The following is a 144,179-nucleotide window of genomic DNA, read 5'->3' as shown; positions in this document are numbered from 1 at the left end:
GGGAAATGCAAATTAAAACCACAATGCAATATTAGTCAACTGGTGAAAATGAAAAGCCTGACATTGATAATGGCTGCCAAGAACGTGGAGCAACAGTGGGACTTTTAAATCATTGCAATCACTTTAGAAAATAGTATGTTATTATTTACTAAATTTGAGAATATACATATTTTTATGATTGAACAGTTCCACACAGGGATATATCCAGCATAAATGCATTCTTATGTGCCCCAGGGTGTGTGTGTGTATATATGTATATATAGCAGCTGTCCCTCAAGAGGAGAATAGTTAAAGCATGCCATATTCATCCAGCGGCATATTTTATATCAATAAACACAAATAAGCTATAGGTATAAACAAAAGTGATGTGGACAGTTGAATTGTTGGTCCTTGCTTGGGCACTTTTTAATCTGTTTATTGCTGCCAACTCATCCCTCTCCACCTGCCTCATGCATGCGTGCTCAGCTGTGTGACCCCATGGACTGCAGCCCACCAGGCTCTTCTGTCCATGGACTTTTCCAGGCAGGAATACTGGAGTGGGTTGCCATTTCCTTCTCCAGGGCTTGGGCACTTATATGAGCGAGATTTGTATCATGGTTTACAGGAGCAGAGATAAAGTCAAGGCCACAGTCTGAGAGGTCTTTCCAACTGTGCTTAATGGTAGTGTGTGGCTAAGCTGTGTTTTGTATTGACATGCATATAAACCAAGTGCTTAAGACAGTGTATTCCACAGTTGCTGAATAGTGTTAAAGGTTTAGGCTTTGCTTTGGCCTAGGGCTGGTGTGTTAAGCCCTGATATGTATATGGGTATGGACCCTACTGCATTCTTGGTGAAAGCTCTCTCCTCTTAGACACTCATAGTGTGGATTTAGGCAGTTTGCTGAGAAGGTATTTATAGGCACTTAAAGTATGGTCAATACTGAAATCAGATTGATTATATTCTTTGCAGCCAAAGATAGAGAAGCTCTATACAGTCAGCAAAAACAAGACTGGGAGCTGACTGTGGCTCAGATCATGAACTCCTTATTGCAAAATTCAGACTTAAATTGAAGAAAGTAGGAGGAAAAAACCACTAGACCATTCAGGTATGACCTAAATCAAATCCCTTATGATTATACAGTGGAAGTGACAAATAGATTCAAGGGATTAGATCTGATAGAGTGCCTGAAGAACTATGGATGGAGGTTTGTGACATTGTACAGGAGGCAGGGATCAAGACCATCCCCAAGAAAAAGAAATGCAAAAAGGCAAAATGGTTGTCTGAGGAGGCCTTACAAATAGCTGAGAAAAGAAGAGAAGCTAAAGGCAAAGGAGAAAAGGAAAGATATATCCATCTGAATGCAGAGTTCCAAAGAATAGCAAGGAGAGATAAGAAAGCCTTCCTCAGTGATCAATGCAAAGAAATAGAGGACAACAATAGAATGGGAAAGACTAGAGATTTCTTCAAGAAAATTAGATACCAAGGGAATATTTCATGCAAAGATGGGCACAATAAAGGACAGAAATGGTATGGACCTAACAGAAGCAGAAGATATTAAGAAGAGGTGGCAAGAATACACAGAAGCAACTATACAAAAAAGATCTTCATGACCCAGATAACCACAATGGTGTGATCACTCACCTAGAGCCAGACATCCTGGAATGCGAAGTCAAGTGGGCCTTAGGAAGCATCACTATGAACAAAGCTAGTGGAGGTGATGGAATTCCAGTTGAGCTATTTCAAATCCTAAAAGATGATGCTGTGAAAGTGCTGCACTCAATATGCCAGCAAATATGGAAAACTCAGCAGTGGCCACAGGACTGGAAAAGGTCAGTTTTCATTCCAGCCCAAAGAAAGGCATTGCCAAAGAATGTTCAAACTACCTCACAGTTGCACTCATCTCACACGTTAGCAAAGTAATGCTGAAAATTCTCCAAGGAAGCCTTCAACACACGTGAACCGGGAACTTCCAGATGTTCAAGCTGGATTTAGAGAAGGCAGAGGAAACAGAGATCAAATTGCCAACATCTGCTGGATCATCGAAAAAGCAAGAGAGTTCCAGAAAAACATCTATTTCTGCTTTATCTGACTAAGCCAAAGCCTTTGACTGTGTAGATCACAACAAGCTGTGGAAAATTCTTCAAGAGATGGGAGTACCAGACCACCTTATCTGCCTCCTGAGAAATCTGTATGCAGGTCAAGAAGCAACAGTTAGAACCAGACATGGAACAATGGACTGGTTCCAAATTGGGAAAGGAGTATGTCAAGGCTGTATATTGTCACCTTGCTTATTTAACTTATATGCAGAGTACATCATGTGAAATGCCAGGCTGGATGAAGCACAAGCTGGAATCAAGATTGCTGGGAGAAATATCAATAACCTCAGATATGCAGATGATACCACCCTTATGGCAGAAAGCAAAGAGGAACTAAAGAGTCTCTTGATGAAAGTGAAAGAGGAGAGTGAAAAAGCTGACTTAAAACTCAACATTCAAAAAAACTAAGATCATGGCATCTGGTCCCATCACTTCATGGCAAATAGATGGGGAAACAATGGAAACAGTGACAGACTTTATTTTCTTGGGCTCCAAAATCCACTGCAGATGGTGACTACAGCCATGAAATTAAAAGACGCTTGCTTCTTGGAAGAAAAGCTATGACCAACCTAGACAGCATATTAAAAAGCAGAGACATTACTTTGTCAACAAAGGTCCATCTAGTCAAGGCTATGGTTTTTCCAGTAGTCATGTATGGATGTGAGAGTTGGACCATAAAGAAAGCTGAGCACCGAAGAATTGATGCTTTTGAACTGTGGTGTTGGAGAAGACTCTTGAGAGTCCCTTGGACTGCAAGGAGATCATCCTAAAAGAAATCAGTCCTGAATATTCATTGGAAGGACTGATGTTGAAGCTGAAACTCCAATACTTTGGCCACCTGATGTAAAGAACTGACTCATTTGAAAAGACCCTGATGCTGGGAAAGATTGAAGGCAGGAGGAGAAGGGGATGACAGAGGATGAGATGGTTGGATGGCATCACCAACTCGATGGACATGAGTTTGAGTAAACTCCGGGAGTTGGTGATGGACAGGGAGGCCTGGCGTGTTGCAGTCCACGGGGTTGCAAAGAGTCGGACACGAGTGAGTGACTGAGCTAAACTGACTGATGTATATAAGGATCCTGAACTAGGCAGATGGCCATCTCCCAGCTCAGTGGCTTTTGTGGCTAAGGAATGTAAGCTGTATGAGGCTCTTTTGGTTGGGTTGAAACATGGTATATAAAGGAATCCTAGACTGAACAGGGACTGTGTGTGGTTACTGGGCTGTGGTATGCATATAAGCTCTACTCTTGGTCAAAAGAGATGATTTGGTAGAGGAAAAAAATCAATCAAGAAAAGGGGATTGTTCAAAATAAATGTGATGAAATATCACTAAAAATATTGCTGCAAAAACCCTAATAAGTCCCTGGTGACACAGTGGATAAGAATCTGCCTGCCAATGCAGGGGACACAGGTTCGATCCCTGGTCCGGGAAGATTCCACATGCCGTGAGCAACTAAGCCTGTGCACCATAACTACTGAGCCTGTGCGTCTAGAGCCTGTGCTCTGCAACAAGAGAAGCCACTGCAATGCGAAGCCCACGTACCGCAATTGGAGAGGAGCCCCTTCTCCTGCTCGCCACAACTAAAGGCCATGCACAGCAACAAAGACCCAGCACAGCTCCCCCCAAAAAGGTGAATTAAAAAAACTCTAATAATATACTAACAAAGAGAATATCATCATCCATTAATCATGACCCAGTGGAATTCATTCTAGAAAAGTAAAGATGCTTCAGTACAATGAAATATACTAATGTTTCAACATTTATTTTATTAATAGGTGAAAAGTAGAAAACATATGATCCTCTTGATATACGCTCAAAAATGCATCTGAGAGAATTCAATATTTCTTTATGATAATATTTCGTAAAACCTTAGTGAAACAAGAATAGATAGATATTGCTTTAACATGATTAAAAATGTTTTGACCTCAAAAACACAGCATCATCTTTCATGTTTTTTTCTGAACTACTTCCTATCTGCTCTTCTATGGTTTGAGTAGCAAGCAATTGAGTAAGCCCTAAAGCAAACTGTTACAGCTTAGAATTAAACAACCTTAAATTCCAACGACCTCTTGGAATAGAGAATAACCTTTCAATATCTCGCTCTTACTGGAGGCAGGGATGCTGCCCCTACAGCCAAATGTGCTGTGTAAAACTGTGTAAATAAACCTCTTTGGCAGGCTGAATTGGAGCTGGATTCCCTGGCTAGAAGTGAGACAGCTGGCTAAGCAGGAAGGTAAAATATTCCTTTTTGTGGGCTGAGAATGTGTGAGTGTCACCATAAGATCACAAAACATAGAATAGAGAAGTGTTATGTAATGAATATTCTGAGCTGGTGACTGTGTGTGTGAGAGAGAAAGAGAGAGAGGAATGAACATAGAGCCTATCTAATACTTGAAATATTGAGAAGATACACAAGAGTCAGAGCATGAGAGGGCTATACTGAAATAACTAAGGATCTCAGCTCTTAGTCACCATTTTCCTACCACCTAGGTTTCTACTATTTGGTCTGTTAGTTTCAGTGATAACCCTTGACGCCCACCTATGACCTATGTAGCAATCATCAAAATTATTTTACATTTTTCTTTTGCTCACACTTTGAGTTGTGTTTCTTTTTTAAAAAAATATTTGTTTATTTATTTATTTGACTGTGCCGGATCTTAGTTGTGGCATGTGGGATTTAGTTCCTGGTTCAGAGATTGAACCCAGGTCCCCTGCATTGGGAGCTTGGAGTCTTAGCCACTGGACCACCAGGGAAGTTCCTTGAGTTGTATTTGTATATTGTCAGAAAATGTTCTTCAACTCTTATCCTCATATTTGTCTTCGATTTATAATTACACCTATCCAATTCTCCTTATCTGTTCTTCTGCCAAAATTTGCCAGTCATCTCTTAGTTGGATGAAAGTGGACCTGTAATAGAATCCTCAGAAAGAGTTCTTGCATACAAAATCTCTTGAGTTCTTCAAAGTTTAAAACTGAAATCCGGATTTCCCTGGTGGTCCAGTAATTAAGAATCCACCTGCCAATGCAGGAGACACAGGTTCAATCCCTGGCCTGGGAAGATTCCACATGCCTCGGGGCAGCTAAGCCTGTGCACCACAACTGCAGAGCTCACTTGCCACAACTGCTGAAGCCTGCATGCCCTAGGGCCCATGCTCTGCAAGACACAATGAGAAGCCCACATACTGCAACTAGAGAGTAGCCCCTGCTCACCACAACTAGAGAAAGTCCTCGAGCAGCAGTGAAGACCCAGTGCAGCGAAAAAATAAAATTAAAAAGAAAAAACTGAAATCCTTGGCTCACCCTTTTATTTTTACTTGAATTTCTTTAAGATGTTTCTTCACTCTTGTCTTCCTTTCTATAATCCTGAAAGTTGTTTGCTGCCATCTGATTTTCTTTTTTTGTAAGTTACTCATTATTGTGCTTTATCTATAAATCCAAAGGATTTTTTTTCCTTTACCATTAATGTCTGTTTTACTAGACTATATCTATGAGTTGATGGTCAGCTTTCCCAATTACACAATGGGCTCTAGAAATATGTAGAATCAGGTGTTCTTTTATTTCCATAAAGTTTTAAGACTATAATGTTAAATATTAGTTCTGTTCCATTTTTTTTAATTTTTGTTTTTAAGAGATTTCAGATATATCTATCAGTTTCCTCTTTATGTCTTTATTTTGTTTTGATTCGCTTGGCTCTTTTTCATTCTCATTCTTTCTTTCCTTTCCTTTTTCAATCATATCTATTCTCCCTTGGGTATTTTGTAATTTAGTCTTCTAAGGTAATTCTGTCTTTTGCTTCAATTTCTTTCCTGACCTCAATCAGCACTCACTTGTTTGTTTCTGAGTTTGAAATTTTCTGATTCATAATATTCCCTCATATCTGTAATTCTTTAATATATTTCATTCACAACTTGCTCTGTTGTGCAGTGGTTTTTACTGGGCTGTGTGTGTATGTGATTATTTGTATCAGCTGAAAAGTTTTGTTTTGTTTTCTGCACTGTATAGCATGAGGCATCTTAGTTCCCAGACCAGGGATGGAACCCATGCTCATCACAGTGAAAGTACAGAGTCCTAACCCCTGGACCATCAGGGAATTCCTTCAGTTGATAAGTTTTGATTCTCACCTTTCTTTTTTTTTTTTAAGAATAGCTTTGTGCAGACATTGAGATCCTTTTTCTAATCTTTATAATCTGTACTGAAAGTTCCTGGTTCAGCAATGACATCTGATGCTATTATACGGAAAAAAGTATTTGGATGCCTTATTTGTTTATTGGTTCAACAGCACCCTCTTCTGTTGATATAAGAAAGTACATTTCCTTTAATAAATGGTGCTGGGGGGAGGGGTCATTTCAATTTCTGATTTCTCCAGTGCATACCTCTCCCTTCTCTGTTACTGCCTTCTTCCTTCTTAAACCTTGTGTCCTATGCAGTTTTCAGGCCCCTTCCTTTTGACTCTCAGCGCTCTGATCACTGGGTCTCAAACTTGTTCTTAGTGTTTACTTAGGGTGAGTGTGAACTCAGGGTGAGGTTAATCATGTTTAACTACAGCTGGTACCCTGCAGAAGCCCTCTCTCTTCCTCACAATTCATGTAAATGCCTGACATTTCATACTAATGGAATAATATAGTATGTGGTCCTTTGTGACTTTTTGCAAAATATCTTCAAGTTTCACCTATATTGTAGCAGCTATCAGTAATTCATTGCTTTTCAGACTGAATAATATCCCATTCTATGAATATACCATAATTTGTTTTTCCATTATTCAGTTGATGGACATGTAAAGGTTGCTTCCATATTTTTGGCTATCATGAACATTCATGTACAAGTTTTTGTGTGAATGTGTTTTCATTTCTCTTGGGTATATACCTAGGAGTGGAATTACTGGGCCTTATGGGAACTCTATGTTTAGCATTTTGAGGAATGGTCAGATTGTTTTCCAAACTAGCTTGTATCATTTTGCATTCCCATCAGCAATGTATGAGAGTTTCCTTGGCTCATCCTTGCCAACACTTGTTATTGTCCGTCTTTTTTTTTTTTTTTTTTTTTTGCTGTGCTTGGTCTTCACTATGGCTTGCAGGCTTAGTTCTCCCACGGCACATAGGATCTTAGCTCCCCGACCAGGGATGGAACCTGAGTCTCCTGCATTGGAAGGCAGATTCTTAACCACTGAACCACCAGGAAGTTCCTGTCCTTTTTTTTTATAATTAGTATAGTCATCCTAGTGGATATAAAGTGATATCTCATTGTGGTTTTAGTTTGCATTTCCCTTATGATAACTGATGTTGAGAGTCTTTTCATGTCCTTATTGGCCATTTGGATATCTTCTTTGTAGAAAGGTCTAGTTAAGCCCTTTGCTCATTGGACTATTTGTTGCTTTATTGTTGGGCTTTAAGTTTCTTTATGTATTCTAGATGTAAGTCCCTTGTTAGATATATGATTTGCAAATATTTCCACTCATTGTGTGGGTTGTCTTTTCACTTTCTTGGTGGTGATTAATGTTGTACAAAAATTTTTAAATTTTGATGAAATCCAGCTTACTTATTTTTCCTGTCATTTGCGCTTTTGATGTGGTATCTATTTTCATGGCCTAACTCATAGTCACAAAGATTTACTCCCATAATACTTCCATACTTTGTTTTTGAATACTCATTTTGTCTCCAGCAACCTTGCTAAACTCTCTAATTTTAGTAATTTACTGTATTTTCCTTTTGATCTTCTATGTACATGGATATATCATTTGAAAATAATGACAGTTTAAATTTTTTGTTTCAATCTTTAAATCTTTCATTTCTTATTGTTGCTTTCTGCCCAGCATAATGTCAAGTAGAAATAGTGATAGCAAATATCATTGTTTGATTCCTGATATATAAAGAGAAAACTTTCAATATTTCTCTTTTAAGTTTGATGCTCGTTATAGATTTTTAAGATTAAGGAAGTTCCAGTCTATTACTATTTGCTTACAGTTTTTCTTTATCATTTTGTCAAATGCTTTTTCTGTATCTACTGATAAGATCATATAATAATTCTTTCATCAGTTAATGTGGAAAATTCATTGACTAATTTTTATTTTAAATCAAGCTTACATTCTTAAGATAAACCCAATATCCTCATCACTCCTTTTTTATATTATGGGATTCAATTTGCTAATATTTTGTTCAGGATTTTGCTACACTACTTGTGATAATAAGTTAACCTGAACTTTGTCTTTTTTAAAACTATCTTTTTTTGGGCTTAGTATATAAGATTAGCTAGAATAAAAAAAAAAGATTAGCTAGAATCAAAAGTAATTAGAGAAGGCACCCTCCCCCCTTAACTATTCTCTGGAAGACTTTGCATGAATTGCAATGTTTTCTTCATTGAATATGTGGTAGAAATTACTTACGATGCTATCTGGGCCTGAAATTTATGAGAAGTTTAAATTACTGATCTTATTTCTTTCGTACTTATAGGTCCACTTACTCATCTACTTTTTTCTTTAATTTTGGCAAGTTATTTTTTTCTAGAAAATTATCAATTTCATGCAAAACTTCAAAGTCATTGGTATAAAGTTCCTCATAATATTTTATCTTTTAAATAACTGCAACACGCATATGTTATGGGTGTTCTCTTATGTTCTTAATATTGATCAATTAGTTATGTTTGTCTTTTTTAAAAAAATCAATCTCACCAGGAATGAGATTTTCATATAAATTTTATTAATCATTTTAAAAAAGCCAACTTTTGGTTTTGTTGATTTTCTCTATGTATATTTGTTGTCTACTTCATTAATTTCCACTTTTAACTTTATGACTCCCTTTCTACCCTTGGTATATTTTTCTGTTATTTTTAAAAATTTCATGAGATACATACTTTTCTCAATAAATTTCAGCCTTTGTTCCCTTCTAATATATACACGTAAAGCAAATATTCCTGTAATTATTGCAGCCCACAAGAATTTCTATTCAGTGCTTTTGTGGAATTTGCTCAGCATTCAAATGATCTTTCGATGAATTTCCAGTGCTTTTGTTATCAGTCAGCTTGAAATATTTTCTAATTTCCATTAAGATTCCTTCTTTGTCCCATGGCTTTTAAGAAGCATGTTTCAAAATTTATGGACATTTCCTACCAATATTTTTGTTATTGATTTCTAGCACATTTTTCACTGAGATCTTAGAGGATATAATCTATACAATTTATCCTTTGAAATTTGTTGAGATTTGTTTATGATATTTATAAATGTTTCATGAAAGCTAGAAAAAAATATATTCTGTAGTTGTTTGGTACAGTGTTATATACATGTTTAATAGGTCAGGTTTCTTTACTGTGTTGTTCAAATATTTTATATCCTTACTAAATTGTTTTTGTCTACTTGTTTAATCAGTTACTGAGAGAACTGTGTTAAAATTATCCTATATAATTGGTTAGTCTATTTCTCCTTGTAGTTCTGTCAGTTTTTTCTTCATATAATTTGAATTAATATTACTGAGTGCATGAATATTTAGAAGTGCTGTATCTTCCTAGTGAATGAGATGACTACAACTTTAATATTTTTTAAATGTAAAGTCTATCCTGACATTAATAGCTTATATTAGCTTTATTTTGGGTGGTGTTTGTTGTTGTTCAGTTGCTAAAGTGAAAGTGAAGTCGCTCAGTTGTGTCCGACTCTTTGCGACCCCGTGGACTGTAGCCCACCAGGCTCCTCCATCCTTGGAATTCTCCAGGCAAGAATACTGGAGTGGGTTGCCATTTCCTTCTCCAGGGGATCTTCCCGACCCAGGGATTGAACCCAGGTCTCCCGCATTGCAGGCAGACACTTTAACCTCTGAGCCACCAGGGAAGCCCGTTCAGTTGCTAAGTCATGTCCAACTCTTTGCAACCCCATGAACTGCAGCACACCAGGCTTCCCTGTCCTTCACTATCTCCTGGAGTTTGCTCAAACTCATGTCCATTGAGTCAGTGATGCCATCCAACCATCTCATCCTCTGTCGTCCCCTTCTCCTCTTGCCTTCAATCTTTCCCAGCATCAGGGTCTTTTCCAATGAGTTGGCTGTTTGCATCAGGTGGCCAAAGTACTGGAGCTTCAGCTTCAGCATCAGTCCTTCCAGTGAATATTCAGGGTTGATTTCCTTTAGGATTGACTGGTTTGATCTCCTTGCTGTCCAAGGGACTCTCAAGAGTCTTCTCCAGCACCACAATTCAAAAGCATCAATTCTTTGGTGCTCAGCCTTCTTTATGGTCCAACTCTCACATCCATACATGACTACTGGAAAAACCACAGCTTTGACTATACAGACCTTTGTTGGCAAAGTGATATCTTTGCTTTTTAATATGCTGTCTAGGTTTGTCACAGCTTTTCTTTCAAGGAGTAAGTGTCTTTTAATTTCATGGCTGCAGTCACCATATGCAGTGATTGTTTCAATGCCATGTTTCCCCCCATATTTTTAAACTTTCAACCTTTCTGTATCCTTTTCTAATAGATATGTCTATTGTTTAAGCATGTAGTATGTGTATGTATGTACCTGTGTGAATTCAGTCTAACAATCTTAACTATTAACTGAAGCATTTAGTCAATTTGCATTTAATGTAATTTAATGTGCATACATTCATCTTTTTAAAGTACTGTCTCTTAGTACCACTTCTTCTGTGTTCCCTTATATTGTTTTTCCTCTGTTGGACTAGTTACATTAAAAAAAATCATTCAGCTCTCACTCCCATTAGTTTCAAAATTATACCATTAAAAAATTCTTTTTATGGCTACCATAGAGATTATAACATGACTCTTGATTTATCAAAGTCTAATATTAACCTTTACCTTCCTCTTTCTCCCAGATAATGCAAAGACCTTGCTGCTGTGCTATGCTCAGTTGTGTCTGACTCTTTTCGACTCCATGGACTGTAGCCAGCTAGGCTCCTCTGTCCATGGAATTTTCCAGGCAAGAATACTGAAGTGGGTTGCCATTCCCTTCTCCAGGGGATCCTCCTGACCCAGGGATGGAAACTACAGGCGAATTCTTTACCACTGTGCCACTTGGGAACAGTTAAATCCACTAAATTCCCTCCAGTTTATGTGCTAATATGTCATTAATTTTTTTTTCTGGTTAAAAAAATTAAATTTACCATTTGGGGACTTCCTTGGCAGTTCAGTGGCTAAGAGTCCGAGTTTCCATTGGAAGGAGCATGGGTTCCATCCTGGTCGGGGAACTAAGATCCCAGAAGCTGCACGGGGCAGGCAAAAAACAAACAAACAAAAAAACCCCTGTGCATTGGCAAATGCCTATGAATAGAAGAGGTCCTGGTTCACTTGTGTTCTGACCACACAGTACCCTCACCACTAGTCCCCCACTTCCCCCCACCACACACACTTGGTACAAGCTACCATCATCTGTCTCCTGGACTTAACTGGTCTCCCTGCTTCATAAGGGCTTCCCTGGTGGCTCAGTGGGTAAAGAGTCTGCCTGCAATGTGGGAGAGCTGGTTCGATCCCTGGGTTGGGAAGATCCCCTGGAGAAGGGAATGGCAACCCACTCCAGTATTCTTGCCTGGAGAATCCCATGGACAGAGGAGCCTGGTGGGCTACAGTCCATGGAATCACAAAGAGTTGGACACAACTGAGTGACTAAACTTTCACTTTCTTTCTGCTTCTAAAACTGTGTAACTCAAGTTGGGACTTGAACTCATGGTCTTTCAACTGAGATCACATATCTTATCTTAGGACTTGATGAAGTTTCAGGTTCTTGATGTCTCATCACAGAAAAAGTTCAGTGAGAGACCAAGTTGATAGGGACTGAGTAAAGGGACAAAGTAGATGATTAAATAGTTTATCATATTAGGGGACTGTAAGTAGAAAAAATATGGGAGACCTCTGTAAGTTAACGATTTCTCAAGAAAGCAGGTTTGCTTAACCACAAAAACAAGCAGGCTTGTTTAGCAACAAAACTATGTAACAGAAGCATGAAACATGCGTCACAAAATAGAACAATGGTAACATGAGTCCCACATCCTGCCCAGTGAGCTCGATAAGTTAATGATCCTTAGGACATGCTCTCTGCACACATAAAAAACAATAATTTGTGGACCTAGCTTGACCATGTAGGGACAAGAAAACTCCCCTGCCCAACCTGGAGGAGGAACTGATGATGGAAGCATGACATCTACTCAAGAAAGACAAAGAAGTTCTTCTCCCCCTCCCCACTTTTCCTTTGATTATAAAACTGTAGCCCAGTAAGTTCTTGGGGCATGACATTTCTCATCAACTTGCTTGTAAACCTCACAAACTTCCTATTCTAATAAATTGTTTCTTATCTATCACTTTGTCTCTCACTGAATTCTTTCTACACTGACACATATAGGACTATGGTACTGGAACTCTTCATAGCCCCCAAAGCAAAACCAAATGGTTTCAAAGTTACAGATAAAAGTGAATTTATTTAGAAAAAAGAAACACACTCCACAGACAGTGTGGGCCATCTCAGAAGGCAAGAGCCACCCCAGGGTATGGAAGCTGACTGAGCCAACTCACTAGAAAAGACCCTTAGGCTGGGAAAGATTGAAGGCAGGAGGAGAAAGGGATGACAGAGAATGAGATGGTTGGATGGCATCACTGACTCAATGGATGTAAGTTTGAGCAAGCTCCAGGAGATGGTGAAGGACAGGGAAGCCTGGCATGCTGCAGTTCATGGGGTCGAAAAGAGTCGGACATGACTGAGTGACTGAATAACAACCCTAGGGTATGTAGTTGTCAGTTTTTATGAGTGAGTGAAGTCGCTCAGTCGTGTCCGACTCTTTGCGACCCCATGGACTGTAGCCTACCAGGCTCCTCCGTCCATGGAATTTTCCAGGCAAGAATACTGGAGTGGGTTGCCATTTCCTTCTCCAGGAGATCTTCCCGACCCAGGGATTGAACCCAGGTCTCCCGCATTGTAGGCAGACGCTTTACCGTCTGAGCCACCAGGGAAGTCAGTTTTTATAGGGGTGGGTAATTTCATTGGCTGATGAGTGAGATCAATATTCCAGTTATTTTTTGGGGAAGGGATGGGGATTTCCAGGAATTGGGCCACCACCCACTTGTTGGTCCTTTTATGGTTGGCCTTGGAACTGTCATGGCGCCTGTGGGTGTGTCATTTAGAGTGCTAATGTGTTACAATGAGCGTATACTGAGGATCAAGGTCTAGTGGAAGTCTCCTCTCCCATCTTGGGCCTAGTTGGTTCTAACCATTTATGTCATGTCCTATGGCTATGTCATTCTTTATTTTTATTTATTTATTTTTGGCTGTGCTGGGTCTTCTTTGTTGCATGTGGGCTTTCTCTAGTTATGGCGGGTGGGTACCATTCTTTAGTTGTGGTGCTCAGGCTTGTCATTCCAGTGGTTTCTCCTGTTGCAGAGCACCAGCTCTATGCCTCACAGGTTTCAGTAGTTGTGGCACATGGGCTTAGCTGCCCTGAGGCATGTGGAATCTTCCCAGACCAGGGATTGAACCTGTGTCCCCTGCATTGGCAGGTGGACTCTTAACCACTGGACCACCAGGGAAGTCCCAAGTCATTCTTTTAAAGGTTGTGCCCTGCCCCCTTCCCTCCTGTTTAATTTCCACCTTTGCCCCCTCATGGAAATGACAGTGATCCTTTAAAGGAATAAATCAGACTTGACATTGCTTTATTTAAAACCTCTCAGGGCTTTGAAGCCCACTCAGAATAAAATTCAAAGTCCTTCTCGTGACCTACAAGGACTTACATAACCTGATCCCTGGTTACCTCTCAGATCTTATCGCCTGCACTTCAGACACACTGGCTTCCTTGCTGTTCCTCAAACAAGCCAATTGTGCTTGAGCCTTGGGGGTTTGTACTTACTGCCTGTAATGCTCTTTACCCTGATATTCACTTGGCTGGTCCTTTTACCTCCTTTATGGTGGTTCTGCTCAAGTTTCACCTATCAGAAAGGCCCTCTCTGACCATTCTACATAAAATATCTTTCTTCTCCCTTTAGTTTCTCTCCTCCTATCCAGCTTTATTTTCTTTTAGGACTTGTTGCCGATTGTTATATGTTTATTATTTTTTTTAACATATTCTTTCTTCTCCCACTAGATTGTAAGCTCCATGAAAACAGCGACTTTTTAAATTTATTTTTTATGTCCAATATCTTAGACAATGCCTTGCACACTATAGGTGCCCAATAAATACTATGTTAATGAAGAGACTGTAAAACCTACATAAAGGAAACTAAATTTTTTCCAGACAGACATCAAAGTGAAACCATTTACGAAAGATTGGGACTTGAACCCATGTGCTGGGACTCGAACCCAGCCAAAATCCAGTTTGGGACTTGAACCCATGTGGCTGGGACTCGAACCCAGCCAAAACCCACCGTACCTGGTTTCAGGACCTAATGAAGCTCAGGTTCTTGATGTCTCATCACAGAAAGAATTCAGTGAGACAAAGTGATAGGTAAGAAGTGGATTTATTCAGATACAGAGAGAAGCACACTCCACAGACAGTGTGGGCCATCGCAGAGGGTGAATGTGGCCCCCAAAATTTGGCATGGTTAGTTTTTATAGGCTGGGTAATTTCATATGCTAATGAGTGGGAGGATTATTCCAACTATTTTGGGAAGGGGTGGAGATTTCCAGGATTTGGGCCACTGCCCACTCCTTGGTCTTTTAACAGTGCCTTGGAACTGTCATGGCACCTCTGGGTGTGTCATTTCACTTGCTGATTGAGGATCAAGTTCTAGTCTTGCCTGCCATCTTGGTCCCATTTGATTCTAATTGGTTTATGTTGTGTCCTTGGGCTATGTCATTCTTTCAAAAGTTGTGCCCTGCTCCTTTCCCTCCTGTTACATTCCACCCCCCCCCCCCATAGATTTTACTCCCAGATTCTTACGGGAAGCAGAAGGGTGAAGGTCCATCTTCTGTAATTGCTTCAAAGCTGAGTAGGGGCAACAAGCCTGCCTCAGTTCAGTTCAGTTCAGTTCAGTTCAGTCATTCAGTCATGTCCGACTCTTTGTGACCCCATGGACTGCAGCACGCCAGGCCTCCCTGTCCATCACCAACTCCTGGAGTTTACTCAAACTCATGTCCATTGAATTGGTGATGCCATCCAACCATCTCATCACATGACTACTGGAAAAACCATAGCTTTGACTAGACAGACCTTGTTGGCAAAGTAATGTCTCTGCTTTTTAATATGCTGTCTAAGTTGGTCATAACTTTCCTTCCAAGGAGCAAGCATCTTTTAATTTCATGGCTGCAGTCACCATCTGCAGTGATTTTGGAGCCCCCCAAAATAAAGTCAGCCACTGTTTCCACTGTTTCCCCATCTATTTGCCATGAAGTGATGGGACTAGATGCCATGATCTTAGTTTTCTGAATGTTGAGCTTTAAGCCGACTTTTTCACTCTCCTCTTTCACTTTCATCAAGAGGCTCTTTAGTTCTTCTTCACTTTCTGCCATAACGGTGGTGTCATCTGCATATCTGAGGTTATTGATATTTCTCCCGGAAATCTTGATTCCAGTATGTGCTTCCTCCAGCCCAGCGTTTCTCATGATGTACTCTGCATGTAACTAAAATAAGCAGGGTGACAATATACAGCCTTGATGTACTCCTTTTCCTATTTGGAACCAGTCTGTTGGTCCATGTCCAGTTCTAACTGTTGCTTCCTGACCTGCATACAGGTTTCTCAAGAGGCAGGTCAGGTGGTCTGGTATTCCCATCTCTTTCAGAATTTTCCACAGTTTATTGTGATCCACACAGTCAAAGGCTTTGGCATAGTCAATAAAGCAGAAATAGATGTTTTTCTGGAACTCTCTTGCTTTTTCGATGATCCAGTGGATGTTGGCAATTTGATCTCTGGTTCCTCTGCCTTTTCTAAAACCAGCTTGAACATCTGGAAGTTCACGGTTCACATATTGCTGAAGCCTGGCTTGGAGAATTTTGAGCATTACTTTACTAACCTGTGAGATGAGTGCAATTGTGCGGTAGTTTGAGAAATCTTTGGCATTGCCTTTCTTTGGGATTGGAATGAAAACTGACCATTTTCCAGTCCTGTGGCCACTGCTGCATTTTCCAAATTTGCTGGCATATTGAGTGCAGCACTTTCACAGCATCATCTTTTAGGATTTGAAATAGCTCAACTGGAATTCCATCACCTCCACTAGCTTTTTCCTAGTGATGCTTCCTAAGGCCCACTTGACTTCACATTCCAGGATGTCTGGCTCTAGATGAGTGATCATCGTGATTATCTGGGTCATGAAGATCTTTTTTGTATAGTTCTTCTGTGTATTCTTGCCACTTCTTCTTAATATCTTCTGTTTCTGTTAGGTCCATACTATTTCTGTCCTTTATTGAGCCCATCTTTGCATGAAATGTTCCCTTTGTATCTCTAATTTTCTCAAAGAGATCTCTAGTCTTTCCCATTCTATTGTTTTCTTCTATTTCTTTGCACTGATCACTGAGGAAGGCTTTCTTATCTCTCCTTGCTATTCTTTGAAACTCTGCATTCAAATGGGTATATCTTTCCTTTTCTCCTTTGCTTTTGGCTTCTCTTCTTTTCACAGCTATTTGTAAGGCCTCCTCAGACAGCCATTTTGCTTTTTTGCATTTCTTTTTCTTGGGGATGGTCTTGATCCCTGTCTCCTGTACAATGTCACAAACCTCCATCCATAGTTCATCAGGCACTCTGTCTATCAGATCTAGTCCCTTAAATCTAAAGGGCTTACTTAAATCTTAGGGCTTCCGTTGTGGCTCAGCTGGTAGAGAATTCACCTGGATTTTGTTAGGAACAGACTAAGACAAGACTGGATTTGGTTTCTCCTTCCAAAGTATTCTTGAAATGCTGCTTTTGACAAACAGATTGAGATGAGTTTCTTAGCCTGTGAGTGATTTGCATTTGCTTTTGAGCTCTTTAGGGAAAAAATCTTTAGGTTAGGGAATAAGTATTATCTTCCAGTGACTTACGGTCTTATCTGACTAAAAACTAACTTTGGAATGTTTTAGAGGGCTCCTGAGGTATCTCAAAGAGAAACATTTAACTAGGGTTATTTGATATGTTATGTTAAATGTGATCATTTGGAATTCTGGTTATTGTAACCAAACTTTATCCTATACTATAATCAAATATTTGACCATACTTTTTTAGTCTTTTGTCATTTATAGATAGTTCTGTACACTGGTGCTGGTACAAAAATGCCTCATCATCAAGAAGATATACAGAAGGACTAAGGAACCAGTTACAGCAGTTCTACACCAAGATGATGGCTATGTGGGGATCTCATCCCGTGTAGACTAAAACAAGGAGCTGCCCAGCCCCTGGGGCCCCTAGATCAGGTATCCAGAGATTTTTGCTCTCTGATAGGCAGGGTCAGATGATGCTGTGAAAGTGCTGCACTCAATATGCCAGCAAATTTGGAAAATGCAGCAGTGGCCACAGGACTGGAAAAGGTCAGTTTTCATTCCAATCCCAAAGAAAGGCAATGCCAAAGAATTCTCAAACTACCGCACAATTGCACTCATCTCACAGGTTAGTAAAGTAATGCTCAAATTCTCCAAGCCAGGCTTCAGCAATATGTGAACCGTGAACTTCCAGATGTTCAAGCTGGTTTTAGAAAAGGCAGAGGAACCAGAGATCAAATTGCCAACATCCACTGGATCATCGAAAAAGCAAGAGAGTTCCAGAAAAACATCTATTTCTGCTTTATTGACTATGCCAAAGCCTTTGACTGTGTGGATCACAATAAACTGTGGAAAATTCTGAAAGAGATGGGAATACCAGACCACCTGACCTGCCTCTTGAGAAACCTGTATGCAGGTCAGGAAGCAACAGTTAGAACTGGACATGGACCAACAGACTGGTTCCAAATAGGAAAAGGAGTACATCAAGGCTGTATATTGTCACCCTGCTTATTTAAGTTACATGCAGAGTACATCATGAGAAACGCTGGGCTGGAGGAAGCACATGCTGGAATCAAGATTTCCAGGAGAAATATCAATAACCTCAGATATGCAGATGACACCACCGTTATGGCAGAAAGTGAAGAAGAACTAAAGAGCCTCTTGATGAAAGTGAAAGAGGAGAGTGAAAAAGTCGGCTTAAAGCTCAACATTCAGAAAACTAAGATCATGACATCTAGTCCCATCACTTCATGGCAAATAGATGGGGAAACAGTGGAAACAGTGGCTGACTTTATTTTGGGGGGCTCCAAAATCACTGCAGATGGTGACTGCAGCCATGAAATTAAAAGATGCTTGCTCCTTGGAAGGAAAGTTATGACCAACTTAGACAGCATATTAAAAAGCAGAGACATTACTTTGCCAATAAGATCTGTCTAGTCAAAGCTATGGTTTTGCCAGGAGTCATGTATGGATGTAAGAGTTGACCTATAAAGAGAGCTGAGCACCGAAGAGTTGATGGTTTTGAACTGTGGTGTTGAAGATGACTCTTGAGAGTCCCTTGGACTACAAGGAGATCCAACCAGTCCATCCTAAAAGAAATCAGTCTTGAATATTCATTGGAAGGACTGATGCTGAAGCTGAAACTCCAATACTTTGGCCACCTGATGCGAAGAGCTGACTCATTTGAAAAGACCCTGATGCTGGGAAAGATTGAAGGCAGGAGGAGAAGGGGATGACAGAGGACGAGATGGTTGGATGGCATCACCGACTCAATGGATATGTTTGGGTAAATTCTGGGATTTGGTGATGAACAGGGAGGCCTGGCGTGCTGCAGTCCATGGGGTCGCAAAGAGTTGGACTGACTGAGCAACTGAACTGAACTGAACAAAATCCATTTACCCAACTAAATTTAATCCAATCTTAGAAAATCTTGATCATGTGTAACTCTTTGCCTATATTAATCACACCAAAAAGCTTAAACCACTTTCAATTTTGTCCTGAACATTTTTCCTGAAATTCATTCTGGCCAGATTATTTTGTATTTTTGAATATTTGTATGGGTATTTAATTTCCTTTAAGTCAATTAAATAGAGCTCTTTTATGAATTAACTTTTGGCAATATCACACATCTATAACACACATATAGACACATATGAACACACAAACACAGAGGCCTCATAGTTCCTGTTCCAGAATTTTAGCCATGATCTTGAGAATCCAAACCATTTTCCCAAAATAATTCCTAAATCTGGGAGAGGTTCATATCATTTTGTATATATTGAACTAATCTTAAAGGTGGGATTATCTTTTGATCAAGTTCTTTGTTACTCCTAACACCTTTTCTTCCATATGGAAAAAGTCTCTACCCATCCAGTGAATGTGTCTACTTTTACTAATAAATACATGTATCCTCTGGACTTGGGTATCTGAGTAAAATCAATGTGCCAATTCTCCATTGTTTCCTTGGTGTTGAATGGGTCTAAATAATGGAGGAGGGGGCAGCACTGTTCTTGGATTATTTTGTAAACATGTGTCACATGATTTGGTAATCTGGGCCACCACCATTTTCATTCCTTTACCCACAAGCAATCTTTGTAGTAAATTCCAAAGAGCTTTCCAAAGAGCTTCACATCCATAGTGGGTAGTTTCATATAAAGCCTTGATTACTTTCCATTGCTGAGCTTGTGGAATCATAATCTTTTCATCTAACATATACCATCCCCTTAGACTTATTAACCCCTATTTTTAGCCCAGTTTTCTTCCTTGGTATAGCAAGGTTGTGGCATTTCCTCTATCAAGCCTAGGACTTTTAAAACTGCCTGTGGTTTATCTGTGGTATTTGAACTTTTCTTTGCTTCTTGGTCAGCTCAGTGATTTCCCTTTCCAATTTCAGACCTGGGAATCTGAGACTGATGTCCCCCACAGTGAACAACAGCTATTTCTTGAGGATCTTATGTAGTAACCACTGGCTGGACATCTTTGGCCTGACCTGAAACCTTGATATTCCACATTCCAGGGCCTATTCAGTCTTCTATTTCAACTTCAGATTCAATCTGTCCCTTTCTGTTTTCTGTTAAAATCATTTGGCGATGAGGGTGGTTCCTTTGCCCTTCCAGAAACAGAGTGGCCCCTAACTTAGTTAATAAATCTCTTCCTATTAAAGGGATGGGACAATCAGGCACAAATAGAAATGAATGTAAAAACAACTGACCATTAGCATTGCACAAAACAGGCTCCAGAAAATTGTGTCCCTGTTTCTTCCCTGACAACCCCATTACATATTCCTTATGATTGCTAAGGTTTCCAATCCTTTGGGTTAAGACTGAGAAGGTTGCACCAGTGTCTATAAGAAATTCTACCAAGCGGCCAGCCACATCAATGATCACCTGAGGCTGGACATTAGTTATGTAGACAGTATCTCTAGGCAGAGCCACTTTTGGCCTTGTGTCCCATTGGTCTTCTGATTGCAAAACCATCAATGTTTGAGGGGCCCCTGTCGTCCCTCTCTGGCGTCTGGGGCATTCCCTCTCCCAGTGCCCTGGCTGCTTGCAAAGGACACATTGACCACAGTCCTTCCTCCAGTGCCCCTTTGTCTACACAGGATACACCGGCCTTGTATGGGTACCCATGGGCCTTGTGGTCTGCCAGGACCAGATTGGCCCAGAAAGGGCAGCCTCCTAGTTGGTGGTCTTTGAGCAGACAAAGCCATTGCAATCATTTGGGTCTCTTGCATATTTCTCTGGGTGCATTCAGCCTTTTCAGCCATATCCCTATTATTGAAAACCAAATAAGCCAATTGGAGCAAATCATTCATTGGAGTCTGAGGACCAGCAGTTGCTTTCTGAATTTTGTGCCTGATGTCTGGGGCAGACTGGGCTATGAAATGCATAGCCAAAAGGGCCCATCCTAAAAGCTTCCACTAATCTCCTTTGGAAGACTGCAGGATTTTCATCCTGTCCCTGTTGGACCTCTTTCACCTTTTCATAATTAACAGGTTTTACTGTAAGTTTCTTCATACCCTCTATTAAACAGTTAATCATATGATCCTGGTCTATCAGTAGAATTCAGCTGGTAATTCCATTTAGCTGGTAATTCCTCAATGACAGCATCCTTCCCCACCCGGTGCACTGCATGGTCCTGTCATGGGCTGCCCTACAGGGCTCTGGCTGCCAGTATTATACCCTGCTTTTCCTCAGGGGTGCAGCAATGGGATAGTAAAATCTGTAAGTCCTCCCAGGTGAGATCAAAAGATCTCACTAGTCTGGTAAATTCTTTTGTAAAACATTCAGGATCCTCAGAAAAACTTCCCAACTTGTCCTCTGCCATACTTAGATCAGATATTGAGAAAGGTACATAGACTCTTATTGTTCCTCGATTTCCATCAGGAACTTCTCTCAGAGGCAAAACTGTAGGGGCAGTTGGTTGGTAACTTATATCATTGATAGTACTAGCTGAGCTAAGGCTGGATCCTTTGGGTAACTCAGGGTACAAAGAGATTCCTGAATATGGGTGGGGCCTCTTTTCATCCCTAGCTGTGTCTTCCCCTGAGGCAATGGTTCCTCCCAGTAGGGGAAAAGTAGCTCTGGCTTCCTCCTTGTAAAGGATTTAACCTTTGAAAGTGTGAATGTGAAAGCCGCTCAGTCATGTCCGACTCTTTGCGACCCCATGGACTATACAGTCCATGGAATTCTCCAGGCTAGAATACTGGAGTGGGTAGCCTTTCCCTTCTCCAGGGGATCTTCCCAATCCAGGGACTGAACCCAGGTCTCCTGCACTGCAGGCGGATTCTTTACCAGGTGAGCCACTTTGGATGGCCCTAAAGGGTAAGTCAGTCTTTGTGTCCTTACTAGAATTATCCCTCTGAGCTACACACACCTTAAATCCCTTGTGGGTCTCATTGTCTAAATATAAGGCCATGAAAATTTGAACATTTAGATTTCCTTCTACAATATAAATCTAGCTGCAATATAGTATCATAACTCAGGGACCCATTTAGTGGCCACTTTTCTTGGCTTTCTAGCTCATATTGTGGCCAAACATGATTACATAGCCTAACAAGTTTCTTTGGTTTTAATCCCAGTAGTCCAAATCTTTCCCAATCCTGTAGGATAAGACCCAGGGGGTATTGGTTGGGATTGATGCCACCTGACCCATTTCAGACCCAAACCAGAGATGATGTCTCTAACTCCCGTTCTATCCAAAATTTTACCCTTAAGTAAAAATCCACCACACAATTTGGTCAAGATTTGCACTTATGATTTTAGATGCTATCCCTTCCAAGGGAGTCTCCCAACCAGTTGTTAGTGCCCAAAAGTTGTCACAAAGAAATGGCACAAAGACCTCCCCCATGGTGTTGACAATGAGCTGGAGGTTGTTTAGCTATAAGTTGGGAATAAAGGGCCAACACTTGTAAGGGTTAGAGAGAAGGGAATAAAAGCAATCTTCTGGGGTTAACAGAAGCAACAGAACAGAAATGAACAAGAAAAAAAAAAATGTAGAAGAAAAACCTCAGAATCAAAGAAAACAGTATAATTTTGTCCTGGACCTGCTGTTGGACATGCATAAGCATACACAATTGACCTGCCAGTCACAAATAAGCAGACAAGAGCAGAGCATTTTCCTCAGTATACCTGGCTCACAGTGTCCCAGGGACCTCTTTAGGACCAAGACCTGACTCTAAACCTTTTCTTACCTTATCACCCGCCCTTTGTGGTCACCAGCTGAAACCGTTTATCACAGATTGGGACTATTCTGCTAGTCAGTCTCTGGTTGTCACTCATTGTCCCCTGTTTAGTTTTTAGCTCTTCCATTACTTGCATAATCCATTCCCTGCATTTTTATATTCCTTGTTTGTTTGTTATTTTTTTGGCTGTGCTGCATGGCTTGTGAGATCTTCTTTCCCTGACCAGGGATTGAACTTGGGCCACCACAGTGAAAGAACTGAGTCCTACCCACTGGACCACTACAAAATTTTCATTCCTTCTATTTTATTTAATTATTAAAAAATTGGAGGATAATTGCTTTACAATGTTGTATTAGTTTCTGCTGTAGAACAAAGTGAATCAGCTACAGGTATACATATATCCCCTCCCTGTTGAGCCTCCCTCCCACACACCCCTCCCACCCTCTGTGCTACACAGCAACTTCCCACTAGCTATTTATTTTACACATGGTAATATATATATACTGTTCATGGGGTTCTCAAGGCACGAATACTGAAGTGGTTTGCCATTCCCTTCTCCAGTACGTATATGTCAATGCTACTCTTTCAATTTGTCCCCATTTCCTGTATTTTAAATACTCAGAGCAGTTTCTATTTTCTGGTGAGACTCTGACTGATACACCAACAAAGAAAAACAAACTAGGATTGGACTTTTCATCTAGGACAAAGAAAGCTAGAAAACACTAGAATACCATCTACAGAATGCTGGGAAAAGAGAACAGTTAGCTAAAAATGCTATACCCAGCTGTGACAGGCTGCTTCTAAAATGGCTCCCAATTGATCCTCACCTCCTGGTATTTTCTCCCTTATCTAATTTCCTCCCCTTGGGTGTGTGTTGGCCCTAACAACTTGTTTATAATGAATAGACTATGGCAGAGGTGATGTCACTTTCATGATGAGGGTATGAAAGAGTGTGGCTTCTGTTTTGCTCGCATTCTCTCTCTGACTGTTCTTGTCCTCTGATGTAGACAGCCACCTGGCAAGGACCCGAGGCCCTCAGTCCAACAGCCAACAAAGAACTGAATCCTGCCAACAACCACATGAGTGAGCTTGGAGTGGATCCTCTTTCAGCGGAGCCTTGAGATGAGACTGCAGCCCCCACTGACACTTTGACTGCATCCTGTCAGAGATGCTGAGTGGACACCTTGATTGCAATCTCCTGTGAGATCATCAGTGTGTGTTGCCACTACATGTTATTTTTTAAAAAGGTGGAATTCAAGACTGAAAGCAATAAACGAGACAAAGGGAAGCATACATCATTCAATCCTCGATGAAGAGATGAACCATTAACCTTTATGTACTAAATTATTACAGTGGCTTAAGATTGAAAACACCCCGTGTGCCACAAGAACTGAGCCTGTACTCTAGAACCTGGGAGCTGAAAATACTGCGCCCATGTGCCCACGCACTCTAGGGCCTGTGTTCCACGAGAGAAGCCACCACAAAGGAGAAGCCCCATACACCACAACTAGAGAGTTGCCCCCACTACTAGAGAGGCCCCCACTCACTGAGAGTGCCCCCACTACTAGACAGTCACCCCCACTCACTGCAACTAGAGAAAAGCCTGTGCAGCAATGAAGACCCAGCACAGCCAAAAATAAATACATAAAATAATAAGTTTAAATGATATTAAAATAAATAAATTTAAATAAATAAACATTATTTTTTAAAGATTTGAGCAAAAACTCTAAGAAACACAGGAAGATTTTGATTAAAAAAACACAGCCATAATGGGAGATTATTATATATACTTCGTTAAGAATTTGAATGATCAAGTAGACAAAAAATAAACTAGAGAATACATGATCTGATCAATCTAACCAACAAGCAACAGTGTATAATCTTACATATGTCCCTATGCATTTAAAAATGTAAATTATTTTCTAATGTCCTTCGATTGTGTGCTTCATCACAGAGGAAAAACTTCATAAATTTAAGAGATTTTAGGGGCTACACTTTCTCATTATAACCCAGTAAAATTATACATAAATAAAAGGTAGCCAAAATACCTTTACTACTTGGAAATCAAGAAACATTAATTTAGTCCTAGGTTAAGAGAAAATCAAAATGGAAGTGATACAATCTTTAGGAAGTAACAAAAAGATGAATTTTTTTTTTTAGGTAGATAGGAGATTCATATTTTATTTCTCCACTGACATATTTACAGCTGGATATAAATTAAAGACCTGCTTGCACACCAAACCCAGGTCCTTTCGGTGGTTCAGTCAAAGAGGTAAGACCTCCAGCTGGCTCACAGGAGAAGCGTCCACTCCTTGGCCCAGGTTTGGGGATTTTGCCAGCCTTGAGTTCATCAATAATTTCTTCAATATCTTTAGGTGTCAGATCCTCATAGTAGTTGTCATTTATTTGAACCATTGGTGCATTTACACAGGCCCCTAAACATTCCACTTCTATAAGAGTGAAAAGTTTGTCAGGTGTAGTCTCTCCAACCTTTATTCCAAGTTTTTTCTGAATGGCTTCCAGTATGCTGTCTGAGTTTCGGAGCATGCAAGGCGTAGTAGTGCAGACCTGAATGTGATACTTTCCAACAGGCTTTCGATTATACATTGTATAAAAAGTTGCTACTTCATACACTCTCATTGGAGGTACTTGTAAAATTTCTGCAACCTTGTTCATAGCAGAGATGGGCAGCCATCCATTCTGTCTCTGGGCTAAATCCAGAACTGGAAGCACAGCTGCTGCTTTATGCCCTTCCAGGTAGTTTTTCACAATGGCCTCTATCCTCTTATAGTTTTCTGGTGTGAAATCAAATGGAGTTTCTGGGTTATTCTCAGGAGTATCTCTGTGCACAAATAAGGCTCCTCCAGCTCCATTCTGAACAGCTGTCTTATGCAGATTTCTTATATGTTTTCCCCAGTGGGCGGTGAGGCCGGCCGCGCGGGCCCATAGCTCCGCGGAGAGGAACATGGCTGGCCAAACTTCGGGGCTCTGGGCCTCGCCGGGCCAAGATGAATGTTTTATATCAAAAGCTATGGGATCACTTAAAGCTTTATTCAGAAGAAGAAAATTTATAGCTATAAGTCAGGAATCACAAATATGTTCAGGGCCTAGGTTGGTGATGTAAATGTAGGAAGTGGCTAGATGTAAAAACAGAGATGGGTCCTGTGGAGAGTTAGAAGGTTCAGTTCAGTTCAGTTCAGTCACTCAGTTGTGTCCGACTCTCTGTGACCCCATGGACTGCAGCACGCCAGGCCTCCCTGTCCATCACCAACTCCTGGAGTTTACTCAAACTCATGTCCATTGAGTTGGTACATGACTGCCCTAAAAGCCCTGAAGTCCGCCATTTTACATGCTTTTAGTATTAAAAAAAAAAAGGAAAATATGCAAAATAATTAACCTATTAATACTAAGAACACAGCTGCAAAGCTATAAAATTACTAAAAGAAAATAAGCAGGAATTAATCAGGATAAAGCTCAAATTAGTGAAACAGAAAATTGTCACAGGTTGAGTTCTCTGGGAAACAGATGCTGAGGAATTAAGGGTCCAAAATCTTTATTGAGGAGTAACATCTGTGAAGACTAAGTCCCTGCCAGCCCACTGGGGAGCTTCATAGCAAAGACTACCCATCAGAAAGTTCTTTGGGCAGAAAAGGCTCTGCCCAGCGGGAGAAATATCAACAACCTCAGATATGCAGATGATACCACTCTAATGGCAGAAAGTGAAAAGGAACTAAAGAGCCTCTTGATGAGGGTGAAAGAGGAGAGTGAAAAAGCTGGCTTAAAACTCAACATTCAAAAAACTAAGATCATGGCATCTGGTCCCATCACTTCATGGCAAATAGATGGGGAAAAAGTGGAAACAGTGACAGATTTTATTTTCTTGGGCTCCAAAATCACTGTGGATGGTGATTGCAGCCATGAAATTAAAAGACACTTGCTCTTTGGAAAAAAAAGCTATGACAAACCTAGACAGCATATTAAAAAGCAGAGACATCACTTTGCCAACAAAGGTCCATATAGTCAGTCAAAGCTATGGTTTTTCCAGTAGTCATATACAGATGTGAGAGTTGGACCATAAAGAAGGCTGAGTGCCAAAGAATTGATGCTTTTGAACTGTGGTGTTGGAGAAGACTCTTGAGAGTCCCTTGGACAGCAAGGAGATCAAACCAGTCAATCCTAAAGGAGATCAGTCCTGGGTGTTCATTGGAAGGACTGATGCTGAAGCTGAAGCTCCAGTACTTTGGCCACCTGATGTGAAGAACTGACTCATTGGAAAAGACCCTGATGCTGGGAAAGACTGAAGGCAGGAGGAGAAGGGGATGACAGAGGATGAGATGGTTGGATGGCATCACTGACTCAATGAACATGAGTTTGAGCAAACTCCAGGAGATAGTGAAGGACAGGGAAGCCTGGTGTGCTGCAGTCCATGGGGTCGCAAAGAGTTGGAGGACACGACTGAGTGTCCCCAACAAGAGCAGTGCCACCACACTGCCAGGTCATTAACTTTGGGCATCCAGAGAGGAGTCTGACCCTCAGCTCAAAATCTGAGGTGAATTCTGAAGATGTTAACAGCTATTAGCACTCCTTGCACCTGGACCATTACTCCTTTCTTGAAGTGGGATCTGAGCTGCACCTCCCCGTGTCTGCCACAAAACCCACAAAAATGGTACTAAAAAAACACCTCACGGACTTCTCTTGTGGCTCAGTGGTGAAGAGTTCACCTGCCAAGGTAGGAGATGTGGATCGATCCCTGGTCTGGGAAGATTCCACATGCAGCAGAGCAACTAAGCCCGGGTGCCACAGCTATTGAGCCCATGCTCTAGAACCCACACTTTGCAACAAGAAAAGCCACTACAGTGATAAGCCTGAGCACTGCAACTAGAGAGTAGCCCTGCTCTCCACAACTAGAGAAAATCTTGTGTAGCAATGAAGACACAGTTCAGTTCAGTTCAATCGCTCAGTCGTGTCCAACTCTTTGCGACCCCATGAATCGCAGCACGCCAGGCCTCCCTGTCCATCACCAACTCCCGGAGTTTACTCAAACTCATGCCCATCAAGTCGGTGATGCCATCCAGCCATCTCATCCTCTGTCATCCCCTTCTCCTCCTGCCCCCAACCACTCCCGGCATCAGGGTCTTTTCCAACGAGTCAACTCTTCGAATGAGGTGGCCAAAGTACTGGAGTTTCAGCTTCAGCATCAGTCCTTCCAATGAACACCCAGGACTGATCTCCTTTAGAATGGACTGGTTGGATCTCCTTGCAGTCCAAGGGACTCTCAAGAGTCTTCTCCAACACCATAGTTCAAAAGCATCAATTTTTCGGTGCTCAGCTTTCTTCACAGTCCAACTCTCACATCCATACATAACGAAGACACAGCACAACTAAAAAATAAATTAAAAAATTTTAAAAGCCTCATGAAACCCCAAATCAAAAGCTGGATTGAAAAAATTAATTTAATTAATTAAAGCTTCCACTTCTTTCTCTGTGTGCACAATTTGCAAAACTGTTCTTCAGTGGAATATGCATGCACAAATCTGGAAATAGTGGACGATTATAATTTGTTAAATGATATATCAGGCAAAAACAAGTAGCATTCAAAGAACTGTCTTCCATGGTGGGGCCTTTAAATTCCTCATCTTTTAAAGTCAAACTTTTTTTTTAAATTATTTTTTATTTTATATTGGAGTATAGTTGGTTTACAATGTTGTGTTAGTTTCAGGTGTATAGCAAAGTGATTCACTTATGCATATACGTATCTCCATTCTTTTACAGATTCTTTTCTCATATAGGTTATTACAGAATACTGAGTAGAGTTCCTTGTGTTATACAGTAGGTCTTGTTAGTTATCTATTTTACCTATAGTAGTGTATATGTGTTAATCCCAATCTCCTAATTTATCCCTCCCCTCTAAAGTCAAACTTGAGATGCCAGCCTTCCTTCTACTGCCCTGCAAATAAGGAAGCACTTTTTCATGACTTGAAATTAAGAGAGGGCTATTCCTACCAGAAAATAAAAGAGGAATATTCTGTTTGAAGTTTCAGTGTCCCCTGAAGATTCAGAGCTCCAGCTGCCCAACTCACTGAGATTTCCTGCCAGTTTCTACACTGATTTGCCTGGGCATTATTCAAACAGAAAAAGCTCCCAGTCATTCCAATTTTCTGGAGTTTCATGATAACATTTAATAACAGCAGGTGAGGTATATTACATATATTGTATTAAGGAATTTTTTCAAGGAACTGCTTAAGTATATGGGTCCAACTGTTTTATTAGTGCTCCTACACGTTTCATCTAGATTAGATTCCAGATATGGAATCTATGGAATCAATGGATCCATAATTGCCTTCAGAGATTCATAAGAGTAACTCTTCAGAACCTTTGGCCTATGACAGAAATAGAAGAAACTGCATTGTCCAGTATGGTGACCACTAGCCACATGTGGCTTTTGAGCACTTGGAATGTGGCTAATCCAGCTAATGTGCTGAAAGTATAAACACACACAAGATGTCAAAGACTTAGTATGAAAAAGGAGAAAGAATGTGAAATAACTTGTGACTTGCATACTGATAAATATTGATACATTTTGGATATATTGTAGCAAAGACATTGTGATTCATTTGACCTGTTTCTTTTAACTTTGTTTTAAGATTTTCTTTGATGTGGACCATTTTTAAAGTCTTTATTGAATTTGTTACAATATTGTTTCTATGTTTTGGTTTTTGGCCATGAGGCATGTGGGATCTTAGCTCCCCAGCCAGGGATCAACCCATACAACCCGAATTGGAAGGCAAAGTCAACCACTGGACTGCCAAAGAAGTCTCTCTTTTAATTCTCTAAATGTGGCTCCTAGAGCATTTAAAATGCACACTTAACCTACTTTGTGACTCCCATTATATTTCTATTGGACCGTGCTATTTACTAGATATTTACTGTAGTTTCCTGAATTCCTGGGCATCTCTGGTTCTCAGTGGTAAAGAACCCGCAGGAGACACAGGTTTCATCCCTGGGTGGGGAAGATCCCCTGGAGAAGGAAATGGCAACCCACTCCAGTATTCTTGCCTGAAAAATCCTATGGACAGAGGAGCCTGGTGGGCTACAGTCCATGGGATCGCAAAGAGCCGAACACGATTTAGCAATCTGAACGTAACGAACTTGAAAGTTGCTCAGTCTTGTCCGACTCTTTGCGACCCCATGGACTATACAGCCCATGGAATTCTCCAGGCCAGAATACTGGAGTGGGTAGCCTTTCCCTTCTCCAGGGGATCTTCAAAACCCAGGAATCCAACCCAGGTCTCCGCATTGCATCGCGGGCAGATTCTTTACCAGTTGATCCACCAGGGAAGCCCTAAAAACAACCTGCATTCCTATTTTTTTGACTCGTTCCAAGTTCCAGGCAGCACAAGAATGATGGCACTCCCATCTTTACTGCTTGCCATGGCTTTAACAGTATAAGACCAATGTAAGCCAATACAGGGCTCATCTTCAGTTCTCCAAATATCTACCGATTAACAGGGAAGTCCTACAGAGGTGTCCTGTCTCCCTTCACACTGAAAAGTGCAGGGAGACAGAGGAGCACATGATGGGAACGCCATAAGCCCGGGCAGCAAACCCGCAGTAAGTCATCCAGCACCGGCTGCGATAATGGCTCCGGCGTGTCTGTTTGTTGACCGACAGGGTGAATGCCAACCTCCTAGCGGTGCATTCGGCTGAGGTCCTGCGGCTGCGTACCCTTGGGTACCGCCGCGTGCCTCGGTCGGATACACGGTGCAGGAGGAGGGACCGAGCGCCCGCGGCGTCAGGAGGGACCAGGCACCGCGAGCCCCGCCCTGGGTGGGGGTTGGGGGTGGGGGGAGGAGGAGGAGGAGGAGGCGGCGACAAAGAAGGAGGGGATAGCATCCGGGGCGGCGATGCCGGAAGAAGGGGCTCGCCGCTCCTTCTCCAAACCCGGAAAATCCTGGTTCGGGTCTTAGGAGTTCTCGCCCCTCCTCGGCCGGCGTGCTGCCACCGAGCCGCCCCTGCCTCCCCCTTCCCTCCGCTCCGAGTGACGCGGGTATCCGGGCTCCACGCCCGCCCAGCTTCCGCCCGCCCGCTCCCCAAAGCCGGTTTCTTTCTTTTTGTGAAAGAAACAATCAGCTCCAGGCTAGCCGGTCTGAGGTACAAAAGAAGAAAAGGGGGAGGGGAGGGAGGAAGGGGGTAGAATATTATTAATGATAAAGTAGACCAGAAAGCAGATAGATATAGAGGGTATTAAAAGACTTTTTAAGGGAATATAGAGTGTGAATATATCAAAGGAATGGTTGCTTTCCTGGCGAGCCATAAACTAGTAAAACTGACGCAAGAAAGAAAACTCTAAGAGAGCACTAATTATAGAAGAGAACGGAAAGTCAGCAGGTCCAGTTAACTACAAATAAGTTCTAGCTAACCTTTCAAAGTAAATAATTTTAACGTTATTTCGTCCATTCTAGACCATTGTTTTTCAAAATATCTGGGTGAAGGACTAATTTTTTTAAAGTTACAATTATCGTGGATATATGCTTTGTAGAATTCAATAAAAATAACTAGAAAAACGAAATCATAAGCAAAGCAAGTTCAACTTAATTTTAAGCTTCCTCAAAGATAAATTACATTTTACATTTCAAAAAATACAATCAAAACAGATTTAACATAGGAACAAAACATTTACAAAATCTGAATGCATTATTCATTGATGATCACTGCTTGGATGTCATAGCGATGTCAAATTGCTGTAAAAGTTTTTAAACCCTTTCAGTTTCTGTACTTATCTCATGATGGACTGGTAACAGTTCAGAGACTGGCAGCAGTCCTAACGCCACACACAAAAAAGGAAGGATCCCAAATTCATTTTGTAAAGCTAGCATAGCCTTACATATAGTAATACTTTTTTTTTCATTTATTTTTATTAGTTGGAGGCTAATTACTTTACATCATTGCAGTGGTTTTTGTCATACATTGAAATGAATTAGCCACGGATTTACATGTATTCCCCATCCCGGTCCCCCTATATGCAAAACAGAAAAAGAGACTCAGATGTATAGAACAGACTTGTGGACTCTGGGAGAAGGCGAGGGTGGGATGTTTCAAGAGAACAGCCTTACATATAGTAATACTTTATTAAAATATAATATTTGTACAAAATATACACATATAAATTCCAAGTAAAATATTCATAAACTGATCTAGCAGTGTGGCAAAAGAATAATACTCTGTGACCAGGTGGTATTTATTTCACAAAGATAATTCAACATTAGGACCTCTATCAACTTCTTCATGACATGAAACAATTACAAGAGAAAACATATAGTATTGTGTCAATAGAAACTGAAAATGGATTTAAGAATTCAGCAGCCATTCCTAATAAATATTCAAAGTAAAATAGAAATGAAAAGAAACTACTTAACTTTGATCAAGATTGCTTACCAAAACTCAACAGCCAATATACTAAATGATGAATAAATAAAGTCAGTTTCATTAAAATCATGAATGAGAGAAGGATGCTGTCATCGCTATTATTCAGTGTTGTTTTGGATGTTATAACCAATACAATAAAATAAGAAAATGAAATAATATGTGTAGCAGATTGTTAGTTACCTTCAAAAAATATTGTCTTCTTTCTTGGAAATACAGTTTTAGCTAAGGACATGACTGAGAGAGTACATTTCCCTGTTTCTCTTGAAGCTAAGTGCAGCCATATGACTGTTTGCACCAGTGGAATATGCTCAGACATGATGAGGTCAATGTACCCCTCAGTTGCTTAAAAGGAACTTATTTACCCTAGACTTTTCTTCCAACCTGCTCTGCAGAGGCTGGAATATAGATATAACTGTAATTCTGTTTCAATTGTGCTCATGAGTACAACACCTCAGTAGATGGCAGGGCAATAGGATGAAAGGAACATGGGTCACTAATAACTTGGAGGAGCAAGGGTGTTGCCCCAGCCTGGATTGGTCAACGACTGTGTAAGAAAAAAATTAACTTTCATCTTATTTGTACCACTATATTTCTCTCTCTCCTCTCTCTTTCTCACAGTTGTGTTTAGATTTTACTACAGCTAAAACAATAGAAATTCACATTAGAAAAAAAAATGATTGGAAATTCCCTGGCTGTCCAGTGGTTAGGACTCCAAGGTTTCACTGCTGAGGGCCAAAAAAAAAAGAAGGCAAATTATGCTATTTAGAAAATTATATTTAAAGACTTCCCTGGCTTTGGTGGTTAAGACTCTGCATTTCCAATGCAAGGGGCGAGGGTTTGATGTACTATGGAAATTTGTCCTTTGTGATATTAGTTGCAAGTATCAGATATTATCAGATATTAAAAGTACCATAAAATCTCCATAATTAAAATAGTACAGCATCAGTATAGGAATAAAAAGACATCAGTGGAGTATTATTGTCCAGAAACAAAATCCAAATATGCAAAGTAAATTGATAGATAAGAAATCAGCACTTTAATGCAATGATTTGACAAATAGATGTTGGCACAGTTGGGTATCCACATGAAATAAAACAGAGCCATGCCCCTATATCATGCCATGTGTGCATGCTAAGTTGCTTCAGTCATGTCCGACTCTTTGCCACGCTATGGACTGTAGCCCACCAGGCTCCTCTGTCCATGGAATTCTCCAGGCAAGAATACTGGAGTGGGTTGCCATTTCCTCCTCCAGGGGATCTTCCTGACCCAGGGATTGAACCTGCATCTCCTGCTTGACAGGCAGATTCTTTACCACTGAGTCACCAGAGAAGTCTGCCAGAGTGTATACACATATTTGTAAATATTTCATATGTAATTATTCATACCTATATTAAGCTAAACATGAGTTCACACAGATGTCTTCAAGTCTGCTCCATCACCACTTGAATCATCCTAGCTTCCTCCCACCTTACTGATCTACAAAGTTGGATGAACAGTTTTATCCAAAGAAATAACAAATATTTGAAGAAAACTTGGAGATTTATTTAGGTGTAGGAGAACATTTTGAGGGGTCAAGGTGCCTTTCTCGAATTAGAGACACAAAATCCAGGAGCCATTAAAGAAGATAGACATGATTGGCTATATGGATTGTTTAAATTTCCAACATAAAAAAAGTCAAATGACACATTCTAAACTTGGAAAAAGTGTTCACAACACATACATGTAGGAGTGATATTCCTAACACATCAAGAGTTCTTATAAAAGTCTGATTGAAAAAAAGATGGACAAAAGATGTGAATAAACATCTCACAAAGAGAAAATTTAAACGGCTATTAATAGTAAATGAAAAGAAATTTAGCCTCGCTGGTGGTGATGAAAGCAATTACAGTAACAATAAGATACTGGTTCTATTCTTTAGATTAAAAATTAAAGGAGTAATAACATTGTATGGGGCTTTCCCAGATAGCTCAGTGGTAAAGAATCTTCCTACCAAGCAGGAGACAGACACAGGTTTGATCCTTGGGTCAGGAAGATCCTCTGGAGGAGGAAATGGCAACCCACTCCAGTATTCTTGCCTGGAGAATCCCCATGGACAGAGGAGGCTGGGGGATACAGTCCATGGGGTGGCTGAAGAGTCAGATACAACTTAGTGACTAGACAGCTTTTCCCTGGTAGCTCAGCTGGTAAAGAATCTGCCTGCAATGCAGTAGACCCCAGTTTGATTCCTGGGTCAGGAAGATCCCTTGGAGAAGGGATAGGCTACCCACTCCAGTATTCTGGCCTGGAGAATTCCATGGACTACAGCCCATGGGGTTGCAAAGAGTCGGACACAACTGAGCAGCTTTCACTTTCACTTTCACGTTCATGTCACTAAGGACTGGGAAACAAGTCATTTTCAACTTTCCTGGTGGGAATTGAGTTACTGGAACCCTTTTAGAGAGAAATTTGGAGGAAGATTTTAAAAGCAAAAACACACATACCTTTTGACCTAGCAATCCTTAATTTTGGAGTTTATCATATCCCATGGATGGAGGAGCCTGGTAGGCTACAGTCCATTGGGTTGCAAAGAGTCGGACACGACTGAGTGACGTCACTTTCACTTTTTACTTTCATGCATTGAAGAAGGAAATGGCAACCCACTCCAGTGTTCTTGCCTGGAAAATCCCAGGGACAGGGGAACCTGGTGGGCTGCCCTCTATGAGGTCGCACAGAGTTGGACACGACTGAAGTGACTTAGCAGCAGCAGCACCATATATAAATAGAAGTACTGATTCATTAGGTTAAAAGTCCAAGAATGCTTAGGCAGCATTGTTTATGGAGGCAAATCTGGAAATTACCTGAACGTTTAGCAACAGAAAAATGATATGCCTTTACTATGGAATATGACACAGCTATTAAAATATTAATTAGATAAACAACTTATTGGCCTGGAAGAATTTTCATAAAGCATCATAAAATGAAAAAAGATTATTGCAGAATAGTGCATTTGGTACAATATTTTTGGTAACAACCAGCAACAATAACCCTCTATATGTACATTTTTTAGTTTAAACAAGAGTCTAGAAAGAGGATGCATTAGGTTGAACTTTCCCATAATTAGACCCTGAGCTAAGGATTTAAATGCAAATAGTCTATTTGGGGGGTGATCCTAGGAAGCTTTGTCAGGGAAATAGAAAAGTGAGGTGGGGAAGGATGGAAACCAATGCAGGGTGCATGAGTGAGCAGGCTTGGCTGTGGGCAACTGGTGCTCAGTCTGACCGGGGATTTCCAAGTGACTGTGGAGCGCACCTCAAAGCTCTCTCACCCGGGCGGGAGCTGAGGAATGTGGCGCTGCTCCCTGCCAGTTCAGCCAGGATATGGCATCATTTCTTATTTTGGCTGAGTGAGGGAGTTTCAGAAGCTTCCACTTAGCCATTTCTATCATAAGCTTTTACTTGTTATGTGAGGGAATAATTTTTTTAGAATATTTATTTACTGAGTTATTTATATGGCTGCACCAGGTCTTTGTTGTGGCATGTGGGACCTAGTTCCCTGACCACAGATTGAACTCGTGTCCCCTGCACTGGGAGTGTGGAGTCTTAACCACTGGACCACGAGGGAAATCTTTTTTTTTTTTTTAATCTTTTTGACCATGTGGCGCAGCATGTGGGATCTTAGTTCTCCAACTAGGGATTGAACCTGTGCCCCTGCAGTGGAAGGATGGAGTCTTAACCACTGGACTACCAGGAAAGTCCCCCTGAGAGGGAATGATCTGAGGGTTCTTCTAATTGCTGGGTATGTCTCTTCCTAAAACACACTCAGGCACCAGAGAAATAATCTGTTGGATTCACTGTGAGACTTAGGCCAGGACTTCACTTCCTTGATGGTACATCGGATTCCCTGATATCAGTACCCTTAAAGTACGGGTATTCCTCTTGCCCCACAGTATAGTCACCCTGATAAATGGCTTAGGTCCTGGTAAGGCAGAATTGCTGGCATCATAACTATGTATTTTCAGTTGATCAGCTCTGGGTCTGAGAACCTGCTTGGAGATGGAAACTAGATAAAGGATCATGATTTTTCCATTGTGGTAACTGACAGTTTACTGCTCAAGTATTCTTGGCTTATTATATATATATATTTTCAGTTTTATAGGCCATACCCTTTTTGAGTTCTGTTAGGGGCTGAAATGTATCCCCACACAATTCATATGTTGAAGGCCTAACCCCCAGCACCTCAGAATGTGACATGTTTGGAGACAGGGCCTTTAAAGAGATAATTAAGGTAAAATGAGGTCATTTACCATTTGGGTGGGCTCAAATCCAGTGTAACTGGTGTCCTTATAAGAAGAAGAAATTAGGACACAGACAATACACAGACTTAGGGGTGACCATTTGAGGACACAGTAAAAACAGCCATCTGCAACTGAGGACAGAGGCTTTAGAAGAAACGGACCCTGCCAACAACTTGATCTTGGACTCCTAGCCTCTAGACCTGTGAGAAAATAAATGACTATTGTTTAAGTTACTATGTCTGTGGTATTTCATTATGGTGATCCTAGTGAACTAATACAGCTTGCCATCTATATTGTTCCTAGGAAGGCCACAGTTTATTACCATCTCTACAAACCCCTACAGGTTCAAGCCCAACCTTTGCCATTAGGCATGCTGTCCCTTATGATCATTACACTCACCTTGATTCTGATAGTTATCTGCTGCCACCTGGCCTCTACAATTCCAGATGCCTGTTCTCCCCATTGACACCAAGGAGCCTAATACATAGAAATCTAGCATGTCATGAGCCATAGTAGGCAGCCACCATGGAGTTTTTCAACCATGCCAATAACACATTTTTTAACTGTCTTAACAAAAGAAGTGTCCTCTGGGTGCTCCTGGGGACATGGTCTACTGGTATGTTTTCTTACATAAAAAAGTCATTCTAGTTTGCCCACCTCTATGAGCTTTTGGTTCGACTCTGAAAACCTTGTCAAGGCAGTTCCAACAACTCCACTTCATTTACTATATAGACTTTGTTGTTTCCAAGTTTCAAGGAGCCATTCTGAAATTGGTGTTGTTTCCAGGGCTCTGAAGAGCTCCTGGTCCTTTATGTCTCAGTACAGAAAGAATTCAGCGAGAGGCAAAGTGATAGATAAGAAGTGATTTATTAGAATAGGACACTTGTGAGGCTTACAATAGGGCTGGCAAGGGGGTGTCACGCCCTGAGAACTTACTGGGATACAGTTTTAGAATGGAAAAGTAGGGAGGGGAAGTAGGAGGGGAAGACGTCTACTTTCTTGAGTAGACGTCATGCTTCCATCATCAGCTCCTCCTCCAGGTTGAGCAGGGGAGTTTTCTTGTCCCTCCATGGTCAAGCTAGGTCCACAAATTATTGTTTTCATGTGTGCAGAGAGCATGTCCTAGGGATCATTAACTTACTGAGCTCACTGAGCAGGATGTGGGTCTCATGCACCATTGTTTTATTGTTTTGGAGGCATGTTTGTTGCATAGTTTTGCTGCTATACAAGCCTGCTTGGTTTTGTGGTTAAGCAACCTGCTCTCTTGAGTAATTATCAACTTATAGGGGTCTCCCATAATTTTTTCTACCTGTAATTCCCTAGTGGGATTAACCAATTACCTACTTTGTCCGTTTATGTTGTCTCTACCAATTCCAACAGCATACTAGGACTGGCTCCAGGTATCCTTGCCAGGATGTTAATCCTGAGTCATGGGAGAGTGTTCCAATATCAGTAAACTGCCATATTCAGCTTTATATTCCTCCCTGGTCCACTACCCTCAAGATCCAATCCCAGGTTTATTTATTTATTTTAATGAATTATTTATTGGCTATAGTGGGTCCTCATTGGTGCATGCAGGCTTTCTTTAGTTCGGGCCAGCAGGGTCTACTTTTCATGTGTGGGCTTCTCATCGCTGTGGCTTCTCTTGTGGAGTATGGGTCCTAGGTGTGCGCGGGCTCAGTAGTTGCAGCTCCCAGGCTCCAGAGCACAGGCTCAGTAGTTGTGGCACATGGGCTTAGTTGCTCTGTGGCATGTGGGATCTTCCCAGATCAAGGGATCGAACCCATGTCTTCTGCATTGGCAGGTGGATTCTTTACCACTGAGCCACCAGGAAAGCCCCCCGCCGATTCCCAGGTTTATTCTCCTGATTCCTGCAAATACATATTCACCAAGGGAATAGTCTCTTTTCTCTCAGAGGTGAAACACTATTTTCCTGCTTCAGTCGTGCTAAGAATGGCCCTTAGCTATTTGTCTGTAGAAGAAATGTGCTAAGGTGGGAGCAGATCTTGAGGAAGACAAGCTCCATCCTCTGTATAACTCAACCACCCTCATAATCAAATCAAGGCCTGGTTTTTAGCCCAGACTGTCCTTTTTTGGAAGACAGGAAAAAAAAAAAATAAATGTTCTCATGAAGGCCTTCTGCCTCCATGATGTTTAGTTGCTCAGTGGTGTCTGACTCTTTGCAACCCCATGGACTATAGTCCACCAGGCTCCTCCATCCACGGGATTCTCCAGGCAAGAATACTGGAATGGGTTGCCATTCCCTCCTCCAGCAGGATCTTCCCAACCCAGGGATCAAACCTGGGTCTCCTGCATTGCAGGCGGATTCTTTCTGTTCCTCAATTTAATAGTTGGCTGCCCAGACCTATCGTTTGCTTCTTTTAGGGTTTCTAAGGCTAGTAGAATAGCAATAGCTATTGCTATTACAATAGCAAACCAACTCCCTGATTCTTAAAATGTTTCCATTTTTCAAGTGCTAAAGCTATTGCACAAACCAGTGCATTTCCTTCCATTGCTACCCTATCCCAATTCAGCATGGGTGGGAGTCGCACCACTTGTGATGCCAAGTGTTGGGCTGCACCCTGAAGGCCTACAAGCCTGTACCTGCCCAGTTTCAAGACTGAAGAAAGAGCCTGGAGTCAGCGACAGAGACATCAACGGTTTTAATGGGTGGGGGAGCTTACCCGTCTGAAGCAAGGTCTTGGAGCCACATCCTGTCCTTGTGTGGAGCAGATGGTAGGCAGCACATGGCAACAGTCTTTGCTCATGGGGGGAGGGGAGAGTGCCAGTTAGAGGGGAATTGACATCAGGTGGGCTCTTTGGTTGCCAGGTAAACCAGAAGAGGGCATGCCCCTTACCGCCCCGTTGATAAGAGCAGTCACCAGCTGGGCTCTGGGGCAAGTACATAGGAAGGTCAGTCACATGAGTAGGTATGGGTGAAGCAGGCCCTGGTTTCGCAGGGATGTACAGAGAGCAAGAGAACAGCAATCTTTTTTTTCTTCATTACAAATACATTTATTTATGCTGTATAGGTTTTTTTTATTAATTATTTTCCATTTCTCAGTCTTTACTTTGTATTACTAACTGTTCCAGGCATGTACATACATTAGTCAATGGTGACCAGCCATCTTGAGTGGTCTGACCATACACAAGGGATTACCAGCGCTAGTAATGAGGTCTTCCTGTTCATATGTTCTACAAGTGATCCAATTCCAGAATCCCATCCTGAAGGTCTATTTCAAAGGACTACTTCTGTATGAACTGTCTTACTTTGGGTGAAATAGAGCCTGAGAGAAGTATTTGAGAGCAGGCTACTTGGAAGACAATCCCAGGAAGCGATGGAGGGGAGTGAGGGAAGTGAGACATGGAAGACTTGAAAAACAATACCAGCTCTGTTAATGAGCAGGTTAGTGCTGTGGGCAGTTGGGACTGGTTTCCATGGGGACCTTAGAAAGACTAAATAGAACATGCCTCCAAGTTTTTCACCCAGGGAACAAGGAAGCTGGGACAGTTTTCCCCCATTTGTGTCCACCATGGTTTGAGAGTTGCTCCTATGGACCTTAACTCCCTGCTACCCCTGGCTTGCTGTGTACACTGGTTAAACACCCTCCCATGGCCAGAAAGTCCTCAAGCAGAGAGTCAGAGGTGCTTGCAGTAAGAAGTCATTAGCCCAGATGGAAACAATGAGCACCCAGGGGGTTTGGGGAGAAGCATCAACACAGAGTAGTAACCTTTTTCTTTTATGTATCCTTTTTCTTGTTGTTGTGAGAATGTTTCTATGTGCACTGGCTGCCAAGGGACAGGAAGATGGAAGATTTCTTCTTTCAGACTATAAAATGGGAGGTTTGGTACTGCAGTCCACTGATGCTGGGGAATTCCTCCCTCCCTACCCCCACCCCTGCCATTCAATCAATTGGATGCTGAACAGAAAAAAAAAAAAAAATCCACTGCATACACCCTTCACACCTAGGTTACATCTCTGTGACATTCTCTCATAGCCCCTTCTATTTTTACCTGCTTGTCACTCAGGTATACTTTTGTCCACATGTAACAGAATATCTAACTTAATTTTTCTCAGAACTAGAAAGCTGGAGGTCAGGGGCATGCGTGGGTGCTTAGTTGTTCAGTCATGTCTGACTTTTTGCAACCCCATGAACTGTAGCCTGCCAGGCTTCTCTGTCCATGGGATTCTCCAGGCAAAAATACTGGAGTGGGTTGCCATGCCCTCCTCCAGGGGATCTTCTCCAACCCAAGGAATCGAACCCAGGCCTCCTGACATTGCAGGTGGATTCTTTACCATCTGAGCCACCAGGGAAGCCCAAGAATATGGGAGTGGGTAGTCTATCCCTTCTCTAGAGGATCTTTCTGAGCCAGGTGTCAAACCAGGGTCTCCTGCATTGCAGGCGGATTCTTTACCAGATGAGCTACCAGGGAAGTCTAAAGGTCAGGGGCAGCAACCCAACAGTGTCAAGGCTGATGGCTTTGCAGTTCTCTGGCCTTTACCTCAATGTCACCAAATGATTTTTACAGCTCTACATTCAAGGCAAGTGTAAGGAAGAAAAGGAAGGGACAACATCTATATCAGGAAAGAAGCCACACATTCATTTCCTTCGACTGCTGTAACATATCTCTGCTAATTCAGTGACTTAAAACAAATTGATTACCTTATAGTTTTGAAGGTCAAAAGTCTGGAAGGGTCTAGGCTAAAAGACAGTGTTAGCAAGTTTGCATTCTTGGAGGCTCTAGGGAAAGTGTCTGGTTTTGTTTTTTTGCCTTTTCCAGCTTCTAGAGGGTGCCCTGCCATCTTCACAGCCAATGATCATAATGCTCTAACTTCTGTTTTTGTCATCACATCCCCTTCTCTGACCCTGGCCCTCAGATCTTTGTGATTACATTGGTCCCACCTGGATAACCCAGCATGGGCTCCCTATTTTAAGGTCAACTAATTAGCAAGGTTAACTCCATCTGCAACCTTAATTCCCCTTTGCCATGTAACCTAGCATATTCATGGGTTCTGGGGATTAGGATGTGGTGTGTGTGCATGGGGCAGGGCAAATATTTGCTTACCACAACCCGCTTTGGCTCATTGGCCAACATTCTGGCTAGAGTGGGAATTGGGTTAGATGAACAATAGTGTCTGCTCTGCCTCACTAGCACTTCTCACCATTTGTAATTACATGTTTATAGTATGATTTCTCCCCTGCTGCCGCTGCTAAGTCACTTCAGTCGTGTCCGACTCTGTGCGACCCCATAGACGGCAGCCCAGCAGGCTCCCCCATCCCTGGGATTCTCTAGGCAAGACACTGGAGTGGGTTGTCATTTCCTTCTCCCCTAGTAGATCTTATATTCTATGAGAGCAAGAACCATATAGGTTTTGTTCACCATTGTATTTTCAGCATATGACACAGTACCTAACAAATAGTTCCAGTTCAGTAAATTCTTAGTGCATAAAGGAATGCCCAAACAAGTACACAAACATTTAGACACATACACACACACACACGGAAGCATACTTTGGCATTTTCAGGGTCTTAACCAAGAACTGGAAACTATCTGTTCATCTATAGAAAACTGGTTATACTACAAATTATTGATTTTTACAAAGTAAATTCCTGGTATGTTTCTACAATGGAATATTCTTCAGGCTTTATAAACAATGGGGCTGATCTTAAATGTAATGGCATGAAAGAATGTTCATGATTTATCATTGTGGGAAAACGCAGAACAGTGTGTATTGTATGACCTGGTATGTACGATAGAGAATAACTGACGCTTACTGCCCTGGAAAAGGAAGAACACAAAGAACTAGAAAGAACAGAGTCAAAATCTTGGCTTTGATTTTTTCCAGGAACACACACCAAGAACATTGCTGCCTCTTGGTCTTTTCACTGTCTGTTCTTTCTGCCTGGAATACTCTTCTCTCAGATATTAACATATTAGTATGAATTCATATTTACATATTAACAGCTTGCTCTCTTCTTTCACTAAGGTCTCTGTCCAATGTTACCTACTTAAAGAGGCTTGTCTTAAAAAAAATAAAAAATAAAGAGGCCTGTCTTGACCCGCCTGTCTTAGATAGCATGCCCCATCACTCTCCACTCCCTTGCTCAGCTTTATATGAGATTATCTATTTGTTTGCTATATCACTTCTCCACGCTAATGTAAGCCCCATGAGGCCAGCAACCCAGGTGATTCTGATGCAGGTTGCTGAAGTACCTCAGCTTAGTAACCACTTCTAATTCTTAGGGCAGCAGTTCTCAAAGTGTGGTCTCTAGACCAGCAACATCATCATCACCTGGAACTTGCTAGAAGTGCAGATTCTCATACATACAGCTGATTCACTTTGCTACACAGCAGAAACTAACACAACATTGTAAAGCAGCTATATTCCAATAAAAATTAATACAATGAAGCAGATTCTCAAGCCTCACACCAGACCTACTGAATCAGAAACCCTGGAGTCGGGCACAACAGTCTGTGTTTTTAACAAGCTCTCCAGGGGATTCTGGTGTGTACTAGAGTTTGAGAATCACTGACTGGCTTTGTTTCTTAGTCATCACCCACCCCCTCACCCCTCAGCTCTCTTCCTAGATACATTTTCCATGTAGAAAGATTGTTTTCTCGAACATTCTAAATGAGATACAAATGTTGAAATTCTGTTTAACTTACCTTAAACTTGAAGTTTTCTTAAACTTTACCATCTAGAAAAGGAGCTGATACTAAGTATTTTTTGGCTTTGCAGTCAGAGACAGCTGTACAACACCACCGTTATTGGGAAATCAGCCATAGACAATACAGAAATGAATCAGCGTGGCTGTATCCACATAAACCATCATATATGGACACTGAAATTTGAAGTGTTGCTAACCCAGTGGCATAATGTATATATACTATGACATTATTTTGCATCTCTCTAACTACATTCATCTTGCCTCCTCTATAAAATGCTTGTCTATTTCCCTTGCCCTTTTTCCTATCTGCTGAAGGGAAATCATTCCAGTGGGCAGTACCCATGGTCATTCACCTTGTAAGCAGGGAGATGAAGCCTGATATAGGGATATACAGTGAATCCTGAGAAGTGGCGTGTCTTGGCTCGCAGGAGGCACTGAGAGAGCAATGCTGGAATACCACTGGCAAGGAAGTCTGTGAAAAAGCTACGTAGGTGGACCCCTGGGGGTGGGCTCAAAGTGCACAGACATTTATGCCTCATTTTATATAGCCACCAAAGAGCATTTGCTGTAGAAGATGTGAAAAACAGCCAGGTTGGAGACATCAACTATACTTCAATTAAAAAAATTTTTTAAACCCTCAAAAACAAAAATCTCCCCAGCCAGGTAGATCAGCCAATCTTTCTCCTTAGCCGTTACCACTAGTGCAGTGGGCCCATGAACAGGTGGTCATGCTGCCAGGGAAGGAGACTAGACCTGGGCCCAACAGAGTGGGTTTCACCTCTCCAAGGCTGACTTAGCTCCTGTCCCTGCTGAGCGCCCAAGAAGCCAAGGGCAGAAAACCATGGTGACAGCACCAGTGACCGAGGGGCACTAGCCATCCACCTTATGGCAAGTTAATCACATTGGAGCCCCTCCACCTTGGAGGGGACTGGGAGTTGTCTTTAATGGAATCAGTACATCCTTCGCATCTGGGTTTGCTTTGCCCACCTCTGCTGTCTCTGCCTCATCCTTCCACCTCCTCATTTCCTTTACAGGTTTTGCGCTTCAGTAACCCATTGGCACGCCTAACTCAGTTTCAGCTTCAGCCTCCTAAAGCATGCAATCTGTGACCACCTCTTTTCTAGAGGGAAATAGGACACTTGAAATGCGTGGCATGAACTGAATGATGATTACTCAAATTATCACCCACGGTGGCTTGAAATGAAATACAAGTGGAGGGCAAAGCTTTCGGAAATCAAGTGGTTGGAGCACTTAGTCCCTATGGCGACAATGATGATTGCGATGGATGTGGCTCGGGCTAACTGCTTCTGATGCTCATAGAGAGCTCACACAGAAAAAGAGGACAAATGGAAAGCCTTGAATGCGCAACTCAGATCATGGTGGAAAATCCAAGAGCCCCATTTTAAAGGAGTCTATTCTCCTGGAGCTGCAGAATGGATATACAGCTTATGCTCAGGGACTGATTAAATTGTTGAAGAGTTAGAGCATCACTTAGAGTGATTGCCTTGCTAGGACTCCTAGGCCAAGTTAGCTAAGGATATGACAGGGGAACGATCAGGAACCTAACATATTGGAGGGAAATATTTGGCCATAAACAGATGAAGCTGAGAAAAATGTAGACTCCAAGTCCCCCTGAACCTTCAATGCCAGTGGAAGTGGTCTTCTATCCCTTGTCTGATAGTACCAGCCTTCCTCTGCATAAAAGCCTTTTTGTGACTTCCACTGGGGTATTTACCTCGCAAGGACTGCTGATTCTTCTTACAACCAACCTCCACAGCATTTCATTGCCTGAACTCCCATAAGAATCACTGGATTTCAGTATAGCCTGTAATGCCCAAGAAGAAGGGAGTGTTGAAGCAGATCTATTTATTATGGATGACCTGTTCAGTGCAGACCTCCAACTATGCTCATAGAGTTTTCTGTGCAGTAGGGTTTCTGGATTACAGGATTTTCAGTTTTAAAACTGTGACATATCCAGGAAAATTAGGACAAGCTGGTTACCCTACTGGGAGGACACTCTACACTGAGGCTTCAAGATATACATTGGTGAGAGGAATGATAGCATTGCTGAAAAGCTCTGCAGAATATCCTCTGTAGGTCAGAGATGATGGCAAGAGATGCTCTAGTGGAACTGGGCTACCTGATTTTTGTAGGAGTAATAGGATCCAAGTGGTAGAGTGCAAGTGATGGCACTTAACTGGCAGAACCAAGGTGGGTGCAATTAACATAATAAAGCACGAAGATAGAGCGGTATCAGAGTGTTTTGACCTCCATCTGTTGGAGTGGATGATTGTTTATGAGATATCCTAGGTGACATATAGAAGCAGAAACGTTATAGGCCTGGTGGGCAGAATTTTTGCAGACTCCTGAACCCTGACTCTGTTCCCAGATCTACTAAGCCAGTTCACTGATCTGGAGCCCCTTGATTAAGAGGGAGGCCAGATCTCTTTGAGAAAGAATCCTGATGCAATGCTATCATAGATGTAGTCTGAACATCTTCCAAGTCCTTCCTCAGACTGGGACCTGTGGTCATTTGCTAGGGGACCATGACCAGGGAAAAGGAAATAGCCACAATCTTTTAAGGTTATCAGATTCTGACTCTGAATTCACTACCAATTCTTGGAAGGTCAGTGTGCTACTGTGGTCCATCTCCAGAGTCAGGTGATAAATTAAGCCTTGGTCTGAGTTTGTTTCAGTAGGAATCTCGGCAGAATTACTACACATATTTCTAACCCAGTGATCCAAGGAGGAAGGGCTGTTATCATAGGAAGGGTCAAGTAGCATCCCCTGGAACTGTACTTCCCCCTCCTTCCACTCCTATTGCCAAGGAAGTAAACCAAAGCAATACCAAATTCCTGGTACAATTGAAAAGACTAGAGCCATCGCCAAGGACTTGAAAATTGGAAGTGTGATGATTTCAACCACATGCTCCCGTGTAACTTGCCTGTGTGGCCTGTGGGAAAAGCCATAGAAGTTTTGTAGGATGCTTCTGGCTTGTTGTTAATTTAATAAGGTGGTGACACCAATTGCAAGTGTGGTTCCCACGGTGGTATTTTTATTGAGTACATCAACACAGCTTCTGGCATTTTTGTGTGCTGCCTTAGCAAATATAATCAGTAGAGATAATCAGAAATAGTTTGTTCTCACTCTTACCTCAGGGCTATGTTACACTATGCTGTTTTCAGTCATAATTTACTCCAGAAGAAGTCGATTGTCTTTTTATCTCACAGACATAATGCTGGTCCATTACATTGATGGCATTATACTAATGAGCCTGAGTGGCAGGAAGAATCAAACACCTAGATGCCTAGATGGCTAGAGGACAGGAAATAAACCCCATGAAATTTCAGGGGTTTGCTAAATGGATGACATTTATAGGGGTCTAGTGATCCAGGCAATGTCAGGATCTCTCTTCTAAGGAGATGAGTTGTTGTTTCCTTGCACAATCTATCACAAGGAAGGAAACTGATATTTGGTAGGCCTCTTTGGATTTTGGAGGCAACATCTACCATATTTGGGCATGCTGCTCTGACCCATTTACCAAGAAACCTGTAAAGTTGCCAATTTTGGGTGGGACCTGAAGCAAGAAAAGCAGCAGATCTGGGTTGCACTGTGTGCTGCTCTGTTACTTCGGCCTTTGGACTCTGCAGACCCAGTGGTTTTGGAGGAATTTGTGACAGAAATGTTCTATGAAGCCTCAACAGAAGTGGCACAGCACAGTCCCTTTGGGTGTTGAAGTAAGCCGTGCTTCCCTACTTGACAATTATTTCCCATTTGAAAGGTAACACCTAGATGGCTACCAGGCCCTGGTGGTCACTGAATTCCTGACTGCAGGACACCAAGAGACTATCTGATTTCAACTGCCTGTTATGAGCTGTGTGTTTTCTAATCCACTCCATCGTCACATAGTCATGTGTAGCAGCATTGCATTGTTAAATGGAAACTGTGTATGAAATCAGATTCTAGTAGATAAAAATCACAATGAATGAGGAAGTGGCTCAAACTCTGATGTCGCTTGCTCCTACTGCACCATTGTCTCTCCATCAGCGCACACATATGGCCTAAGGAGAATCCTCCTCTACTATCATTTAGCAGGACAAGAAAAGGTAGGCCCGTGGGTTTCTAGATGGGTCTCCATGGTAGGCTGGCAGCTGGTAGAGGTGGGACACAGCTGTCTGACAGCCCTACTCAGAGATGGCTCCTAAAGACAGAGGTAAAGGAAAATCCTCCCAAAGAGACATCCCAAAGAGACAGCTGATTGTCTATTTGGTGGAAGGAGAAATGCCCCGATAAACTGATGCAGACTGATTCAAGGGTAGAGGCTAATGAGCTGGCTGGATGGTGAAGTGTGCAGAAAGAAAACGATAGAAATTTGGCGATTAGGAGGTCTAGTAAAGAGGTTGGTGGATAGATGAAGTCTTGTCTTGATGTTAGCCTCTTTCTTCAACTGCCCTAGTGCTTGCTCAGTAGGCGCATGTACAAAACGGCCATGGCAGCTGGGATGGGGTGTCTGTTGAGGGTCTTCCCTCACCAATGCTCATATGCCTACCACTACTTTGAATTGGCAGCTGGCTTATCAGCAGACCAAACACTGAGGCACCAAGCTGGCACCATTCCCCAGGAAGACCAGATAGTCACTGGTGGTGGATTGGTTACACTGAACCCTTCCATCACCGAGGAAGCACCCACTGCCTTCACAGGAATAGATGCATATTCCAAATATGGACTTGCTTTTCACACTTACAATGCTTCTGCCAGCACCACCATGTGGACTCACAGGATGCCTGATTCATCCCTATGGTATCCCACCTAAAGTTGCTTGCATCAGAGGAACTCAGTAGAGTAGAAAGGAAGCGTGGCAATAGGCTCATCTCCATGGAATTCATTGGTTTTATCACATGTCCCACCACCCAGAAACAACTGGCTTGAAAGAATGGTGACATTTCCTGCTGAAGGCTGCTATGGTGCTACAACCTGTAAGTTCAGGGTACTGTCCAACAGGACCTAGTACATGCTTCAAACAGGTAGCCAATACATCACTTCATCTCCTTCATAGATAGAAGGTGTGGGTCCAGGATTCAAGAGGTAGATGTGGGAATGACCCCTCTTACTGGAGAAATAATTTTTTTCCTATCCCTACATCTTGGACTCAGTGGGTTAAGAGGTTCTAATGCCCCAGGGAGAAATGCTTGCACCAGCATTTCTGTTTTAGAAGCTGATACTGCTCTCTGGCCATTTTGTGCTCCTAATGTTTTTGAACTTACAGCCAGACAGAGGGTCACTATATAGACCAGGGTGGTCTATCCTGATTAGCAAAGGCAGATTAGGTTGCTGCTACACCATGGAGACAAGGAGAACTATATCTAGAACCCAGGGGCTTCACTGGAGTGCGTCTTATCACTCCCTTGCTCAATAGTACTGGTCAAGGAAAACCAGCAATCCAGTCAAGGTGAGATTATAGGAAGTCAGATCCTGTAGGGATGAAGGTTAGGCCACTCCACCAGGTAATATATCCTGTCCTACTGAGATGCTGACAGCGGGCAAAGGAAACATGGAGTGGCAAGCAGAAAAGGAAGCTATGATGATCAGCTCTGAGCTTGTTTCCAGCCAAGAAACAGGATGACAGCAACTGTTTTCCCTTCTGCTTTATCTAAAAAACACTACTAGTGGTTAATATTTTATTTATCTTTTTCAGTTCAGTTCAGTCACTCAGTCGTGTCTGACTCTTTGTGACCCCATGAACCGCAGCACGCCAGGCCTCCCTGTCCATCACCAACTCCCGGAGTTCACCCAAACCCATGTCCATTGAGTTGGTGATGCCATCCAACCATCTCATCCTCTGTCGTCCCCCTCTGTTCCTGCCTTTAATCTTTCCCAGCATCAGGGTCTTTTCAAATGAGTCAGCTCTTCGCATCAGGTGGCCAAAATACATCTTTTTAGTGGCTAATATTTTAGATTTCATGTAGCAGTATGAACGAATCAATATCACTGTGCACTGATACAGTAGTTGATGGGACTTTGTGCATTTTGTTTAAGGCCTCGGGTTCTTCATCTGAACAAAGGGCAGGAGTGGTGTGGAGAGGCAAAAGGAATGGTCATTTCCAGCAAAAGTGCTGGAAATTCTGTTTTCCCTTTCAAAATCCACTTTCCATCCTTCTCCAGCCTGCTTTGTCCCCTGACCCATACTAACTATGCTTTCCAGAGTCCCTTGGATTAAGGCTTGCAGTAGCCATCAGCCAGCAGGAGGTATCAGCAGGAGATAAACGGTGCAAGGAGAGAAAGGTCAGGGTATTTATTCCCCAGACTCCCTCCCTGCTGTGACGTGAGTTGGCAATTATTCTTTGACAGAAGGCCACACTTCCTGTTGAATATTTCTTTCCTTATTATTTCATTTTTTCCTTGTTTCCTTCGTTTTTGGGAACCACTTCCTCCACTTGTCCCTTCAGGCTTACGGGTGCTAATGTTTCCCAGTACTGCTAATCATGAGGTGTTTTACCATCCATTTTTGGTTTTTCCTAATCCTGCCCACTTGCTTGCCAATACAGGAGACCCAGCCTCCATACCTAGGTTGGGAAGATCCCTTGGAGAAGGAAATGGCAACCCACTCCAGTATTCTTGCCTGAGAAATCCCATGGGCAGAGGAGCCTGGCAGGCTACAGTCCACAGGGTCACAAAAGAGTTGGACACGACTTAGCAACTACATCACAGCAACAAATCTTGCTCACAATCCTGTGCGTGGTTCCTTTATTAAATTCTCCTTAATTATCCCCTTTGAGTATGTCATCTGTTTCCTGTCATGAACCAAACTGATACAATCCCTAATATTTGTTTATATGTACCTCTCTCTTCTTTTATATACTCAGTCTTGTCAGAGGTGTGTCAGTTTTATTAGACTTTTCAACCAACCAATTTGGGGTTTTATTTGATTTCTTTGGCTGGTTTCTTTCTATTAATATTTTCTATTTAAAAATATCTCTACTTCTGCTTTCTTCTATTTATTCTGTATTGTTTTTTGTAACTTCTCAAATTAGATGCTTAGCTTTTTATTTTTTAAGCCTTGTTTCTTTAATAATACAAAGGTTTAAGAGCGATCAATTTCTAAATGCCACTTGAGCTACAATGTATCATTTTTTCTGTTAGTTTTGATATATAATATGTCCATTATTTCTCTGTTCAAAGTATTTTCTAATTTTTAGCATGAACTTTTTCCTTGACCTGTGACATATTTCAAAGTATCTTTTTACATTTTCTAACATAGGTTTTTTTTTTTTTTTAAGCTTTCTGTTACTGATTTCCAATTTAGTAACATTGTGGTCGGTAAATGTGAACTGTGTAAGACTGATTCTTTGAAATCTGTTGCCATTTGCCTTTTTAAATGTAGTATGTGGTTACTTATGTTCTATGTGCTGGACTACCACTCATTGATACACTGCTTTTATGTGAATTAAGAAAATGTGCCCTTTCTTCCAGGTGAATGCAGTAGCGCACCTGAGCAAGGGTTTTGGCAAGTGAAGCACGGGATAAATGCTTGACCCTCACTTGTCCCTTTGGCTAGGTGCTTTTGCTCAGTGTACAATCTGTATGTGTTCTTATAAAGGATATTTATTTTCCAGTTGCTAGGTACAGCATTCTTTGTATATCTACAACATCAAACTTGTTCATTTGATGTTCAAATAGGCTACATTTTTATGGACTTTTAAATTCTGTTTTATCTATCAGTCTCTAGGAGAGATGAATTAAAGACTCACTGCGGTGGTGGATTTGTCTATTTTTCTTTGTAGCTCTGTTATATGTTCATATATTTCAACGTGGTTGATTATATGCAAGATTAGGATGGTTACCTTTTTTTGGTGAATTGAAATTTTTTTCCATATTTTGTAATCCTCAAAGTTTGGTACTTATTTTTTTCCTTAAAGTCTATTTTATCTGGTATTAATCTAGCTATAACAGTTTAATTTTTGTTGATCTTAGTATTTGCCTGATGTATTTTCCCCATTAGTTTTACTTTCAAGCTTTCTGTGTCCCTGTGTTTTAGAGATCTCTCTCTTTTTTTCTTTAATATTTATCTATTTGGCTGCATTGTGTCTTAGTCGTGGCACAGGGGCTTAGTTGCTCTGCGGCATGTGGAATCTCAGTTCCCTCACCAAGGATAGAACCCACATCCCCTGTATTGCAGGGTGGATTCCCAATCGCTGGATCACCAGGGAAAAGCCCCTAGAGATGTCTCTTAAAAATAGCTAGACTTCTTTTTTTTTTTTTTATTGCTTATTGTTTTATTCCATTTTAAGTTTGGAGCACAGGGTAAAAAATCTCAGCAGTAAAAAGTTTTGCTTTTTTTTTTATTACATCTTTTACCCTTAATTTTTTTTTCCTTTTATTTTTATTAGTTGGAGGCTAATTGTAGCTAGACTTCTTTAAACCCAGACTGATAATCTTTATTTTTAACTCGAGCATTTTGTTAATTTACATCTTATGCAATTATTGATATCTTTAAGTTTAAATTGGTAGATTTAAATTTCTTCCTCTCTTCCACTTTTCTAAAAAACTTCCCTTCCTTTCCTGCCTTCTTGGGATTGATTGGTTTCTTTCTCTTTCTCTCTTTTAGTTTCTTCCCTCTCTGGTAGTCTGGAAGATATATAATATGATTATGTTTGTATTGGTTATCCTAGAAATTTAATATGTATATTTAACATAACTAAGTCTTCAGTTAATAAAGACCCATTACTAATACTCAGCATTCATGGGGCAGTCCCATAAAGTGCATGACTTTTGCATTCATTTTTTGATTTTTATTTATTTTGTCTTATTTTGCTTTCATGTGCTTCCTTCTGGGTCCCATTATCTACTGTCACTGAGATGATAAAAAACTGCTTTACCTTACAATTACCTGAAAGCAACCAGTCACTCTATGCATCAGACTCTCAATATTGAAACTACCCAATCCCTAGCCTTCACCATAGACCTCACTCTCTGTCTAGTCCATTGGTACCCAAGAACCAGTGAGATCACCAGGGAAGAGTACTCCCAGCTGCTGAGACAATACCAGATGCTGATAGCAAAGAACAGGCAAGCCAGCAACAAGGATGTGAAAGATGTGATAGCTTTGCAATCTTATGGAGCAAGAAAGCCAATTAGTTGTGAGCAATTCCTAAAGGAGTCATCATACTATGTAAAAATAGTTCTGCAGGCTCTGGGAGAGGGGAAAATCAAGGCCTCAAAGGACATCACTGCAGTCAGATCATACCACATTTGTGGGATACTGAGTAATATGCATGCTGCACACAGTTCAGTGTTTGGAAGAAGAAATCACTGTGATACAGTGGCAAGGTAAACCACAATATGGCAGAATATTATAGCTCAGTAGCTCTCAACAGGGGGCTATTTTATACTCCAGGAGACACTGAGTGATGTCTGGAAATACTGTTGCAACACTGGTATGGGAGGTGTGACTGACACCTAGTGGGTCTAGGCTTGACATTCTACAATGCACAGGATTCCCCCTGCCTTCCTCAAAGAATTATCTGACCCCAAATGCGGATAGTGCCCACTGCTGTAGATTATACAGTGAAGTATACATAAGCAACAGAATAGTTCTTCTTGGATCACAGAAGCCATCCTGTAACAATGATTTTAAACTTTTTAGGGAGGATGATGGTACAATGAAGATTCACTATACCATTCTGTTTACTTTAAAAATATTCCTTAGTTTTTGGGAATAATGAAAAATGAAAAGCTCAGAGGGAACTCATATCGCTGAATCTCCTTGAAGTGGCAAAAGATTTTTTTCTTTTTTTGGAGATGTCATTGAAAGTGAATGGTGTATTTTAGAATTTCAGAATCAGGACATTAGGAGACTAGATATAGCTGATGAAAAATGATCATAATAAACAATGTAGCATTTCCCTGAATTTATTCTAAATACAGCCTGTCTCTTGAACAGGTTTTCAATGCAAATGAACCTGGTTCATTTGATAAAACTTGCCAAATATACAAGATATTAGTTCTAAAGTTCATACATTAATACATGTATGGTAGAATTTCTTCATTTCTTACGTCTGTATTTTCTAAGTTTTCAAACACTTTTTTTAAAAAAAAACCTCTTTACTTTGAAAAGTTGCACAAATGGAACAGAGAATCTGTTCAGTCCTTCACCCACATTCCTAAAACGTTAATATTTTACATTTGCTTAATCATCCTTCGTTCTTTTCTGAAACATTTTAAAGTTGCAGCACAATGCCCCCAATTATCTCTAAATACATCATATTTTCTTAAGGACTTTCACATAACCACAAAACGAGTATTAAATGGACACTTATACAATATTATTACTTAATCTACAGATATTCGAATCGCATCAATTGACCCCTTTTTTAGCAAAATAATATTTTTGGCTTGGGATCAGTTCTATTGTTTTCATTAATCTGGAAGAGTTCCCCAGTATGTCTTTGTCTTTAGTGACCTTGATGAGTTTGAAGAATGCAAGCCAATAATTTTGTTAGACTGTCCTTAATATGGGTTTGTCTGATGGCCCTTCGTGATTAAATTCAGGTTATGCGAATTTTGGTATAATGAATACTACAAAATTGGTTAGAGTTTTTCTTAGCACCTCATCAGGAGGCATATGACGCCCATTTGTCTAATGTATGGGAATGCTTATTTTGATCAGAATTAGGAGGCTGTCGGCCATGTTTTCCGACCGTAAAGTTTCTATTTCGCCCTTTGAAATTAAGTGTCTCCTCGGGAGCTACTTTGAGACTATGGAAATGTAAACAAGTTGTTTCTCTTGGTACTTGCGCCCCCTAGTTTTGAGTAAGGTTTCAGTAATAGCGGTTGATACAGTGTCAGCGCTGGTAGCGGTTGATACAGTGTCAGTGCTGGTGGCTGCGAGTGTTCCCCAGGCCGACTGCTCTCTAGTAAGATTCTAACCCTCCTAACAGCAAAATGCCTGGTGCAAAATAATCGGCTGCCTTTTCCCGACTAATTTCTTCGATCTCAGCTGTTAGCAGGGTGTATTGTAATTGATCTGCATTTATATGTTTGTCTTCCCCACAGACTGAGCTCGTTGAGGGTAGGAATCATGGCTTATTATTTCTCTATCCCCAGTGTCTAGCACACATTAGGTGCTTTAAAAACACAAGTTTGAATTAGTGGTCTGGAGTAGAGACGAGGGAAGAAGATAAAGGCTACGAGTTGGCCTGGGGATGGCATTTTTTTCTGCTCTAAAGGGAAGTGGGGCCAGCTTTGCAGAGGGCGCGGCCAGCGTAGTCACTCTGCGACGGGACCCATGGGTCCCAGCCACCCGGTTGGCGGCAGGGCCTCGGGCTTCCGCAGGGTGGGGTGGAAAGTGGGGCGGGAAATAAAACAACCGAACTCGCGGCTCCCGGCATTCCTCGTGGGCGGTGCTCCCCTTTGACCCCTCGCTCGCGTGCTACACATCCGGGCCTCTGCTACTAGTGAGGGGAAGATGGCGGCCGCAACTGTGCTGGTTCCTGCAGAGTGGATAAAGTACTGGGAGAAATCAGGGAGAGGCGAATTGTGAGTGTCCGGGCTGGAGGCGAGCAGCGCTCCGCCGGGCCAGGCTCGGGCGTCTGCAGTGCTCTCACATGTGGGGGGAGGTGCGGGGGGAGAGGTGTCCCCTCCCCCATCTGGGTGACGGGTGTGGATGCTTGGCTGGGAGTTTCGAACTCAGGGAGGAGAGGTGCTGGTTACTGCCGCCGACCTCCTGCCATCCCTGGGCTCCCCTTAAAGCCCCGCTGCCCGCCAGAGCTTGTCTGTCTTCAGCCTCTTAGCAGAACTCCCGTTTTGTCCCTGCGGGTCCCCGCGCTCTCGCTCCGTCTCTTTTTGTCCCCCTCTTTGCTGAGCTCACTTGGCTCCTTTCTCCATCGGGCCACGCTGGGAGGGTTCCGACTTTCCGTCTCTCTCTGTCCCATTTCTTTACTCTTCACCCGTTCGACTCTGCAGTTTGGAGCCCGGCGCCTCCTCTGCCCGAAGTCCGGACCGTCCCGGACTCCCTCCCCTCCTTTCCGCCCACCGCCGCTGAACCCAGGGCATCGGGAAGGACCCCGCTTGGCACCTCTCGCCCTCCTGAGCAGCGATCTCTCAGACCGTCCCGGCCCCTCGCCCGCCGCTGTCCGTGGGCGAAGTGTAGCAAGCATCGCCGCTTTCTCCAAGATCTACCCGCATTTCTTTGCTCCGTCTTTTCATCTCAGGGCCATTTCAGCTTGGAATCAACTTTTTCGTCTTTAAATGTTTCCTAAACCCCATTTGTCCTGGGACTGCAACTAATTTTGGCAGCTCTCCAAGGTTCTCGTGTACCTAGAATAACGTGTTTCCTGTAGTCATAAAACTTGGGTGTTTTTCCTCTTTCTTTCTTTCCGTAGCACAGAAGACCGTAATCTGCCATAACCCGTCATTTCCTTGCCCCAAATTTCGGGTCTGTCTGTCTCGGGGGGAAAATTCGTTTAAGCGGCGGAACAAACCCCAGATTTTAAAACAATTGACTTATTGCGAATGTCTTTCTCTGAATCGCTTTATTAGTTAAAGCTCAGCTGGGTATGAGATTAACTCTTCATTAGCTGTTTTCCGCGTGGTTGCGCGCCCCTGCCTCCCCTCCCCTCCCCGCCCAGTAGTCAGTTTACGGTTGCCTGTGCGAAAAATGCGATCTTTAGAACTTCGGTACCGGGACCAAGCGCGGGGAACGTGTTGTCGGATCTTGCGCGTGTAATCGCGCCAGCCTACATGACTCGCGCCAGCCTACATGGCCCGCGCCAGCCTGCATGACCCTCCCCAGCCCCCGTCCGCACTCGCGCTACTTTCCGAAGTCTTAGTGTGAGCGCTAGAATTGGATCGCCTGGGTAGGCGGTAGTTTTAGCCACTTAACTAGCCAAGTGACCTTGGGTAAGTTCCTTAGCCACTGTGACCGTTTCCCCTTGAGTAAATTGGGAATAATAAGTACTCAAAGGATTGTTGCGAAGATTAATGCCTGTAAAGCATTTGGCTTATAGTAAGTGCTCAAATGGTAACCTTTAGATATTTCAACTTCTCTGAACAACTCTTGCACTTAAAAGTCTGTACTACTCAGGTTAGCAATTAATTCGTCTCTGACTCTTTCATGTAATCTCTTGTACTCAACGAATTGAGTGATTCTTGAAGAGTGGGGACTGTGTCTCACGTTTCTTTCGATTCAACCCTTCCGTCCCCGTCCTCTATCCCCCTCCCTCCAGCCGCTCTAGCGTCTGCTTAGGGAGCTTATTGTTTTATGAACTGACAGGGAAGTCTGTTTGATAACCACTCACTTTTAACTGTTAGGAACATTTTGCACATCCTTGTACGTGCTAGTTAACAAATAGCTGTTAAAGTGCCTTGTGTGTGGGGAAGGCAGGATGAGAAGTTACCAAACCAAAGCATCATTTTCATCTATATGAGAGTAGGATAACCACCCCATCCCCCCCCCCCAATGGGTACACCAGTTTATTGTTGCTTTGTTTACTCTTAAAGTCAACTTAGTTATTTGGGGACTATCATCTTTGTGGATTACTTAGCTTGCTCCTTTCAGCTGTTTTTGACAGTGTTACTATTATTCCCATCTTAGAGTGACTGGTATTAGGGCTAGGAGATAAAATTTTGCTTGGCTTTTGACTGGCAATGGTTGAAGAAAAAGTCATGTAGGAGTTCGAAATATCTAGTTAGAATTGGAATTTTGGATTCACTTTATGCATATTTACATGATCCATGCTACCCATTGTAATTTCTGTGTTTTTGAAGAGCTGCTTCAAAACTGTTATTCAAACTTAGGTGTATGTAGTTATTGCATGTGGAATGTAGTTTGAATTATAGTAGATCCAGATCAGTATAGTTTTATAACTGTTGTGTTACATGAAGAGAGTCGTGTGACAATGAAGTATTTTAAATAGTTGTGTGACATAATGAAATATTTTAAATAGTCAAACACATCACCATCCAGTACTTAGTCTTCATTTGACCTCTTTTCCCTCTTTGGAAGCTTTATTGCATATAGTCTAACTTTGGAGTTTTTTAATCTTGCTAATGATAGAGTTAGCATTTTCATTTTATTATAAAAAATGGTATTATAAATATATTACAAAAAATCTTTTCCTTTCTCTGAAAACAGCTTCTTAAAATATGAACCAGCAACCAGAAATGTTAAAAAGATAATGTGCTACCAAGTAATTAGTGAATCCATTTATATATTTGGCTTTTAAGATTGATCAGTATTTAAAATTATATCTTCAGTGGATTTTTCCTTTTTAATGAGAAAAGTTAACAGATGAGCTTTAAGTTGACCAAAAGTCATGATAGTTTTCATGAGGTGTAAGTTCATTTCTAGTCTGTGACTTTCTACCAGTATAAGTCTGTATTCTGGGAGTTGTAACAAGTTCAGCAGCACAATGTTAAAGGAACATATGAGCTATATGGGGCGTTTTAACGTTGAGAGGGCAAATTCTTATTTGTGCCTCATGAAAAGAAAAGTAGCTGTCAATTAAGATGGAAAGTCTTGGCTTTGAAGAGTAAGTTTTGTTAGATAATTAGGGAGAAAAGAAAAACTGTATTTTGCCCATGTGAATGGTCCATCACATACCTAGCTAACCTATTTCCAGAGATACTGATTATGTTTTTAATGGTAAATTACAGAACTCTTAAAATGATCTTTTCCAAGAGATAGCGAAAGCACAAAGGACTCTGAAAACATAATTAAGTGTCCTTTGCAATAACACTTAGATCTACTCTTCAGAGTTTCACATCTTAATGCAAACTCTTTGAAATTCTGTGACATATGCAAGATATGGATTTAATCACTTTAATTTTGGAATTAGAGCTTAAGTTTCTTGATTATTTCATATTATCATAGGATTTGCCATGATTAAGCTAATAAACTTGCATGTACTGGTAGATCTAGGGGAGAATTTTATTTCTAGTAGACATCTTTAACACAGTGAGCCCAGCATTTCTTTGTGTCACAAGCAACCTTAATGGAGGATTTATATTCCAAGCTCTTAATCTGAAGATGTTAGCCTCATGTCAATACTTATTTTAAAATACTCATATTGAATATCATGTATTTGTTTAAATAACTTGATTCTTTTTCTTTAAAAAATTTACATATCAAATAGAAATTTTTGTTGGGCGTTGCGTTATTTCTCAGTAGCTCAGCAGTAAAGAATCCACCTGCCAATGCAGGAGATGTGGGTTTGATCCCTGGGTTGGGAAGATCCCCTGGAGGAGGAAATGGCAACCCACTCCAGTATTCTTGCCTGGAAAATTCCATGGACAGAGGAGGAGTGGTGGGCTACAGTCCATGGGGTTGCAGAGAGTTGGACATGACTGAGCACACACACACACAGGCAATAATACAGTTTTAAAATTTAATGGCCAAATGTTTTGGTTGCCATTCTTTTCTTCATCTGCTACTAGTTGATTTGACATATTCCAGAACTTATGGAAGGGCATTTGGATGTTCATTAAATGTTGTCTGACCTGAATTTTTTGGAGCAAAGTAGGAGGAGGGAGTTTATAGCAAACAGTCTAAGAAATTTTTTGTTTTAGTATTTGTCTTTTTTTCTTTCAAAATGTGCTCTAAGTTCATCTGAAGCTTTATCTGAAACCATTTCTTCATGTCTTAGTTTTCATTTGGCATTCATTTTCTCATTTTGACCTGTTTTCACAAGTATAAGTCTTGGTCTATTTCCCTGGTAAGAGAAATTCATTCTTCAGAAAATGTAGCAGTATCAGGAGGTTTTTCCAGGCTACTGCTTTCTTTTTTTGTTAGAAACATTGTTCTTTAACTAAGGTAGCGTGAGTGCTATTAATGTACTTGTGTGCAGGAACTTCTGTTGTCTTTAACATTTCCTGTTCCTTTTCCTCCTCGTAAGTGCATATTTTCATTTTCTTAAATGCATGTTTCGAGACAAAACTACATGTCCTAATACTCATTTTTCTGGGTTATGTCTCCTGTCAATGATAATAGAGGTAACACTTGCTTAACAAAGTTTAGCCTCCTGTTGTTTTGTTTTTAAAAATTAGTTGAAGCACAGATCTACATCAATTTTTTATATGTAGAACCAGCTTTGAGATGTTGTGTATAATCCAGTAGTTCAGGCTTATGTTGTGTTTCTTTACTGGAAAATAGGATCAAGTAAGATGGAAAGTCAAACACTCCTGTTAAAGAGTAGTCACAAAATACTTAAGTTCTTGGAAGAACTTAAGACATTGTATTCAGTTTAAGTTTCATATATCTTTGACACAAAGTAGACTCTTTGTTCTTAGGGGCCTGAGGTCGCATCTACATTGTAGCACCAAACTGTCATAAAAGTGGAAAAAATGGTAAACCCAATTATTTGGAGGTTATTAAGGGACTAAAATAGTCATTTGAGTTTCTTCCAAGGCAAATATTTGATTATTTTTAAAGCCATATTAAAATGGGCAACTGTTGAAGTTTTGTTTTTCTCCTCTTAAGATTTAGGATAGAGTACTAAACTGTACAAGAGGTGTAGTAAGACATGCAGCATTCTGAAACAGGATTGTCTCTTTAAGGATACTTCATGATCTTCTATTAGTGGCAAAACTTAGGGGAAAAGCAGGGACAAATCTACTGATTGGGGGAAAACTCTTAATGAGTTTTTAGTTTCCTCCGACAACTAGGGAAGAAGTATTTTATACTAGGGAAATAGAAGTGTCTGTTATACAAATAAGTTGCTTTATATAATGTTATAACCCATCAGTGATTCCTTACACAGTTTGAGTGAATCTTTAAGATGCCAGTTAATAGTTCATGATGATATTATCATCTGCATCTGAATGCATATGTTTGTAGCTTTTGTGACTGACAAGATGGAATTACATTTCAGTTATTTTTAAAAATTATGTAACAATGACTGTACCATTAGATTAAGTGGGATTTGGTACACTGACATTTGCCCCTCCCCGCTGGAAGGATTATAGCAAAAGACATCTGCATTAAGCTTGTTAAAACAAATAGAAAATGAAGCTATTGAAAATGTGAATAAGCAGACAGATTCACTATAAGAAAGGATATTTGACCTTGCTTTTTAGTAGCCAGGGTACAAAGGGAAAGATGAGTTACTGGATTTCCTTGCATTCTTCTGTCAAAGATGCAGTATTTCCTGCTACTACATTCTAAAGGGAATTGAACCTGTGGGGCCAGTGAAAACCACGGTGGGGGAATTGTTTCAGTACTTTATGGCAAATGCTGAAGCAGCCTTGATGCACTGTCTTACATATTTACTCAGAACAAAAAGGAGCTAGGTGTCAGGCATTTTTAGGTTATATTCTCTGATGCTAGTCTGAAGCAGATATTTTTGTATTGCCTAATGTAATGAAGACTGATTTTGTTTCATATTTGAGATAAGCTCATTGTAGGTTTAACTTACTTTGGGAAATTAAAAGCTTACCCAGTGTCTTAGCACATTGGAAGGCCTATCTGGTTCTCAGGAGAAATAGTTGAAAGTACGTGGAGTCAAACTTAAATTGCCTTATTTTACCATTTCTAAGGTGCTCTCCGAAAATTTTTGTTCTTTTAATAGGAGTTGATTAAAAACTAACAACGAGATTTTCAAAATATGCAGATTTAGTAATAGTTGTCTGTTGGCAAGGCATTTTTATTCTTTGGTTTTGAAAATAAGTTTGTGATACTTACAGATGAATTTTTGACCAGGAAAAGTCTATTGAACCTTCCCCTGCTTATCCTGATAATGGAGTAGTGAAATAAAAGACACCGAGACACTGCAAGGGCATGCGTAACCTGCAAAGTAGATAGATAATCCCTCTGTGGATGGTTTTAATGTGGCATCATATTTCACCTTAGATGTGACATATAAGCATATTCTGTCAGTCTTATAGTTACTTGCTTTATTGACTGGATTGCTAGACTTAAGAAACATACGTATTCGTTGGTTCTCCTTTTTTTGTTTGAGTTTTGTACAGCTTGTAATAACAATTACTTTTTCTAAATTGTGAAATTAAAAAAATACAGAAAAGTGCCTAAAATTTAAATGTAGAGCTCAAAGAATCACTAAGATGCACACTCATGTAACTCATACCCAGCTCTAGTCAATATAATCCCCCTTCCTCTTTGCACTCTTTTACCTCCCCTGTGGTAACTGACATTTATGGCTTTCTCTTGTTTTTATTTACAGTTTTGCTACCAAATAAGTTTAAGTTTGTTCTTTTTGAATTTCATATAAATGGAATCATAGAGGATGTGTTCTAATTGTTCCTGACTGCTTTTGATCAACATCATGTCTTTAGGATTCATTTGTACTTTGCGAGTATTAGAAAGTTTGTTGTTTTGAGTTTTTGGCTGTTACCAACAGAGCCAGAATAGCCATTCTCATACAGGTATTTTGGTGTACACAGGTGCATGTACACCAACTTTAGCTCTACTAGATACTTCCACGCTATTTCAAAATATACTCCCATCTACAGTGTATGAGAGTTCACCTTCACATCCTGGCTAGCATCTAATATTGTGCTATGTGCTCAGTTGCTCAGGCATGTCCGATTCTTTGCAACCTCATGAACTGTGTAGCCCGCCAGGCTCCTCTGTCCATGGAATTCTCCTGGCAAGAATACTGGAGTGGGTTGCCATTTCCTCCTCCAGGGGATCTTCCCAACCCAGGGATCAACCTGTGTCTCCTGCATTGGCAGGCAGATTCTTTACCACTGTACTACCTGGGAATCTCAACATCTAACACTGTCACACTGTAAATTTTTTGTCAATATATATATTTCTAATGTTATTTTCTTCAACATTTTCATAGGCATTTTTTCCCAATTTTTTTTAGTTGAAGTATAGTTGATTTACAGTATTAGTTTCAGGTGTACAAAATAGTAATTCAGTATTTTTGCAGATTATACTCCATTATAGGTTATTACAAGGTAATGGCTACAATTCTCTGTGCTACACAGTATGTCCTTGTTTATTTTATACATGAAAAGTGAAAGTGAAAGTTGCTCAGCTGTGTCCGACTCTTTGTGACCCCATGGACTGTAACCCACCAGGCTCCTCTGTCCATGGCATTCTCTAGGCAAGAACACTGGAGTGGGTAGCCATCTCTTCTCCAGGGGATCTCCCCAACCCAGGGATCAAACCAGGTCTCCCACATTGCAGGCGGTTTCTTTTACCATCTGAGCCACCAGGGAAGCCCAAGAATACTGGAGTGGGTAACCTGTCCCTTCTCCAGGGAATCTTTCCAACCCAGGGATTGAACCAGGGTCTCCTGCATTGCAGGCGGATTCTTTACTAGCTGAGCTACCAGGGAGGAAGTTATTTTATACTACTATGACTAACAAACTATTTTATACATAGTAGCTTGTTAATCCCATAGTCCTAAACTGTCTCCTTCCCACCCCACTTCTTTGGTAACCACAAGTTTGTTTTCTGTATCTAAGTGTTTCTCTTTTGCATATGAGTTCATTTGTAGCATAGGTATCTGTTTCTTTTTACTTTTTTTTCTTTTTTTCTTTTTACTTTTTATTTTGTATTAGGGTATAGCCAATTAACAGTGTTGTGATAGTTTCACAACAGTAAAAGGATTCAGTTGTACATATGTATTCATTTTCCCCCGAACTCCCCTCCCATCTAGGGAGCCCTGTAACACTCAGCAGAGTTCCATGTGCTATATAGGCGTCATTTTGTATATTATTAGTCATTTGGATTTTGGTTTATTGTGAAAGATCTCTTTGTATCTTTTTTTCCATTTTTTGACTGGATTGTTTGCATTTCTTGCATTGATTTGTAGTTCTTTCTATAAATTGTAGTTCTTTCAGTGGGTTACACTGTGTGTGTGGTAAATCTCTTTTGTTATTCTTAGGCTTGTATTTCCACTCTTACAGTGGTGACTTTTAATGAGTAGAAGTTGTTCATTTTAATGTAGTTAAATATATCTGTCTTTTACTTTCTGAGTAGTACTTTTTTGTGTTTACTAGTTTCTCTCCATTCTAAGGTTCATGAACTACCTACCCTATGACTTTTATGGAAACATGTTGCTTTCCCTTTTTAAGTCTTACTTACCTGGAGTTGATTTTATGTGTGCTGTGAAGTAGGGGGTTGCAATATATTGTCGTGGTTGATGTATATGAAGAAAGTTCAGCCTCACACTTAAATAGTTGGCAAAAGGAAGAGATTTTTAGTAGTCTTTTCAGATAATTGTAGATACTTTTTAATATCATGTCAAAATTTGTCAAAATGGTGGTTTCTTAATGGTTTGTTGCAATGCCAAACCTAAAATCATATCTGTGTACTCCTTGTACATTGTTAAATTGAAATCCAGGTGTCTCTCTTTTACTTGGAATCTGTTTTACCCATGTATTATTTTGCAGCATCATGCATTGGTCAGTTGGAAAATACTGGTTCACCCAATGATGCAGCACTTCCAAATATGACACAATGCATTGTATAATAAAAAAAAAACCGTTCTTTAGTATCATCACTGAACTAATCAGGAAAGTTTTTATGAATTGTGAACTAGCCAAGTCCATGGTGCCAGATTAAAGTTTTCCAAAATTCTCATTTTTGTTTGAAACCTTATCTTTTGTCATTGGCAACAGATGCTCTCAGTTTGTTCCCTTGAAGTGACTGGCTCACTTGGTTCATTTTTGAGAAAATTCCTGCCAAAGACGCAAATCTGAATAACCATAGTTTGTCAGTTCTTTCAAGTAAAAAGGGCTTCCCTTGTGGTTCAGCTGGTAAAGAATCTGCCTGCAATGCAGGAGACCTGGGTTCGATCCCTGGGTTGGGAAGATCCCCTGGAGAAAGGAAAGGCTACCCACTCCAGTATTCTGGCCTGGAGAATTCCATGGATGGTATAGTCCATGGGGTTGCAAAGAGTCGGACACGACTGAACAAGCAGCTTTCACTTTCACTTTCAAGTAAAAATGGTGTTCTGTGAAAAAGCAGCTAGTTCAGCTCACAATTCAAACAATTGCATAAGTGATTTTCCTGGACACAACCATGGTATTTTGGTGTATGACAAAAATGTTTTATGTATACTTTCCAATTTGTCACATAGAATGTTAAAAATATGTATTCTAAAAAAAGACATGTTCTCAGGGCTAGGATTTAATAAAATTAATAATCTTCACTATTTCATTAAGGCCATTTTCTTTATTGTAGACACAAACATATAACAGATAAATCTTAACACATTTTTAAGTAAACAGTACAGTATTGTTAACGATAAGCACAATGTACAACAGATCTTTAGCTCTTTTTCATCTTGGATGGCTGACATTTATACCCATTGAACAGCAGGTTCCCGTTTCTCTATCCCTCTAGCCCCTGGCAACCACTGAAATTCTACCTTTTGCTTCTGTGAGCTTGATTACTTTAGATACCTCATATAAGTGGAGTCATGTAGTATTTATCTTTCTGTGACTATTTTGTTTAGCATACTATCTTCAGGGCTCATCCATGTTGTATATGACAGGATTTATTATTGAATAATGTTCCATTGTATATTCATGAGGTTTTCTTTATCTACTCATCTGTTGATGGACATTTAGGTTTTTTCCTACCTCTTGGCTATTGTGAATAATGCTGTAATAAATATGAGACTTCAAATACCTCTTCGATATCCTGATTTCAACTCTTATGAGTAAATACCTAGAATTGGGATTGCTGGGTTGTATGGTAGTTCTATTTTTAATTATTTGAGGGACTCCTGTACTGGTTACCATTTTACATTCCCATGAACAGTGCACAAGGTTTTCAGTTTCTTCATATCCTCCCTAACACTTATTTTCTGTTATTTTTTAAAAACAGGTGTTTTAGGTTCACAGAAAAATTGAGAAAAAGGTACATAAATTTCCCATTTACCCCTTGTCCCCACACGTGCATAACCTCCCACATTATCAATATTTCCCCACCAGAGTGGTACATTTGTTACAATTGATGAACCTGCACTGACACATCATGATTGCCCCCAATTCATAGTTTACCTTTGTTTTTGCTCTTGGTGTTGCACATTTTATGGGTTTAGACCATAATGACATGTATCCATCATTATACTATCAGAGTATTTTCACTACCCTAAAAATCCTCTCTGCTCTGTCTATTCATCTCTCCTCCCAGCCCCTGGCAACCATTGATCTTTTTACTGTCTCCATAGTTTTGCCTTTTCCAGAATGCCATATACTTAGAAACATACACTGTGTAGATTTTTCAGATTAACTTTGTTGACTTATTATGTGCACTTAAGGTTTCTCCATGTCCATGTCTTTTCGTAGCTTCATTGCTTTATAGCTTATTTCTATATGGTATATTCCATTGTGTGAATGTACCAGTTTGTTTATCCATTCACCTATCGAAGGACATCCTGGTTGCTTGCAAGCTTTGGTAGTTATGAATAAAGCTGCTATAAACATCCTTGTGCAGGTTTTTGTGTAGACATAAGTTTTCATCTCCTTTGGGTAAATATCAAGGAGTGAGGGTTGGATTGTAAGGTAAGAGTATGTTTACTCTTGTAAGAAACCACTAAACTGTGTTCCAGTGTGGCTGTACCGTTTTTCCTTCCCACTAAATATGATTGAGTGTTATGTTGCACCACGTCCTCACCAGCATTTGCTGTTGGCAGTGTTCCAGATTGTGGCCATTCTAATAAGTGTGTAGTGGTATCTCACTGTTTTAGTTTCCATGTATGTGATGATGTATGATGTGGAACATCTTTTCATATGCTCATTTGCCATCTGTATATCTTTTGATGAGATGTCAGTTAAGGTCTTTGCTCGTGTTTAAATTGGTTGTTTGTTTTCTTATTGTTGAGTTTTAAGAGTTATTTTATATTTTGTATAATAGCCCTTTATCAGATGTCATTTGTTTGCTTGCAGTTTTTTGATAATGACCACTTTTACAAGTGTGAGGTGATGGCTCATTTTGTTTTTGATTTGCATTTCTCTGATAATAAGTGGTGTTGAGCATCTTTTCATAACCTATTGGCCATTTTGTCTGTCCTTTTTTTTTTTATAAGGCTGTGCCTTGTGGCATGTGGGATCTTAGTTCCCCAATGAGGGATCAAACCCATGCCCCCTGTATTGGGAGCACAGAGTCTTAACCACTGAACCACCAGGGAAAGACCCTTTGGAAAAATGTCTATTTAACCTACTCCAGTATTCTTGCCTGGAGAATCCCATGGACAGAGGAACCTGGCAGGCTACAGTCTATGGGGTCGCAAGAGATTGGACATGACTTAGCGACTAAACAACAATTCATTTTTTAATCAGGTTGTTTTCTTGCTATTGAGTTGTAGGTGTTCCTTATATATTTTGAATGTTAGCCCCTTATCAGATACATGGATGGTTCACAAACATTTTCTCCCCTATTTCATAGGTTACCTTTTCTTTTTTTTGGTCCACAACTTGAGGCATGCAACATCCTGGCTCCTCAGGGATCAAGCTGTGTCCCCTGCAGTAGAAGCATGGAGCTTTAACCCCTGGGCCTCAGGGAAGTGCCCTGCCTTTTCATTTTGTTTGTCGTTTCCTTGCTGTGCATACAGTTTTTAGTTTGATGGTCCACTTGTCTGTTTTTGCTCTCATTGTCTGTGCTTTTGGTGTCACATCCAAGAAATCATTGCCAAGACCAATGTCATGAAGCTTTCTTCCTGTTTTTTTCTAGGGGTTTTACAGTTTCAGGTCTTATTTTTATGTATTTGATCTATTTTGAGTTGATTTTTGTGTATAATGTAAGAAGTATCCAATTTAGTTCTTTTGTATATGACTATCCATAATGTTGTTGAACATCTAACGAAGTTTTCAGTTTAGTAGTTATATTCTTTAGTGCTGCAATTTGTTTGGTTCTTTTAAAATTTTCTGTCCTTTTGTTAAATTTCTCATTCTCTTCATGCATCATTTTCCTGAACTCGCTGAGCATCTCTATGATGGTTATTTGAAATTCATTGTCAGATAATCCATATACCTCTAATTCTTTAGGATCAGTTTCTGAAGACAAATTTTGTTCCTTTTATTGGACCAATTTTACCTGTTTCTTTATGTTCCTTGTAGTTTTCTGTTGGTATCTTTACATTTGAAAAAACGCTCTTTTATCCCAGGCTTTATGGACTGCTTCAGTGCAGGGAAAGGCCTTTACCAATCAGCTTGGCTATAGGTTCTGGGAGCCTCTCAAATTTTTTCTCTGGCTGTGTCTTCTCTGGCCTAATGTGTAGATTCCTGATTAGAGGGATTTTCTACAAGCTTTCCCCCTCTTGCACCCTCTGGTGTCCATCTGTTGTACCCTAGCAGCTTCTTTTGTCCTTAGTGGCTCCCAGGCAGCTAGAGTATGCCGGGTACTGTCAGTGCCCCGAGTCAGGCTAGACAGAAGCCAGTCTCTCAGGCAGCGCCCCCTCCCCCAAAGCTGGGATACTGGGCACACGCTCTAGTCTTCTCTTTCTCCCTGGAGGGAGAGATTGCCAAGCTGTTGGGCACCTCTCTGACCCCCCAAACCCCCTCACTGGCCCCGCCCCCGGAAGAATGTTAGATGTATATTTAGTCCAGTCTTCTCTTTCCCTCCTCAGAGAGAATTTTGAAATTGGGAATTGCCTTCCAGTCGTGCAGTGCTGTGCCAGGAGTAGGGACCGTGGTGAGAAAGCATCATGTATTTTCCTAGGAGCTTTAATGCAGCTGGTTTAGTTCTTGCCTGGGGTGCAGGAGCTCTTAACTGTTTCTGAATTTCTCATAAAGGGAATTGTGGATATGTATTGTTGAGTTGTGTTTCTATGGGAGGAAGGAAGGCCTGGGGCCTCCTATTGTGCCATCTTGCTGAGCCACTCCCATCAAGGACATTCTTAAGTGAAACTGGCTTTTGTTTGTGTGAATGATCATGAGAGATATAATGAAACAATTGGTGACATCTTACATGAGACTGACTTTATTCTTTGATTTCTTTTTTTAAAAAAAATTTATTCTTTGACTTCTTGACTGTGACAAATTCAGTGAGACAGTTTGGTGCTACTACCCTGATGAATGCTAAGGTGCCAGCAGTCTCACCTTCCTTTGCTTTCGAATTATTAGTGCAAATGTCAGTACAATAAGAAGGGAAATGCAGTCTTAGTGCTATTACAAATATAGTTTTGACCTTGTAGAATGCTAGAAAGTGTCTTGGGGATCAGGGGTTTGTGAACCACACTATCAGAACTGCTGCTTTATCAAGTTATAACTTTTTTTCTTACTCCTAATTTTTAAAACGTTTTTTAAAAAATAGTGAATGGTTATTAAATTTTGTCAAATGTCATTTATGCATAAAAAGACATAGAAAACTAGGAATAGAAACTTTCTGAACTATTTTGTGATTTTAAAAGTTTAATGTGGTAAATTAATTTGAACCAACTTTGTGTATTTGGGATAAACCCACATTAACCTTGATGTATTTCAGTATTTTTCAGTATATATATCTGTACATATTTAATGGAGCTTCCCAAGTGGCTCAGTGGTAAAGAATCCACCTGCCAATGCAGGAGACATAAGAGAAGCAAGTTATTCCTGGGTTGGGAAGATCCCCTGGAATAGGAAATGGCAACCTGCTCCAGTATTCTTGCCTGGGAAGTTCCATGGACAGAGGAGCCTGGCAGGCTACAGTCCACAGGGTCACAAAGAGTCAGACACGACCGAGAGAGTAAGCACACACATATAATCTAGTACTACACGTGTTTAAATACTGTAAGTCACTATTATTATTCAGTTAATATTAGCATTACCTGAATACTTAGCACTTTTTTCCTCCTCATTTCTTGCTGCAGCTCTAAGGTTCTATCTGGGATCATTTTTATCCCACCTAAAGGATGTCCTGAAGCATTGCTTTTGGAGTGTGTGACCTGAATTGTTACCAGTTTGACGTTCAGTCCTGATTTTGTGTTTTCTTGGAATTGTGTTTTCTGTGTATAGAATTTTAGGTTGGCAGATACTTTGTTTCAAAAGTGTTAGCTGCTCAATTTCCTGTAGCTTTACTGTGATTATGTCCAGATATGGATTTAATTTCAGTTCTGAAAAACTGCATTTGTGGGCATTATTTCTTCAAATACTGCTTTTGCTCTGTTCTCCCTTCTTTCTGTAATTCCAATTAAACATACCTCCTTTCACTGTATACTGTATATCTTTTGCTGTGTTCAAATTAATGAAGAAATATTCAACACACAGCAAGTTTTTTTTAAATTTTGAACTTTAAAAATTCAACTTTTTGTTTTTAAGCTTTATTATTGGAAAAACACCCCCGTTTGAGGAAGTAGGTATAATAGCTCCCCAATGAAAATCATCAACCAACTTCAGTTTATCAATTGCTGGCCAATCTTGTTTCATCTATAACTATACCCATTTCCCCATATTATTGAAGTAAATGTTTCATGTAAATGTAAATATTTCAACGTCTGTCGTTTAAAGAGTCTATAAAATATTCCAGTTGGCTCGTAAATGTTATTTTTAAAAGTATTTGTTTGAAACAGGATCCAAGTAAAGATCCATACTCTGTGATTTTGCTACATTGTGATTGTGCTGTGCTTAGTCACTCAGTCATGTCTGACTCTTTGCGACCCCATGGGCTGTAGCCCACCAGGCTCCTCTGTCCATGGGGATTCTCCAGGCAAGAATACTGGAGTGGGTTGCCATGCCCTCCTCCAGGGGATCTTCCCAACCCAGGGATCGAACTCAGGTCTCCTGCATTGCAGGCAAATTCTTTACCATCTGAGCCATGAGGGAAGTGCATACATTGCAATAGATGTACTTCTTAAGCCTTTTTTACCCTGAGGATCCCCCACCATCTTTTATTTTTCCTTGTAATATATTTGTTGAAGAGACTGGGCCATTGTCCTGTACAGTTTCCCACAGTTTGTATTTAAGTTTTGCTCCCCCTCCTCAAAGATAGCCTCATACGTGGTGGTGTATTCTTGTATTAGGATCAGGATTGCGTCTTAGGATGTGAACAGCCATTGATAGATGCCTAGATTCTTGAATTTATTAGGGACTTAAAAATGGTGCTGTTCTATCATACCTTTGTTAGCTGAAATACTAACAGAGGCATTTCTTTTTTTTTTTTTTCCTTTAGCCATGGACTTTATTGTTTGAATATTAACAACTATTATTCTATACTCGCATTTTAATTTCTTACAAAACTCTACATTCCACATTGCTAGGTCTCTTCATTCTCCATTTTATGCCACATTTTCATGAAAAGGTATTTCCCTGAATCATAATCTGCCTGATTGTGTGTTTGTTGTTATGGTTGTTGTGGTGTAGTCACTAAATTGTGACCCCATGGATCATAGACCCCCAGGCCCTTTTGTCCATGGGGTTCTCTAGGCAAGAATACTGGAGTGGGTTGCCATTTCCTTCTCCACAGATTTCTTATCAACTGTTGAATTGTATACAAAAGGCAGAATAAGTGCTTGATTTTCATTCTTTTATTTACTAATTTTCATTCAAAGTAATGTCTTGATTCATTAGCATCTTCCAATTATGGTTTTTAGGTTTATTTTATTTAAATTATAGACTAATGGACTTAAAATATGTGATACATTTCCAGATGTTTTTAGTTGATAGAATTTGCTGTATAAGGATTATCTGTGTAGAATTAGAAATTAATACAGATTATTTGTTTTATTCTAGTTTGCATTTATGCCGGATCCTCAGTGAAAATAAAAGCCACGATAGTTCAACTTATAGAGGTAAGACTTTTAAAAGTATCATAGCTATGAGATTTGGCTTGGTCAAAATTAATAAAATACCCTGTTTCCATTAAATTTTATAAATAGAAGAGCTAGCATGGAAAGAGAAACTAATTTTGATCTTGTTTGTACTCAGAAACTTGCAGAAACTGAGGTTCAGTGTTTTTACTAAAGCTGGTTGGTTATGTTTAGGTGGTATCTGGGGATCTTGTTAAAGGCAGTTGTCATGGAAAACATTACAAGCAAAGGAGTTGTTTATGACTGCATATCTCAAATATGATTTATTAAGTAAAGTGTTATGCAATTAAACTGAATGTAAATTTTTAGTTATTTTAATTTTAAAGGATTTACTGTTTAATTTTTATGAATTTAAAATTAGATATATGGATTCAGAAAAGGAGGGGCAAAAACAAAAGCAATGATGCCCAGTAATTTAAACCATTTTCATATGTAGCTTTCACTGGGGGTAGAATCCATGACATTTTTTTTCCAATCTGGAAAAATAATTTATAATCAATATTCTATTTTAAATAAGTTATTAGATGATTTTCTTTAAATGTTTACTTTTATCAAAAATTAGATATTAATATGAAAATATATACTTTTTGAAGAACATTTGGATTTTTGAGTAGAAAGCATTTTCAAATGAGTGAATGAACCATTTTTCTTTCTGTCATTTGGGTAAGACTTCTTAACATTCCTTGCTCAGTCCCCAGAGTTATTTTACAGTCATACTGCTTTTAAAATTTCAGATCATTCATGAAGATTTTTGAGGTTGTTAATATAATGCCTTTTTTGAATAAGTCAGTTGACTGTCAGAAGAGTAAGAAACTAAAAAAAGAGTCCTTTTTAAAAGCATTTGGATAGTTTTCCCCACCTCATGTTTAAAACAAGTTTCTAACTTCTCAGTTAACTTGGATCTTGTTTGTGTTTGAAACCTTAAGTGGATAAAATAAAAAAAAAATTCTCAGAAAAACTAAATAACATAACAGGGTGGTTACTCTTACAGTTTTAAATGGAACTATTTAGATCTTTAATAACTATCAGACTATTGTTAATTTGCATGGTTGTTCTGATTCACATATGAAACTCAAAATAGTAGGAGTGTAACCTCAGTGGCTCAATTGCGGGGGTTCTCTCTTGCTCTTGTCTACTTGCAGGGAACTGAATGTTGTTTCTTTAGAATTTCCTTTGTATATCTCAGGGGGATTGACTTTGGGTATTGTTCCTTCTGCCTTTTCTCTTTTTGCCTCTCTCTCCAAATTGATTTCATTTCTGGAAGGCGGTTTCCCTTGTACATGCTGCTGCTTTTATAAGTTCCTTTTATAAGTCCCCTCCCCCCATAAAATAACATAGTAAGGATGGCTGATGAACATGAGCATTCCTAGTGATATTTGACATAACTAGTGGCTAAAATGCTCATATTCCACAAAGAATGTCTAGAATCTCTAGAAGTTCCTTTTACTTGTGGCGATTCTTGAAACTGCTTTTTCTGAAATGTTAGCATTTATTCTTTTCTGTATAATTGTAAGCGTTGTAATTTTCCTCCCCATTGTAAATCTAAAGTTTTTCAATTTTTGTGTAGATTTAGCAGGGTTTTGTGGACTAGTCTTTGTAGTCTCTAAGACATCACTTACCGTTTCTGTGGATAAAATACAACAGGAGTTCTAGCCATTTAAATGGGTATTTAAATGATATGTGAATTAGGGACTGTCTTTGCTACTTTGTGGATTACATTGTGATTGTTTTTGTGTTAGTGTCAGCAAAATGACCTGGGCCATTTGTTCTCTATTTTAATCTCCTTTGATTAAGGTTAGAATTCCCTCAGCCCCTGTGAGCCCATATTCTTATGGGAATTTAGTTTATGATGCTCAGCTGTTTTGTTCTTCTGTGAGTGATTGCTTTAGTTATGCGGATAATTTCAAATGAATATTATTTGTTACAAAAGCATTTTATTAATGGAAATTGAAAGCATGAAAATGACCTCATATTCCTACCATAGTAACAGAAATTTTTCCTTTGCATTTTAGTTTTTATGAATTTATTATAAGCATAATGAGGGCATATTTGTGAGAAAGGTAGAATATATTTAATGAATCCTTCATAAGGAATTGGGATAATCTGGCTATATTTCTTTTGTGAATTATTTAGTGGACAAATTAATTTCATTGTAAAATACTATTTTCTTTGTTTAAGGGGAGATTGATACAAGTTTTGATTTCTGTTATGTTCCTTTCTGTGGCTAGTAGTAGACCAAAGGAGATTTTTAAGTATTGGATTTCTTTTAAATATTTTTTTAATTTTTATGACTGAGCTGAATGGCTTGTGGGATCTCAGTTCCCTGAACAGGGATTGAACCTGGGCCATGGCAGTGAAAGCACTGAGTCCTAACCACTAGCTGCTGCTGCTAAGTCGCTTCAGTCGTGTCCGACTCTGTGTGACCCCATAGATGGCAGCCCACCAGGCTCCCCTGTCCCTGGGATTCTCCAGGCAAGAACACTGGAGTGGGTTGCCATTTCCTTCTCCCCTAACCACTAGACCACCGGGAAACTCCTAAATATTTGATTTCTTAACTTGCTATGTTGCCCTGAAAGATTTTTTGATTTCCTTCCAAAGGGGGTTATAAATTGAGTTTGTTTTACATTAATGTTTTTAGAGTTACTTGTTTTCTTTTATTATTTATTTTTAAAGTCTTTATTGAATTTGTTATAATATTGCTTCTGTTTTTTTTCCCATTTATTTTTATTAGTTGGAGGCTAACTACTTTACAATATTATAGTGGTTTTTGCCATACATTGACATGAATCAGCCATGGATTTACATGTGTTCCCCATCCCGATCCCCACTCCTGCCTCCCTCTCCACCCAATCCCTCTGGGTCTTCCCAGTGCACCAGCCCTGAGCACTTGTCTCATGCATCCAACCTGGGCTGGTGATCTGTTTCACCCTTGATAGTATACTTGTTTCAATGCTGTTCTCTCTGAACATCCCACCCTTGCCTTCTCCCAGAGTCTAAAAGTCTGTTCTGTACATCTGTGTCTCTTTTTCTGTTTTGCATATAGGGTTATCGTTACCATCTTTTTAAATTCCATATATATGCGTTAGTATACTGTATTGGTCTTTATCTTTCTGGCTTACTTCACTGTGTATAATGGGCTCCAGTTTCATCCATCTCATTAGAACTGATTCAAATGAATTCTTTTTAATGGCCGAGTAATATTCCATGGTGTATATGTACCACATCTTCTTTATCCATTCGTCTGCTGATGGGCATCTAGGTTGCTTCCATGTCCTGGCTATTATAAACAGTGCTGTGATGAACATTGGGGTGCACGTGTCTCTTTCAGATCTGGTTTCCTCGGTGTGTGTTTTCTTATTTTTAAAGAAAGGAAGGAGGTAAAGATTTTAGTGTTTGGGACTAAAGAAAAAGGTAGCTGGAAGGATATGTTCACCTGACCATTAACTCCTACCTCCTCCCAAAACTCCTCCAGGAAAGGGGTACTATGCTAATTGTGAATGAGACAACTGTATTTGTGGTTGACAATTCTCACAGGACTGCTGTTTTTTTGTCTGTATGTACATATGTAATTATGATCATCCCTTAGTATCTACAGGGAATTAGTTCCAGGAGCCCCCTCAAATAGCAAAATCCGAGTATCCTCAAGTCCCCTATTAAAATTGCATAGTACAGTGAATAAAGTCAGCCCTTCATATTCATGGGTACAGAATTTGTGGATACCAAGGGCTGAATATATTTTAGTTTGAATTCTGATGGAAATAGAGGAAAAGTTGAGGTTTAGGTTTGGGGAGAAATTTCTCTGACAGGTTATGGGTTTTATATTTACTATTATTCCTTACCTGTTTGTTGTCAGTGTAGCCCTGATATTGAATTAACTATAATCTGAATATAGTTAGAAAAATCAGCAAAGTCTCTTGGTGAGAAGAATGGTTAATTTATATTCATTTGCTGGAGTTCTATGCAGTCCTTAAAAATAATTTTGTAGACTTTGGTAGCAGGAGGAAATACTTTTTTTTTTTTTAGGAAATACTTTTAAAAGTTGTTTGTCGGGGAATCAGTACCAAATGATGTGAACTCTGAATGCATGTATGTAAAATATGTAGAGATATAGAAAAGGATTGGAAGGAAGTGCTCAAGCAATAGTTATGTTACAGTAGTGCAGTCAGTTCAGTTCAGTCGCTCAGTCGTGTCTGACTTTGCGACCCCGTGAACCGCAGCATGCCTTTGTTTTTGTGAAAATAAAAGGAAAAAATCTGCTAGAGAAAAGCATTAGAAATATATTTTTCTTAATCATTATTGGTGTTTATAATAATCTGAGAAGTATGAAATACATAGGTCTTCCCTTAGAGGGTCTACCTTTCATATTCAAGAGATTGTGTCCTTACCCTCTTTGTTTTATGTTTGACAGATTTCCAGCAAGCTCTTTATGAATTCTCATACCATGTCATTAAAGGAAATCTAAAGCACGAACAGGCATCTAATGTTCTTAGTGACATTAGTGTAAGTATGTGTATGTATGTTTTTTTAATTTGATAATTGTTGCATATTTTTTTGCCTTTGATAAAAGGGATCCTGAAGTATATAACTTGTGTTTTATTTTATTCAAAATGGTAAGCCATTGTTGCTGGACAGTAATACAGGTATTTTAATCTTTTTCTGTGGCTATGAGTAGAGCAGAAAATATTAGGTAAGCTGGGAGAGCAAAAACATCTATAAAAAATATTGGTTATAATGTTCTCTCAATATTAGCATAACAAAACATTTTCTTTTGTTTGTGGTTATGTTTAGAAATTAAACATATTTTTAAAACTGAGGATGAAATTATTTTAAAATGAAATTGTATGATTCTAACGTTTACTTAATGCTAATTTTCATGTTTGCTTTAGAAATAATAACTAGATTTTTTTCCCTCACCTTTCAGTGGCTATTGAAAGGTGAGGAAAAAAAAACTTTGTTTCACTCTTTTGTTTAGTGGGCTTCCCTGGTGGCTCAGATGGTAAAGAAACTGCTTGCAATGCAGGAGACCTGGGTTGGGAAGATTCTCTGGAGAAGGGAATGGCAACCTACTCCAGTATTCTTGCCTGGAGAATTCCATGGACAGAGGAGCCTGGCAGGCTACAGTCCATGGGGTCACAAAGAGTCAGACACGACTGAGTGACTAACACACAAACTTTTGTTTACTAGAAAGGTTAAGTTAGATTCAGACAAGATACTTTTCATGGTTGTTTGTTATTTGAATTGAAAGATGAACTCTCAAATTGTAAAGATGTTTATTGTACAGCAGGGGTTAAGTTTCATTTTTTTTTTACAAGTGATATTTTATTTTTACTAGGCTGAGTTTTACACTTGTATAAATAAAATTACATGTCCAGTCGAGAACAGCTTTTATAATAAGTATTTTTGAGGTGGTACCTGGAGTTTCTTGATATCCGTATGAATTTCTGTAGGCTTTAAATTTCTGTAGCCTTTAGCTTTGTATGATTTTTCTGCTTTCCCAAGAATAGTCTTAAGGAATTTCTATGTTTAGTTGTTGTGATTTTTTCCCCCATCATGTTGAGATGTATTTGAGCAGTAGAGGTTCAGAATGAGTTTCTCTTTTACCCCTAAACTGTCTCTATCTGATTAGTTCATGTAGGAGTAGTCTATTTCTTCAATAAGTGATATTCCGTGTTTGAAAACTCTTGTCTTGCTCTGTTATTTTGGAGCACTTTCATTCAAGTAGACATAGCCAGATTTCATAGCCCTTAAGAAAAGACTAATGTCTGATTGGCAATTAAGGTCATTTCATTCTGTAAATTGGGCATGAGTATAGGGTTTATTGTGTTAATGGAATTTGATTCTAATACTCTTCCCACTTATTGAGAGTGAATAGTCCAAATGAACTTAATGTGTTTCATTCTTACTTAGCTTCCCTTTCTTTGAGTGCTTAGTAATATATATACTTCTGCAGCTGGATCCTTTGTGATGGCTAGATTCTCATAGTCCCATATTGCACTGTCCCATATCTTAGCCACAGAAACATATCTTGTGTGTCTTATAGCTGCCAGGTTTTTCTTTAGAATTATATTTCTTTTCTTTACTCTCTGAAAATAGGCTAATTTTAGTGTTGCTATAGTGCCAGCAAACTAATTGCAATAATTGAACAGTGATCCTTACTAATGGAAAATGGCTCTAAAATTGGGCATGGGAGTGTGAAGCCAGGAGACAAATCTATTATAAATGTTGGATCCGTTTCTCCAAAGGCTGCAAACATCAGTGCATAAAGAAAATATAGATTTTGGGTAATTGTTTTCATCTTCAGCGAATCTTGAGTTATGAGACAACTGCTTATACTTATTATTATTGCATTTTTCAGACTTCTGTTCTGAATACTTTGAGTTTTGCTTAGGTCAATGTTGACTCAGGTATGAGCACAGCATTTAAAGTTTTAGGTGAAAATGTATCATTTTAAACAATCTTACTTTAGATAGGTGTAAGGTACTCCAAATTCCAGTGGTTTCTGACATGAAACTTCATTGAAAAAATGTTACTCATTTGTGTTTTTTATTATTTCCTGAGGTGCTTGTTTAAGGTTCCTTTTTTTTTTTAACTCAAATTATTTCATGGTAGACATTTAAATAGGTTTTCTAACCATTATCTCCCTGTTTTAATTTTCTCTGTATTATGAAACTTGAAGAATTTTATTTGTCAACATAGTGGTATTAGGGTTTTGTTGTTATGTTTGACTGAAGAGTGTTATTGTGAACCTATAGTACTTGTTAGTGTGCTATTCTAGTATTTACTATGAATAATTGTATTTTTTAAAAATTAGGAATTTCGTGAGGATATGCCCTCCATTCTTGCTGATGTATTCTGCATATTAGGTAGGTATTAATAAGCCTGTATTAATTTCACTTGTAAATAGCCTTTATTTCACTTGTAAAAACTGCTGTTTGGAAAATTAATGTTCTTTGTTAAATAAAATATTTTTTTAAGCTAAGGATTTTACAAATGTTTCTACAAATCTAGATTATATATATTTTTACTTTATAGAGAATATAGTATTGTAAATCAAATGTGAATTTAATCACTATATTTAAATAGTTCTAGTTTATAATTTAAATAGTTTGAATTTTTCTGAACATATCTTTGTATAAAATTGAGCTAAGTTAAGTATTTCAGGTTTAAAAATCCAGGTTTTCTGAAGTTAGTCTGAATTATTCAGATTTTAGTAACCACCTAGTTAATATTATTCAATGCAGGTTATCAATGAATGTCAGAATATCAAACTTAGGACACTCGAGAGATTTTGCTTTTGTATTTTGTACTTTGCTATTGTACTCTTTTGATTTTTAATTTTAGAAAGAGCAAGGAGAGCCCAAGTAATCAAAAATACTTTTGTTTTGAGGATGAGAAACCAGCTTTGGAAATAGCAACTTCTCTCTTTGTCCAGAATAAGTAAGAATTAATGTAAGATCCCTGGAGAAGGGATAGGCTACCCACTCCAGTATTCTTGGGCTTCCCTGGTGGCTCAGCTGGTAAAGAATCCACCTGCAGTGTGGGAGACCTGAGTTCAATCCCTGGGTTGGGAAGATCCCCTGGAGAAGGGAAAGGCTACCCACTCCAGTATTCTGGCCTGGAGAATCCCATGGACTGTATAGTCCATGGGGTCGCAAAGAGTCAGAGACAACTGAGTGAGTTTCATTTTCACATGCAAGATAAGAATGGAATATTTCTTTGACTTGGAACAAAAGGTAGTATCCCTCCATGGGAAGCATGGATTTGAAAAATAATGTATAGTACAAATAAATTTCTCTTATTTTAAATCTGAGTTAAAGTATCTGAGCACAGTTTTCCGCATCAGTCTTAAACGTTCTGTAACTTTAATCTGTTAGAAAACATTACCAGACATGATAATATTCACTTTAAAATAAGACTTATTCTCTGAGAGTTTGTCAGGCTGGAATGAATTACTTTACTTTAGCTCATTAATCTTAACTCTTAGAATGAGATAGGTTACTTAATTTGTCTTACTGAGAATCTGGAATTTGATTGCAACAAATCTAAATGCCTGGTCCTTGATCCTTCATGATGTTTAAGATTTTATAACATCAGTAATGTTGTGAACAGGTCAAAATGTTTGTGGACTGTGAATGATAAATGAAAAGAGCAGACAGTTGATTGGATGACAGTATGTCCCATTTCTGTTTTGTTTTCCCTGGCGTAATTATTAATTGTGCCTTCTGTCAATCTTAAAACTCCTGGTTTAGATGATAAAGTATTTGTTTTTGCTATCTATTGGGTTGATTCATTTTAATTTTTAGAGCAGGCGCTAAAGATATTATATGACAAATAAATACAACATGAGTTAAGTTTCAATTTAAAAAATTGTTTTTACTATAAGGAGAAAAGGAAAGATATACCCATCTGAATGCAGAGTTCCAAAGAATAGCAAGGAGAGATAAGAAAGCCTTCCTCAGTGATCAGTGCAGAGAAATAGAGGAAAACAATAGAATGGGAAAGACTAGAGACCTCTTCAAGAAAATTAGAGATAGCAAGGGAACATTTCATGCAAAGATGGGCACAATAAAGGACAGAAATGGTATGGACTTAACAGAAGCAGAAGATATTAAGAAGAGGTGGCAAGAATACACAGAAGAACTATACAAAAAAGATCTTAATGACCCAGATAACCACGATGGTGTGATCACTCACCTAGAGTCAGACATCCTGGAATGCAAAGTCAAGTGGACCTTAGGAAGCATCACTATGAACAAAGCTAGCGGAGGTGATGGAATTCCAGCTGAGCTATTTCAAATCCTAAAAGATGATGCTGTGAAAGTGCTGTACTCAAACTCAATATGCCAGCAAATTTGGGGAACTCAGCAGTGGCCACAGGACTGGAAAAGGTCAGTTTTCATTCCAATGAGTACTGCCAAAGAATGTTCAAACTACCTCACAATTGCACTCATCTCACATGTTAGCAAAGTAATGCTGAAAATTCTCCAAACAAGACTTTGACACATGTGAACCGAGAACTTCCAGATGTTCAAGCTGGATTTAGAGAAGGCAGAGGAAGCAGAGTTCAAATTGCCAACATCCGTTGGATCATAGAAAAAGCAAGAGAGTTCCAGAAAAACATCTCTGCTTTATTGACTACGCCAAAGCCTTTCACTGTGTGGATCACAACAAACTGGAAAATTCTTCAAGAGATGGGAATACCAGACCACCTTATCTGCCTCCTGAGAAATCTGTATCAGGTCAAGAAGTAACAGTTAGAACCAGACATGGAACAATAGACTGGTTCCAAATTGGGAAAGGAGTAGGTCAAGGCTGTATATTGTCACCCTGCTTATTTAACTTATATGCAGAGTACATCATGTGAAATGCCAGGCTGGATGAAGCACAAGCTGGAATCAAGATTGATGGGAGAAATATCAATAACCTCAGATATGCAGATGACACCACTCTTATGGCAGAAAGTGAAGAGGAACTGAGAGCCTCTTGATGAAAGTGAAAGAGGAAAGTGAAAAAGCTGGCTTAAAACTCAGCATTCAAAAAACAAAGATCATGGCATCCAGTCCTATCACTTCATGGCAAATAGATGGGGAAACAATGGAAATAGTGACAGACTTTATTTTCTTGGGCTCCAAAATCACTGCAGATGGTGACTGCAGCCATGAAATTAAAAGATGTTTGCTCCTTGGAAGAAAAGTTATGACCAACCTAGACAGCATATTAAAAAGCAGAGACATTACTTTGCCAACAAAGGTCTGTCTAGTCAAAGCTATGGTTTTTCCAGTAGTCACGTATGGATGTGAGAGTTGGACCATAAAGAAAGCTGAGCGCCGAAGAATTGATGCTTTTGAACTGTGGTGTTGGAGAAGACTCTTGAGAGTCCCTTGGACTGCAAGGAGATCCAACCAGTCCATCCTAAAGGAGAAATCAGTCCTGAATATTCATTGGAAGGACTGATGTTGAAGCTGAAACTCCAATACTTTGGCCACCTGATGTGAAGAACTGACTCATTAGAAAAGACTCTGATGCTGGAAAAGATTGAAGGCAGGAGGAGAAGGGGACGACAGAGGATGAGATGGTTGGATGGCATCACCGACTTGATGGACATGAGTTTGAGCAAGCTCCGGGAGTTGGTGATGGACAGGGAAGCCTGGTGTGCTGCAGTCCATGGGGTTGCAAAGAGTTGGACACGACTGAGCAACTGAACTGAACTGATACATTTATAAGCCTGAAAGAATGATTTGTAGATACCAGTTTGTGGAAGCTGTTAGTCCTTGATAGTGTCAGAAATATATTTTTGTCTTTCTGTGGATAATTAGTTATCAGCTTATCAGTAAAGTTCTAGTAATTTGTTTTTTTATTGACTTATTAGGATATATTTTCCCTTCATAGTTGTGTAGTAATAAGAATTATTGTTACAAGTCATTGCTTTTTACTAGTAACATGAATTCATGAGGATGGTGTTTGGTTGCTCTTGGGAAATTTCTTTTAGCCTATCCAGTCCATTTTTACAAGCAAGATTAGGATGGCAAACTTGGAAAGAGAATTTCCCACACCTGCCCCCTCACTCACCCACTCCTACCCTTGGCAGAAAAAAAAAAAAAGATCCAGGGGTGACTGCATACCAAGATAGGGGAATAGGAGTAAGAATGCGAGCTCTCTCTAATGATAATGATCATGATAATTATAATGATTGTAACAGTAATAATAATATAGGTGCCATTTTGGAACACCTTCTATATGTTCAGCATTTTATGTTTTCTGTAAGGTAGGTTTATGGATCAGAAAATTGAAGCTTAGGAAAGTAATTTCTCAAGGCCACACAACTAGTAAGGCAGGGTTTGAACCTGGGTCTTTTTGGTTCTAGAGTCCATGATCTTTTTACTGCATCATGTTATCTTTATAATATTTTGGCAATTATAAGGAAAATCAGTGCTGTACTTTTCCTGGTTGAGATAGCATTTTCCTTTAAAAGACTAGTCATGTAAGGGTGAGCAGGCCTGAGAGGTATTAATTAATATATTAACCCCAAAGGAAAGTGTGGTGTAACTTCATGCACTGTTGGGACCTCTGAGCTGGGTTAGGTGGTTGGTAATAGTGGGCCTAGAGTTTTAAATGACTGAGGACTTTTTAGTAAAATCAGAGGGAAATTAAAGAGAACTTTGATGCTGATTTGGGGTTGAGGAGTCAGGAATAGTATATGAATTTATTGGAATAGTTTCATGAGTCAGAATAAAAAGAATAAAGTAAACAGGGAAGGCATAATTGGGATAATAGATTCCTGTGTTGATGATTGAGATAACTTAGCTAGGAAATTTACTGAGGTCCCATTAAGCATTTCCTAACATGGTCAGAACCCAGAGAGTTGTATCTTAATCAGGTCTGGTGGCTAAGGGGAGAGTATATTTGGTTTGTAGAAGTGAACCTGCTACCCAAGTACTCTCATTTTAGGGACTTTGGAGGTAGATATTAGGGACTGTAGGGCCTTGGAGGGTAGATAGACATTGGTTAAAAGAAGAGGCCCAATTTAGTCCTGACCTCTCAAGATCAGTGTGTTTGAAGTTCTAGACTGGGGAGGGACCAGAAAACCAGCTAATGGGGAGACCACTTGGGAGTCCCTGGAAAGGATTGATGAGATGCATGTAAATTTAAAGTCTTACTGAGAGATTGAGATTGTACTGCAATTTAAAGTACATTACAGGGTGTATAAATTGCACCCTGAAATTCCCTTAATACCCTTGATCTGATTGTGTGCTTAGCTGTAGCATTCAGAATATTGGGAAATGGCACTTTCCAAGAAGGAAAAGTGGAGAAGTGCCAGGAAAATGTGGATTGTTTAACAATAGATCCTCTTCTCTCTTGATTCTTAGTGATGTCAATAGAAAGTAAACTGAAGGATAGCAGTGGTACAATGTCTGTCTGGGGGGAACCCTAGAACTCCTAGAGGACAATTTTTATTGCATCACTAAAATGGGTGCCTTTTTCTGTAGTACGTTTTAAATATAAGTTGATTTTTAAAGTAAAGTGATGGTGTGTAATCAGTTAAAACAATAATTCTGAGATCAATCTGGTAATCCTGCTAATCCTGGTTGAAGTTTTTGATGCTTAGCATTTAGGACTAATTGTTTATTTCCTCTATACTTTAGATGAGAAAATGGTTTGACAAATTCTTTGAATAATTTACTGAAGCTCAAGGAAGTGTCATTTAAAAAAATATTTAAATAGGAAGAAAATGAAAACCTTCACTGAATTTTTCTTTGCTGACTAGAATTGTAATTCAAAATAAGATGTTAAAAATATCTTCTAATACAGTTTTCATAGAGTTGGTGACCAAGTAGCTTGGTTAGACCATGGTACGTGGTACCAATGTTCTGTCAAGGGCTTGATCTTCATGAATAATAGGGTCTTTAGTATTAGAAGAGATCTTTGTTGTCACCCAGTTCAATTTTCCACCTTAGTGTCTCTGACGTGTGGTCATTTAAACTTTGCTTGAATGTTTCCATTTTTTTTTTTCTTGGCTATGCCACATGACTTACGGGTCCTTAGTTCCTCAACCAAAGGTTGAATCCAGGCCTTGGGTGGTGAAAACACCAAGTACTAACCACTGGACCACCAGGAAATTCCCGAATGTTTCCATTTTTTCTGAAAGCAGTAGTTTTTTGAAGCTTTGTTGCTTCCAATGCCTTAGCACATAGCTCCATAATCAACTGACCATTTTATGGATATGCCATTGGTCACAAGGTCAATCTTCAGTATCATGAGAAATTAATTCTAATATTCATATGCATATGAAGGACAGCTTATGCTTATCACAGTTTAAACTTTTCCCCCCAATTCAGAATGAGGTATTTTAAATTTAGCTAGTTTTAAAGAAGTGAGGTATGTTATAGTTCTGTAGTCTAGAAAAATCAATCAAACTTTCATCTTTTTTTCCTTCATCATTGTAGATATTGAGACAAATTGTTTAGAAGAAAAAAGCAAGAGAGACTATTTTACACAATTGGTATTAGCATGTTTGGTAAGTTTTAAAAAATATTTTCCATTTCTCAATTTTTTATGGAATGATTGTAATTACAATTAATCATGTTAATGGAGGAGGATATTGACATTCAGTTGACTGTTCATTATAAGGTGAGACTTGGGTTTTGAAATGGAATGCTTTGTAAAATTAGACATGCTATTTCTATGAAATAGGCGTGCTACTGTATCAAACTATTTATGCATATAGAACCTTTGGTGATATTCCTGACCTAGGAAGTTTCTAACTAAGGAAAAGGTAAGCATCTATCAGATGAATAGAAATGATGTGGACAGCTTTTAAACTGAATGATTTTTCATAAAGTATTAGGCAAGGAGAAAAAGACTGGAGGTAGTTTAAAAATAGAAAATTCTAGAACTTGTCATAATCATTGTCTAGTAAACCATTTTATGTTCATAAATTTAGAACTAAGGAGGAATGGCATTACTCAGACCTGGAAGAATGTCCTTGTCTTTGCTGCACTAGAATCTGACTTAAAGAGTAGAAACCAAAGAAGGCTGAAGTGCTGCATTATCTTAAAGAAAATTCAGTTTTAATCAGACTTAATTTTAATCAGAATTACATCTGTAGTTCTTGTCATTTGTAGGCCATGGAGAGCGTGCATATAATTTTTAGTGAAGTTTTAAAAAACTACATGCTGTATTTTTCAATACTTTGAGAGTCATCATTTTTGTTAAATTGAAGTTCTAAGCCTTTTTATAAAGTTGTTGATGTGTATATATATATATATAATATGTGATTTTAATATTCTTGTTTGGGAAAATTATTTTGCATATGTTTTAAGCTTGTGGATGCATAGTTGGAATGCTGAGGAATAAATGGCCTTTAATATTTTTTAATACAGTATTTAGTTTCAGACACAGTTCTAAAGGAACGCTTGGATCCAGAAACATTGGAATCGTTAGGGCTTATCAAACAGTCACAGCAATTCAATCAAAAGTCAGTTAAAATCAAGACAAAACTCTTGTAAGTACATGTATTTTTATGTTGTAGATCAAGTGCCTGTGTGTGTTTTTTACTTCCCATGTTGAATACCAGAAGTTTTTAAAGGTGTTTTGAAGACTTTTGTTGTTTTTGCTGTTAGAGTGTGTCTCGTGTTTTTTCTAAGAGTGGCCTATGGTTATTGAGTCAGCAGTGAACTCTACCTGTGTGAAACCAAATGTTCATTTTTTTCCTTATTAGAAGTTAAAATAATCAATGTTTTTATTACTACCAGTAAAATAATTTACAACTATGGCTTTATTCTAGAGTATATTCTTGTCAATGATGGAGATAGTGTTATGTTAGCAATATCATTTCCTTGTGTAGCTGGTTTCCCCTGTGTAATTCATATTGGGATGTCTCTTAATGAATCACTGTTATTTTCTATCCTAAAAGATATAAAAAGAGGTAAACTTTCAACAACTGTTCTTTTGGTGGTTTTATATAAGAGTAAGAAAATTCAATGAAAAGAATACATTAATCTTATGCAGGCCTGTTAATTGAAATTAATTTTATCTTTTTTATGATGTTTATCTAATTTCAGTTATAAGCAGCAAAAATTTAATTTGTTAAGAGAAGAAAATGAAGGTTATGCCAAGCTGATTGCTGAATTGGGGCAAGATTTATCTGGAAATATTACTAGTGATTTAATCTTAGAAAATATCAAATCTTTAATAGGTAAGATGTACATTATATGGTATGTGTCACTAAGAATAAATTTGACTGTTGAAGAATATCCATAAAGACAAAATTAGTGCATTTTCTATAGATCTTTGTTTTTAAATTAAGAAATGAGAGAAGTGTCCAGCTTGTACTTTTAAGGTTATTATCAGCAGAAAAAAATTTGACATGATATTTGTAAGAAATCCTTTCGGTACTCTTAACTTTGTGTTTATATTAGTTTCTGCTTTCTAGTATTTCTATCTTTAATTTTTTAGGTATTTTCCAATAATTTTATGGAGGGTAGAAAATAAGCAGACGTGAAACTTTATAAAATCTTTGGTGAACTCTTGAAATGTGGAGATGTTCTGTTCTTTTGAACTTGATTTTAAAAATACTAAGCAACTTTGATACACATTTTATCTGTTAAAAGTGCAGCACATGTCGAAGTGCAGCACATGTTGTAAAGTGTAACAAAGAGGAGAGTATTATTTTCCCTACCTTTTGAATAGAATTTCTTTAGCATTGTTCTTTCTTTTTTTAAATTTATTTGACTGCATTGGATCTTAATTTGCAGCATGTGGTGTTTTCATTGGGTCATGTGTTGGGGCGCTTGGACTCTGGAGTGTGCAGGCTCAGTAGTTACGGCGTGTGGGCTCCAGAGTGCACAGACTTCAGTAGTTGCAGCATGCAGTTTGAGTTGCTCTGTGGCATGTTGGGATCTTAGTTCCCTGACCAGGGATTGAACCCGCGTCCCCTGCACTGCATGGCAGATTATTAAGCACTGGACCTTCATGGAAGTCCTAGTGTTGTTCTTTATATTGAGCATTTGGAAGAAATAGTTGGCTTCTATAGAAAGGAGGAATGAATGATAGAAAAATAAGGTACTTTTGATTTTTCAAGAATGGAAAGAATTTTTCCTATTTGTAAGGTGTTATGCTATCTCAGGGAAGATTTTGCAACACTTGGATGTCTTAAGTTTTGAAACCTGTTGGAGAAGTCATATTTTCTGCTTCACTAGTTTTATATATATGTGTGTGTGTGTGTGTGTATATACATATATATATAAAATTTCATTTATGTTATTTATTTGTTATTTTTGGCTGTGCTAAGTCTTTGTTGTTCTGCATGGGACTTTCTCTAGTTGCGGTGCATGGGCCCCCCACTGCAGTGGCTTCTGTTGTTGAAGAGCACAGGCTCCTGGACAGGTGGGTTCAGTAGTTGTGGTGCACAGGCCTAGTTGCCGCGTGGCAGGTGGAATCCTCCTGGACCAGGGATTGAACCCATGCCCCCTGCATTGGCAGGTAGATTCTTAACCATTGGATCACCAGGGAAGTCCTCCACTGGTTATATTTTATTAGAGGATGTGTCCACTCAGTCACTCAGTTATGTCTGACTCTTTGTGGCCCCATGGACTGTAGCCCACCAGGCTCCTCTGTCCATGGGATTCTCCAGGCAAGAATACTGGAGTGGGTTGTCATTCCCTTCTCCAGAGGATTTACAGGATGCTTATGCTCAATTCTCAGTTATTTTCTGCGGTTTTGAAATTTATGTATGATTAAGAGAGAGGAGGTATCCTAGTCCTTTCCTCCTTTCTCCAGTGGGGACCCAGATAAAACTAGATTTACTGCAGTTATCTTTGCTTTTAACTTAGGCTTTTGGTGACCAACTGCTATAGAGGTAGGGAGCTTTTAGTTTAAATTTGCCCTTTTCTTTGAAGTAAGTTTTATTCTGCAGCTGATTAAGTCTCTTTGTTACTTCCATTGTCAATTTAACACCAAGACTGGCAATCCCCTAGGGCTGCAGGGCTCTTGCTTGCTTAAACTGTGTGGCAGTGACCCATTAAAAAAAAATCACCTGTAGAGTTTCCTTTCTGTTCTTTGCAGGGTAGGCTCTACATTTTTCCTGCAGCATTTTGATCTAGTTTGAGATGTTTGTCAGTACTACCTTGCTGTAGGTTTGTCTTTCCTTGTATTCTGCCATGTACTGTCAAAATGGTATTCCCTGCATAAAAGTTCTGTGCTCTATGAGGTCTTCACAGTTTTAAAAACTTTATCTGCTTGTTTGTTGATATCTCTTGTCTGTCCTTGTTCCTTCTATTTTTTGTCCTTGTGAGTTTACACTTTATTAGTTCTTTATTATTTTGGGAACATTTCAGAGAGGGATTTTGTATGCTCTTATCTAACTTAGAAAAACATACACTATGTACTTTCTTTTCTTGAACTTTGTCCCCATAGAGAACAGGCTATGTTACTGTATCTGAAGAACAGTGTGGCAATCACAGCTGTAAGCTCATGACTCACATGGATATTCCATGAGTTTAAAGAATTTGATTTCTTGGGCTAACCCTATATTCTAGTCTGTCAGGTGTACTACAAAGCACGATAGCCCAGAAGCACTCAAATGCCACCTCTGCAGTGTAGACTTCTTTGGCTAACCCACCCCCAACCCCAACACTCCCTATTGTTCACTATATTTCTTCTGAGCATTTGGCACCATATAATATGCACTGTATTTTATGCCACACCCCCACTGGAATGTAAGTAAGTTCCATGAGAATGAGGGTTTTTATCTGTTTTGTTTAGTACCTCTAACCTAAGTGCCTGGTACATAGGTGCTGAATAAATACTGTTGAAAAACAAATGAATGTTTCCCCCTTTCTAGGATAGTTTATACTGATTCTTAGCATCTTTCTCCCAACATGGAGGATTTGAGAAAGTTCATTTCCCTGGCTCAGTGTTTGTTTCTCTTTGGCTAGCTGATTCCTCTCCTCCCCCATTGTCTGAGAAAGAAATTTTTCATAGTTGAAGTTAAGACTGAGTACTCACTCTTGCAGTGTTAGAATTTACCGGATTCCTCCTCAGGGCAGACTCTAGGTAGTCCTTGTCTCTTCTGGCCAGACGAATTCACTAACGTAGCATCCTGCTTTTCTTGACATCTTTGGATGAGTTTCCTCTTGTTTATTCCCATTGTTTTCTCTCTAGGAGCAATCTAGATAGATAATACCTAAGCTATCTCAGGTCTGATCTCCTTCACCAGCCACTGACAGAACTGGTATCTGGTTTGGGAGGCTTGCATTTTAGATACACTTACATTTCAGAGTACTTGGTCTGATCAGGAGAAATCCTTATTTATTCTATAATTAACAGGTAGTCATTTGCTCCCTCAAAGATTCTGGCACATCAAAATTTTATGTCCTAAATATGAAAAACAGTATTTATATTCTGTCAGATAGCCTTGGGCTGTTTACTGCAAGCAAGCAAGGAATAGGAATAATTATGAGTCTATCTGGTGGTTGCAACCTCAAGTCTGACAGTAAGTTTGAGAAACTTAATAGTAATGTATAGTGATTATTAGGCTCTTGAGCTGCCGTGTCATAGATGCTTCACAGATGATCACCACATCAAGATGGCAAAAAGCATATTTTAGAAATTAGGGGAAAGAATATCAGAGATGGACTCTTTGTTTTTTGGCTATGCCGAGCGGCTTGTGGGATCTTTTCCCTACCAGGCATTCAACCTGGGCCCTTAGCAGTGAAGGTGCTGAGTCCTAACCACTGGACTGCTGAGAAACTCCCAGAGATACTCCTTTGATTGCTGAACTAAACTATAAGCTGTCTATTCTTCTGTATGCCCTTCAGAAAAAGTAATAGCTAGTAGGTATTCTTTCCTTTCCTTTCTTCTAAATTAGTGGTCAGCAAACCTTTTCTGTAAAGGATGAGATGGTAAATATTTTTTTCCTTTGTGGGCCGTGTGTTTTTTGTTGCAGCTACTCAATTTTGCCATTGTAGTGTGAGATCAGCTGTGAACAATATGTAAATAAAGGAGTGTCTGTGACAGCACAACTTCACGTACAAAAATCGAATGGGTTTGATCCATAGGGTGTGGTATGCTGATCACTGCTGTCAATTGAGTTATGGCTAAAAATTAGTCATGGAGCTAGCTTGAGTTTAGTTTTGGAGACTGAAAATGATTCTTGCTGGTTTGGGGTTTAGTGGCCCAGGATCTTTTTGGCTTTGACTCTCTGATCCTTTCACTCTCTGATCCTTTCCTTCTCATGCAGAATCAGAGCCCTCTTCGCCAAACCTCAGGACCTTCATTTGTCACCTGGTGTCCAAGGTTGTAAATCTGATTGGAGGTGGGAAGGGTGGGGTGAGAATCTCTCCTCCAGTCTCATAAGTCCTCTTAGTTGCTTGTTAAGTGACCAGAGAAACATTAAAAACAAAACCCCAAGTCAAATGATTTTATTCTTTGGCAGATTGTGGGACATTTAACCCCTTTGAGTACATTGTCTTGAATGTACTTAGTATTCTGTCTTTAGATCAGTTTGGATATAAGAGCCATTCAGCCTTGAAGCTTCTTATTGTATCAATACCCTCCTGTCCCTTGGAAGTGGAAACCAGTTGACTACTTCCTTTACCTAAGGCTTTGCTTTATTGGTGTTTATTTACTATACATGAATTACAAAGAAGTCATTTATCTCTACTATGAAAAAGAAGACAGCAATTGGTGTTCTTAAGTATAGTTTTTTTTTAAACTATTATACTTTTATCTTGTTGGATGTATTGCTCTGCATCTTGCTTCTTTGGTTCTTGCCTTGAAATGTGCAGTTTTTTGCAAATACTATTTCTTAGAAATAGTCTAGCATAAGTTTTCATTAGCCTGTTTTTAGTCCATTCAGGTTTCTGTAACAAAATCTCACAGACTGTGGGGCTTATAAAAACAGAAATGTATTTCTTACAGTTTTGGGGGCTGGAAGCCCAAGATCAGGGTGCCAGCATGGTTGGGTTCTCATGACAGCCCTCTTATGGGTTGCAGACTGCTAACTTACTGTTGTATCCTCATGTGGTAAAAGGGGCAAGGGAGCTCTCTTTTCTAAGGGCATTACTCTGATTCATGAGACTATGCTTTTATGACCTACTCATCTCGAAGAGCCTACCTCCTAATACCATTTCATTGGGCAGTAGAATTTCAACATGAATTTTGGAAGTACAAAAAACATTCAGACCATGGCTTAGCCTGCTTCTAAATAAGTTTACATGCCAGAGCTATGTCATGTCCTTTTGTTCAGAACATGGTTTTTCTTTGTCTTATAAGGTTTATTCTGTCAGGAACATGATAATTGAAGCTATCATTCTGTTTTATTGTCAGAAATGTATAGGCTGGATGTCTCTCTCAGTCGTGTTTACAGTGTTATCTGGGTCTTTTTATTTCTGTTAAGAATCTCAATTTGACCTACCCCTAAAAGAACCATTGTCGCTTTAATCATGTTTTTGCCTCTAATTGCGGTTAGTTGCTCTAATACTGGTCATCTTACCCATCTTTGGGGAACATTCAGTTACTTTTCCTTGCATTTTTTCCAAAGATGTATCATCTAAAAGGTGTGAACTTTCATTATGGGTAGGGAAGGCATTTTATTAATCTCTATCACAAGCATTTGGTACATAGTGGGTAGTTACTTAATGTTTCTTTAAATGAAGGAATGAATCCATGGCCATTACAGGTCTACCATTTAAAAATGTTACTTTCCATATGGTTCCTTGTTTGTTCCTGAAAAAGCATGTGTGTGTGTGTGTGTGTGTGTGTGTGTATTGCTTAATGTAGCTGATGTAGAGGTAGGGGGTAGGCTTATTCTCTTAATCAGGATGACATGACTATCAATGCTTGGGCTGGATAAAAGCCTTTTTAAGATGTTTGAGCACAAGATTGCCTGTTCTACCACAACTGCCATTAGAAAAAAAATATTTTGTATATTTTAAGCTTACTTATTGTTACTAAAATATTAATTGTACATGAATTAGTTTAACTGTTATTTAGCAAATCTCTACCATTTAAAAAATGATTTTTTAAATTTCATTTGGTTTCTTTTTTTTGTTATATAGCATATGTGTGTTAGTCACTTGGTCGTGTCTGACTCTTGTGACCCCATGGACTGTAGCCTGCCAGGCTCTTCTGTCCATGGGATTCTCCAGGCAAGAATACTGGAGTGAGTAGCCATTTCCTTCTCCAGGGCATCTTCCCAACCCAAGGATCGAACCCCTGTCTCTGCATTGCAGGCAGATTCTTTACCGTCTGAGCCACCGGGAAAGCCCATTATGTAGCATAGGTCATTCCAATTGATTGGCCTAACTTATGGCACCTGAGAGAGAAATAGAAAACTCATAAGCCAGGTTTTTTTGGTAAGAGATGCAAACAGTCATCTGCTATAAATAAATGTTGTATCCTGTTGGTCTAGGTTACAACCTTAAATTGCCTCTAGAAAGAAATTGGTTGACATTACAGATCACTGTAAAATAACCTTTGTGGAATAATATTGTTAAACAAAACATAATGTATCAATGGTTCATTTTGCAACACATTGAAAATATAAACTGTAAAGCAGTGTGAATGAAACACAACGTTTCCATGTAATATGTTGCTGTTCTAGTTCTTAGACACAAGTTTTGTGGACTGTAGCTTAAATGGATAGTTACAAGCTAACAATTTTTTCTAAAGTATATTCAGTGTATCTTTTGTTCTCTGATAGAATAGGGCATTGTTCATTTTTATTTAGTTAAGTGAATTTTTATATTTAGTAGATGTAGGAGTAGTTATAAGGTTGGAAAGTTTGCTAGATCCTACTTCCATACTCTATTATTAGTGTTATAGCAGTTTGAAGGCTTTTTTTTTTTTTTTCAACTTTATCTAGGCATAAAGTGTTAGTCACTCAGTTGTGTCTGACTCTTTGGGACCCCATGGACTTGTAGCCTGCCAGGCTCCTCTGTCCATGGGATTCTCTAGGCAAGAATACTGGAGTGGGTAGCCATTCCCTTCTCCAGGGAATCTTCCTGACCAGGGATCGAACCCGGGTCTCCTGCATTGCAGGCAGATTCTTTACCGTCTGAGCCACCAGGGAAGCCCATCTGGGCATAATTGACATACAATAAAATGTGCGTATTTAAAGTGTACAGCTTGAATTTTAACACATATATACACACCTGTGAAAACATCTCCACAATCTAGATAATGCACTTTTCTATCACCCACCCTCCAAATTTCCTCTTGTTCCTTTGTATTTCATTCCTCCTTACTCCCTATTTCCTCCCGGGATAATCAATGATCTGCTTTCTTTCTTTTCTATAATGCTGTTGCATTGTTTTTTTTTTTTTTTTTTGGTTTTCTTTTTTGACTGAGGTAAATAAAAAAGCTTTTATCCTGCAACACTTGGAGATAAGAATCTGTCCACCCCGAGTTCCAGACTCTGGCACTGGCCTTCACATCAGGCTCTTCCGGTACTGACTGTGCTGGGTGGTCTGTCTGAGGTGGGAGTCGGGGGTCTGCAGGTCCATCTGTCTGTACAGGTCCCTCAGCTCCCTGACCTCCTGCAGCACCCTCTTCGCCTGGCTCCAATTGGATGATGCCTCTCCCAGCAGCCGCTCCGTCTCCAGCAGCAGCTGCTCTGACTCAGAATCGGGAGGAGACCGAGGGGGGTCCTTGGCCTTTCGCTTCCCGTCTCCCAGTCCCTGAACCTCTGCCAGCAGCTCCTGAGTCTTCTCCAGTTTCCTGGCTACCAGGTCCTGGATCCGGGACAGCTGCCCCGGGTGGGGTGGGATGGGGGTTGGGGGGTCCTCGGCCCGTCGTTGGAGGGTGTGGGCTGGTGCAGTGTCCCGCTGAGACAAGATCTCCTCCAGGGAGGCACAACGGCTTTTTTCTGTGGCGGTCAACTTCTTGGGTGCCTGTGGGGTGTAGGTGGCCCCTTTGTCTGGCTTTTCCCAGAGTCGGGGAAGGCCACCTGCCCGGTCCGAGGAGGGCTGGACACGATCCGAGTCTGCTCTCCGCCGGCTGCCTGCGAGCTGGGCCACAGACTTATCCAGGTCGACCCGGAAGCTCTCAGCACAGGAGGTTGGCTCCTCAGGGGAAGGGTCTTCCTCCTGGATCAGGTCCAAGGTCAGCATCCCATCCGAGGTAGAGGTTGAAGCCACAGCCATTAGGTGTCCCCGAGTCGGAGGGCGGCGGGAGTGCTGGATTTTTGCCCTGTCTCTAGTAGGGTGGGCGAGATAGCTGTCCTCCTCAACGGTGACCTCATCCAAGACGCGGTTCTTGGCTCGGGTGATGGCGGAGTTGAGGGCATTGATCCATGATTCCTTCTCTTCCGGACTCACTGCCAGGAAGATCAGGTTAGGTGCCGTGTTCCCGGGCTGTTTGGAGTGGGCAAGAGTGAACTTGCTATGATTCTTCTTGCTCCTGCTCTTGGATTTCCGGAGCTCTTCACACTTCTCATAGTCACTCAGGTCAAACACCTCTTGAATGTTTTTCTCATCTTTTACCTCCTTTTCAGAGATGTAGAGCTGGTCCCCTTTCAGCACCACGTAGCGGTTTTTCCAAATCTCCCTGAAAATCCCTTTCCCGCAGAATTTCCGGACCCAGCCGACCTTCTCAGGCGGTGCACACTGATGGTTTCCATCCTGAGGCCCCCTCTTGGTGGAATTGTTCTTCTTCATCATTCCGGGCTGCCGGGCGGGCGCCGAGGGGCGGCCCCGCGTCGGGGGCCGAGGCCGCTGCGAGGGGGCTGCTGCCCACGGGGAGGGTGCGCAGAGGCCCCCGGCGCCGCCGCCGCTCCTCCCTCCCTCTCCCGGACTCTCCCCTTCTTTGTAGCTCCGGTTACACTAAAGGCCGGCCTCCCTCGCGCTCGCACACACACGCACGCCTGCTCCCCGCCCCTCGGCGCCCTCCATCCCGGCGCCCACGCGGCCCGGTCCCCCGAGCGCGCCCCCGCCGCCCGCCAGCCCGGCCCGGCCCGGCCGCTGCCCCGGCCCGGCGCGATGTGGGCGGCCCAGCCCGCGCCCCGCAGCTCCATCCACCACATTGTTGTTTAATTTGTAAAGTTTTAAAAATATTTTGTCTGTACTTGGTCTTCATTGTTGAACATGGGTTTTCTCTAGTTGTGGTGAGCAGGGGCTACTCCAGTTGCATTGTGCAGGCTTCTCATTGCAGTGGCTTCCCTTGTTGCCGAGCACAGGCTCTAGGGCATGCAGGCGTTAGTAGTTGTGGCTTGTGGGCTCCAGAGCATGGGCTCAGTAGTTGTGGTGCATGGGCTTAGTTAGCCCATGGCATGTAGAATCTTTCTGGAGCAGGGCATGTCTCCTGCCTTGGCAGGTCCTTCTTAACCACTGGACCACCAGGAAAGTTCAGTGATCTGCTTTCTAAACTAGAGATTAGTTTACATTTTCTATAATTCTTTTATAAGTGAAATCATACAGTGAACAGTTTTTGGGTCTGACTTATTTAATTTAGCATAATTATTTTGTAATTTATCCATGTCGTTGCTTGTATTAGTCGTTCTTGTTATTGTTAAGTGGTATTCCACTGTATATTTACAGTTATATGTACTACATTTTATCCATTCACTTGTTGATGGATATTTGAGAGTATCCTATTATAAATAAAGCTGCTGTGAATATTTGTGTATAGGTCTTTATATGGACATAGACATTTTTTCTCTTGAGGTAAAACCTAGGAATGAAATGGCTGGGTCATATGGTAGGTGTTAAGTTTAACTTTTAAGGAAGCTGCTGATTTTATAAAGTAGTCATACTATTTTACCTTGTATATTTCCACCAGCAGCATTTAAAAATTCCAGTTGCTATTTTGGAGTCACTTGTACATTCATCAGTTCAGTTCAGTCGCTCAGTCGTGTCCAACTCTTTGCGACCCCATGAATTGCAGCACGCCAGGCCTCCCTGTCCATCACCAACTCCCGGAGTTTACTCAAACTCATGTCCATTGAGTCAGTGATGCCATCCAGCCATCTCATCCTCTGTCGTCCCCTTCTCCTCCTGCCCCCATTCCTCCCAGCATCAGGGTCTTTTCCAGTGAGTCAGCTCTTCACATGAGGTGGCCAAAGTACTGGAGTTTCAGCTTCAGCATCAGTCCTTCCAATGAACACTTAGGACTGATCTCCTTTAGGATGGACTGGTTGAATCTCCTTGCAGTCCAAGGGACTCTCAAGAGTCTTCTCCAACACCACAGTTCAAAAGCATCAATTCTTTGGCGCTCAGCTTTCTTTATGGTCCAACTCTCACATCCATACATGACCACTGGAAAAACCATAGCCTTGACTAGACAGACCTTTGTTGGCAAAGTAATGTCTCTGCTTTTTAATATGCTGTCTAGGTTGGTCATAACTTTCCTTCCAAGGAGTAAGCGTCTTTTAATTTCATGACTGCAATCACCATCTGCAGTGATTTTGGAGCCCCCCAAAAAATAAAGTCAGCCACTGTTTCCACTGTTTCCCCATCTATTTGCCATGAAGTGATGGGACCAGATGCCATGATCTTAGTTTTCTGAATGTTGAGCTTTAAGCCAACTTTTTCACTCTCCTCTTTCACTTTCATCAAGAGGGTTTTTAGTTCCTCTTCACTTTTCTGCCATAAGGGTGGTGTCATCTGCATATCTGAGGTTATTGATACTTCTCCCAGCAATCTTGATTCCAGCTTGTGCTTCCTCTAGCCCAGCGTTTCTCATGATGTACTCTGCATGTAAGTTAAATAAGCAGGATGACAATATACAGCCTTGACATACTCCTTTTCCTATTTGGAACCAGTCTGTTGGTCCATGTCCAGTTCTAACTGTTGCTTCCTGACCTGCATACAGGTTTCTCAAGAGGCAGGTCAGGTGGTCTGGTATTCCCATCTCTTTCAGAATTTTCCACAGTTTATTGTGATCCACACAAAGACTTTGGCATAGTCAATAAAGCAGAAATAGACATGTTTTTCTGGAACTCTTGCTTTTTCAATGATCCAGCAGATGTTGGCCATTTGATCTCTGGTTCCTCTGCCTTTTCTAAATCTAGCTTGAACATCTGGAAGTTCATGGTTCACATATTGCTGAAGCCTGGCTTGGAGAATTTTGAGCATTACTTTACTAGCGTGTGAGATGAGTGCAATTGTGTGGTAGTTTGAGCATTCTTTGGCATTGCTTTTCTTTGGGATTGGAATGAAAACTGACCTTTTCCAGTCCTGTGGCCACTGCTGAGTTTTCCAAATTTGCTGGCATATTGAGTGCAGCACTTTCACAGTGTCATCTTTCAGGATTTGAAATAGCTCAACTGGAATTCCATCACCTCCACTAGCTTTGTTCATAGTGATGCTTTCTAAGGCCCACTTGACTTCACATTCCAGGATGTCTGGCTCTAGGTGAGTGATCACACTATTGTGATTATCTGGGTCATTAAGATCTTTTTTGTACAGTTCTTCTGTGTATTCTTGCCACCTCTTCTTAATATCTTCTGCTTCTGTTAGGTCCATACCATTTCTGTCCTTTATTGAACCCATCTTTGCATGAAATGTTCCCTTGGTATCTCTAATTCAACATTCAATATCACGGTAATCCAAGCCTATGCCCCAACCAGTAACGCTGAAGAAGCTGAACGGTTCTATGAAGACCTACAAGACCTTTTAGAACTAACACCCAAAAAAGATGTCCTTTTCATTATAGGGGACTGGAATGCAAAAGTAGGAAGTCAAGAAACACCTGGAGTAACAGGCAAATTTGGCCTTGGAGTACAGAATGAAGCAGGGCAAAGGCTAATAGAGTTTTGCCAAGAGAACACACTGGTCATAGCAAACACCCTCTTCCAACAACATAAGAGAAGACTCTACACATGAACATCACCAGATGGTCAACACCGAAATCAGATTGATTATATTCTTTGCTGCCAAAGATGGAGAAGCTCTACATAGTCAGCAAAAATAAGACCGGGAGCTGACTGTGTCTCAGACCATGAACTCTTTATTGCCAAATTCAGACTTAAAGTGAAGAAAGTAGGGAAAACAACTAGACCATTCAGGTATGACCTAAATCAAATCCCTTATGATTATACAGTGGAAGTGAGAAATAGATTTAAGGGACTAGATCTGATAGACAGAGTGCCTGATGAACTATGGACAGAGGTTCGTGACATTGTACAGGAGACAGGGATCAAGACCATCCCCATGGAAAAGAAATGCAAAAAGGCAAAATGGTTGTCTGAGGAGGCCTTACAAATAGCTGTGAAAAGAAGAGAAGCGAAAAGCAAAGGAGAAAAGGAAAGATATTCCCATTTGAATGCAGAGTTCCAAAGAATAGCAAGGAGAGATAAGAAAGCCTTTCTCAGTGATCAGTGCAAAGAAATAGAGGAAAACAACAGAATGGGAAAGACTAGAGATCTCTTCAAGAAAATTAGAGATACCAAGGAACATTTCATGCAAAGATGTACATTTATCAGCCATACTTTTCGAGGGTGCAAGGAAAGGCAAAAATATTCAGAAGTTTTCTTCCCAGAGCTTTAGGTAAACATCTCTGGAGAATTTATGAAAGTTGAGCTCTTTCTGTAAGATGATCATTGTATTGGTCCTTTCTTTCCTTAGTATGAGAAGTGGAAGAAAAATGTATTCTAAGCTTTGGTTTTATAAAAGGAGGAAAGAAATACTTAAATTTGGAGGGTTTGGTTTTCTAAGTGATGGCTAAGATACTGCAAATTAGACTTTATAGCAATTAATACTGCAATTAGCTTTATAGCATTTAATATACTTAAGTGTGGAGATAATAGAAGTAACTCTTTTAATAGAGAAATCATTAATAGATTATATAAGAATTTTCTTTGAAAAATCCTGTAAGTCATCCATAAGGTACAGTGGTTAGACCCAACATCTCTTCCTCAGTTGACACTGTTCTTTTTTGCTCCAGCATTAGAATAAATCAGTGCTTATTTGCTTACCCCAGATGAAGTGGTTAGCTTGCATTTAGGGGCTATGCCTAATGAACAATCTGTAATTAAAAATTCTAGAATTCATTCAGCTTGGTGCACAAGGCATAAGGGAACTGATATAAACTGAGGGAACAGCTGAGTGATGTGCTCATCCTGGGTCATCAGCATATATTATTTTGAGATGAATGGTGGATGAAGTTGACTATATCATTTATTTTTTAAATTAATTTTGAAAGTTTAATTGTTATTATAGTTGTTTTACAATGTTGTGTTGGTTTCTACTGTGCAGCAAAGTGAATCAACTCTACATGTGCATATAGCCCCTCTTTTTTGGATTTCCTTCTCGTTTAGGTCATCACAGAGCATTGAGGTAGAGTTCCCTGTGCTATACAGTAGGTTCTCATTAGTTATCTATTTTATACATAGTGGTCTGTATATGTCAGTCCCCATCTCCCAGTTCATCCCACTTCACCCTTCCCCCTTGGTGTCCATATGTTTGATCTCTGCATCTGTGTCTCTATTTCTGCTTTGTAAACAAGTTCATCTGTACCATTTTTCTTGATTCCACATATAAGTGATATATGCGATATTTGTTTTTCTCTTTCTGACTTACTTCACTCTGTATGACAGTCTCTAGGTCCATCCATGTCTCTGCAAATGGCACAATTTCATTCCTTTTTATGGCTGAGTAATATTCCATTGTATATATGTACCACATCTTTATCCATTCATCTGTTGATGGACATTTAGGTTGCTTCCATGTCCTGGCTGTTGTAAATAGTGCTTCAGTGAACATTGGGATGCATGCATTTTTTTGAATTATGGTTTTCTCCAGGTATATGCCCAGGATGGGATTGCTGGGTCATATGGTATTAGGTTGGTGAAAAAGTAATTGCGGTTTTGGACCCTGAATTTTAAATCATTATAACTAGACTCAAACACATCTTTATTAATCAAAATAGGAACCATTACAGTCAACATAGTTTTGCCAATGAGAAATAAGTTTGTTTATTCCTGTAGCATAAATCTGTGCTTCAGGATTCAGTGAACTTTTGGAAAGCATTTTCTGCCTCCTGCTGGTTGTGGAAGCATTTTCCCTGCAAAAAGTTGTCAAGATGCTTGAAGAAGTGGTAGTTGGTTGGCGAGAGGTCAGGTGAATATGGCGGATGAGGCAAAACTTCGCAGCCCAATTCGTTCAATTTATGAAGCATTGGTTGTGTGCTATGCAGTTGGGTGTTGTCGTGGAGAAGAATTCGGCCCTTTCTGTTGACCATCGATGGCTGCAGGTGTTACAGTTTTCTGTGCATCTCATTGATTTGCTGGGCATACTTCTCAGATGTAATGGTTTCACTGGGATTCAGAAAGCTGTAGTGGATCAGACCGGCAGCAGACCACCAAACAGTGACCATGACCTTTTTTGGTGCAAGTTTGGCTTTTGGAAGTGCTTTGGAGCTTCTTAGTCCAGTCACTGAGCTGGTCATCGCTGGTTGTTGTATAAAATCCACTTTTTGTTGCACATGTCACAATCCAATCGAGAAATGGTTTGTTGTTGTTGCATAGAATAAGAGAAGATGACACTTCAAAATGATGACTTTTTTGATTTGCAGTCAGCTCATGAGTCACCCACTTATCAAGCTTTTTCACCTTTCCAATTTGTTTCAAATGCCAAATGACCACAGAATGGTCGACGTTGAGTTCTTGGGCAACTTCTCACATAGTTGTAAGAGAATCAGCTTTGATGATCTTCTCAGTTGGTTGTTGTCAACTTCCAATGGCCAGCCACTGTGCTCCTCATCTTCAAGGCTCTCATCTCCTTTGCAAAACTTCTTGAACCACCACTGCACTGTATGTTTGTTAGCAGTTCCTGGGCCAAATGCATTGTTGATGTTGTGAGTTGTCTCCACTGCTTTACGACCCATTTTGAACTCAAATAAGAAAATTGCTCAATTTGCTTTTTGTCTAACATCATTTCCCTAGTCTAAAATAAATATAAAATAAATAGCAAGTAATAAGTCATTAGCAAAAAACATAAAGTGAGAAATGTGCACATTAAAATGATATATAACATAACCACATTTATTTAAGAATGCATTCCAATATCAAATGGCAAAGTTCAACAATGCAAAACCACAGTTACTTTTGCACCAACCTAATAGTTTTGTTTTTAATTTTTTAAGGAACCTCTATACTGTTCTCCATTGTGGCTATACCAATTTACATTCCCACCAATGGGAATGAAAGGCCAGACACTATAAAACCCTTAGAGGAAAACATAGGCAGAACACTATGACATAAATCACAGCAAGATCTTTTTCTGACTATATCATTTAAATGATTTGTCTCTTTTATTTTGCATTATTATGTGTAAATGGTTGCATTCTCAAATGCACATATGATCTAACTGAACTATAATATAATTATAGTAACAGCCGAAGATGAATGCAAATAGAGGTAATAATAGTATTGAGAGTAGGGTGGCTGATAGGAATGTTTATTAAATTCGTGTCTATTGGCCTTTTTAACTTACTCTAGGAGATTAGCAAGGGTAAGTAACCATCAGTTCCTATTAAGTGCTTCTTTCCCTTCTCTTTCCTGCTCTACCTAGATTGTTTTCTTACTTCTCTGTTTGCTTGTGTTTTGTCCCCAGCTTCTTGGTATTCTCATATCTTTAATATCAGCAGTGTACCTGATTTCCTTTAGAATTACTGCCAAAAACTATGAATGTACAATTACTTTTTGTAGCTCTGTTGTGTATGTAAGATAAACTAAAATATGATTCTAAAAATGATGCTCTACTTTCACAAACCTGAACCTCAAACTTGTTTATCCACATTCCAAATAGCTTTGCATGAAAGTTGTCTAACTTGTAAAACACATTGTTTGATTTTCATATTTTGATAAGAATTAAAAATGTGAATCTCTTTCACTAGTGTGAGTAAACAAGAACTGATGAGATAATGTGGCATAGAAGTTTCACTTAGAACAGGGTCCTGGGCTCAGCTGTGTCAGTAATCTGCTCTGTAATCCAGGGCAAGTCATGTTTCTCACCTGTAAAATGTGGGGGGTTGTCTTGATGACCTTGAAAATGAAGATTTCCCTCTGGGGCAGAGAAGGCAAACTTGTAAAAGAAGTTGTTTTAAAAAACATCTTTATTTTATGTAAGTTGTCCCTGAAAGTTAATGATTTTTCTAGAAATGATGTATAATCACTTTTGAATTTGTGTATATCTCATCTGTTACAGGATGCTTTAATCTGGATCCCAATAGAGTTCTGGATGTCATTTTAGAAGTGTTTGAATGCAGGCCAGAACACGATGACTTCTTTATATCTTTATTAGAATCTTACATGAGTATGTGTGAACCGCAAACACTGTGTCATATTCTTGGGTTCAAATTCAAGTTTTATCAGGTAAAAAAAAGTGTGTGTGTGTAAATTTTGTGATTTTATATGTAAAATTTAAATTTTATTTTTAAAAGATTGGTTTCAGCTCAGCCATTTTAGCAGAAGGGATAAGAAACTACATTAGTGGTATGAATGATGTGATGTGAAAGCCTCTAAGAAAGCCTAATAAATTTTTGCCTTGAGAGAGATGGAGTCAGGGAAGACTTTACAGATATAACATTTTCTTGGAACCTGGTGCTTGAAGGCTGTACAAGTTTGTTGCGAGTTGTCTGTGCAGAAGTAACAAATAGTGTGTGAATGAAGACATGGGAGATAGAATGTATATAACAAGTTGAAGAAATGGTACTTAGTCTCATGTGACTGGATTGTAAGATATGGGGGGAAAAGGGACAGGAAGTGAGGTTGGAAAGGTTGGCACAACTTTAGATTGTCAGGAGCCTTGAATGCTGTGTTGAGTTAGAATTTTATCATATTGGTAGTTACCGCTGAAATTTTTCATGGATGTGAATAAATTCTTGAGGCCTTTCTCATATCATTTTTCACTTACACCACTGCGTAGTTATCTTGCAGATCTCTGGCCTCTGATTATTTCTCTTTCAATCCATCTTTCATATTATGGATATACTACTGTTACATTCTGAAAGAGATCTAATTAACACACTGCTTAAAAACTTTTGCTGGCAGGATGAAATTCAAACTTCTAAATGTAGCAGAAAAGGCTCTTCACAATCTAGGCCCATTCTTTTTTTCCAGCCTTATCTTTAGTGATTTTTTTTTCCCTTCACATCTAATATTCTAGTCATATTAAATTACTAGCTGTTACTTGAACTTTTGTATGGGCATTGCTATGTATAGACCTCTGTCTAAATGCAGTTCCTTGTAACTGGAAAATGTACTTACCTACCCCCTCTCATCTGTCTTTTCTTCATCTTGTAAATTCTTATTTATTCTTTAAGATCAAGTACTTCTTGAACTATAAAAGTTTTTGGTAGACACTTCACCCATGCAGAGTTTAAGTCACTTCTTAAATTCTGTTCTTATAAAATGACTCAGACTTCTAGCACTTATCAGGTTATACTGGAATAAACTATGTCTGTCTCCTTTGCTAGCTTGTGAGTCATTTAGGACAGGATCTATATTTTACTAATTTCTCTTGATTGATTTTATTGCTTAGCCTGTAGTAAAAGTTCACTAATTATTACAAATGAATGATCTATGTTTTAGGAAGATAACTCTCTTGATAGCGTGGAGGATTTTAATGTAATAAGGCCTCTGTTGTCTTTCTGGTCTAGCTTTTCTAATTTGTCTACCTGCCTGGGATTTTCAACTAGTCAGGAAGTACTCATTTACTGAGTTTTTATGGCATGTTGTTGCTTTGTTAAGCACTGAGGATACTCTGGAAAAGAATGTCTATTCCTGTCCATAAGAGCTCAAGTTCAGGATAGAAGGACATCTTCTTTTAGGATTCTCAAATATAATCCACCTACTGCCTTTGGTTATCTTAATTTTTCCATTTCTCTATAATGTTCCAGAAGAGAAATTAGTTCAGAACTAAAAGCATATAGCTTTTTGGTACCAAACAAGAGAAGTGTCATGGTAGTCATTCCTATCCCTACTGGCAGCCAGGGAGCCCACTCTTAGTATAGAGAAAGAGAAGTTCAGCTATTTAATTGCACCTTGATTGTTTTGGATTTGAGAAAATGAAGCCAACTGCTGAAGTGACAGGGTAGCTGAAATTTAATTTGAGCATGATTAATTAGAATATAGGTTAGGACTTTGGAGACTGAGAGTTTCAGGGCTTATTGCAGTGAATAATGATGACCTAATGCTTAATATAGTATTGTTAGTTGAATATCAGTTTTAGAATTAAAACTTTCTGTATGAGACTATTCCTCATAATGGCAACACTTTTTGAACTGAATTAAAATATCCCTGGGGGTTAACCAATGTTGGAATGGTCCTTTTTTTTTTCAAAGTAGATAATGGGGCCTTTGTCTTATATAAGAAATGCCCAACCAAGAAATATTTGATTTAGAAATAACCTATTATTAGAAAGAGTAACCCTGGTATTGTTCTGTATAACACCATTTGCTTATTTTTATTGCCTGAGCAATCTTATTTTGGGAATCTGTAATCTTAAGGACCGCTGAGGGCAGGGGAAGAAATGTGAGAGATTTTAGATAATTTGTAGTCTGGTGAGGTAAAGTAAGAAAAGCCACGACAATCGAGAACTGCTGAGGGCTTATAACCTGGGGAATTGGTTCCTAAGCATGTATGCTCACCCTGTGTACTGGTCTCTTGCCTAACTCTACCCACCCCACCCCCCTGTCATCACTTCCTGAAAATGTTTACTCCCCCTGTCCACAACCCATATTTTCACCAATTGGAAATTATTTGGATTAACAGGGTTCTTTAATTTTTTTCCTTAATGCTAGGACTTGTAGGCAAAGTTAATTATTTCTGCTATAAAGTGAGAGTGATTTTATTCTGATTTCAACCTGGGATTACCTGTACTGGATGTTTTGACTTGGAAAGGTGGTAGGGATGTAAGCAGTTTTAGAACAGACTTTGGAAAATCGGGCTGATTCAGTTCCCTTAACAGAGATTGCTGGAATAGAGGGTTTAGGGTCAGCACGAAGGGCAAGAAGAAAGGACTACTAGAAAGTTTGAGGATACTGAAAGACAAACTTGGCTGGGTTTGTCTTGTCACAGGAAGAGGAAGGAGATGGTGACTCTCACTCTTGTCCCAGCTTCTTGGTTTCTTGATTCAGAACATAATAATAGCGGTACCATGGTTATGCACTATTATAACCCAAATATACCCATTTAAGGAATATTGACTGAACACCTCCTATGTGCCAGGTAGTGTCCTAAGTGTTGCGACTACATATGTAAGCAAGTAAAAATCCTTGCCTTCATGATGCTTATATTCTAAGCAAATCATATGATACATTAAAAGGTGATCAATGAGAAGGGGGCAAAAGAAGAAAGAGAGAGGGCAGGATAAGGAAGAATGAGAGTACTACTAAGGTGGTGAAGTGGCAATTTTAAACAAAAAAGTGAGAGTAGACCTCATTGAAAAGGTGAGTTTATTTAAGCAGAGAAACAGAAGTGAGAGTGTAAACTGCAGGTATTTGGAAGATCCTCCAGGCAAAGAGAACAGCTAGGACAACAGTCTTAAGGTGTGAGCATGCCTGATGTGTTGAATAACAGCGAGGAGACCAGTGTGGCTGGATCAGAGTGATTGAGTGGGAGAGTGGTAGGGGGTGAGGTCAAAGTTGAGGGACCATATCACATGGAACTGGTGCAAGGTTTCTGACTCCCAATGCCAGGTGAAGCCAGTGGAGGTTTTGAGTGATATGATCTGGTATAGTTTTTTTCATTTTGTTTCTCTTTTATCTTTTCATTTTATTATGAACATTTTTAGACATATAGAAAAGAGTGAATAGTGTGAATACCCATAACTCTATCACCTAGAAGTATGTTTATTAACACATTGGTATAATTTTTTTTGGAAATATTAATTTATATTACAGATCGTTAATGGTTGCTCCTAAATACATTAATTTATATTTTTAAAAGTAAGGACTTTTAAGTTTTTTTTCTTCATTTATTTTTTATTAGTTGGAGGCTAATTACTTTACAATATTGTAGTGGTTTTTGCCATACATTGACATGAATCAGCCATGGATTTACATGTGTTCCCCATCCCGATCCCCCCTAAGGACATTTTGTATACAACCATGATACTAATTTTATATCTAACTAGATTGCTATCATAGCTCAGACCGTATTCAGATTTTCCAAGTTGTCCCCAAATGCATTTTACACCTGGTTTGTTCAAATGATGATACAGTCAAAGACCACACAAATATAATATTTGATTTTGAGGATTTTTTGCTCTCTTTTAATTTAGAATAATTTCCCCCACCCCTTCCATTAATAGCAGTGACTTATTGAAGAGAACATTCCCAAAGAAGACTCCACCTTTTGGATTTATCTAATTGCTTTTTGTGGTTGGTTTAATTTGTTCTTTATCCCCTGTTTTTCTTATATGCTTGGAGTTAGGGCTAAAGGCTCGACTATGTTCAGGTAAAATATTAGTGGCAAAAATACTTATAGGTTGTGTTATATGTTTCATATTTCATAGCATCTAATACTGACTTCTAATATTTCAGTAAGTTGATGACAACATAATCCCTCCATTATACAATGACATTTCCCCATCTTGTCAACAGCAAGTATCTGTAGGTTGATATTTGGGAACATGTGAATATCCAGTTTTTCATCAACCTTTCATTAAGTGTAATGTAACTACATGGATGGTAGTTTTTTGAGTCAGTTATTTCCTTTGGGGTTCCAAATTGTTGGTTCACTAATTTTATCTTGCCGTCTACATTATGAGTCATCAGTTGTCCCTTATCAACTTGATTATTTGGTTATCCTGCAGTACAGTTCCTACAAGAAAGACAGACAAATACTTCAGTTTTTTTTCTACATTAATTACTAGCCATCAGAATAAGGAGTTTCTTTTTTTTTTTTTTTTTTTTTAGAATAAGGAGTTTCTTTAGTAGACACATCTAATGGTGACATGAGTGATATGTGTGTGAGAAAGAGACAAGAGAGACAAAAAAAGTGTGTACATGTGCATTTTGACTTAGGTTTTTGAAGAATCGATATGGTTATGGTAGTAGTGGAAATAGATGATGTTCTGAATATATTTTGAAGGTAGAGAATGTGAGAAAGTAGAGTTAAGGACTGTCCTAAAATTTTTTTTTTGGACTGAGCAGCTAAAAAGATAATTTTCGTCATCAAATGAGATAGGGTAAATTTCAGGTGGAATGAGTTTGGAGTACTGTGGGCAGGAATCAGGAATTTAGTTTTGGGCATGTTAAGTTTGAAATACCTGTTAGAAATTCAGGTATCCAAGTGGAGATGTTGAGCAAATAACTGGATATTGGATTTGGTGTGCTGGAGAAAGAACTTGAACTAGAAAGGGCTAGAAATAGAAATGTGGGTGCCAAAAGCACATAGATGATATTTAAAGTTGTGATACTGGATGAAATCATTAAGTTGGATAAGATAACCCAAGGCTGAGCCTTGGGGCACTCTGATGTTAAAGGGCCTGGGCAAAGAGGAGGAGCCAGCAAAGGAGATATAGAAGGAACACATGTAAGGTAAGAGGAAAACAAGAATATAGCATCTTGGAAGCTAAATGGAAGAAAGAATGATCAAGTCTGTTAAGTGTCTCTGACAGGTCATTTAAGATGAGGACTGAAAAATGCTCATTGGATTTATTAGCAAGGAGGTCAAAACTAGCCATATTTGTAGAGTTTGAGTGATGTTAAAAGAGAATGGGGAGAATGGAATTAGAGACAATGAGAACAGACAACTCTATAAAGGAGTTGCTACAGAGAGGCACAGATAAATGGAGTGGTAGCTTGTTGAGGAAGTGAACTGAGATTTTCTTTGAAGATAGGAGAGAGACTGTTTATGTGTTGATGGGAATGATTGAACAGAAAGAAACTGGTGATGTAGGAGAAAGAGGAGAGAATTATTGGATTAGTGTTCTTGAATAAGATAGAATGCAGCTTGTAGCGTAAGTGATGGATGCACTTTAAATAGGACCACAGGGAGTTCACATATAATAACAGGTGGAAAGGTAACATATGTGGGTACACTTGTTGGTAGGTGGATAGATCTGATGGTGAGAATTTGTAGAGGTCCTGTTGATTGATCCAGTTTTCATGCTGAAATAGAAAGCAAGTTCATCAGATGAGAAAGGGAATGATAGAGGAGGTATTGAAGCTTAGGAGAGAAAGTAGGAAATAGTTGTGTAAGAGAGTATGAGAGTAAATGGACTAGAGAAATAAGAGTATAATTGGCCAGTGACATTAAGGACCTACTTGAGGGTGGATATGTGAAATTAGTACTTTGAGGAGTAGTAGCTATTGGTAATATTAGAATTTAGGTTATGGAGTGAATGGCTGAAATAGGATAGAGGAGGTCTTTGCAGGAGTGAAATTCAAGGAACTAAGAAACCAGCATGATGGAAGTATCACTAACATGTATATGAAAATCTCCAAAAATTAAGAAAGGAATAGGGTTGGAGAAAGTGACAGTGAATCAGAAGCTAAGATCATTCATTGCTAAGTAAAGGGCTGTGACCCAGGGGTCCATAGATGACAACAATAGTACATAACTAAAAGTGGCAGAGTACAGAACTCTCAGAGCTCTGTCCCTTCATAAAAGCAACTAATGAACTGGCAAAAAACTGTCAATCAACTCACAGAACTCTGGAATTTAGTAAAAACTTAAGGAACCAAGGAATGATTTGGTGAAGAAAGAAGCTGCTGTTTGGGATAAGAGAGCTCTGTAGCATTTTAAATTGCCTGCCTACTATCTCTCACACCCAGATTGATGGTGGCTGTGAAGATAAAATCCAGCATTCCTAGTACAGATTGCTAATGCCTGAGGATATAAAAAATTGTTCTCAAAGAATTTGGCCTGTCTGGCTACTCCCTGAAGGATTGGTGCTAGGGCTTGTCTTTGTTTTGCCTGACTGGGAACATCCCTCAGGCTAGGGTGAAAGTGAAGTCCATGCAACCCCATGGACTATAGCCTACCAGGCTTCTCCATCCATGGAATTTTCCAGGCAAGAATACTGGAGTGGGTTGCCATTTCCTTCTCCAGGGGATCTTCCTGACCCAGGGATTGAACCCAGGTCTCCTGCACTGTAGGCAGATGCTTTACCGTCTGAGCCACCAGGACAGTCTATTGGGCTAGGGTGGCTTTTGCCAAAAGCATTTGAAGGCACTGTTACTTGCTTTAGCAGTTGGAGTAAGAGACAAGCAATAGAGAGACTGAAAGCCTGGGAAGGAAGAAGGAGAAAGAAAGGGGAATAAGAGCTTTAGAAAATTTCCTGCCTGTAACATGGAATCAGAAGCGAGAAAAAAAAAAAAAAAAGGCCAAGTGCATGCCCAGAACTGGATGCATGCTCTGGAAATGGCTGAGAATACCCAATGGTTTTTCCTCAGGTTGGTCTTCAGGCTCTGCACAAGCAGGAAGTGAAGACTAAGGCAAGGTTGTAAATGGCCTGGCCAACTGTTGTGGGGTGCCCTAACAAAGCCAGTGTGCAAAGACTGGAAGAGTATTTTTTTTTCTTTTCTCTTCAGGTCTTTAAGAAATGCAAAACACTAGTTGACCACTAAGATGAAAGAATACAAATTCAATGATCACACACAACAGTAGTATAAACTACAAAGTTGGTTTAGAGAAGTCATTAAATAAGCAGACGACAACAAACCCCATAGGGGGGCAGAATCTGATTTTCAGAATTGCCACAAAATATTCAGTATTCACAGTATTCAGTTTTCTACAGAAAATAATGAGTTTTGAAAAGGAACAAAGTAAGGCTTATTCATAAGAAAAGGAATTAATAGAAAGTATCCTCGAGGAAGCTCAAGCAGTGGACATACTAGATAAATAATTTCAATCAACAGTCCTAAATATGCTTAGTATCTATAAGAAACCATGGAAAAAGAACTAAAGAAAACCAGGAAAGCACTATCTTGCCTGACAGAGAATATCAATAAAAATATAGAAATTATTAAAAATTATTTAAAAAGGAACCAAACAAATTCTGGAGCCAAAAATGTGATAAATAAAAAATTCTCTAGATGGGTACAGCAGCAGATTTGAGAATGCTGAAGAAACGATTAGACCACTTGATAAATTAATTGAAGTTATACAGTCTGAGGAGCAGAAACCGAAAAGAATGAAGAAAAATCACCAGAGCCTAACAGACCTATGGGACACCATCAAGTATACCAATATGTGAGGAGTTCCTTGGCTGTCCAGTGGTTAGGACTTGATGCTTTCACTGCTGTGATCCTGGGTTCAGTCCCTGTTTAGGGAACTAAAATCCCACATACGGTACAGCCAAAAAAAAAAAAAAAAAAAGATGTGTCAGTATGTACATTGTGGAGTCAGAGGCAGAGGGGAGAGAGAGAAAAGGACAGCATATTTGAAAAAAATAATGGTGGAAACCTCAAATTTGATGAAATATATGAATCTACACATTTAAGATACTTGAGAAACACCACATGGGATAAACTCAGAGAGATCCACCCTGAGACACATTATAGTCAAATTATAATATAGTATATATATATAATAGTCAAAGACAAAGAGAATCTTGAAAGCAGCAAAACAGATGTGACTCATTCATACAAGTGACCTCAATAAATTGACAGCTGATTTCTTCAGAAGGCAGTGGAATGGACTATATAAAGTACTGAAAGAATGAAACCAAGAATTCTATATCCAACAAAACTACCCCTCAAAAATGAGAGATTATGATATTCCAAAATAAATGTTGGGGGAGTTCATTGCTAACAAACCTGTCCTACAAGAAATGCTGAAGTGAGTCCTTTGAATTGAAATGAAAGGACACTAGACAGTAACTTGAAGCCATATGGAAAAATAAAGAACATTGGTAAATGTAACTACATAGCTAAATATAAAAGCCAATATTATTATATTTTTTGGTTTGTAGCTTCTCCTTTTTTCTTATATGATTTAAAAGACAAAAGAATAAAACAACAATTATAAATCTAGTTGACACAATGTGTAACAATATTAAAGGGGGAAGGATAGAGATTTATAGATGCGGAGTTTGTATAATATTGAAGCTAAGTTGATATTAATTCTAAATATGTTATTATAAGTTTAAAATGTTAATTGTTAACACTCAAAGTAACCACTAAGAAAATACTTAAAAAATAAATAGAAGAGGAAAGGAACAGGGAATTTAAAAAAACACTAAAAAAGTGATGGAGGAAATGAGAAACAATAAAATAAGACAGGAAACAGTAAAATGGCAGAAGTCCTTCCTCATTACTAATTATTTAAATGGGTTAAACTTTGTAATTAAAAAGCAGAGTTTGGCAGAATGTATAAAAAAAGCAAGATCCAGACCCACCAAGGTTTCTATAGTGTTAAAATTCATTGTAATAAAATGAGAGGGGAAAAAAAGCATGATTCAACTATACGTTATCTATAAGAGACTTACTTTAAGATCCAAAGATACAAATATGTTGGAAGCGAAAGTATGTAAATAGATAACCAATGCAAACAGTATCTAGGAGAGATGGGGTGGCTGTATAGACTTTAAAGCAAATTTTTTTATAATAGATATCAAAAGACATTATATATTGTTAAAAGGGTCAGCCTGTCAAGAACATAAAGCAGCTAATAACTGTATATGCACCAAACAGAGCCTCAAAATATATGAAGCAAACATTAGCAGGATTGAAGGGAGAAATAGACAGTTCTACAGTAACTATTGGAGATTTCCATACCCCACTCTCATTAGTGGATAGAAAAATTAGACAAAAGATCAGAGAGGAAATGGAGGACTTGAGCAACACTGTAAACCAGTTAGACTTAAAACAGACATATATAGAACAGTCCATTGGACAACAGTAGATTACACATTCTTCTCAAGTACACATGGAACATTCTCTAGGATAGGCCTTATATTAGACCACAGAACAAGTCTCAATACATTTAAAACATTGAAATTATGTAAAATATTTTCTTGGACCACAGTGGAATGAAACTAGATCACAAGAATAGTGAAGGATAGTGAGTGATAGAAAATTCAAAGCTGGGTGGGCTTTAGGGAGCATGGATGGAGAATAGTCTGAAAACAACTGTTAAAAACAAAGATGATTCATACCCTACCTCCAGGCCTAGTAGTGTGAGGGGTCCAGGGAAAATAGCCACCACTTGACTGGGTTACCGTGGGAGTGGTGTTACTAGTGAATGCTAGGCTCTGTTCAGATGTTAAGGTGAAAGCGAGGAGAAGAGGTTTAGAGGATACATTTAGAGGAGAGTTTCAAGGTATAGGGGGTTTTGCTGAGGATGGGTCATGAATTCCAGAGGATTCAATAGAAGTTCTTTAAGAATGTGGATACATGAGATAGGACAGAACAGGGATTGTGCAGAGCGATAGGAAGATCAGAGTACAGGAATTGACATTTGGCCCTGAGAGTTGGAGGCTTCTTATGGCTCACTTAAGCAGAGTTAATGGGGAAAATGTGAATATTCCTGGTGGATTCAAGTCAGTGAGCTTTTGTGGTTTTGCTCTGAAACCATGACCACCATTTGTTTTCATGGAAAAATGTTTTGATACTAAAATAGCCATTTAAAAACAATTAAAGTCAAACTTGTTAAGTTGAGGACTTAATCTGTCTTAAAAATCATGGTGAAATAATGCCTTTTTAAATATATCTGTTAGTTTTGTTAGCTTCATATGTGCATAACGCATATCACAATTATGGGAGGAGGTTTACTCATAAAGTTCTCAAGTTCAGTGTTGAGTAGAAGCAGAACATAATGTATTGTCACCATTTTCTTTTTATTTGCATTGGGCAATTTAGTAATTGCCAGTTATCTTCACTTCATTCTTCTATTCATCTGACCCCAGGCCATTTAAAAATTAAGTGAAAGTCATCTTAATAGCCTTCAGAGATCCATCTGTTTCTCGGTAGGACCAATAGAGCTGACCTGGGATTGGCCATCCCTAGTTTTAAAATGCTTAATTATCCACGTGTAATAAGTATAGTAGTAGTAGTGTTAATCCCTCAGTGGTGTCCGACTCTTTGCAACCCCATGAACTGCAGCCTGCCAGGCTCTCTATCCGTGGGATTCTCCAGGCAAGAATACCAGAGTGGATTGTCATTTCCTCCTCTAGGAACTCTTCCTGGCCCAGGAATGGAAGCTAGGTCTCCTGCATTATAGGCAGATTCTTTACTGTCTGAGCTACCAGGGAAGAAGTACAGACACCCGTTTTGAAGGGGAAGTCAGCTGACAAGCAGATATACTTAGCACAGAACCCAAGAAATAAAAGAACGGGGAAAAAAGTATCAAGCAGACACAATGGTTCCACACTTCCAAATTTGTCAGTCTTGTCTATCTGCAACTCCACTGAGAAGTACTTGAAAAAGCAAGTTAAGAAAACACACATATAAATAGAAACCCAAACCAAGTATTATGCAGTATAAAATCCCATTCTGTTCAAGTTTCAGATTTTATTCAAATATTAGCATGTGTCCATTTTTGAAACTGCTTTTCTTGTGTTCATTAGTTGTACCAATGTGAAAAGAGATATTCATATGATTATATTTGTCCTGAATTCAGATGTTATTATTCATGGTCAGGAAGAGCAATGAAGCTTATTGTTGCCCTAGAGTTATTAGATCTAATTGTTCTTAATTATTGGTAGATTAAAAAGATAGATTTTAGTTGTACGTTTTGCACTAAATAGAAACTTTTCTTTTGTTTTTCAAGGAACCAAATGGAGAGACTCCTTCATCTTTATACAGAGTTGCAGCAGTACTTCTACAATTTAACCTTATTGACTTAGATGATCTTTATGTACATGTAAGTTAAGTGGGCTGCTAAGAATATTTGGTTATTCATCCCAGGGGTGGGGAAGAGGAGGAGGCAGCCATGTAGCACTCCAAGATTGGTTCTAGATGCTCAAGTCTTAATTTTTGAAGCCCTATTACATTATTGCTTTGTGTTTGCTTTATAAAGTGAATAAATTTAGTTTATAGGAACCATGGAAATGAAATACCTTTTGTACAGAATTCAAGGTTGACTGTGAAGTTAAAGTTCTTAATTGTCATCAAAGCATATGTCATGGAGAGAGAGGCCAAGTTCTAATCAATGTGGTTTTAGACTGCTATATTATACACGAATTATGGGAAATATGGGTTTACCTAAATAGTTCTTCCTTCTCCCCTGCATGTTAATTTTGAGGATTCAGGATGAATTTGGAACTTTTCATGTACTTTTAAAAGATAGCTTCTCGGGTGTTTTACTGCTGGATAACAGATGTGCTTTTATTGCAGGATCTAGAGGAATATGTATGTGGTTGTGATAGATGACCTCTAGTTCAGCAACAGCTTAGCCTGTCAGTTTGAAAACGCTAGGTTTGTAGCATAGAATTTCTTGTTTTATTAGGTTGTGCGTTAGGATGTCTATGAACTGTTCAAAATTGACATCATCTTCACTGCCTTTGAAATCACTTTCTAACTTCTAACTTCCTTGCCTGTCATTACATATAATGGTTACAGAGCTGAATGAAATTTGATCACTATCTTGGAAGCAGTCATAGTCTAGCAAGGGAGAAAACATTTTGCATTCTATAAGTACTTTATTGGAAATACTCACATAGTGCTATGAGGCCTCAAAATAGGTAGTGACCATCTCTGTCATTGGGGGATTTTGGAAGGCTTCTCCAAACTACTGACGTTGAACTGGGAACTTGAAGTGTTGGCCAGGCTTAAATAGGTGGAAAGCATTGTAGGTAGAATTAACTGAATATAAAGGCAACAGGTTTGAAAAGATTTCATTATCCCCTTAGGGGAACACCGAGGAGCTCAGAGTGGTTGGAGCCTAGGATGGTATGTAGGGGAAATGAGAATGGAGAAGTAGATTAGAGGCCAAACTATGAAGGGCTGTTAAGGGCCATGGTAAGGAGTTTGGATTTTTTTCTTGTTGATAGTAGACAGCCATTCAAGATTTCGTGTAGACAAGGATGTACAAACTGAAAACATGAAAAACTGGTCAGAAAAAGAAGAATCTGAAGACATAGGTATGAGTTTATACAGGCAAGTATAGACTTGCAGAACAAATGAAAAGTTTAAAAATGATGATAGATTTATTACTGATATTTTTTAGCTTAATTGTAAATATAAGCAGAGTTTAAAAGTATTCCTGTTAAAGTGACAAGGATTTTCAGATGGGATTAAAAACTAGTTTATTGTTTACATGAGACTTCTGAAACCTAAGGGCAAAGAAAGGTTGAAAGTAAAAGGGTGGGAAAATATACTGGGGAAATTATTCTTGTCAGACAAAACAGAGAATCACTTTATAACAATAAACTTGTTTTTACTAGAAAGATATAATCATTGTAATTTTTATATATACCTAATACCATATTTTCAAAATACACAAGACTAGAAATGGAGAGAACTATAATTAAAAACATAGCGTTAACCCATTGTAATGGGAGATTTCAGAGGCAATTGAAGTAGACTAGGTAAAAGATGAGAATCTGTGGTAGATATATGATAGGTATATAAGTAGAGCAATAAAAATGGGTTTGATTGCCAGTGGAGAGAATAAGGAATGAGAAAAAGTCTGACTTACCTCTTTGCACCAGTCCATAATGAGTTTTCTTCCACTCCCCCTTTTTGACTGATGGGATAAAGTCTGTAGTATGTAGTTTAATATTTCACTGTGCTTGTGCATGTACTCAGTCATGTCCAACTCTTTGTGGCTCCATGGACTATAGCCCATCAGGCTCCTCTGTCCATGGGATTTTCCAGGCAAGAATACTGGAGTGGGTTGCCATTTCCTACTCCAGGGGATCTTCCTGACCCAGGGATTGAACCTGCATCTCTTGTGTCTCCTGCATTGGCAGGCAGAGTCTTTACCACCACAGGAATGGTGAGCTATCACCATAGTGCCTAGCAAAAATGACTCAATAATGGTTTGTTGGATATGTGTCTATTTATGAAATGTCCATATTAACCATCTTCAACTCATACAAGATGGCTGTACTTGAGATTCTTGATCCTTTTTTTCATAATGAAGGATCAACTATCCACATGATACTTTTTCTTTTGTAATAAACTAGAAACTAGTTTTTGACTTAAGACAAATAGGTATCTAGAAAATGAAAAGTGAGATGTCAAGTTGTTCATAATTTTTCGACTTGAGATTTTTCATTTAGGAATCAAATTTGCCCCATTATGTAAATCAATAGTTTACCTCTCCCAAATTGGATCTGTATATAGTATTTTATTTAATTTGGGGTTTGGCCTTTAAAGGGGAAATCTCTGATATTTTTAATTGAACAGGTATGCATTTTCTTGGATAAACTAATAAATGCAATGGTAGGCATTGCTGTTGTAGTATTATATTAATTTAGGACCTCTGACAGAAGAGATGAAACTTTGAATTGCTACCTGAGTTTAAAAAGTGTACAAAATTCAGATATTTAACCCTGTCAGGTTAATATGAAAATAAGGGGAAGACCTATTTCGAAGGGAAATTATGGTCATAAATAGACCAGACTTCTTATGTACAGTTTTATCAATTGAGAGTAGTGTTTGCTTTTTATGTGTGCAAATAGTATTAGCTATTTTATGAAATTTTAATAAACCATTTTTAGCTTCTTCCAGCTGATAATTGCATTATGGATGAACACAAACGAGAAATTGTAGAAGCTAAACAGATTGTTAGAAAACTTACAATGGTTGTATTGTCTTCTGATAAAATTGACGAGCGAGAGAAAGAAAAGGAAAAAGAAGAGGAGAAAGTGGAGAAGGTATATAATTTATTCTGATAAATGTTGTCTTCTGGATTTAGAATTATGAAATTCAACTTGTGATGGTTAATCAACTTGTGGAAGAAGAATTTCTTAATTTTGATTGTGACGAAACCTAGTTTGTGGAATACTAATTTGCAAACATGGTTTTGGCACCTCCCAAGCGAGGCTGTCATGTTTTTTCCTATATAAATTTCAGAATGTATTCTAGATAATATCACACATGTATTGACTATATTTGTGCTCTGTGTATAGTGTCTCTCAAGTCCTGAAGGGATTTTCAAAGATGAATTCTAGTTTCCTGTGGCACAGTAGAATTGAATTTAATTCCAAGTCTGTAAACTGTCGTGTTTTGTCTGCTAAATGAAAGAGCAGATCCTATTATTTCTTTTTCTTTCAGTCACTAAAAAACTTGATTGTGCTTTCAAGAAAATACTGTTGAATTTGCCATGAATGGCAACTGTTATTGACATACATTGTGTTATTTGGCTTAGCTTTTTAAATGAAAAATATTTTTTAAAAAAAGAAAAATATTTAAAGATTATTGGTGTCTGTATTCTGAGTATCTTTGCTATAATTGTTCTTTTTTAGCCACCTGACAACCAAAAACTTGGTTTGTTGGAAGCCTTGTTAAAGATTGGTGATTGGCAGCATGCGCAGAGCATTATGGATCAGATGCCTCCATACTATGCAGCTTCACATAAACTAATAGCCCTTGCTATTTGCAAGCTGATTCATATAACTATTGAGCCTCTCTACCGAAGGTATGTTACCATATGCTTTACTAATTGAGGTAGAAAGAGTTTAGGACTACAAAATAAGATCTGCATATTTACCTTGTCTCCTTCAATCAAGCATATATTTTAAATTGTTTTATCAGAAGATAAGAGATGGTCACAGAGAATATTCTGGCTGGCAGGCTTGTCTCCTATCATCTACACCAGGCATTGCAGAATTTGTGCTGCAGTGTTGTCTCAAAACTACATGTTAGATTTCTAGGTAGGATTTGCTTGACCAAGAGTGAAAACTCCATTCTTCTGTTTTTGACTTTTGCCTCTCTTGGGGAGGAGAGAATTCCTAAAGTTCTTACCTAGTGTAATTTTCCTCTTTCTTGGGTTGACTGGCTCTGAGTGAGGTCTGTGCCACTCTGCTTGCCTTGTCTCTTCTGGCATATAGGCTGCTATTCTTGAAACTGCTTCTGCAGCCTCTCTCATCATCCCTGGTTACTGTGTCAACCAGTCCTCTAGCCCTCAACCTACTTGTAGGATACTTAGGAGCAGTACTGGTAGCAGTGCTGGCTTCAGCCCCACAGATCAGAGCCTGCCTCATGAGCCCCAGCTTTGTGACTCGTGCATAGCTGCTGGCTGCTGCCTTCAGTGCCACCTGTGCTGTGGACTGTGAAGGCTCTTCAGAGAGGGACCCCTGTGACTCCACAGTGGGACACCTGCTCAGCAGGTGAGAACTCTGGGCATGCTGTCCTTTTTAGTGTGACATAGCCTCTTTCATTATGCTGCTCACCTTCCCTATTGTCACCTACCTCACATTCAGTCTAGGTAGTGGAAGTCAGGTTGAGAACTGTTTATTGACTTGCATCAGTGATGTTATCTCCATATTTTTCTCTTTCGTCTTTGTGTCTCTGAGGTCCATCCCTTGTTCCCCATTCCCATATCCAAATTCCTGATATTGACCAAATTTAATTAAAAACCAAGTTCATATGATGTATAAACATGTTAACTGTTACACGGAACCTACACTTCTCTGATTTCCTTTTCTTAGGCAGTTAATTTGAAACGGTCTCCTAAGCTCTGAGTTTTTTCAAATGAGTATTGTTTCTGTCTTTTTCTACCAATTAAATTATGTGATATAATGAAGTTAAGCATAAATGAAATAGAAGAAGCAACTATGAGTAAGAAAAGTTTTGTAATATGACTGTGTTAACTTAAAGTGGAGCATTGCATAGTATATATACATTTTTCTTCTTTTTGTAGAGTTGGCGTTCCTAAAGGTGCTAAAGGCTCATCTGTTAGTGCTCTGCAAAATAAGAGAGCACCAAAACAAGCAGAGAGCTTTGAAGATTTGAGGAGAGATGTCTTCAATATGTTCTGTTACCTTGGTCCCCACCTTTCTCACGATCCCATTTTATTCGCAAAAGTGGTGCGGATAGGCAAGTCATTTATGAAGGAGGTGAGTAAGTTTTTTTTTTCTTTCGAGCAGAAAGCTAAATTATAGAATGAAAATGTTCTGAATATATTTGTGTTATGTGTATCTCTAGAAATACAAATAAAGTAAACTTCAGAAAATGTTATGCTGAGTAAGATTTGGACAAAGTCAATTGTGTCCCAACCATTTATATATAAAAACTTAAATCCAGTCAAGCCCTCCAGATAGAAAAATATGGTTTGGACATGTGATTGCTTTTTGAATCTTCTTATAATTGTGGTTATTTGAACATTCTTTCCTCTTGCTTTTCTTCTGCTCATTTATTTTATTGGCTGCAGTTTTGAATCACTGCCATTATTTGTGTTAAGTCCCTTTAGCCTCAGACCTCAGACTGTTCAGGATTTATTCTTTTTTTTTTTTTTTAAGTAAACTTTTTATTGACATAAAACATGATACAGAAAGCACACAAACCATAATTGTGTAGCTCAGTGACTTTTTCCAAACTAAATAGCCATGTGTCTTCCACTTAGATCAAGAGATAGAAAAGTACTAACACTTGAGAGTTTTCCTTAGATGCTCTCCTAATCACTACTCCAAGGGAAACTGTTAATATTTTATTGATGTATAGTTGGCTTACAATATTTTGTTAGTTTCAGATGTATAGCAGAGTGGTTTGGCTATACTTATATATGTATATATCTTTATTCGTTTTTTTGGATTCTTTCCCATTATAGTTTATTAAAAAGATACTGAATATAGTTCCCTGTGAGATACAGTAAATCCTTATCTATTTTATATATGGTAGGGTGCATCTGTTCATCCTTTGCTCCCAGTTTATTCTATGTCTGTGAGTCTATTTCTGTTTTGTAAATAAGTTCATTTATATCATTTTTTTAGATTCCACATATAAGTGATATCATATATTTGTCTTTCTCTGTCTGACTTACTTCACTGTATATGATAATCTCTAGGTCCATCCATGTTGCTGCAAATGGCGTTATTTCATTCATTTTTATGGCTGAGTAATATTCCATCGTGTGTGTGTGTGTGTGTGTGTGTGCGCGCGCGCGTGCGCATGCGCGCGCGTGTGATACACAGACCCTACATATTTTTATCCATTCGTTCTTGATGAACACTTAGGTTGCTTCTGTGTCTTGGCTTATTATTATTTTTTAAAGTTAGCTTTGACTTATAATTTACATACAGTAAACCTCACCAACTTTAAGTGTGCAATTTGATGAATTTTGACAGATGTATATAGTTGTATGTCCACCACCACAATCACAATGTAGGATATTTTCATCATCCCAGCAAGTTCCTCTTGCTCCTTTGTCATCATTTCCCTCCCTTCATTGCTGGTTCCTGACAACTGCTGGTAGGCTTTCTGTCACTGTGTTTTTGCTTTTTCTAGAGTTTGACATAAATGGAATTGTGTAGAATGTACTCTTTTCTGTCTGGTTTCTTCCACTTAGTGCTTTTGAGATTCATCTCAGTTGTTGTATGTGTCAGTAGTTCTTTATTGCTGTGTAACATTTCATTATATACACATAAGAGAGTTTATTTGTTTGCCAGTTGATGGGCATTTGAGTTGTTTCTAGTTAGGGGCTGTTATAAAAGCTGCTATGGATATTCTTGTGCAAGTCTTTTTTCGGGGGGGAGTGTATGTTTTTGTTTCCCCAGGATTGGGATTGCTGGGCCATATGGGTAAGTGTATGTTTAACTTTTTGTCAAACATTTCCAACATGTGTGTACCATTTTGCACTTCTGGGGACATTGTATATGACTTCCTAATGCTCCATATCCTCATCAACACTTGGTATTGTCAGTCTTTTAAATATTAGTCATTCTAATGGGTGTGTAGTGCTATCTTTTGTGCTTGTAATTTATGTTTCACTGCATTTATGTTTCACTTCATTATGTTTCACATCATTTATGATGATCAGTGATGTTGAGCATCTTCTCATGTCCTTACTTGCCATTTGTAATCACCTTTATTGAAATGTCTATTCAAATCTCTTGCCCATTTTAAATTCAGTTGTCTTTTATTCTCAGTCTGATTTGCCTTGTCATTTTGTTTACTGTCTTTTGAAAAGCAAAAGTTTAAAATTTTGATTAATTCCAATTTAATAGCACTTCTCTTTTATAGTTGGTGCTTTGTGTTCTAAGAGGTCTTTGCCTAACTAAGGTCTTAAAGAATGTCTAATTTCTTTTCAGTTGTAAAGCAATGTAACCAAAAGACTAGAAATCTGGAAATTGTTATAAGCATAAATATGGTTTTCTCCAGTGTTCGGTGATGGTACCTAATTTTTAATTTTTGACAACAGTAACTGCATAGAAAATTAACAGCTCTTGTGTATGAATCATTTGACACCTATTTCATTTGGCTTTAGATACTTAGCTGGTAGATAAGTTTTTTTAATGTTAACAAATTTATATTGTATAAAAGTATGCTAAAGAAATCTGCTAAGTAGTTCATTACTATACATTATATTTATATAGCATACATCATATAAAAGAACTATAACAGTGTTTCATTATGTTGATCCTTATAGTCTGAAAAGGATGAGTCATGTTAACTAGTGCTTGTTCAAAGAACACGGGTTGTGTTTTCCCATTGTGTAATATTGAGAAGCATGTAAAGTCAATTTGTCCCATTACTGGTGATGTTAGCATTAATCACTTGGTTAAGGTGATGGCTGTCAGGTTTCTCCAGTGTATAGTTAACTCTTTTTCCCTTTGTTGTTAATATGTATCCTGTGGGGAGATACTTTGATACAATGTAAACAGCTTCTTTCTCATCTTACTTTCACCCACTAATGCTATTCTTTTTCGTTGAAAATCTTAATGTTCCGATCTCTGGTTCTGAAATTCTTTCTCTGGCTGTGAGTATCATAAACTTGTAAGCAGGAGACCAAACATCAAACTTGTGGAAGTCCCGTATATAGACATATGTATAAACATATACAGATACAATATTGTTAAGATACACAGGTGCTAAAACTCTTCCACTCCACCATCTCCATTGCAGCCCTCGTTTGTCTTTATTCTATCATAGTTGTGCCTGGTGCGTACCCCTAACTTCAGTCTTTATTTTTGCAGAGGTAGAAAGGCAGACGGGAAGATAAAAATGTTTATTTTGATCCCAGTGTGGAAAGAAGTCTATCTTCTCTCCTTTCTAAGGTTGTGGTAGTAAAAGTGCATCTTTCCAATGATCTGACTTAGCATTTTGGTTCATTTTTTTACCCTAAAAATATTTCACTATAACAAATCTTTATGTGTTTATAGGTTTAAAAGACTTTAGTTGCCTAGCTCGAAATTTAACCATGGTTTTTTGTTTTCTTTTTTTAAAGGTTCCTTCTAAAGGGGTAATATGGGGCTTCCCAGGTAGCTCAGCTGGTAAAGAATCCACCTGCAATGCAGGAGATCCTGGTTCGATTCCTGGGTCAGGAAGTTACCCCTGGAGAAGGGATAGGCTACCCACTCCAGTATTCTTGGGCTTCCCTGGTGGCTCAGACAGTAAAGAATCCACCTGCAATGTGGGAGACCTGGGTTCAATCCCTGGGTTGGGAAGATCCCCTGGAGGAGGGCATGGCAACCCACTCCAGTATTCTTGCCTGAGAATCCCCATGGACAGAGGAGCCTGACTGGCTACAGTCCATGGGGTTACAAAGAGTGACATGACTGAGCGACTTCTCTGTAGTCTGGAATAGGGAGTGAATGAGCTCCGTGAGGGTGAGTACAGCTGTCATTTAGAGGACCTCTGTTTTGTCTTCTGAGACAGATTACACATCGTGTACTAGGCATGCCCAGTCAAGTGGGTATCCAGCTCCCTTGGACTTTGATTCCCCAGTCTGAGCCCAGTTCCTTTGAGAGACAGCAAGCCTTAGCAGCCAGTCCTGCTGGGCTTCTACTCAGAAGGGTTTTTCCTCAGGCTACTTACTTACCTTGTAGGTCTTGTTGCCTAAAGGATTTTATTTACTTACCTTCCTTGCTCAATACTGTTTCTGGGGATTGGGCTAAGGGCAGGTACCATACCACACTGTCTGTAGTTTAGAATCTTTGTGTGTGTTTGTGTTTGCATCCCCTTGAAATTAATAGTATAATTTGCTGTTTTCTTGGTTGGTGGTGATTTGGGGACATTTAAAGAAAAGTAAGCTATACTTTGTTATTGCATTAGGGATCAGGGAAGAGAAATTCTGTTTATGCTTCACTCTGTCATCTTAATTCAGTTGTCTGACTAGTTTCTTTATATGACTGTTTCTTATGTTGGACTTTGGTAAAAAAGCCAAAGGAAAGGAAAGTGAAGTCGCTCAGTCATGTCCAACTTTGTGACCCCATGGACTGTAGCCTACCAGACTCCTCTGTCCATGGGATTTTCCAGGCAGGAGTACTGGAGTGGGTTGCCATTTCCTTCTCCAAAGTGCTCTAAACTGATTCACAGATAATGTTGATAGAGAAACCTAGAGTCAAAGGGTCAGATTGGGTACTTTTGGGTTGGCCAAGAAGTTTGTTTGAGTTTTTCAGTGAGATGTTCTGGAAAAACCCAAATGAACCTTTTGGCTAACCCAATAGGTGATAGTAGGAATAGTTGTGATAATGATAATTGTGGTAATGTGGAAGAATGTCATTATTATTAGGAGATGCACACTGAAGTTTTTTGAGATCATGTCTGCAACTTTTTTGGTCAAGAAAAAAAAAGGCAAATGTTAATTGTTGAATCTACATAGGAGGTATATAGATGTTCCTGGATAGCATACATTGATTCAACTTTTATGTAAGCTTAGAATTTTTCATAATAAAAATTTGGGTTACTAGGTGGAGAATGTACCTTAATACCATTCATCCTTAAACTGGTTCTAGTTTATGAACCAGCTACTTTAGAATCTTGACTTGATATTTACTGTTTTTTGTTAGCTGTTAGGGGAGGGTGAGTCGTTTTTCTAAGCCAGAGATGGGTGGTAATAATATTTGTCTTGTCTAGCTCCTGGGGTTGCAGTGTGAATCAAATGAGATATGTCATCTCACATGCTAGTAAAGTAATGCTTAAAATTCTCCAAGCCAGGCTTCAGCAATACATGAACCGTGAACTTCCAGATGTTCAAGCTGGTTTTAGAAAAGGCAGAGGAACCAGAGGTCAAATTGCCAACATCTGCTGAATCATTGAAAAAGCAAGAAAGTTCCAGAAAAATATATATTTCTGCTTTATTGACTATGCCAAAGCCTTTGACTGTGTGGAACACAATAAACTGTGGAAAATTCTGAAAGAGGTGGGAATACCAGACCACCTGACCTGCCTCTTGAGAAACCTGTATGCAGGTCAGGAAGCAACAGTTAGAACTGGACATGGACCAACAGACTGGTTCCAAATAGGAAAAGGAGTACATCAAGGCTGTATATTGTCACCCTGCTTATTTAACTTATATGCAGAGTACATCATGAGAAACGCTGGGCTGGAGGAAGCACAAGCTGGAATCAAGATTGCTGGGAGAAATATCAATAACCTCAGATATGCAGATGACACCACCCTTATGGCAGAAAGTGAAGAAGAACTAAAGAGCCTCTTGATGAAAGTGAAAGAGGAGAGATAAAAATAAATGGAAAAAAATAAATAAATAATAAAAGAAAAAAAAAGTTGGCTTAAAGCTTAACATTCAGAAAACTAAGATCATGGCATCCGGTCCCATCACTTCATGGGAAATAGATGGGGAAACAGTGGAAACAGTGGCTGACTTTATTTTTCTGGGCTCCAAAATCACTGCAGATGGTGATTGCAGCCATGAAATTAAAAGATGCTTACTCCTTGGAAGGAAAGTTATGACCAACCTAGACAGCATATTAAAAAGCAGAGACATTACTTTGCCAACAAAGGTCCATCTAGTCAAGGCTGTGGTTTTTCCAGTGGTCATGTGTGGATGTGTGGATGTGAGAATTGGACCATAAAGAAAGCTGAGCACTGAAGAATTGATGCTTTTGAACTGTGATGTTGGAGAAGACTCTTGAGAGTCCCTTGGACTGCAAGGAGATCCAACCAGTCCATCCTAAAGGAAATCAATCCTGAATGTTCATTGGAAGGACTGATGTTGAAGCTGAAACTCCAATATTTTGGCCATCTGATGCGAAGAGCTGACTCATTTGAAAAGACCCTGATGCTGGGAAAGATTGAGGGCAGGAGGAGAAAGGGACGACAGAGGATGAGGTGGTTGGATGGCATCACCGACTCAATGGACATGGGTTTGGGTAGACTCTGGCAGTTGGTGATGGACAGGGAGGCCTGGCGTGCTGCGGTTCATGGGGTCGCAGAGTTGGACACGACTGAGTGACTGAACTGAACTGAACTGAAACATTAATTAGATTCTAATAAATTATGCATTCAATTTTAGAGTTTAAAATAGTTGTCATGAATTTTTAAGATCATAATAAGTTATCACTTATGTCAGCTATCGCTACACTATCTTTGATGAATTTTTAAAAGTGTTAATATAGTTTAATCTGTTTCTGTCTTTAAATATAAGGTGCTACTTTAAGGTAGCAGTTTCATTTCCCTCAGGAGCAGATTTTATATGGGAATGCCTTTAGCTTCTTTACATTGTAGTATTAAATGTTTTTTTCCCCCCTCGTTGTTGAAATTTGTTATAAATAATCAAAGAATTTTTTTCAAATAGAGGACATTTTTGTTGCTGGGTTTTAATGAACTTGTTAAGGGTAGTTATGGACGTGTGTCCATTTAAAAATAGAAACAAATTTTGTAAACTATTTGAAAAACAATCAGAACTTTGCGTTATAATTCTTATTGTCCAAGCGGACACAGACACTGCTCTCATTGGTACTCTAGAGTTGGAGTGTTGGAGCATAAGTTTAATCTACAATACCCTTGCTGTTTAATGAGTCTGAGCAGGGAAAAACTGTTAGAATATTTATATTTGTATTATCCCCTATAATAATTGGTTTGAACTCAAGTCATTTTAGCTATCACTGAATATCTTCATGTGGCAATTCTAATCAAGGTATAGAATCATAGTAGTAAATTACTATGTAACAAATTACAAATAGGATCTTAATTTTTCCCATTAGTTATGCTTTTTACCTGGGAGGTGTATGTAAACATACAAGGAGAGGCAGATATTTAAATCTATTAGTAGGCAAATGGAGACTCTTATGTACAAACAGTGTAATTTAAAAAATATGTTTTATACAAGAAAAGAAAGTAGAATTTTTAGTGTGGACCACATGCATGCTGTAAACAAACAGTTGATTTAACTATTGTAACTCCTCTCTATTTCCTGAAATTGAACCTCAGTGTTTAGTTTCAGAAAAGAGAATTCAAAGTATGTAAGAGAGATAACATTTAAAAATTACCCTGGGATAAAAACTGAGCCAGCACTTATGTCATCCTGTATGTGGGTGGCCGTATTAGACATTCTTTGGCATCTTAGTAGAGGTTTGTCTTGACTGAAAAAGAAATGTGGAAGATAGTACTTTTCATTTAGTATCCTACCCTGTGATTTCATAAATGATGTAGTATCAAAGTTAAGGGATTATTTCTAACCAAGTGTTTTGTAAAGTCTTTAAGAGTTTCTACTGAAAGGCGATTCAGTTATCTCTTCTCCAGGCTTGATAAACTCAGGTTCCCATTACTTTTAACCTACAGGTTATATTTTCCTATTTCTAAGTTACTGTGATGGGTCTTACTTAGACTCTATCAAAAAGGTTTTCTCATAGAGTAGTGTTAAGACAAATCTGAAGTTCTTAGCCCATTCCATGGAACATAGTACTCAGTGAATGATAGCTAATAAGAACAAGAAAAGTAAGAACGTTGAAAATAATGCCATGATTTATTTAAATGTAGCTTTGAATTCTAATCTAGGCTTAAATTTAAGTATTTTTCATTTTTTCCCCTTTTCTGAGATAAAGTATATTCTAGTATGCTACTACTTTAGTATTTGAAACATTCATGAGTTAGAGGTACTAAAAATAGTACATTAGTAATAAAAAAAAATTAATTCATCTAGTTATATCTGTGACTTCCCCCAACCTTTATTTTTCAGCTCTCCGAAAGCCCCTTCTTGATGAACCTATTTTTTTTGTGTATGTGTGGGGGTGTGCTCAGTACTGTTATGCAGCCCTGACAGCTACTCTGTCATTGTAGGGCAAGAATGAAACCTGCTTGGGGTCATTTATAGCTTATTGTCTGTGTAGACATAATCGTGCTCAATTTTATTCAGACTTAAAAATTCAGTTCCTAGTAGTACATTGGTAAGCGTAGTTTTGATCTTAAAGAGATCTTCAAAGATAAGAACTACCTTTGTCAGTTCCTCAAAGATAGAAACTTTCTCCTGTTCATCTTTGAATTCCCAGTGCCTGGAACATAGTAAACAAATGCAGGAATGAATATCTTTTGTCCACCCCCATCCTTTCTCCCACTTCTGCCTGACCATTCAATAAAGCTTTTAGTGTTCTTTTGTGGGAATGGAGAGTTTTGTATGTGCTATGAATTAAAAAACATATTAAGTTAAACTAAAAGAAACAATCAAGGAAGTGGAATGTGTAAAGAAAATCACTTTTGCCTGTGTATATATCTTGATACTTTTTTGTTCATCTTTGTTACAACTAGCCTTTGATAGAAACATTTTCTTACTGTTCTTCTAGATAGTTTCATTGTGCTTTCCATATTTCTTTCTCTCTTTCAAATTTTCCTGTTTGTGAAATCCAGGGAATTAATACATAGACATTAAAAACTAATGTAAGTATCTAGTAAGGGAATTAGGACAGCTTAATAACTAGGAAAATAATCTTATTTGTATGGAGAAAACTGCATGTAGCTTTTTTAGGTTCATTTGAATTGTAGTATACTAGGAAAAGAGTAACTTAACTGCCTTTATCCCCAACACAATACACTGTAAACCTAATTCTTCCAATTATGACATACCCTTATTTCTGCCTCCCAGGGTACACCCAGTATGCCATGAGGATTACCTCCCTCCTCCCAACAAAATAAAAGCAACTATCTAGTTTGTTTTCTGCCAAGCCACTTCTTCATAACTTGACTCCTTATTTGCTGACCAGGATATATGTTGATGACTAAATCGTTTCTGTGAAAGGGAGCCATATTTTTTACCCTGCCAATTAAAAAAAAGTGTTTGTTTTCCCATCAAAGTAATATGACCGTCCCTGAAAGAGTCTTATATGAAAATGTAACACCCATTAAATCACTCAATCATGAAAACACACATGCACAAAATATCCTTTTCTACCAATAAAGTATGTGAACTGCTTATTTGCTTTCCCCCTTCTCACACTGGATATTGAGCTAAATCCTTTCCAGAAATCTAGATTGTCCTTGAGTATCAGTTCTTCAGCTGTCCTTTTGGCCTTTGCACACTCTCCACAACACTCCATCTGAATATTCACACACAAATGTTATGATTTCATTTTGAATGAATAGACAGCATTGTCAGACATGGCACTTAGTAGCCCACCTGCAAATCACTGATAAAATAATGACCCAGGCCATTTTGCTCAAGTCTGTTTAAGTTAGGAAGTGGTTTGGTTTTTGTCAGCAATGTTAGTAATATTTTTGGGCTTATTTCTTGGTGAAGGATTAAGTAGTGGTGGATTAAAATGTAGCTTTAAATTTTCTTTGAGTTTAATTTTTGTTGTTATTGCTTTGATGGTAGATTTTTACCAATCTGAGGCAGAAAACTAGAATGTCTGGAAGGAGAATTGTAAATGCATTATAACCAAATTGAGCTTGCTACAATTTTACAATAAATATTCAGATCAGTTTTAGGATGTGGTAGGTTTGTGATAATGAGGTTGAGGAAAGAATTGGCTTATAAATCTAGCATTTAAAATTCATGAATGTTACAAATTATTTGAAGGTTAGAAATATAGATAAGAATTTAAAATGTTAATTTGCAATAATGGTTATATGTAAAATCTACATGTGTGTAGTAACAAGTAAGGAAAGAATTCAAAACCACATGCAAGTTGGTTGTTTTTTTTGAATTAGAAATGAAGTTGCAACAGCATAATCTTAACCTTTTTGCATTTTATTTATAGTTTTTTTTTAATTTTAGTTTCAGTCTGATGGAAGCAAACAAGAAGATAAAGAGAAAACGGTAAGAGACTAGAAAAGTCCAATGTGTCTAATGTTTGTCTAGGTACAGCATACTGCAAATTTTACTGTGAACAAGCTTTAATCAACTATGTGAATAACTATCTTGTACATATTGAATATAGCTTTTGGCTTATCATACAAAGTATCTTTTAAGATTGACAGCCTCCTGTTTTTGAGGATTACCTTGTTCAAGAAAGGAAAAGGGATAAAAAGTCCCTCATTCTTGCTCCACCTTTCCTTCCCTCACCTCATTTGCTTTCGTAGATAGAGAAACACAAATACATTATGAAAAGTATGGTGATAATGTGGGGAATTAGATATGGTGTGTTATGAAATCAAAGAATGGCAATTTTCCCAAGGCTCACATAAATTTGTTTTGGGGAGAGGGATTAATATGCACCTGTTACTGAAATAATTTTTCTTCCCTTCTTCTTAGGAAGTTATCCTAAGCTGTTTGCTTAGCATTACTGACCAGGTATTACTTCCATCTCTTTCTTTGATGGACTGCAATGCTTGTATGTCTGAGGAACTATGGGGAATGTTTAAAACATTTCCATATCAGCATAGGTAAATATATAATATTTTTGTTGTTTTTAGTTAAACAGTTCTAGTGCACTAACCTCAAAATGTTTAACTTTTCATAATTCTTCATCTCATCATTTTTAAAGATATCGTCTGTATGGCCAGTGGAAGAATGAAACTTACAACAGTCATCCACTTTTAGTAAAAGTTAAAGCTCAAACAATAGACAGAGCCAAATATATCATGAAGTAAGTTTTAATTTATTTTTCTTCTTAATATCTGGATCTGATTTACTTTCTTTCAGCCAGCTTGTCTGAGTTTCAGTTTTGAGGATGCCCAGGAGTATTTACTAATTGTATAGCTGATTATGTGCTTCCCATAGAGTGACTCCCAATTTTTGTGGTTTTTAGCTTGTTTTGACTACAGTGTTAGCTTTTGTAGTTGTCATTTTGCATAGCTACAAACTGTATAAAAATCCTTTATAGGATGCATTATATTATAGGATTTTTTTTAAAGGAGAGCATACTGTGGCCTTTGCTCAATTTGGGTAATACATCCAATGGCTTGTACAAGATAGTCAAAGTTCTAGGAATTTCTTCTGAAAGTTATAGCAGTTTTTTTCCCCCCTTTTGGAAGATCTAGTAGAATCATGCAGAACTATCTCCTTAGGGAGTCAACTTTTGAAAAATTTCCATTTTTTAAATTTGTGTGCTTTATTTTCATGTCACTAAAAACACAAGAGTGATGTTTTTCCTAATTCCTAGTAAACTGTTTGAAGTTTAATTATGAAAATTGTATACTTCAAATCAGTACTGGTTTAGATACTAATTACACTGCTGTATTGCAAGGATTTTCAGCAAGGCTGTTTTTTGTCATTTCTTTTACATTCGAGCAGTAGTATGGTTATTCTAATAAGAAGTAGTGCATTCTCTAGTTTAACTAGATTAAACAGTATGCAGTGATACTTTTCTTTGCCTAGTGATATTATCCTAGGTTGCAGTCTACTAGGGAAACAAGTGTGTGCACAATCACAGTCTGGTTTAATAGATAGCTGTTACACAGCATGTATAAAGTTCTCTGGGACAGTTGAGAAGAGAATGAATTATTCCACCTCATGGAAGTTAGGAAAGGAAGGCATGGTAAGAGGTGATTTAAGAACTGGTCCTTCCAAAAGAGTACCAGTTTTAAGAATTCCCCAAGTAGAGTTCTAGCTTAATAATAGCTAATATTTATGAAGCCATTACTATATGTGATGGACACGGAACTAAGTGCTTTATATGGATTATTTAATGATGTATTAAATATTGAATCTGTCTCTTCCACTCTCTACCCCCACTTACTTAGTTCTTTCAGCTGGAGTATTATAGTGCCTTGTATTATTCTCTTTCTTCAAAATCCTTTGGTGACTAACCATTGCCTGCAGGTTATATGTCAAACTTCATGGCATGGTGATATAAGAGAACCTCCATGATCTATCTCTCACTATTTCCATCCTCATTTCCTGTCAGTTTTACCTCTAGCTGTACTGAGCCCCATGTATGTTTCCCTGAATGTGCTATGGTCTCCTTTTTCTTTGCATATATTTTTTCTTTTGTTCATACAGGTTTTCTCTTACCTCTTTTCCTCTCTTCATCTGGTGACCTCACCCTTGGATGGTGGGCTCCAGTGTCACCTCTGTGAAGCCTTCCATTGCATATACCACCAAGCAAAATTGATTTTTTAAAAATTTAATTAAGTAATTAATTTTTGGGTCGCTGGGTCTTCATTGCTGCGTGTGGGCTTTCTCTAGTTGCGGTGCGCGGGCTTCTCATTGCAGTGGCTTCTCTTGTTGCAGAGCACGGGCTCTAGGGTGTGCAGGCTCAGTAGTTGTGGTGCATGGGCTTAGTTGCCCCTCGGCATGTGGAATCTTCCCGGACCAGGGATCGAACCCGTGTCCCCTGCATTGGCAGGCGGATTCTTAACCACTGGACCACCAGGGAAGTCCGACGATTGTTCTTTATTTGTGCCGCCACTATTAAATATGCATATAAATACTATCATACTGCTTATGTATATTGCTATGATTATTTTTCTTTTTAAAATTATCTATTTTTTTTCTAGTTTATACATTCACATGTTTTAAATTTTAGTAGATATGAAAAAGGAAACAGTAAAAAGTCTCTCACCCTGTCCACTCAGTTCTCCCAAGGGAAAAAATGTGGCCACTGTTTAGTTTCTTATTTATCATTTGATATTTTTATGTATATGCAAATAGATACAAATATATTATTCCCTCTCCTTTTATACTATTGATAGTGTATAATACGTAATGTTCTATAAGTTGTTCTAATTGTTTATGAATAAAAAATTTTTTTAAATGGTTTTAAATCTACCTCCCCAGCTGAACTGAGCTTGAAAGCAGGAACTGTTAACTCATCCTTGTATTTCTAGTGATTACTCTGCCCATCATAGAGGACATTAATATGAATTAATGAATAAGTAAATTAATGTTTATCACAGAACAATATGTGCAGAATTTTTCATGTATTTGGATTTTTTTGTTAGCTGTAACTGTTACACTAGCCTTGAACAATATGATTTTAGTATTCATTGAATTTTTAAAGTTGAGAATGAAATCATTAATTTATTACTTGAGAATTTCACCAGTTTTGATTACTGTTTAAAACATGAATTTTCTATAGGGCATCCAGTAATTCATTCCACAGATGCTCATTGATTGTGTTCCATATGCCAAGCACCATAGTTGCTTGAGGGGAAGGCATAATCAAGAGAATATTCCTTTTATTATAATTTTTTTTTGGTGGAGGAAGGAAGCAGAAAGGAATGAAATAAAAAATATGGGAAAGAAGGGCTGTTTTTGTCAAGTAGGAGGGCTACCTGAAATAGGGTTAGAAGTAAAGTCAGGTGGTGGTAAGCTTGAAAGTGGAACAGAGTATAGCCAAAGTTTAAAACTGATGAGTCATTCTTTTCTATGGGAAAAAAAAGAAACTGGGCATAGAGAATGAGAAAGGGAAGCAGTTGTTGATGAAATAATTTTGATTAATGGATCAGTTTTGTCTTAAGTTTTTTAAGATAATTATAGTTTGTCACTTCCAGAATGGTCACATTCCTTGAACTGTCAACTAAATTCATTATTTGCATCATTATATTTTCATTCTAGAAAGCTGTCACTTGTTATTTTTTCAAGTTTCTAGATTTATTATGTAATAATCTCATCAGAAGAGTTTAAGATCCTGTGAAATAATTGTTTTGAATTTGTAAGCATTTCATAGATATAAATTTCCAAAATGTTAGTAAAAGAATACTTAATAGAGGGTGAATTAAAGAGAAAGGAAAGAGTAGAATTGATTTTTCAGGACTTGATTACTTTGAGTATGAAAATCAGAGAACTTCCTGTATCGAATACAGTCTTGGCTATCATTCTTTTAGGGTCACTAAGATGACATGAGGCATTTCAATGTATTATACCAAATTTGTTATCTTAATCCCTAAACTGATAGTGAGCCCTTCTAAATCTGAAATAATTATTCTCTGTAAGAAGAGTTTTATGTACTTGTAGAGTACGTTAAGAGTTTTAATGCTTATGAGACTATTACTATAAAATGAAAATGTGTCTATTGTAAATGTTAAGTATTAATACAAAAGTTTAATACCTTCTTGGAGAATGCATAATCAAAATAGCTCAAGTCCTGCAGTAAAGCATATGATGAGGGTAATTGTTTACATGGATCCATTTTGGATATATGGGAAATAAATTTTTTTTCATAATGTAACAAAGCTACCAACATTACAAGGGAAATTACTTAAGATGATCCCTGCCACCTTTTTCTCCCCTTGTAGGCGTCTAACCAAGGAAAATGTGAAGCCTTCTGGAAGACAAATTGGGAAGTTGAGCCACAGCAATCCAACCATTTTGTTTGATTATGTATGTTTTGAGGTTAATATTATTTTCAGGGATTTTTCTTTTTGTTGTCTTTGAATCAGCACAAGTGGAAATAGAATGATGTAGCTTAAAAATGATAGTTTTAGGGGAAAAATCTTAGCAAATGATCCATTGTATGGTTATTCTAAAAATAAAATTTAGTATGCGATATACTTAACACATTGATCTGCTTTTCTAGTAATATGTGACAATGCTGCTGCTATAAACAGATTCTCTGACATTGTCTCATGTACCACATTTCAAGTTATAAAAACATTAATAAAGAGGTACATTATTTGTTGATTTAGTTTTTAGAAACACTTGAACAGCATTTCATTGCAATTCAGATGTAACACTTTCGTATTTAGAATGTGATTTCTAAAACACATCTGACATCAGTCTAGCCTCTATAATTCCAAAATTCAAGTTTGGGTGTCCTAGAATTATTTCCTAGCTGGAAAATGTAGCCTAAGAAAATATTTTCTTAGGAAATGATAGAATAGTAGGTTTTATATAAATAAACAATGGAAGGAAACTAATTTTAAGTATTATTTCTTTTGAAAAATAAAAAAGACTAGCCATTATTTAGTTAGCACAGTAAAAGTTCTCTTTTGATTAGTTAAATGCTTTTTATTCTTTGTTGCCATCTTCCAGATCTTGTCACAAATACAGAAGTATGATAACTTAATAACACCTGTAGTAGATTCATTGAAATACCTCACTTCATTGAATTATGACGTCTTGGCCTGTATCCTTTCAAATGAAGTAATTCATAGATTTTACATTTCATAGGTTGTAGCGGTGAATGTTTTATTTTCATTCTAAATTCCTTTCTTAACCGTCTGAGGTTGATTCAGATGGCTGATTGGAAGGTTGGCCAGTCTGGAGTTTGTGTCTGGGTTGTATATTGGGAAAGATAATGTTAAGATTACCAAAAATCTTTGATATATCTTGCATGCTAAAAGATGGAAAAGAGGCTGCTAAAAAGAAAAGTTGGTATTACCGTGAGTGTATTTTTAAATAATTTGTAATAAATTTAAGCTAACAATTAACTTTTTTTCCCAAAGGGTGGCATTTTATTGTTCTCTTAGCTAAAGGTCATTGTTAGAGATGTAATGACTTAAAATTTTTTCTTAATATATGAAAGATTGTATCATTGAAGCTTTAGCTAATCCAGAAAAGGAGAAAATGAAACATGACGACACAACCATCTCAAGTTGGCTTCAGAGTAAGTATTTTTATTTTTCCAAGGATGAAATTTGTTAACTGCCGTGCTATGTATTCTGTTACCTATGCTAAGAATCTATTTGTCAAGAGCTTTTGAAACTATCTAACCACTCAGCTTGTTCTACAAAGGGTTCAAGTCCTTGGTTGTGTAAGGAGGTTCATATGGTATTTATTCCTTTTCTAACTCAAGAGATCAGTATTGGCTGTGATAGAATTTGGAGAAACATTACTAGGGAGATGAGAGTTCCCATCCATTCTATTATTTTAGAAGAATTAATCTTAAGGGAACTATTCTTCCATCTCTCCTTTCCATCCTGAGGTTTCAGTTACCTTAAAAGAACAAAAACTTGGTTGTTTAATAAAAAGCCCTAGCATTGGTTTTTTTTTTCCCTTGTACCTTTGATTTCTAGCAGCCATTTACATTTTCTTTCAACCAGTTGTGTCTCTAATAGCTGAATCTTCAGTAACTCTCCATTGCCCTTTGAAGTCTGCAATCTGTAATATATCATACAAGTAAGTTCTTTTGGAATCAGGTCCTCTTTCTATACTAGCCTCATCTTTTGCCCCTCCCTAGTATTCTAATTCACATGGAAAGTGAACTTCTTACACTTTCCATGGCCCTTTTGCACATATTATTCCCTCTTCTTGGGGGTACACATCCATACCCACTCATCTTTTCCAGCACACTTCTACTTATTCATTAGATTTCAGGTCACTTTCTTTGGGAAGCTTTCCCTGTTAACACCTCCCACCCAAAAAGTCAGAATAAAGTGTCCCTCTTCTGTACTGTTGTGTAGCTTTTTATTCATCATAGTTATTTTAGTTTACTTTTCTGTATCTCTCTGTAATGTAAGCTCCTTGAGACTAGGACCTGTGTTTTGTGCATTATCCTTTAGGTGCTCAGCAAATAATTGTTGAAAAGGATGCAGATCACTTGACTTCACTAGGGTCTCCTCCTCTTGTCTTGACTGGGATTTTCTCCCTACCATTGTGATAAAGACTATTGGCTAAAATTGGTCTTTTGTTTGCTTCTTGGTCTGGCGATGTTTCCTTGCACCTCCACAACTGGTGGCACATTCCTAGATAAAGTGAGATTTTTTTGTGACTCAAACATTTGAGGGGCAAGTGTTTTATTGATCATTCAAGTTTGAGTTATATGCAAGATTCTGTTGTAGCGTAATTTATGTCACAGGTTGTGGAATCAGGCCTAAATATTTGAATCACTGTTCTACCTCATACCCAACTCTGTGACCCTTAGCTAGTTTCATGACATAACTGTTCCAAAATTTTCCTTATTGATAGATTTATACCAACTTGAGGTGATTATTGCAAAGATTAAATGAGATAATTACATAATATCAGCTACATAATCAACTTAGTAGACTGCTTGGCATATGTATGATCAATGAATATTAGCTATTAGGTTGGTGCAAAAGTAATTGCAGTTTTGCATTGTTGAACTTGACCATTTGATATTGAATATTGTTCATTGATATTGAACCACATTCTTAAATAAATGTGGTTATACACTTTTGTATAAAATGATGTTCTATAGCATTTTAATGCACATTTCTCACTTTTTTTGCTATGACTTACTACTTGCTGTTTATTTTATATTTATTTTAGACTAGGGAAATGATGTTAGACAAAAAGCAAATTTGAGCAATTTTTCTTATTTGAGTTCAAAATGGGTTGTAAAGCAGTGGAGACAACTTGCAACATCAACAATGCATTTGGCCCAGGAACTGCTAATGAATGTACAGTGCAGTGGTGGTTCAAGAAGTTTTGCAAAGGAGACAAGAGCCTTGAAGATGAGGAGCACACTGCCATCAAAGTTGACAGTGATTAACTGAGAGGATTATCAAAGTTGATCCTCTTACAGCTACACAATAAGTTTCCCAGGAACTCTGTCAACCATTCTATGGTTGTTTGGCATTTGAAGCAAATTGGAAAGATGAAAAAGCTTGATAAGTGGGTGCCTCATGAGCTGACTGCAAATCAAAAAAATCGTCATTTTGAAGTGTCATCTTCTCTTTCTCTACACAACAACAGACCACTTCTTGATTGGATTGTGACATGTGACAAAAAGTGGATTTTATATGACAACTGGCGATGACCAGCTCAGTGGTTGGACCGAGAAGCTCCAAAGCACTTCCCAAAGCCAAACCTTGCACCAAAAAAGGTCATGGTCACTGTTTGGTGGTCTGCTGCCTGGTCTGATCCACTACAGCTTTCTGAATCCTGGCAAAACCATTACATCTGAGAAGTATGCTCAGCAAATCAATGAGATGCACTGAAAACTGCAGTGCCTGCAGCTGGCACTGATCAACAGAAAGGGCCCAGTTTTTCTCCATGACCATGCCTGACCGCATGTCACACAACCAACACTTCAAAAGTTGAATGAATTGGGCTACAAAGTTTTGCCTCATCTGCCATATTCACCTGACCTCTTGCCAACTGACTACCACTTCTTCAAGCATCTTGACAACTTTTTGCAGGGAAAATGCTTCCACAACCAGCAGGATGCAGAAAATGCTTTCCAAGAGTTTGTTGAATCCTGAAGCATGGATTTTTATGCTACAGGAATAAACAAACTTATTTCTTGTTGGCAAAAATGTGTTGATTGTAATGGTTCCTATTTTGATTAATAAAGATGTGTTTGAGCCTAGTTATAATGATTTAAAATTTCACTGTCTGAAACCGCAGTTGCTTTTGTACCAACCTTAATGTTATTAATTATAAAATTCTATTCAGTGGCATCAGCAACACAGTTTTTCCCAGCTCATTTTGTTTTGGAAATTGAGTTAGTTGAAATGACACTTAATATTGTGCTTTTTGTTTTACGAACTGTTTTTTTAAAAAGCCCTGTTTTTTGTTTTTTATTTCATATAGGTCTGGCTAGTTTCTGTGGTGCAGTTTTTCGTAAATATCCAATTGATCTTGCTGGTCTTCTTCAGTATGTGGCTAATCAGCTAAAGGCAGGCAAAAGGTATTCATAGCAAATTATATGTAAATGAAATTCAATAATTAGAGTGCTTCTGCTGGTATTGGGATACTGAGGTTGCTAGTATCTTAAAAAACTATTTGTTGGTTGTAGATTTAAGAATAATAGTTGTTCACTTATTTACATGGAATTCTTTAATTAAAAGAAATTAAATTACAACTTACATATATAAACAGAATTTTGTAATTTTATAATATTTGGTTATATATGTAACTCATTAAAAATTCATATTGACTATGCATTAGACTTTTGAATAAATGATTGATATGGTATATTTTAAATCCTCTTATGGCAAAACATATTGCCCTATTGATTATGCTACTGGGCAGAGGAATTGGCCTTTACATTGAGCATTTGGTAGGAATGTTTATTTTGAAGGTGTATGTATTACTTTAAAACAACTATTTTTTTGAATTTAAACTTTAGAGATAGGTAACATTAATGTATCTTTGGACACTGTCCTCTTTTCTTTATAAATAGTGAGTTTTATTATTTTATTCTGGACTAATATCAGTGCTTAGAGTTTGAATTAGAATGTAGATTAAACTCCATCAGCAATAGACTGACTAGACTAAGAATTGAAAATTGTTTTCAAAAGCTTTCTGGTAGAAAGCAAACAGAAATCTGTAAAGCTCTCTGGTGCTTCAAACAAATATTATCTAAGTAATTCTTGACAGACTGTTTTGGTTTAGGGAAAATTTTTAAAAAGAAAACAAAACTATGTTAAGGATCTGTTGGCCATTCCCATACATTTTACTCTTCTGTGACTATTTAGGCCAGGAAAATAATCATGTTACCTTTAAATCTCTAGTTCAGTTTTCTGTACTGTGATAGAGTTTTTGTGACCATCTAATGGAAAGGTTTCATTGGTACTTGTTGCATACTAATTTGCATGAGGGCCCTCTTGTTTTCAAAAACTATGTTTAGAGAAGCAAGTCAAGTTGAGAGAGTAAGCACGCACTCTCTCAGAAAAACCACATTCTTTTTTCTAGGAGAAAAGAGTCTTAGAAAAACCACCTTTCCTTTGTCTGTTAACTTGTATCTTGGATATGCTTAGCTTTTACCTTTCTTTGGAAACACATCTGCATTTATTTTGTAGAAAGGTATGTTTTTACTTCATTACTTAACAAATTAAGGAAGATCTTAGAAGTCATAAAGTGTTATTTTCATCAGTAGTCCTAAACGTAGAGAATTCAAATGAATAACTGTTGGCACAGTAATAAATATGCTCAAGGCAGACCTCTGAACTGTCATCTTAGGCTCAAATATTGCAACTTGGAACTTGCATTTCCTTCCTTTTTTTCCTTTCTCCTCTCCCTGCCTCCATTCCTCCTCCTAAGTGTATTAATTACAACTCATTTACGTTTGAAGTTTCAACTGTAGACTGTTTCTTATTTTTCCTAAATAGTTTTGACCTGCTTATACTGAAAGAAGTGGTACAAAAAATGGCAGGGATAGAAATTACTGAAGAAATGACAATGGAGCAGCTAGAAGCCATGACTGGTGGAGAGCAACTCAAAGCTGAGGTGAGACTCTGCTCTTTTTGTTTAGTGACTTAAAATTCACCTTTTAAAATCACATTAAAAAATACTTGGAAATATACCTCACCATGGAAATGAAAGACTTATATGCTGAGAACTATAAAACATTAATAAAGGAAATTGAAGATGATTCAAAGAAATGGAAAGATATCCCATGCTCTTGGATTGGAAGAATTAATATTGTTAAAATGGCCATACTACCCAAAGCAATCTACAGATTTAATGTGATCCCTATCAAAATACCTATGACAGTTTTTTTAACAGAACTAGAACAAATAATCCTAAAATTTATATGGAACCATAAAAGACCCAGAATTGCCAAAGCAGTTTTGAGGGAAGAAAAACTGGAAGCATAACCCTCCCAGACTTCAGACAGTACTACAAAGCTACAGTAATCAAAATGTATGCATGTTCATAATAAAGAATTTAAACTTCACATAATTACATAAAGCTAAATGTCAAAGCCATACCCTTCTCTTATAATTGTCCCCACCTCCTTTTTAAAAATTGCAATGTTCTAGTTACTTTAACCTTTTTAAAAAGCTGAAACAAAGTATAAAAGACAGTAATACATCTAAAGGGAAATAAATATCAAATCTTCTGTGGTCCTTCATACCCCAGCTGGCATAAATCTGAGCATAGTTACTCTGTTGTTGAATCTGCTCCAAAGTGACTAAAGAATAATCCTTTATAAGGAACCACATGGTAGAAAGTGGAAAATATGTAGAAGTTTAAAGACAATTGGCAGTTATCTTTAAGCCAGTGACTAAAGCCAGTGTCAGTAATAGTGTCAGTAAAATAAATTTGTCAAGAGAGGGAAGGAATGTAAGGTGTGTGAGATTTTTTATCTTCAGGATTGTAACCAAATCTTTCCTGTTTTTTTTTTTTTTTTTCAAATCAGATGGCATGTGTTATGTACTGGTACACTAGTAAATTTATGTCTTCTCTTTTGCAGGGTGGTTATTTTGGCCAGATAAGAAACACTAAAAAATCCTCCCAGAGATTAAAGGATGCACTATTAGACCATGATCTTGCTCTTCCTCTCTGCTTGCTTATGGCTCAGCAGAGGAATGGGGTAATCTTTCAGGAAGGTGGAGAGAAACATTTGAAACTTGTGGGAAAACTCTATGATCAGGCAAGTTAAAGTGGCCTTTGTGTTTATGTGGATTTTAAAATCTTGATAATGGAAAATATAGAATGTTATATAATTTGAAAAATGTCATTTGCTGATCGTATATATTATATATACCATGGTATATATATTATATGCATTATATATATATTATATATGGTATGTATATTATGGTATATGATGTATATATAAAATAGACATTCTGGAAATAGGGACAATTTCTGTGCAAATTATGATATTTAAGAGATGGCTCTAGGGGATATAATAGTATAAGGTTTTCAGTCATTTTTGAAAATTTTATGGTAATAAACTTGTTTATAATATACACAGGGTTAGAACAAAAACCTAACAAAAAGTGAATAACGATAATCATAGATTGTATAATGAACCCTTGATCAATTTTAAGGTCTAACAACTTTACATGGTGATGTTAATTGTATCACTCTAAAAATGTATTGATGTGTTCTTGGTCAATAACATTCAGGTGACAAAAGACATAGTAATATGTCTCTAGTCAATAATGTGTTAAGCACCAAAACCTATGGCTAACCTAAAAAATGTGTTTAACTATCACCATATTACAAGGTAAAAAAAAAATCACACGTGTTTTATAAAATTTTCTACTTTTAAGGGCCAAGAGAATTGACTTGTATATACATAATATTGTTCTATAAAATTTAGGTAAATATATTTTACCACTAAAAATAGGTGGTAAAAATTAGGTGAATTTGAGACCTTGGTTGACTGTCAAATTCTCAAATTAGTCAACTTTTCAGGACTTGAGTGTCTCTTTTGTAATATGATTATATGATTAAGTTTGTGGATTGTCTCCAAAGTTCTTTCAAGTAGTAATATTTGAATTCTTAATTGTTAATCAAAATATTGTTAAAATAACACCTTAGTCATTTTGGAAAACATTATGTTGGTTTAATAAAATGTTAGCACATTTGTGTTTTTTGTCTTATTTTTTAAATTTAGTGTCATGATACCCTGGTACAGTTTGGTGGGTTTTTAGCATCTAATCTAAGCACAGAAGATTATATAAAGCGAGTGCCTTCAGTTGATGTGCTCTGTAATGAATTTCACACACCTCATGATGCAGCATTTTTCCTGTCTAGGCCAATGTATGCACACCATATTTCGGTAAGTATAAGTATTTTTGCTGCCATTCCAAGAATAATTCCACATTACTTCTTTTTTTTTTTTGACATTTTATAGTGAGTTTATTACTTTTTTTTTTCCATTTATTTTTATTAGTTGGAGGCTAATTACTTTACATCATTACAGTAGTTTTTGTCATACATTGAAATGAATTAGCCATGGATTTACATGTATTCCCCATCCCGGTCCCCCCACCCACCACCCACTCCACCCGATCCCTTTGGCTCTTCCCAGTGCACCAGGCCCGAGCACTTGTCTCATGCACCCAACCTGGGCTGGTGATCTGTTTCACCCTAGATAATATACATGTTTCAATGCTGTTCTCTTGAAACATCCCACCCTCGCCTTCTCTCAGAGTCCACAAGTCTGTTCTATACATCTGAGTCTCTTTTTCTGTTTTGCATATAGGGTTCTCGTTACCATCTTTCTAAAGTCCATATATATGTGTTAGTATACTGTAATGGTCTTTATCTTTCTGGCTTACTTCGCTCTGTATAATGGGCTCCAGTTTCATCCATCTCAATAGAACTGATTCAAATGAATTCTTTTTAATGGCTGAGTAATATTCCATGGTGTATATGTACCACAGCTTCCTCATCCATTCGTCTGCTGATGGGCATCTGGGTTGCTTCCAAGTCCTGGCTATTATAAACAGTGCTGCGATGAACATTGGGGTGCACGTGTCTCTTTCAGATCTGGTTTCCTTGGTGTGTATGCCCAGCAGTGGGATTGCTGGGTCATATGGCAGTTCTATTTCCAGCTTTTTAAGAAATCTCCACACTGTTTTCCATAGTGGCTGTACTAATTTGCATTCCCACCAACAGTGTAAGAGGGTTCCCTTTTCTCCACACCCTCTCCAGCATTTATTGCTTGTAGACTTTTGGATAGCAGCCATCCTGACTGGCGTGTAATGGTACCTCATTGTGATTTTGATTTGCATTTCTCTGATAATGAGTGATGTTGAGCATCTTTTCATGTGTTTGTTAGCCATCTGTATGTCTTCCTTGGAGAAATGTCTGTTGAGTTCTTTGGCCCATTTTTGGATTGGGTCATTTATTTTTCTGGAGTTGAGCTGGAGGAGTTGCTTGTATATGTTTGAGATTAATCCTTTGTCTGTTGCTTCGTTTGCTATTATTTTCTCCCAGTCTGAGGGCTGTCTTTTCACCTTGCTTATAGTTTCCTTTGTTGTGCAAAAGCTTTTAAGTTTCATTAGGTCCCATTTGTTTATTTTTGCTTTTATTTCTAAAATTCTGGGATGTGGGTCATAGAGGATCCTGCTGTGATTTATGTCGGAGAGTGTTTTGCCTATGTTCTCCTCTAGGAGTTTTTGATAGTTTCTGGTCTTACATTTAGATCTTTAATCCATTTTGAGTTTATTTTTGTGTATGGTGTTAGAAAGTGTTCTAGTTTCATTCTTTTACAGGTGGTTGACCAGTTTTCCCAGCACCACTTGTTAAAGAGGTTGTCTTTTTTCCATTGTATATCCTTGCCTCCTTTGTCGAAGATAAGGTGACCATAGGTTCGTGGATTTATCTCTGGGCTTTCTATTCTGTTCCATTGATCTATATTTCTGTCTTTGTGCCAGTACCATACTGTCTTGATGACTGTGGCTTTGTAGTAGAGTCTGAAGTCAGGCAGATTGATTCCTCCAGTTCCATTCTTCTTTCTCAGGATTACTTTGGCTATTCGAGGTTTTTTGTATTTCCATACAAATTGTGAAATTATTTGTTCTAGTTCTGTGAAAAATACTATTGGTAGTTTAATAGGGATTGCATTGAATCTATAGATCGCTTTGGGTAGTATAGCCATTTTGACAATATTGATTCTTCCAATCCATGAACACGGTATATTTCTCCATCTGTTTGTGTCCTCTTTGATGTCTTTCATCAGTGTTTTATAGTTTTCTATGTATAGGTCTTTTGTTTCTTTAGGTAGATATACTCCTAAGTATTTTATTCTTTTTGTTGCAATGGTGAATGGTATTGTTTCCTTAATTTCTCTTTCTGTTTTCTCATTGTTAGTGTATAGGAATGCAAGAGATTTCTGTGTGTTAATTTTATATCCTGCAACTTTACTGTATTCATTGATTAGCTCTAGTAATTTTCTGGTAGAGCCTTTAGGGTTTTCTATGTAGAGGATCATGTCATCTGCAAACAGAGAGAGTTTCACTTCTTCTTTTCCTATCTGGATTCCTTTTACTTCTTTTTCTGCCCTGATTGCTGTGGCCAACACTTCCAAAACTATGTTGAATAGTAGTGGTGAGAGTGGGCACCCTTGTCTTGTTCCTGATTTCAGGGGAAATGCTTTCAATTTTTCACCATTGAGGGTGATGCTTGCTGTGGGTTTGTCATATATAGCTTTTATTATGTTGAGGTATGTTCCTTCTATTCCTGCTTTCTGGAGATTTTTAATCATAAATGGATGTTGAATTTTGTCAAAGGCTTTTTCTGCATCTATTGAGATAATCATATGGTTTTTATCTTTCAATTTGTTAATGTGATGTATCACATTGATTGATTTGCGGATATTAAAGAATCCTTGCATTCCTGGGATAAAGCCTACTTGGTCATGATGTATGATTTTTTTAATATGTTGTTGGATTCTGTTTGCTAGAATTTTGTTAAGGATTTTTGCATCTATGTTCATCAGTGATATTGGCCTGTAGTTTTCTTTTTTTGTGGCATCTTTGTCTGGTTTTGGAATTAGGGTGATGGTGGCCTCATAGAATGAGTTTGGAAGTTTACCTTCTTCTGCAATTTTCTGGAAGAGTTTGAGTAAGATAGGTGTTAGCTCTTCTCTAAATTTTTGGTAGAATTCAGCTGTGAAGCCATCTGGTCCTGGGCTTTTGTTTGCTGGAAGATTTCTGATTACAGTTTCGATTTCCTTGCTTGTGATCGTTTTGTTGAGATCTTCTATTTCTTCCTGGTTCAGTTTTGGAAAGTTATACTTCTCTAAGAACTTGTCCATTTCTTCCAAGTTGTCCATTTTATTGGCATAGAGCTGCTGGTAGTAGTCTCTTATGATCCTTTGTATTTCAGTGTTGTCTGTTGTGATCTCTCCATTTTCATTTCTAATTTTGTTAATTTGGTTCTTCTCCCTTTGTTTCTTAATGAGTCTTGCTAATGGTTTGTCAATTTTGTTTATTTTTTCAAAACACCAGCTTTTAGCTTTGTTAATTTTTGCTATGATCTCTTTAGTTTCTTTTGCATTTATTTCTGCCCTAATTTTTAAGATTTCTTTCCTTCTACTAACCCTGGGGTTCTTCATTTCTTCCTCCTCTAGTTGCTTTAGGTGTAGAGTTAGGTTATTTATTTGACTTTTTTCTTGTTTCTTGAGGTAAGCCTGTAATGCTATGAATCTTTTCCTTAGCACTGCTTTCACAGTGTCCCATAGGTTTTGGGTTGTTGTGTTTTCATTTTCATTCCTTTCTATGCATATTTTGATTTCTTTTTTGATTTCTTCTTCAGTGATTTGTTTGTTATTCAGAAGCGTGT

At 38.6% G+C, this 144,179-nt stretch overlaps 2 protein-coding genes and 1 pseudogene across 2 annotated transcripts; 1 reads left to right on the top strand and 2 right to left on the bottom strand.

Moving 5' to 3' along the window:
- Positions 1-24,765: 24,765 nt before the first annotated feature.
- On the bottom strand, positions 24,766-25,586 carry LOC110147855 (NADH dehydrogenase [ubiquinone] flavoprotein 2, mitochondrial pseudogene; annotated as a pseudogene).
- A 28,791-nt stretch (positions 25,587-54,377) lies between these two features.
- On the top strand, positions 54,378-140,741 carry LOC110147854 (THO complex subunit 2; the record flags this gene model as incomplete). The annotated part of the gene is made up of 22 exons (XM_020909621.2): positions 54,378-54,524; positions 70,611-70,669; positions 75,096-75,187; positions 77,499-77,550; positions 83,632-83,702; positions 84,568-84,689; positions 85,249-85,382; positions 101,332-101,498; positions 112,848-112,940; positions 115,744-115,899; positions 116,491-116,663; positions 117,888-118,083; positions 128,136-128,177; positions 128,613-128,743; positions 128,845-128,946; positions 132,539-132,623; positions 133,275-133,368; positions 133,768-133,848; positions 136,740-136,836; positions 138,260-138,377; positions 139,348-139,527; positions 140,503-140,741. Coding segments are annotated over exons 1-22 (2,555 nt in total), but the record flags the coding sequence as incomplete, so codon positions are not given.
- Positions 92,496-94,148, bottom strand: LOC110147853 (pleckstrin homology domain-containing family O member 1). Its single transcript, XM_020909620.2, has one exon. It carries the CDS (start codon positions 93,844-93,846, stop codon positions 92,617-92,619), a length of 1,230 nt encoding a protein of 409 aa, XP_020765279.2. The 5' UTR covers positions 93,847-94,148; the 3' UTR covers positions 92,496-92,616.
- Positions 140,742-144,179: the final 3,438 nt, after the last annotated feature.

The sequence above is a fragment of the Odocoileus virginianus genome, unplaced genomic scaffold (assembly GCF_023699985.2).
Source record: "Odocoileus virginianus isolate 20LAN1187 ecotype Illinois unplaced genomic scaffold, Ovbor_1.2 Unplaced_Scaffold_2, whole genome shotgun sequence".
Classification (NCBI taxonomy): Eukaryota; Metazoa; Chordata; class Mammalia; order Artiodactyla; family Cervidae; genus Odocoileus; species Odocoileus virginianus.
The sequence above is the reverse complement of the archived record's forward strand: the minus strand, read 5'-3'. Positions and strand labels throughout refer to the sequence as shown.

What these genes read in the sequence shown, in the direction of transcription:
- LOC110147853 (XM_020909620.2), bottom strand. Translation starts at nt 93,846, where the DNA reads ATGATGAAGAAGAACAATTCCACCAAGAGGGGGCCTCAGGATGGAAAC.